Below are 132105 nucleotides of genomic sequence, written 5' to 3'. Positions count from 1 at the left end.
GCGTTTAGCAAGTCGAGATTGCTACGGAAACCAATCCGTACAATCGGGGCAGCAGCGGTGCAGCGGTAGCAGCAGCAAATCGGCCACGGCGGCGCGTGAGTTACACGCGCGGTCTTCCGGGGCGGCGCGTGGGGCAGCGTGCGGCTTCGGCTCGTGCGCTGCTCTTCGATTCCTCGATGTTCAATCTTCCTCCTCTTGGATTTCACCTCGTATACTTCGATCTACTAAACAAGTGGCACTAGACACGTAATAGTTAGAAAAACGGAAGAAAAAGAGAAGGAAAGAGACTACCAAGCCAATCGGCCGATCAACGGCCGATTCCGGCGAAACGGCGGAGTGGGCGGCGGTGTTGGCCGTGGGAGATGTTAGAGTAGGTGACCAACAAGCCAACTTGTGGCTGTGGTCTTTCGTATTTGTTATTGTAATAAACGAACCTTTATTCGTATTAATGATAAAACACATTGGCATTCTATATCTTTGTCCCTTTGTCACAAGCATAGATATAGTCCTTACAGTTATTACAAGTACTAGTAATTTGATCGTTAGGATCGTGAGATATTTACTTAAGTATTATAACTGTTAAACGTGTTCCTAGTCGAAGGGTTACGCCACTAATGAGGATATCGGCCTTTCCCATTAAGACTAGCACTTAGTGTATGTGTACTGCATCTCATCAGTAAACGGTATTGTGATATCGGCATGCACAAGTGGGTGCTCGTAAGTTGACGAGTTCACTGAACTCCCTCACCCTAGAAATCTCTAAGTGGTTCCCAATAATCGAGTAGAGATATCTATGGTATAGTTGTACACCATTAGTCCTTATGACCTAGACATCACCGTGACTTCACTAGAGGACCAGCTGTATCGTGACCTGTCCCTGAGTTCCACCGAGGACCATCCCAAGGGCCAGTGTTCGTGCAGTCCGAAATCTAGTGGGAGGTCTGTGCATTGTAGTCGGGGATTCGATCGCTAGAATAGTCTTGGATGTCCTGTGTGTTCTGAAAGTTTGTAATCATTCTAAGTCTCTGGCCAGAGCTGACTAAGTGATGATTAGAGAATTTGATTCTCTAAGTCATGCACGTAAGGATTACAACACTTAGAACGATCGCACCGTCATCGAACATATAGAGAGGTCTCGATGAACCAATGCCTCTAGTTCGATCGGGACATATGCATCGAAGGGACCGTACTGTACGTTAACTATATCTGAAGGTTCTTGCAGGCACTTCATTTGTATCTAGGGAATCATGACGCGTAGTTGCTAGACGCCAATCTTGATTTGTTGGGTGATTAAGGTGAAACGAGCTTCATCTTAATCGTAACTCGAAGGGGACAAGTTTTGACCACAAAGGGTTGTGGGCCCACGGCTAGCTTACACCTGAACCATCGAGGGTCACACTGCTCGTGCACATGAGATCTTTGAATAAACGGTCAGAGATAAAATAGTTTATCTTTGCATGATTGGAAGTCAATATGATTGAGTCCAACATTCGTAATTTGGAATTATGAATGAGAATAAGAAAAGGAAAAGAATAGGCGAACATCTTAGTGGACTTTCTAAATCGGGAAGTTTCCAAATTTAGAAAGTGCACTGAATTAGGGTTTCCACTTTTGGAAAGTTGGAAAATAAGAGATGGCACTCGTAATGACGAGGAAATTATAATGACTCGGAAAATGTAATCGTTACAATTTTTCGATCATTGAATTGAGAGATACGAGCGAGTAAAGAAACTAACGAGCTTAAGCAGTTGGGCCCAGTCCAACTTAAGCCCGCTAGGGTTATATACAAGGGACTATAAATACATGATTTATAGCCCTTGCACAAAATAACACAAACCCTAACCCTAAGCGGCCGACCCTCTCTCTCTCGCCCCCTCTCCCGCGCGGCCACCACCGCACCACCGTCGCCGCTCCGTCGCCGGAACCGGCCGTTCGTCGGCGGTTCTTGTTCGGTATTCTTTCTCCTTTTATTTTCTTTCCGTTTTATTCTAACTACTTCGTGTCTAGTGCCACGATTTAGTAGATCGAAGTATACGAGGTGAAATCCGAGAGGAGGAAGACTGTAGATCGAAGAATCGAGGAGCAACGCACGAGCCGAAGCCGCACGCTGCCCCACGCGCCGCCCCGAAGCCGCGCGTACACCACACGCGCCGCCGTGACCTCACGCGCCGCTGCTGCCCACGCACCGCTGCTGCCCCGATTCTACGGATTGGTTTCCGTAGTAATCACGAAGTGCTAATCGCTCCTACCTCACGCGTCAAGAGGTAAATATACGAAACCCTAGTTTCGTTTAGGGTTTAGTTTAAACTATGATTTCATGCTTGTGTTTGTATGATTTTATGTGATTATGTGTAATCGATTAAATCGTTACGAGCATGTTATTTGGTTTAAAACGCGAGCATGTTAATTGATTTAAATTCGGTTAAATTTATTAGCATGTATGTTGTTTTAATTTTGCTGGAAGCGCAAAGGTACGCAATTAATTGAATTTAATTTATCGGGCATGTTCTTATGTGTTTTTAAAGTCGTTTAAATCGCATAAATTTTTGTTTTCCGCTGCGTATGCGTGCCCGAAACCCAACAGTGGTATCAGAGCTCGTTGCGCAATTAATTGCGTTCGTGTTTATATGCTATAATTTTATGCATGTTCGATTTATTAAAGTAGTGTTTGTCGTATTATGTAATTGGGAGTTTTCGTAAGTTTAAAATATTTTTGAAATATTGTTTAGAATTTTTCCAGCTTTAAAATTGTTTAAAATTGGAAAATCGGATCTGAAATTGTTTTAAAAATGTCGGTTTTTAATTGTTCGGATCGAACCGGTCGGACCGGCCGGTTCGATGGTTGTGTGCGATTTAGTTGACCGAATCCAAGTGGATTCGGGTCGGTCAGACCGGTTCTCGGTCCGACTGACCCGGCCCACTGATTTGGGTCAGCTGGACCGGACAGAACCGGACCGCTTCGGTCCGAACCGGTCAGACCAGTTGGGCCGAACCGGTTCACTGAAAATAAAATAAAAAAAAAAAAAAAAAATTTATTTCAGATTTCTAAAATTAAACTTAAAACAAATTGATTTTAATTTTTGGAAAATTATTTTCAATTAATCCCAATTAGATAATTGGATCGACAATCATCTATTTTAGTAAATATGTGTTAGATTAATTAATTAATTTAAATTGTTAAATTGATTTCAATTAATAGAACACAAATATAATATTGATTATAAATTCAATTTAATTAGTAGTACCTCAACATTATTTGAATGATTTATGCTAGTTGAGGTCCTATAATTATTTTGAAAATCCGATAATTAATTAATGTAATTAATTATGAAATTAGGTCGTATGTTCCTCTTAGGACAATATGCGTTTTCCATATACCTTTAGAGAACATAGATGTAGGAATCACATAGACCAATCCAAAACCTTCTGATGAGATAAAACATTTTAATTAAAATCCCTCATTCTTTTAATTAAGAATCATTTCAAGCTATAAAGAAAAACCCAATCTGTTGAGTTATTTCTTTCCTTCTGCCAACGGTTGGATTATGTGTAGCCCTTTACTATAGTGCAGTAAGCCGTGTTAGCGGGGAGTGCTATGGTAGAGTAAGCTGTAATTCAATTGACATATTGATGAAGGTAGCCATAGAAAAGGGTTATGTTGAATTAACGTGGTCGGCTAGATTAACTAGGGACTGCATTAGTTTGGCATAATCGAGTTCTATGAGCATCTTTGATTGGTAGGTTAGACTTGACACACAACGATTTTGATATTCGCGAGATTAATTTAGGTCATTATCAAGTGTGAGGAAAATTAATTTAGGGTCATATTGTGGATATGATTGATTGTGATCTACCTTTGGGCAAATATAATCGGGCTAGATTAACTACGGGTTATATTTGTCCATTGGACCTAAAGCCCACTAAGAAAATCAGTTTTCTCGTTTGTCTACTAGAGGGAAGTGGAACTCGATAAAATTAGTGGGAGAACAATTAAATAACACAAGTCCAAACATTTAATTGTAACAATCATTTAACGCGAATCTCTAATAATCCTCTTCTCTATATGTCTCAGATAATCATGTCTAAGAATCCCATAATGTCAATCCTCGAGAATAAACTCAATGGCCCTAATTACCTAGATTGGTTGCGTAGTCTTAAGCTTGTGCTTACTGTTGAGGGGCGTCTCTACGTTTTGAACGAGAGGCTTCCCGCCACTATACCTGCCACAGCGACTGATGCTGAAAAGGAAACTTATGAAGTTTGGAAGAAAGATGACACCCATGCTAGGTGCTATATGATAGCCGCCATGGAGCCCGCGCTTGCGAGGAAATATGAGTCTCACTTGCATGCTTTCGATATAAAGGCTCATCTCGATAGCATGTATAGTGAGAATATTAGGGCATCGAGGTACGCTGCTACAAAGGAGTTGATCACGGCGAGACTGCGCGAAGGGACTTCGGTCCACGAGCACTGTCTCAAAATGATCACTCTCCTTGAAAAGCTAGTGAATCTCGATGTCACCCTCCCGGCCAAGCTCTCGTTGGATTTGATCCTGTTGTCTCTTCCTAGTTCCTATGAATCGTTCATAGTGAACTTCAACATGAACAAACTAGATCCTCCCTTGGATGAGTTAATGAACATGTTGGTCAGTTTCGAGTCCACCATTAAGAATGAGAAGTTTGTTCTCATTGCTGCTACTTTTGGAAAGAAGAGTTCTTCCCAAAAGAAGATAAAGGAAAGAGTTCCCTTCCCAAACAGCAAGTTCGAAGTTGGTGAAGGTAGTGGGGGCCCCTAAGGCGAAAATCAGCAAAACGTAAGGAGATAGATCAAAACCCCGCACAACTTTGGCACGCTAGATTAGGTCATGTCTCTTTAAGAAGGATGAACGATTTTGTCAGTGAAGGATTGTTCTCTTTGGAGGACGTGAAATCACTACAAACTTGTGAATCTTGCCTTAAAGGGAAAATGACCAAGTCACCCTACAAAGGGAAAATGGAACGAGCCGAGGGTCTTTTGGATTTGATCCATACAGACGTATGTGGTCCACTAAGTGTTAGTGCGAAGGGTGGATATAACTACTTCGCCACCTTTACCGACGATTATTCTAGGTATGGGTATGTGTACTTGATGAAGTACAAGTCTGAAACATTTGAAAGGTTCAAAGATTTTAGGCATGAAGTAGAAAAGCAACTCGGACGAAGTATTAAGAAGCTGCGATCCGATCGTGGTGGAGAGTACTTGAGCATCGAGTTCATTGACTATCTAAAAGAAAATGGGATACAGTCCCAATGGACTCCACCGGGAACTCCTCAACTTAATGGAGTATCCGAACGTCGGAATCGAACTTTATTAGATATGGTTCGATCAATGATGGGGTTCACAAACTTACCGGCATACTTGTGGGGTCATGCACTCCGTACTGCCGCGTATTTGCTGAATAGAGTTAACACCAAAGCAGTTAAATCCACACCTTATGAACTTTGGCATTCCCGGAAACCCAATTACAAACATATTAGGATATGGGGTTGTCTCGCTTATGTGAAGCGATTAGTGGGAGATAAGTTGGATAGTAAATCCGACTTGTGCTATTTTGTGGGGTATCCCGAAGACTCGATGGGATACGAGTTCTACTATGTCAAAGAAGCAAAGACGTTTGTTTCAAGAAATGCCACCTTTTTGGAAAGGGAGTTTCTATCCGATAGAAATGGCAACATGATAGAACTTGAAGTAGTTCAAGAACCACAAAGTGAAGTTCAAACGCAAGAACAAGTAATCGAACCAATACAACAAACCACTAATATACCTCCTGAACCTACGGTACGTAGATCCGAAAGAGTTCGGAAAATGCCGGATAGGTTATTCCTCCTCAAAAATGATGAAGATCATGTTGATCTTGGACAAGATCCAAGAACATACAACGAGGCCGTATCGGATGCGGACATGGGACATTGGCTAACTGCCATGAAATCCGAAATGGACTCCATGTACTCCAACAAGGTGTGGACCTTGGTAGATCCACCTAAGGGAATCGTTCCCATAGGCTGCAAGTGGATCTATAAGAAGAAAATTGGAGTTGATGGAAAGGTATCGACCTATAAAGCTAGATTGGTAGCAAAAGGATACACTCAAAGGCAAGGCGTTGACTATGAGGAAACCTTTTCGCCAGTCGCGATGCTGAAGTCCATTAGGATTTTGCTGGCCATAGCTGCGTGGTACAACTACGAGATATGGCAAATGGATGTGAAGACCGCTTTCCTTAATGGAGATATTGAGGAAGAAATTTACATGGCGCAGCCGGAAGGCTTCATATCTTCTGGAAGTGAGCAAAAGGTTTGCAAGCTCCAGCGATCCATTTATGGATTGAAACAAGCATCCCGTAGTTGGAACATTAGGTTCGACTCAACTATCAAAGAGTTTGATTTTGAGAAGAATCCGGAGGAACCTTGTGTATACAAGAAGGTTAGTGGGAGGGCAGTAATATTTCTAGTGCTTTACGTTGATGACATTCTACTCATTGGGAATGACGTAGGAATGTTACAGCAAACGAAAGCATGGTTGTCCACACGTTTCTCAATGAAGGATTTGGGAGAAGCATCTTACGCATTGGGAATACGCATCTATAGAGATAGAGCAAGAAAGATGCTTGGCTTATCCCAAAGCCTGTACATAGACACCGTTATGAAACGGTTTAGCATGGAAGAATCCAAGAAGGGATTCTTGCCAATGTCCCATGGGGTTCGTCTCTCGAAATCTATGTGTCCCCAAACACCTAGTGAAATCAAGGAGATGAAAAGGACGCCCTATGCTTCTGCCATAGGAAGCATAATGTATGGCATGCTATGTACGAGACCCGATATTGCGTATGCTGTGAGTGTCACAAGCAGATATCAGTCTAACCCCGGCCCGGCTCACTGGAAAGCCGTGAAAGATATCCTCAAGTACTTGCGAAGGACTAAGGATATATTTTTGGTCAATGGGGGTGCCGAGTTGAAATTAGAGGGTTTCACTGACTCTAGTTTTCAATCGGACGTGGACGACTCGAAGTCGAATTCTGGATTTATATTCACGCTTAATGGTGGTGCCGTGTGTTGGAAGAGTTCCAAGCAAAGCACGACGGCCGATTCCACTACCGAAGCGGAATACATTGCAGCGTCCGAAGCTGCAAAAGAAGGGACTTGGATAAGGAAATTCATCCAAGAGTTGGGTGTAATTCCTGATGCTAGTGATCCAGTACCGTTGTACTGTGATAACACCGGAGCCGTGGCGCAAGCTAAGGAGCCACGATCTCATCAGAAGTCAAAGCATATTCTGAGGAAGTATCACGTGATCCGAGAGATCATTGATAGAGGTGAAGTTAAGGTAGAACGAGTCACCTCGGAAGAGAACGTTGCAGACCCCTTCACGAAGCCTTTACCGAGATCGGTCCATGAGAAACATCGAGAGTCGATGGGATTGCGATTTATGGGTAGTTGGCTCTAGGTCAAGTGGGAGATTGTTAGAGTAGGTGACCAACAAGCCAACTTGTGGCTGTGGTCTTTCGTATTTGTTATTGTAATAAACGAACCTTTATTCGTATTAATGATAAAACACATTGGCATTCTATATCTTTGTCCCTTTGTCACAAGCATAGATATAGTCCTTACAGTTATTACAAGTACTAGTAATTTGATCGTTAGGATCGTGAGATATTTACTTAAGTATTATAACTGTTAAACGTGTTCCTAGTCGAAGGGTTACGCCACTAATGAGGATATCGGCCTTTCCCATTAAGACTAGCACTTAGTGTATGTGTACTGCATCTCATCAGTAAACGGTATTGTGATATCGGCATGCACAAGTGGGTGCTCGTAAGTTGACGAGTTCACTGAACTCCCTCACCCTAGAAATCTCTAAGTGGTTCCCAATAATCGAGTAGAGATATCTATGGTATAGTTGTACACCATTAGTCCTTATGACCTAGACATCACCGTGACTTCACTAGAGGACCAGCTGTATCGTGACCTGTCCCTGAGTTCCACCGAGGACCATCCCAAGGGCCAGTGTTCGTGCAGTCCGAAATCTAGTGGGAGGTCTGTGCATTGTAGTCGGGGATTCGATCGCTAGAATAGTCTTGGATGTCCTGTGTGTTCTGAAAGTTTGTAATCATTCTAAGTCTCTGGCCAGAGCTGACTAAGTGATGATTAGAGAATTTGATTCTCTAAGTCATGCACGTAAGGATTACAACACTTAGAACGATCGCACCGTCATCGAACATATAGAGAGGTCTCGATGAACCAATGCCTCTAGTTCGATCGGGACATATGCATCGAAGGGACCGTACTGTACGTTAACTATATCTGAAGGTTCTTGCAGGCACTTCATTTGTATCTAGGGAATCATGACGCGTAGTTGCTAGACGCCAATCTTGATTTGTTGGGTGATTAAGGTGAAACGAGCTTCATCTTAATCGTAACTCGAAGGGGACAAGTTTTGACCACAAAGGGTTGTGGGCCCACGGCTAGCTTACACCTGAACCATCGAGGGTCACACTGCTCGTGCACATGAGATCTTTGAATAAACGGTCAGAGATAAAATAGTTTATCTTTGCATGATTGGAAGTCAATATGATTGAGTCCAACATTCGTAATTTGGAATTATGAATGAGAATAAGAAAAGGAAAAGAATAGGCGAACATCTTAGTGGACTTTCTAAATCGGGAAGTTTCCAAATTTAGAAAGTGCACTGAATTAGGGTTTCCACTTTTGGAAAGTTGGAAAATAAGAGATGGCACTCGTAATGACGAGGAAATTATAATGACTCGGAAAATGTAATCGTTACAATTTTTCGATCATTGAATTGAGAGATACGAGCGAGTAAAGAAACTAACGAGCTTAAGCAGTTGGGCCCAGTCCAACTTAAGCCCGCTAGGGTTATATACAAGGGACTATAAATACATGATTTATAGCCCTTGCACAAAATAACACAAACCCTAACCCTAAGCGGCCGACCCTCTCTCTCTCGCCCCCTCTCCCGCGCGGCCACCACCGCACCACCGTCGCCGCTCCGTCGCCGGAACCGGCCGTTCGTCGGCGGTTCTTGTTCGGTATTCTTTCTCCTTTTATTTTCTTTCCGTTTTATTCTAACTACTTCGTGTCTAGTGCCACGATTTAGTAGATCGAAGTATACGAGGTGAAATCCGAGAGGAGGAAGACTGTAGATCGAAGAATCGAGGAGCAACGCACGAGCCGAAGCCGCACGCTGCCCCACGCGCCGCCCCGAAGCCGCGCGTACACCACACGCGCCGCCGTGACCTCACGCGCCGCTGCTGCCCACGCACCGCTGCTGCCCCGATTCTACGGATTGGTTTCCGTAGTAATCACGAAGTGCTAATCGCTCCTACCTCACGCGTCAAGAGGTAAATATACGAAACCCTAGTTTCGTTTAGGGTTTAGTTTAAACTATGATTTCATGCTTGTGTTTGTATGATTTTATGTGATTATGTGTAATCGATTAAATCGTTACGAGCATGTTATTTGGTTTAAAACGCGAGCATGTTAATTGATTTAAATTCGGTTAAATTTATTAGCATGTATGTTGTTTTAATTTCGCTGGAAGCGCAAAGGTACGCAATTAATTGAATTTAATTTATCGGGCATGTTCTTATGTGTTTTTAAAGTCGTTTAAATCGCATAAATTTTTGTTTTCCGCTGCGTATGCGTGCCCGAAACCCAACAGGAGAGAGAGGCCGAGAGAGAGGGGTGGACGGCTAGGGTTAGGGTTGTGTTGTGTGTTTGTGCAAGACCTATAAATCAAGTATTTATATGTCTTGCATAAAACCCTAGCGGGCTTAAGTTGGACCGGGCCCAACAGCTTAAGTCCGTTAGCATCTTTACTTGCTCGTCTCTCTTAATTCAATGACCGAAAAATTGCAACGATTACATTTTCGGATTCATTATAACTTCCTCGTCATTACGAGTGCCATCTCTCATTTTCCAACTTTCCAAAAGTGGAAACCCTAGTTCAGTGCACTTTCTAAATTTGGAAACTTCCCGATTTAGAAAGTTCACTAATACGTTCGCCTATTCTTTTCCTTTTCTTATTCTCATTCATAATTCCAAATTACGAATGTTGGACTCAATCATATTGACTTCCAATCATGCAAAGATAAACTATTTTATCTCTGACCGTTTATTCAAAGATCTCATGTGCACGAGCAGTGTGACCCTCGATGGTTCAGGTGTAAGCTAGCCGTGGGCCCACAACTCTTTGTGGTCAAAACTCGTCCCTTAGAGTTACGATTAAGACGAAGCTCGTTTCACCTTAATCACCCAACGAATCAAGATTGGCGTCTAGCAACTACGCGTCATGATTCCCTAGATACAAATGAAGTGCCTGCAAGAACCTTCAGATATAGTTAACGTACAGTACGGTCCCTTCGATTCATATGTCCCGATCGAACTAGAGGCATTGGTTCATCGAGACCTCTATATATGTTTGATGACGGTGCGATCGTTCCAAGTGTTGTAATCGTCACGTGCATGACTTAGAGAATCGAATTCTCTAATCATCACTTAGTCAGCTCTGGCCAGAGACTTAGAATGATTACAAACTTTCAGAACACACAGGACATCCAAGACTATTCTAGCGATCGAATCCCCGACTACAATGCACAGACCTCCCACTAGATTTCGGACTGCACGAACACTGGCCCTTGGGATGGTCCTCGGTGGAACTCAGGGACAGGTCACGATACAGCTGGTCCTCTAGTGAAGTCACGGTGATGTCTAGGTCATAAGGACTAATGGTGTACAACTATACCATAGATTTCTCTACTCGATTATTGGGAACCACTTAGAGATTTCTAGGGTGAGGGAGTTCAGTGAACTCGTCAACTTACGAGCACCCACTTATGCATGCCGATATCACAATACCGTTTACTGATGAGATGCAGTACACATACACTAAGTGCTAGTCTTAATGGGAAAGGCCGATATCCTCATTAGTGGCGTAACACTTCGACTATGAACACGTTTAACAGTTATAATACTTGAGTAAATATCTCACGATCCTAACGATCAATTACTAGTACTTGTAATAACTGTAAGGACTATATCTATGCTTGTGACAAAGGGACAAAGATATAGAATGCCAATGTGTTTTATCATTAATACGAATAAAGGTTCGTTTATTACAATAATAAATACGAAAGACCACGGCCACAAGTTGGCTTGTTGGTCACCTACTCTAACAAAGAATGCACTCATATCACATCATAGGGATGAATCATAGAAAGATGATCAAAAGTGCATTTCATAACAAGCCATCACATGATTCGTTTTTCCCATTGAACCTGGTCGTAGGATCTCTATTTCACAGGTTGGGTTTCCTCATACATGGCTTATGATTGTAAGGGCTTCAATCCCATCCCCCTCGATGTGCTCCAGACCTTTTCTCTCGCTAAGGCCTTAGTTAATGGATCTGCAAGATTATCACCAGATTTAATATAATCAACGTTGATAACACCATTTGTTAGATATGATCACACAATACTATGTTTTCTCCTTATAGGTCTGGATTTACCGTTGTAATAACAATTTTGTACTCTACCGATTGCAGCGGTGCTATCACAATGAATTAGTATTGAAGGAATTGGTTTCTCAAAATATGGAATTTGAAATAATAAATCTCTTAACCAGTTCGCTTCTTCGCTAGCTGAAGCTAAAGCAATAAGTTCAGCTTCCATGGTAGAGTTAGCAATAATAGTCTGCTTTTTTGATTTCCAACAAATAGCACCACCACCCAAAGCAAAAATATAACCAGTAGTAGAACATGAATCACCTGATAAGGTGTTCCAATCTTGATATGATCCTACATACATCCAACACGAAGAATTGGAAGACAAGGAAGAGGGAAATTCGTTGGACAAGTCAAAAATCATGCATCCCGAAAGTCTCGTATAATTCTGGCAGAGTACACTATTTGGCTTATAACTTTCGCATCTGAAGTCCAATTAAGGTGATTCAAATTGCTACGGAAAGCCAACTTAAAAATCTAAAACTTTGCTGTTTTGATCCGAGAGAGATTCGGAGTGGAAGAGGTCAGAAATCGAGCTTGAAGTGAGGACACGTGCACAGCCAAATGTCTACTCGAGTTATGAAGAATGTTCGTGTCGTCGACTTGATATTTGGAGTTTAGATTTTATTATATTACGTTTTTATATTAGGTTTATAATATTTATATTATTTTAGAGTTAGTTATGGCTAGGATTTTCTTATTTATTAGTTTCCTTATTATAGATTAGGTAAGAGTCATTTTCCTTGTGAAAAAGGAGTCTTTTTAGATCTTATAAATATGTAGCCAATTTGGCTGATTTTAATGGACGAATTTTGATGATTTAAATGGAGTTTATTCTCTTTGGTTCTTTAAGAACTGTTCGAACATTTCGGTGGATTCCGTTTGTTCACCCCGACTTATCAATCGATCTTCCGCAATCGATTGTGGCGTCTTCGCATACCAAGGTTCTTGCCTCTTTATAGACAACGGGTCGCGGTTTCCACCTTTGATTCCTTCTTTGGACGGTCCAGGATTTGATATCCGAAGTATTGGTATCGGGTCTCGTCACATGGTTGGCGTGGTTCGTATCATTTGGATACCAAATGATACGAACCACGCCAACCATGTGACGAGACCCGATACCAATACTTCGGATATCAAATCCTGGACCGTCCAAAGAAGGAATCAAAGGTGGAACCGCGACCCGTTGTCTATAAAGAGACAAGAACCTTGGTATGCGAAGACGCCACAATCGATTGCGGAAGATCGATTGATAAGTCGGGGTGAACAAACGGAATCCACCGAAATGTTCGAACAGTTCTTAAAGAACCAAAGAGAATAAACTCCATTTAAATCATCAAAATTCGTCCATTAAAATCAGCCAAATTGGCTACATATTTATAAGATCTAAAAAGACTCCTTTTTCACAAGGAAAATGACTCTTACCTAATCTATAATAAGGAAACTAATAAATAAGAAAATCCTAGCCATAACTAACTCTAAAATAATATAAATATTATAAACCTAATATAAAAACGTAATATAATAAAATCTAAACTCCAAATATCAAGTCGACGACACGAACATTCTTCATAACTCGAGTAGACATTTGGCTGTGCACGTGTCCTCACTTCAAGCTCGATTTCTGACCTCTTCCACTCCGAATCTCTCTCGGATCAAAACAGCAAAGTTTTAGATTTTTAAGTTGGCTTTCCGTAGCAATTTGAATCACCTTAATTGGACTTCAGATGCGAAAGTTATAAGCCAAATAGTGTACTCTGCCAGAATTATACGAGACTTTCGGGATGCATGATTTTTGACTTGTCCAACGAATTTCCCTCTTCCTTGTCTTCCAATTCTTCGTGTTGGATGTATGTAGGATCATATCAAATCTGCATCTGAAAACCCTTCAAGTACTGCAGGATATTTTTTATAAAACAAGCCACATGATTTCGTACCAAGTAAATATTTCATAACTCTCGTTATGGCATGCCAATGATCAATACCTGGTTTGCTTGTAAACCTGCTTAGTACGCCCACGGCATATGCAATGTCGGGTCTTGTACAATCAGTTACATACCTTAAACTTCCAATTAAACTAGCATACTCTTTTTCATTTATTACTTCTTCATCACTTTTCACAGGAAATAAGTGTACACTTGAATCAAATGGAGTTGCTACATGTTTACAATTAATAAAATTGTATTTTTTCAAAATTTTCTCGATATAGTGCGACTGATCAAGTAGAACACCATCACATGTTTTGGTAATTCTTATACCCAAAATAAACTTGGCCTCACCCAAATCTTTCATATCAAAATAACTACTCAGCATGTTTTTAGTCTCTTTAATAACATGCAAATTATAGCCAAAGATCAATAAATCATCAACATAAAGGCAAATAATAACATGTGAATTATCCCAAGACTTATGATATATGCACTTATCACACTCATTGGATTTATAGCCATTCTCAATCATACATGAATCAAACTTCTCATGCCATTGCTTAGGTGCCTGTTTTAATCCATATAAAGATTTAATCAGTTTACACACTTTGTTTTCTTGGCCTGCTTCTACAAAACCCTCGGGTTGTTCCATATAAATTTCTTCATTTAGATCCCCATTTAAAAACGCTGTTTTTAAATCCATTTGATGAATTTGCAAATCAAAAATCGTAGAAACAGCGATTAAAAGCCTAATGGATGTAATTCTAGTTACCGGAGAATATGTATCGAAAAACTCTAGACCTTCTAGTTGCTTAAAGCCTTTAGCAACTAATCTAGCCTTAAATTTATCGATAGAACCGTCCGGTTTTAATTTTTTTCTAAGAACCCATTTACACCCAATAGTTTTACAACCCTGTGGTAAGTCAAATAATTTCCATGTTTGATTAGAAATTAGTGATTCCATTTCATCATTTACAACCTCTTTCCAGAAAATAGCATCATGTGATGACAAAGCTTCTTGTAAAGTGTGAGGGTCATTTTCAACATTAAAAATATGATAATCAGGACCAAAATCTTTTTCTACTCTACCTCTTTTACTTCTTTGTAATTCAAAAACATTATTTTCTTCATTTCTCAAAGCTGAAGTAGAAGAATTAGGTAGAGATAAATTATTTTTTTCACTTTTTTGACCCCCACTATTCTTAGAATTATATGGAAATTTTTCTTCATGAAAAATAGCATCACCTGATTCTATAATCACATTATTATCAAGATCTAAAAATCTGTAGGATGTACTATTAGAAGCATAACCAAGAAAAACACAAGTGGTAACTTTTACACCCAATTTAGAAATTTTAGGATTAGATAGCCTTACAAAGGCTACACAACCCCAGACTCTAAGATATCCCAAGTTTGGCTTATAACCCCTCCAAAGCTCAAAAGGGGTTATCTTAGTCTTTTTATGAGGCACTCTATTTAGCACATAACAAGCTGATAGTATAGCTTCACCCCAAAGATTTGAATGTGCACAAGACTCAATGAGCATGGCATTTGTTAACTCAACCAACGTTCTATTTTTTCTTTCCGCTACGCCATTAGATGATGGAGAATATGGTGGAGTAGTTTCATGAATTATTCCCAAAGACTTAACGAAAGAATTGAATTCATTGAAATCATATTCTCGGCCTCTATCACTTCTAATTCTTTTTATTTTCTTACCGAATTGATTTTCAACCTCATGGTGATAATTTTTAAAATTCTCAAAGACGTCGCTTTTATTTTTCATCAAATAAACATATGTGTATTTGGAGAAATCATCAATAAAAGTGACGAAATAACGATTTCCTCCACGAGTTAAAATTCCCCCCAGTTCACAAACATCAGTGTGAATTAATTCTAACAATTCGGTTTGTCTTACTACACTGGGATGAGGCTTCTTTGTAATTTTAGCTTTACTACAAGCTTCACATTTTTCAAAATCTTTTTTAATCATAGGGATTAATCCTAAACTACTCATGATTCCCACATAACGGCTATTGATGTGACATAAGCGAGCATGCCAAAAATTTGTAGAAGAGAGCATATAAACAGAAGAAGATACTTTATTCATCTCAACATTTAATTTAAACATCCCATCACATGCATAACCCTTACCCACAAAAATGCCCTTTCTCGTAATTACATATTGATCAGATTCCATGATCTGTTTGAAGCCAGCTTTGTTGAGAAGATAACTAGACATTAAGTTCTTCCTCATAGAAGGAGTATGAAGCACATCTTTCAAAGTCAATACCCTTCCTGAAGTGAACTTCAACTCAACCTCTCCCATTCCAAGCACTTGGGTGGTATGTGAATCACCAAGCAAAATAGTTCTAGGTTCCTCAAAAGGAGTATACTCCTTGAACCAATTTTTCTCATAACAAACGTGGCGATTTGCACCAGAATCAGCCCACCACCCATCAACACTTTCAACCATGTTAATGTCACTAATCATAGCCACAAATGGCTCTTCGGTTACATTAGCCTGCGGAGCAGCCTCTCGTTTCCGAAATTTGCAAAATCGAGCAATATGCCCACTCTTGCCACAAACATAACATGATCTCGGATTTTGTTGATTGTGTTGATGTGCTTGGTTATTATGACCAAAAAATTTCTTGGGAGGTCCACCATTAGTTTTCTTAAAAAACTTATTTTTTGGCTTCAGATATGTATTTTTGTGAGTGGATGCAACATTATTTGATGAAATTAAGTTTACCTTTGTTGCGATGGGTTGTGAAATGCTCTCAACTACTGGCTGCATTAGTGCATCTTGGCCTCTTGCTTCTTCCTTCATTCGGATTCGCATTATCAGTGTCTCGAGAGAAGTTTCCGTTTGTTTGTGGCGCATAGTTTTTTGAAATTCTCGCCATGAAGGTGGAAGTTTATCAACTATGCCACAAACAATAAGATTATCTCCTATTTTGATTTCCTCTGACCGAAGCTCTCCAACGATCATTATAAAATCTTGAGCTTGGTCTACCACTGATTTGTTCTCCACCATTTGAAACCGAAAAAATCTGCTAGCTGCATATTTTTTCGCACCTGCCTCCTCTGTGTCATATTTACTCTGCAACGCTTTCCATATTTTCTTTGCAGTGGTGTAAGTTCTATCATAATAATCATAGAAATTATCATTTAGGCAGTTAAGAAGATAATACCGACACTTGAATGTATCATTATTGTAACTCTCCACTTTCTCTCTGTGGATAGCATACTCTTCCTCATTCATGTTTGTATCATCCACTTTATTGGGATTCTTCTCCGTAAGAACGTAGGAAACCTTGAGCTGACTTAGGTAGAAAAGGACTTTGCCCTTCCATCTCTTGAAGTGGGTACCATTAAACCGAAATGGCTTGTTGAGATCTCCAACGCTGACATCCGCTTGTTTTTCAACTATCGCCATTGAATCTCCTTAAAATTGTTGGTGATAATACAATTATAGTTGAAAAAACAAGGAAATAAAACTCAGGCTGAGGCGCGGATATCTCGCTCTCTTTAAGAAGATTCAAGCCCACTGCAGCAAGTAATTTTCACTGGTCCAGCAGTAATCTCTCGACTTGTCCCCTCCAGGATACAATAGCCCGACAACGTCGTATGACTCAAACGAACTCTGGACAAGTTGTTGAGTCCAAAGCTTCACCACAAGAACACCTTCCTTCAAATAGCAAAACTCTCTTTGTGTGTGTATATGTGTGTATGGAGAAAAATCTGTTCCTCACAGCAAGGCTTTAGCACCTATTTATAGGACTAAACGATTCAATTCTTAATTAATAAGAATTAGTGGGGCAATTAAGATTATACGTTACTAATTTAAATGTGGCAATAACTCCAAGATTTATGGCAATATTAATCCTACGATTATATGTAATGGCTGCCAAACATATTGTATGGAGGAGCTATCCAAATGCCACAAATAATTAATTTAATATTAAAATGCCCACACACTAACAAAATGTTTTGATAGCTCATTTAATAATCCGACTCGAAGTGCTCTTGCCGAAAATAGTTTATATTAATAATTCCCCTAATGTGTGTTTCCGCCTTACATCGACCCCCTTATGGTATGATTTTTCAATGAATTTTTTATTACGTGGAATATTCCTCTAATGCTTATTATACCCTGCACACACGACATCTCTTTATGGTACTTTTTAAAGACATAAATTATCCTGAGGTGAACTTTACACGAAATCTTTATTCTTCTTAAATAACACTTTCACAATTTTTTATTATTACCATGACCACTCCTGAGGGGAATTTTTGAGTTTAAAAAGTACAATAAAAGAAATGTCACGTCTGCAAGGGTAGACTCCATATTTTTTGGGACATTCCATGGAATAAAAAAGATTTCGTAAAAAATCACACAATAAGGGGGTCGTGTAAGACAAAACAAACATCAAGGGGATTTTGGTAATCACCGATAAGTAGGGGTGTTTTCTGTAATTTAGCCTAAGTTCAGGAGAATTTTCATAATTTATCTTATTAACAATGATTATTGTTCTTTTACGTCTTACGTTTGCTTATACCCTTATAATATTTTAAATAATTTTAATGTCAGTTTGATAATATAGTTAAATATTAATTTCTAATATATTTAATATGTGTTTTTTTATAGTTCAGCTACCACACATGAAAAAAAATTGAGATAAAGGTTTGAGATTGAATAGAATTGTTTTTTTTTATACTAAATAATAGATCATTGAAAAAAAAAATTGTTGCAAAATCAGAATTTGTGATTAATATTAATTAGTATACAATTAGTATTATAATTAACATTCTTTGAATTAATATTAGTATTAATACTAGAAATAGGATTCAAATTGTAATTAGGATTAATATAATATTAGGATTATGATTAATATTAGTATTAGAATTATAATTAAGATTATGATTATGCTTAGTACAATAATTAGTGACACGCATTAGTAGACACGGCCACGGGCCGGTTCCGGGCCGGTTCAAACCGGTTCACGGTTCACATTTTCCGGAACCGGAACCGGCCCGTAGTATGGGCAGTTCAGCGGGTCGGGTCGGCCCGCCGGTTTGGGCCGGTTCCGGGCCTATCGGGGCCGGTTCCGGGTCGGCCCGGAAATTTTGATTTTTTTTTTTTTTTTTTGATGAAATATTTTATGAATAAGTAAATTAAAAGAAATACTTTTAAATAGAAAAAAAGGAAAAGGAAGTAAATGAAAAGACTTGAACTTAATTTTAAATTCAAAATTTTAAAGATTTCGAATTTTAAATGATTTTTTGAAATATTTTATGAATAAGTAAATTAAAAGAAGTGATTTTAAATAGAAAAAAGGAAAAGGAAATAAATAAAAAGACTTGAACTTAATTTTAAATTCAAAACTTTAAAGATTTTGAATTTTAAATGATTTTTTGAAATATTTTTTGAAAAATTGGGGGGGGAAAAAATTCAAAAAAAAAATAAATAACGGCCGGTTCACTAGCCGTTATTTGCTTTTTTTTTTGAATTTTTTTGAATTTTTTTTATTTTTTTTAAATCCGGGTGAACCGCCGGGCTGGCCCGACGGTTCACGGTTCACCAATTCTCAGAACCGGGCCCGTCCCGGGTAGGACGGGCCGGTTCACGGGTCCGGGCCGGTTCACTCGGTCAACGGGCCGGTTTGGGCCGGTTCCGGGCCCAAAGCCGGCTCGTGGCCGTGTCTACGCATTAGTATTAGGATTACGATTAGCATTAGGATTGGGATTAGAATTATAATTAAGTTAGAATTAGAATTAATATTAACATTAGAATTATGATTAGTGTTAGGAATAGAATTATGATTATGATTAGGATTAAAACTATGATTAGTCTTATGAATAGGATTGGAAATACGATAAGGATTTGGATAATTAAAGAAAAATATATTATATTGCAGGAGTTACGTATACGAAGAAGGGGAGCTACCAATAGTACACGACGGTCCATGCAAAGACATATACACTAGTGAAGGAAGATTCATACGCGAGATGGGCTTGGAATTAAGATTGCAACCACCACAAAGAGTTCAAAGTCGAGATGATGGTGGAGTATAAAAAGGGATGAACTTTGTTTGGTTTTTGAATTAAAGTTTGAAACACTACATTATATGCTTTTAAGTTTTTATGTATTTTTTTAATTTATGTTTTGTGCTACCTTGATATTTAATCCTTATAATTGGTTTTAATATTTTTGATATAAGTGTTTTTTTTTTTTTACAGCTGCTGAATACAGGTTGAATTTGTTAATTGAAAAAATAAATAAACCAGAATTTAAATGTATAAAAAAAAAAAAAACTTGCGACTAAAATACAAAATAGTCGCAAACAGAAACTGTAGTAAATAGCGACGAATAAATAAAACAAATCGTCGCAAATAACTCGTAGGTCTTGCGACGAAAAAGGCTATTAGTCGCAAATATTTTCGAAAACGTAGCGACGAAATCGTCGCAAAACGTCGCTTAATCTAGCGACGAACATATAATTTGTCGCAAAAGGTTGCGACTTATTATTTGTTCGTCGCAACTGGGAAGCGACGAAAGTATAGGATCCGTCGCGAACATTAAAAAAACATTTTTTTTCAGAAAATACGAATGTTGCGACGATTTATAAAATTCGTCGCCAAACTTTGCGTCGTAAATGACTTTTCGTCGCAGACCTTGCGACGGGGCGTTTGGCGACGTTTTCTATAGGATTTGGCGACGAAAAAAATTCGTCGCTAACAGTAAAAAATCGTCGCCAAGTAGACATTTTCGTCGCCAAATTTCGTCGCCAGTCGACCATTTTGGCCTAGTATAATTACAATCATAATTATCATTAGCATAATAATTAGCATATCTAGATTAGCATTAGCATCAAAATTAGTATTAGCATTAATATTAACAATATAAATATATTAATATTAGTAATAGTATTAATAATAGTATTAGTATTAATATTAGTATTAGTAATAGTAGTAGTATTGATATTAGTATTAGTATTAGTATTAGTATTAGTATTAGTATTAGTATTAGTATTAGTATTAGTATTAGTATTAGTATTAGTATTAGTATTAGTATTAGTATTAGTATTAGTATTAGTATTAGTATTAGTATTAGTATTAGTATTAGTACAAATATTAGTATTAACATAAGTATAAGTATCCGTATCAATATTAGTATCGGTATTATTAGTATAAGTATCAGTATCAGTATCAGTACGACAATATGTATTAGTATCATTTCCAGTATTAGTATCATTATTAATATTGGTATCGGTATCAGTATAAGTATCAGTATCAGTATCGGTATCAATATGAGTATATATATATATATATATATATATATATATATATATATATATATATATATATATATATATATATATATATATATATATATATATCATTCGCATTAGATCATTAGCATTAAAATTAGTTTTAGTATTTATATTAGTATTAGTAATTAGTAATAGTATTAGTATCAATAATAGTAGGGTAAATTACAAACACCCCATGAGGTATGGTCAAATTACAAAAACACCCCTCTTGTTTGAATAATTACAACCACCCCCCTCAACTCATCAAATTTAGTGGAATCTTCGAGATTATATGGAATATTATCACTTTTGTACGCGTTTTATCCCATTCAAACTCTACATTATGAAGCAAGATGATCATAATATGTGATTTTTAGCTTGTATATATCAGTTTGTGGTGCATCGAAAACTGTATTTTTTACACAAAAAGAGTACAAACTAGATCACATTTCACGGAATCTAGATGATTATGTTGAATTTAGCACCATAGAGGTGGAAGTCTAAGAAAAAATCATAGTTGAGGGGGGTAGATGTAATTATCCAAACAAGAGGGGGATTTTTGTAATTTGACCATACCTCAGGGGGTGTTTGTAATTTACCCATAATAGTATTAATATTACTATTAGTAATAGTATCAGTATTAGTATTAATATTAGTATTAATGTCAGATAAGTATCCGTATCAGTATTAGTATCGATATCAGTACCAGTATCAATATAAGTATCAATATCGGTATCAGTATCAGTATCAGTATATGTATCAGTATCGGTATCAGTTTCAGTATCAATATAGTATGAGTATCAATATTAGTATCATTTTCAGTATCAGTATCAAGTATCAATGTCAATATTAGTATCAATATTATTAGTATAATATTAGTATTAGTATTAGTATTTTTATCAACATCAACAATATTAGCATTAGTATTAGTATGAGTATCAGTATTAGTAATAGTATTAGTATTAAAATTAATATTATTGTGAGTATCAATATGACTATCAACATTAGTATCAGTATTAACATCAGTATCAGTATCAGTGTCAGTATCAGTATCAGTATTTGTGTCAATATCAGTATCAGTATCAGTATCAATATTTGTATCAATATCAGTAAGTATTAGTATTAGTATCAATATTAGCATTAGTATTAGTATGAGTATTAGTATTAGTATTAGTATTAGTATTAGTATTAGTATTAGTATTAGTATTAGTATTAGTATTAGTATTAGTATTAGTATTAGTATTAGTATTAGTATTAGTATTAGTATTAGTATTAGTATTAGTATTAGTATTAGTGTTAGTATTAGTATTAGTATTAGTATTAGTATTAGTATTAGTATTAGTATTAACATTTGTATTAGAATTAGTATCAGTATTAGTATTAATATTAGTATCAATATTGATTTCAGTATTGATATTATTATTGGTATTGGCGTATACATCTTATCTCTTTTGCAATATTTATAAGTTGTGTTTTTGTTTGAGTAATGTGCATCACTAATTGAATGTTGCTAGCAATAAACTTGCAGGTTATTTGAATATCTATTGTGTTACCTTTATGCTACTGTGTTTGTTGTTAAGTTAGTTATTTTGCAGAGGATTCACATGGTGTAGTAGATTGCATTCAATGAAATAGAGTTATACCATATATTTTAAATTATTTCACTTAATCTTCATATCGTGTTTTGCGCCATTCGCGTATTTTTCTTTGTAATATTTAATTGAATTTCATATATTATAACTCTGAATTAAGAGATAATTTTTGTTTTCCTTCCATTTTGTTTTACTTGAATTAGTGTTGTTATAAAGAGATAATCGTTTAATATTATTATTTTTCTCATTTTGAAACTGATATCCGTGCAACGCACGGGTGAAGTACTAGTTTTACTAATAGCCGCGACCTTTGTTTTAATCTTCCAAATAGTATTGAATCAAACTTAACGATTTACAAATTTAAAAAAAAATAGAAATTTGAAAGTTGAGAGAATTTTGAAATACAGTTAAACCTCTATAAATTAATACAGTTGGGACCATCAAAATTTCATTAATTTAGCGAAATATTAACTTATCGATAAATTAATAATTATTAATTTATACATTAATTAATAAATTATTAATTTATGAAATTACTTTTATTATTATTTTCAGTAAATACATTTTTTTTAAAATTACGTGTATACTATTTATTGTACCATTAGTTCAATGCATTATAGAGTTCGTTTCATGAACGGAAGCTCTTAAAGCAGTAATGGTATAGAATAATTTTATGTTGACTTACCGAGAAAACTATACCGCAAGTTTTAACCATGTTAAGAAAAGTGAGGGACAAGATTGATGGTAATGTGAACTTCAACAAGAAACAAGCAACAATTAAAATTATACTGTATTAAGTTTTCATAGATCTATAAAATATGTACTATACAATGTAATTTAAGAATTATTTTTATACATTATTAATTTATATATTATATGGGGCTTCTTAAATTTTTCGAATGAATATTATTTTATAAATTTAGCGAATTATTAATTTAGCACGTTGTCCTCGAGTCGGACCGAAAAAAATTATTATTTAAACGAGGTTATTAATTTATCGAAGTTCTACTTATTGTATTGAGAGGTTTTGTGGATTTATCGAGATTCTACTTAGTGGTAGAAATCCATTTGCAAACATAAAGCGTATTAAGTAGAGTACTCCACCCTTGACCCGACCCATATAGGCAGGCATTATTAGCAGTGCAAGTAGACAAGGCAGTAGTAATACCAAAAGGCGAAAAGGAATGTTGAGAACATTTTCAAAAAGCTTATTTAGCAGCAGCCACCGTCTCTTCAACTTGAAACCCTCCCCAAACCCTAGAATTAGAAGAAGAAATATCATATCACACATGACAACTGCTGCTGCTGCCATTAACATTAAGCGAGTCGGCACTCACAATGGAAGTTTCCACTGCGACGAAGCCTTAGGCTGCTTCATGATTCGTCTTACCCAAAAGTTTTCGGATGCTCACATCGTCCGTACGCGTGACCCCCAGGTCACCATCATAACCATTTTCTTACTCTTAGCACTAATTAATGAAGAAATTTGTCTACTTTTTTTTTTTTTTTTTGAAGTTTTTTTGGGATGCAGGTTATGTGTTTGATGAAATGTTTTCTTATTAAATGTATTAGGTATTGGAAAGTCTTGATGCTGTTCTTGATGTTGGTGGTGTTTATGATCCCATTAAAGACCGTTATGACCACCATCAAAAGGGTTTTAAAGAGGTTTTAGGTCACGGGTTTAATACTAAGCTCAGTAGTGCTGGTCTTGTTTACAAGGTGCTATATATAATCTTCAATCCTCCTATCCTAACATATTCATTTAATTTCTTTCATGTTCATGGCTCAATTTTTGTTTTTGAAGCTGATTACTTTCAATGTTTTGCAATATTATTTTGAATTCTTGATTTATACTTGGTTATCTTTAGCATTTTGGCAAGGAAATAATTGCAAAGGAGCTTCAAGTTGATGAAGACCACCCTGATGTGTTTCGCTTGTTTCTAGCAGTTTACAAGAGCTTCATGGAGGTTATTTTACCTCTTACATCTGCAAGATTTTGTTTCTTCAAAAAATTTCTATTTCTCCACAACTTGGTATCAATTTTTTATCTCAATCTGTTATTTAGATTATGCTGCATTTTTATTGAGTTTAAGGTATTACCTAAGCCTGCCAGATCATCACAACCTTACAGCTCACATTATGTATGGTCTTGCTAAGGGAAAATAACCTTTTGTTTGATTCTTCATTGCGACGTTTGAGAAACGTGGTTACAAGTTTACCTAAAAAAATTTTTGCTGTACCGTAGGACAAAGTAAAATATATGCATAGAACAAATGCTACGGCCTAAGTCCCTGGTTCTCATATTGATTTAACAATTGTCAATTGTGTTTTGTTATCAATATTTACCAAAGGTATGTATATTTCCTTGTATATAGTAATTCATTAGTTTTCTAGGCTAAACTACGGAGTGTGAATTTGTTTCAATGCAATCTTATGAATCATGACTTGCATTCGATAATTGTCTGTAAACCAACTAGCGCATAGAAGAAACAATTAATTCACTTCAAACTAGATTATTTATCTTATAAGCCGAGTTAGAAAAATGTGTTAATTCAATTGAATAATTAATTCAACCAATTACACTAATTAAATCCTTTATCTTAATGTCCAACTTATGTATGACTGTTTATGTCCATGACAAAGCTTGAAGTGCTTACCACATTTGTAACTTATGAATAACAACTATTGTAATTGAATGATCCAATTTATCAATCCACTCAGAATTGAATCCTTAATTCCAAAAATCTAACTTGTTATCCAATTGAAGTTGTCATAATTCTAAACATTTATCATATTCACCCTACCTTGCCAAGGATTTGAGAGTTATATACTATTAAACATAGGAGATTCCGTTGTTTTTGTAAATGAGTTTGGGATCATCTGTTAAGTGGAAGTATACCATGAGATCTGCACAAGGTATCAATGTTCCTCAAGTCAAAGGGGGCTAGAGTTATGCACTTTTCGCTATATGGAAATTGGTCAACCTACTCAAATTTGCACATCTTAAGATTTTCATGCATCATCTAAAAATTGATCTTCAGTACATTATTCAGTGTTGGTTAGGAGGATTGTCTCGCCCCTGGTTATCTCTTAAAGACCTCAATTCACCTTGCTATGCAAAATATATTTCGATCCAGTTTTCTGGTATTAAACTATTGCTAAATTTTACATCACCATTTAAAGTTCTAAATTTTACCTCCTTTTTTTAAAATTTTATACGATAACAGGCGATTGATGCAATTGATAACGGGATAAATCAGTATGATACAGAGCAGCCACCAAGATACGTGAATAACACACACTTATCTTCAAGAGTGGGAAAACTGAATTTAGACTGGACAAATCCTGATCAGTCTTCTGAAAAGGAAAATGAAGCCTTTGAACGAGCAATGGCTCTGGCTGGCAGTGAGTTTTTGGATGTAAGTCTTTTAAAATTAATTGCATTCTGTGTGTTTTTTCTCATTTGCATACTTTTTTAATATCTCTGAAAATGTAAATGAATGGAGATTGGAAATGACTTGTGTTTCATTAATATATCTTTTCAGTGTCTCCGCAACCTAGCCCGTTCATGGCTACCAGCTCGAGCAATTGTGATTAAATGTCTTGAAGCAAGATTTGATGTTGATCCTTCTGGAGAAATTATGGTCTTAAATTACTTTTGTCCTGTGAGTATCTGAAATTTATTATTATATTTCTCTCTTCTTTTAACCTGTTTAGGATTTATCTTTCAGAACGAGTAAGCTGTTGTTTTATTTAAAATGGGACCCATGCTCATTTACATTACCAGTTTCTTAACGATGCTCAATGTCTACTCAATTTGGAGTTGAATAAAAAATTATTTGAATTGTTTCTGTTGGCCCATTGGGAAATACAATTATAATCAAGTTATCGTGGCATTTAGTCTTATTTAAACTAACAAATAGGAATTACATTCTATTTCGGCCTTATTGTTAATTTTATTGACATTGTCTTGTTTTATATTCAACAGTGGAAGCTTCATTTGTTTGAGCTCGAAGAAGAGATGAAGATCAGTCCACCTATTAAATATGTGCTTTATCAGGTAGTTATTTCACGTGTTCACTATATTTTTAGATTAACCATGTCTGTTTCTTATATCTTCTCATGTATTTTTTTTTCGTTTATCACACACTGCCAGCTAAACGTTCCTCTCCATTATCGGATTTTTTTTTCTCCTGATTTATTTAGAGAACCATTTTAGTGATTTGAGTAGATATAGTAGGTGGTTCTTCAATTTGGCAAGTGGTTCATTCTGTTGATTGTGTTAGCACAATGGGGTTGTTATTTGTTGCTTTAATATATCCGGATATAAATATTTTCTCTGAATTAATTAATTAAATATTTTGTATAGGATGATCGAAGCAAAAGTTGGAGAGTGCAGGCAGTAGCGGTAGCACCGGATAGATTTGAGAATAGAAAGGGGCTACCTAGTCAGTGGCGTGGTTTGAGAGACGAAGAACTGTCTAAGGAGTCTGGAATTGATGGCTGCGTATTTGTTCATATGAGTGGGTTTATTGGTGGAAATCACACTTACGAGGGTGCACTCGCAATGGCTAAAGCTGCCCTTAGGCTCTGATTACTAGAAACAATTAATTATTCGGACTTTATTTGTTTACACATTGTTTTTTTTCTTTTTCGTTTCAATGCAAGTTAACTACAAACTTCACTTTCTCCGTATATTTTTGTCTGGATCGCTTACAGGATTTTAGTGAGGCTGGTTTTGATTCGCTACATTGGGAGAAAAGAAGGGAACACCATCATGAAAATATTATTTTCTAAATTAACAACAGTTATGCATTAACTTAACTTGGCATTTCTTTCCTTTTCCCTTTACCTGTTCAACTGGTTTACCGAATTTTCTAATGCATCTTGATTCCTTTTAATTGGAGTCGTCTGTATAAGAAAGTTATGATGAAAAAAATACTTTTTCCGCTTTACTCTTATTTGATTCGTGTAATCTTAATTTTTAATTATTACATTACAATTTTTTTATTTTTTTACCATCATCATAACTAGAAACTAAAAATTATTTTTGGCACAATGAATCTTAAGATTACGGTTTTGGCACAACGCACCCTAAGATACCGTGGTATGTTGACGTAGTAATACGGTGTTAATGTTGATTTAAGAATACCTGGAGGTTATGGATGACCATCGTCTCTTACACCATTATCATACCATAATACCTATCAATGATCCCATATGGTCACGAAACTCATGACCTTTAAGAGGTCTTTCTAGTGTCATGACCTTTGAGAGGTCTTTCTAATGTTATATATAGAGCACCATGTAATGTGTTTAGTACAAAAGAAGAACAACAGAATAATATACTTTTTTCCCTCTATATTTCTATCTCAGTTCCCCTTCCCAGGCTTTGTTTTCTCTTTATTAGTTTCTCAATAGACAAATTTTTTTTGATACCGTGGAATATTTCTTCAAAAATGTAGTTTGCAACAATTTTAGTGCGTAAAAAGGAAAATGTATTATTGACAAAAATGTCAACTTGAAGTTATATATTTGTTGCAAATGAATCCAAGAGCAATTTTCCAAGAGGGGCACATTGAAGATTGTGATTGCATCGTGACTCCCCTAAATGGGTGAATTGTGATAATTGTACACTTACAGTTAACCAATTATATTTTATACATATAAGAGGGGGATATAGGTTGGTTCGAATAATTCAACCCCCAAAAGTAGGTAAACGTCTAACTAACGTTTACTAAGCGCTAGTAGCAGTATTCTCTCATCCTATTAATTATATCATTCGGTTAAAGGATTCGCTTAAAGACGATGTTGGGGGACGCCTCAACACCAATATCCATTACTATAATTTGAGAATATTTACTAGTTATGGTGGCATAAATAAAATACATATTTAGATGAGAAAATCATTGATGATTATATGGTAGCTAGCAAGACCATTTTAAATCGAACCATTATGTGCCAATAAAGAGTTGATTGCAAATAAATCATGGTTAGCTTGTTTAAGTGAATAGAGAGACATTTGAGACCATTAATTCTCAATTTTGTTGTTATACCAATATATTATCTTAAAGAATTGAAAATTATTTTTCAATAAATATTGGTATACCAAATTGAATTGTTAATATTTGAATTTGAAAATAAAGTGAACAAGTAGTCATCAATACTCCCTCCACACTGTGAAACCCAAAAGCGCGCGTTTTGCCCATGTAGGACATTTGTATTGAAATAAATAATGAGCTCAAGCACATAAAGTATTATGAACACTTTATTGATGCAGTATAGAAAATTCTCTATACAAAAAAAAAAAATGCATGGTACATGAAAAGATATGGATCTCTAGAAGAGATCGTATCGACAAAGGCTACAATCCCCATTTATGTTAATATAATTTTCTAAGAAGAATCCGGTACCGAAAAACGAAATAGTGAGCTCTTGATTGAAAGATTGTAAAGAAATATAGGGAGTACTAAAGAAATTATCGAATAACTATATGTACAATTATTTTCGGCAAGTTCAAACAATGTACCACATAGCACGGCAACAACATTTACAGGCGCATTGGACTCCTCCTCTCGAGGGTTCAATCAAAGTAAATTTTGATGTGGCAATTCCTAATGGGGAGAATTATTATTCGATCTCTATGGTTGCCAGCGATTGGAGAGGAAAATATTGTTGGTGAGCTGTTCACAAATTTCCAGGACATCCTAAAGCGATCGAATGTGAGGCACACGCGGTGCTTGAGGCGATCTCGACGGCTAGATTAAGAGGTTGAAGATCAGTAATTGTGGAGGGAGACTGTCTACATGTTCTCAATGACCTTAAAGCAGGAACTTCTCCATCCTCGACTCATGGAACTTATATCAAGGAGGTTTTTTCTATTGTTGAATTCTTTGAGTCGTGTAATTTTTCCTTTGTTAAGCGAACAAGTAATCAACCGGTGCACATCCTTGCTACTGGTTTTGGTACATATTATAACGATGGTTATGTCTTTCCTGATGGTTTGGCTTGAAGCCTAATAATATCCCCTTTTATTTCAAAAAAAAAAAAAACAAACAAACAAACTAAAAACTAAAAGTTATTTTTGGCACAATGCACCTAAGATACCCGGGTAACTATACGGTGTTAATGTTGACAGTGTTAAGAATACTTGGAGGTTATGGATGACCACCGTCATTTCCACCATTATCACACCATAATACCTATTGATGATCCCATATGGTCTTGTAATTCATGACCTTTGAGAGGTCTTTCTAATGCTATATATAGAGCACCATGTAACTTATTTTGTACATTACATGAGAACATGCTTTACCGTGATCCAGTGCTCCACTCTTTGACTATCTTTGCTAACCATATGTACAATAAAGTAGATATACGGTCAAGTACAAAGCATTGCATACATGAGACTTCCTATTGCCGATGCGTAAGGGTTTGATTTATCTTCTCTATCTCATAAAATATCGTGAGACATTGATCCGTATATAGAGAAATTCCACTTGATGGTGCTCGAATTTCACACCCTCAAGAGCTTCTCCGAAACCCTACTTTGAGCATTGCCGGAGAATCCACCACTAGCCGGATCGGACAGCATGGCTGGATGTATAAAGGATAAAATAAAGTTTGTAGATAAAAAAGTAAATAAATATATTATTGATGTCTTAAAAACGTAACCCTAATGAGGGTTTTTACATGTGTTTATATAGGTGAGTTAATATTCTAGATATTTTCCTATTATCAAGAGGCGTGTAATCAGCCAAGTATCTCTAAATTACACGTTTTCTTCTTAACTTATCCGATTTTATCTCATTTCCTTGTATAAGATATCTTCTTTCCTTCTTCTTCGAGTCTTCCCATGCAGTTCGCGCCTTATCATATGAGCTAAGGCCTAATTTGGACCACCAATTCGTACAAACTCCTCCGGCCCAGCTCGTGTTTCCTCCTCTAGCCTACTTCCTTGGGCCCAGCCCAAGCTTGCCAAAATGAGCCCCATCAATCCTTATATAGAGAAATTCCACGTCCGAAAGGTAAATGAACCTTTCTTGGAATCTTGCATTCTAAAGCAAACGAGGATTGTACCGTATAACTTGCTTGACTTTTTGTGATTAAACCATCATCAAAACTTCTTAAAACGTATGAATAAAATGCAAAAGCTATTTACGCATGCTTTTCGTTTCTGCACCATCTTGTCGGCTATTGTGGATCTCATGTTTCGCATTTCTGAGAATATGACTGAGATGCAAAAGTGAACAACAAATTCCGCTAGGGTTTGCAGATCTTTGGAGATATTTTTTTACAAAAATTGAATTTCTTGTGTAAGAGATTACGAGTTTTGGAGAGTATTGTTATTCAAGAAATTATCTCCCATGGGCCCTGTCTCTATTAGTGACAATTTGTGTGGGAAAAAGTTTTGGTCTGATTTTGATATACATATATCATTTTCCCTATTTATTTGAGGGTATTTTTGCCATAAAATTTCAATGGACTTATACAAATTATGACTTATGACTTGGATTTACACATAGAATCTAATATTTAGAGGGACCTATAGCAAATTGCCCCATAATTTAATGAGAATTGTTGATTTAATTTTCAAATCTTGAGGAAGTAAGTGCATTGTCGCCCGGTGTGATTAGTATCTTAAGATACATTATATATATCCTACATAAGATACGATATAGATAACTTGGTAAGGCGAAGGTCATGTCATCAATAAACTAAGGTCTGAAAACTGAAGCAAATCAGAGTAATTCGTTATTCGAGAAGGCGCCATTTCGGATTTTTGTTCCACAAGAAATCGTAAGCTACACAACAATTAAAGAAGAAAAAAAAAAAGAATAAAAAGGTATAATATTAAGCTTGTCTTTGTTGTTTACTTGTTACTTCTACTGGTATGGACATGGTTGACCAGGTTTCTTCTTCACCTCTCTCTCTCTAGAAAAGCCTTTCTTAACTACTCAAGATGCCATGGTGGTGGGTTGGCAGCCATCGTGTACACACACTAAGACGTCTCTATAGTCCCTGGAGATGGTGAATGAATCGTATACTTTTCCGTCACTACTCTTTTTGTATTCGAAAGCAAGGGATGAGTGGTTATGTGACGTCAGCTTCACAAATCCCCAATCATAATCTTTGTACAAACTCCAACTCGTATTAACCGTACTAAACTCCGACAAGTGAGACCCTCCTCCTCCCACCACCACATGTATTGTACCGTCCACAGTGCCCGAGTAATGAGACTTTTCCGAGTTCACACACTTATTCTGCACACACAATTAGTTAGTCATAGGATTATATATATATATACATAAATATATAACATACATACATGCTTGTTCAAATGCAAATTTATTTGTTACCTGATAGATTGGGCAACTCCTTTCATAGTTGTGGACATGACCATAGAATGCAATGTCAACCTTATACTTCTGCCACAGCTTCTGCAAGCTCTCTCTTCCCATTGGCTCTTCAAATGAACCTTCTAAACCATAATACTTGTCTGAAGAATAACCGAGTACCCTATGTGCAGAAAATATGAGCCACGGTTGTTTTCGTCTATCTACTGATGCAAAGCACTCTTCGATAAACTTGTACTGCTCAGATCCTTCTCTCCAATCATGTTCGCTATCTGCTATGCAGAACCGGAACATCCCATAATCTGTTGAGTACCTGAAATTAAAATTGACGGATGAATATTTTTTACTGTATACATTTTCGACTATAATATAATGCTTAGGACACAGTTACCAAAACTTGGCTCGATTCTCGGCAGGAACATAGAACATGGTCTCAGCCACGACACCACACTCTCCACCAGAATCCGGGGTATCATAAAAGGATCCTGACCCTGGCCAATCACGCTCGTGATTTCCACTGTTACAAAAAACACAAACACCGACCGTGTGGGTATTGCTGAAATTATATATATATATATATATCTGAATTCGAACGTGATTTTGACCCTTTATTATTCTGATTTTGGCAAAATGCAAAACACAAAAAATGTAGTACTTTGAGATATGTTTCTAATCCAACTTGAACCAGCTAAATTGAATGTCGAGTGACAAAGTTATGCATGAATGAGTTACATTTTGAATTTTAAACAACTCCAAACATTAAAGTTGTGGTGGGCATTGTTCATTGAATCATGCATATCTTTCTCCCCCGACATCCAATCCTGGAGATTCAAGTTGGATTCGAAAACTAACTCAAAGAACCACAAGTCCGAGTTTCAAGTTTTGCCAAATTCAGACTAAAAAATGGTCAAAATCACGTTTGAAGTCGAAACGGTAAATTTAAAACTGAAACGACATTTATCGTACTCCATAATATAAACAAAATGATACACATCGTATAAATTAGAATCAAAACCTGGCAACCATATAAGGTACGGTGGATGCAATAGGTTCGACCTGAGCGGTGAATTGGTCCCACTGAGAGATATAGCCATTTGCATAAGTGATATCCCCTATATGGAAAACTATATCAATGTTTTTGAGATCTTTTATGAGTTGGTCTGTCGTATTCAACGACCCTGGCTGATAATTGCTATACTCATTTGAACCATCACGCTCAGCCTGAACAAATTCACAGTAATATGCGCTTATTTATTATTTTAAAATAAATTCAAGTACAAAGAGAAACGCAAAATCGTTAAATTAGATAACGCAGAGTATAGTTTGATCAAGCAACAAATATTTGCGACTTCTTTTTTATGCATAGTTATCTGAAAGAAACATCAGCATATGCTAAGGAATATAATTAATTACACGTCAACCAGCTTAAGGAACCTTAATAAGATTGCTGTATGGAAAAGTTTCGAATAATGTTATGTGCAAGTAAATTGATATTTATTTTGGTCGACACAAAAGCAAAAACTTTTAGTCCTCTGCAATCTCACCTATTCTGTTAATACACAGAGTAAATTATTCCTAGTTAGGATTATTGTGTGTACATTTTAAATAAGTGATAAGAAAAAAAATCACATGTTTATATTTCTGTGATATCTATAAAACCGTGAATGACTCAAAAGTTTCTTAAATTTTAAACTATTAAATATCGAAAAGGGAGTGTATAATAGAACTTTTCATTGTTATTTAACGGTTATTTCAAGTGTCTTTTCTATTCCCTACTCTTCAATTTCTCTATCATAAGTACTCATAACTCCTTTGAATGCTTTGACGTCTCAAGTCTAATTATTTTTATATTTCCAATTATATCTCGTAAGCAGATATAGAAAACTCATACGAGAAACTATAACGGTTGAAGTCTAATACTAAATTAAAAAAATGAAAAAAGTTAAAACAGGGCCTAGATGAAAACTATTAACATTTCAACATTAATTTATCATGTGACTTTACACTATTTTTATTGAATTCTCATGGCATGTTTTATTTTATTCAGGCTTATACCATTAGGATGAAATATCTGAAAAACACTTTCAAATAATTCTGTAGTTACTCATGTTGAAGCATTTTGAAAATGCTTTTATCTTAATCATTCAAGTATTTGATTAAACTTTCTTTATTTATAAAAACACTTTCAAATAATTCTGTTATTAAATAATATAAAATAATTTCAAAAAATCATTCAAATCTAACCTTGCCCATGTCTCCAAATATTATGACTCGTTGCAATGAATCTTGTCCTGGATACGGCGATGATCTGAACGAATATGTCTTGCTCCACACGTAGGAGCCATTAGATAACAAGTGCCCCATCTTGTAAGTGTATCTGGTGACAAAAAGTTACAAAGTTTCAGACAAGAAATGAAATATATATAAATATATATATATATATATATATATATATATATATATATATATATATATATATATATATATATGGTTGAATTAACAGAACTTACACAATATTTGGCCATAAATTTTTAAGGAAACTCGTATGTATGAAACCAGGATCACGCCACCCAACTGTACGCGCAGGTGATCCTATTTATTAATTAGCCAGAAACCCGTTGTCAGATATAATCATTACATATTCAATTTAAAATAATCAATTTCGTAAGAAAAACATTCAACACTCAAAGAAAACAAATAACTTATTTGCATTAATTAATTATAAGGTGAAAGATGAGAAGCCGATATATATATATATATATATATATATATATATATATATATATATATATATATATATATATATATATATATATATATATATATATATATATATACCACACATGCTGTTTCTGTGAAATGTTAATGTCCCGGCTGGTGATCTCATCTTGCTGTGAATCTCCGAACTCCACTCGATCAAAGGAACCGCTTCGTCTATGTTATAACCACTTGTCCATGTTACTGTCATCTGCAAAGTACAATTCCATTTAATTTGAAAAGTTGTTAACGAACAGCCATAAAAATCGAGGACTTACTTCATTCCAGGACTTCCCTTGAGCTAGGCGAGGATAAAGTGGTGCTTTAGGATTCACAAAAGATATAGAATTCGATACTGCCATCAGTTTTGGCTGCAAAACGAAGCACACCGAAACATCAGAGCTCGAGGTTGTTAGATTTCAAAGAAACAAACCAATCGATCAATCATTAATGGGGAGCAAGAAGATATACATTTGATAATCCGCCTCCAAACAAGGCAAAGGAGAAATCTGCTCGCTGATTGATCAACTGGAACTTAACTGAAGCTTTCCCACTATTTGCATATTCGCTATTCGAGAAATTTGCAAATTGGTACTGAAACACAAATTATAATAATGATGAGCAAATATACGATATAATGTAATTAATGGTTTCACATTCGGGACACAGACCTTGATCGGGGCAGTGCAAATGTGTGGGGATTGTTCTTTGGGGTTTTCCATGTAACAAACTGATCCACTGAAATCAATCCAACATTCGTTTATTCGTTAAATTTTGACTATTATTATTATAATTATGATTATGTGAAAGAAACAATAGAATATAATAGAACACAGAATAAAAAAGAGGGATAGAGAGAGTTTTGATCACTTGAATTTAGCAGGAGAAAAAACGCCGATCCATTCATCGTTTGAGGGCTCGTCGTTTTCAAACTCTACAACAACCCATTCAGTATCCTCACCCTGTCATCAACATACCCACAATCAATCAAATCTCACTACTTACAAATACTGATTTTTAGATGTATTTCATTCAAACATAAACTTACTTATACCATTTCAAATACTAGATCACAGGATATCCCAAACATCAATTAAACCCCAATTTCTTTTCTTTCTTTTTTTTATTGTGACATACATACGAGATAGTAAATTAGAAAGACGGAATAATAAATTAAAAGAGAAAAAAGAAAAAATAAAAAAATAAAAGGAAACGTACTTGGAGTCCAAGAAGAAGAGGGGAAGCTTTAATGGAAGCAGAGTCTTTGAGAGAAACAATGGTATTATGTATAGCAATCTTTGACAAAGGCTGCTCCTCTGATACAGAATGAGCTAATAATAAAGAAACTAGATTCAAAATCAATAATAGCAGCAGCAGCAGAGTATAAACAAACACACTCTTCATTCTGCTCTCCGATATTCTAATTGTTTTCCCCCAAAACGAAAAGAAATGTGATAATTGAGCCTGGGATTAACAAAAAACGGAGGGTGAAGATAGATACATAGATAGATACAAAGCCCTTTTCAGCCAATGTAAATAGTGCTGCAGCCAGCAAAGCAAAGCAGGATCTTTCTCAACAAATATTCATTCATTGGTTAAAGATACCAGAAATGTTCGGGAGAAGACTTTGTTGACTCGCGATACACTTCTATCTAACTTCAAATTGCCAATGCTAAATCAGGTAAATCCAATTTATTTGTCACCAATATTATCTACTCAAAATTACCCATAACGTTAATTATTATTATTATTAATAATAATAATAATAATAATAATAATAATAATAATAATAATAACTAGATATTATTTAAAAAGTGAAAAAAATATAATCAAATTAGTACATAATAAAAAAATATCGTACATAGTAAAATTTAATAATATAGTATTATTCATATTATATATATATATAACACTAGTTTTTTAAATATTGCATATTAAGATTTATAATACAAATATATAGATTAAGATTTAATAAATCGAATTTTCTTTATCTTGTAAGATTTGAGATATATTGATGAAAAATAGGAGATTGATAATTGTTGAAAATTATAGTAAAAAGATTTGTAGAAAAATATATTAAAAATAAATAATTACAGAAACATCATTAGAGTTTTTTAGGGTTGCCCAGCATTTCTTTCTTTTATATATAAGATATAAGATAATGAGATGGGAGAAAAATTGGTGAGAGAAATAAGTTAGTAGGTATTATTGTAAGTTTGAAAAGTGGAAAAAATATGAATAGTGTATTTCTATTGGAAAAATTGTGAAAAAAAATAGAAATTTTGAAAGTGAAAATTCGTAAACAAACATAATCCCAGTTTTATGTATATTAAAAAAGTTGGAAAGTGGTTTGAAAACAAAACAAACGTTCCAAAGACGCTCTAAATTTTTGATTTTTACAATAATAAATGTATAAAATCAAGAATAAGTAATTGGCTGGATATTCGTTATTTGAAATTTATAAAATCAGGAATCCAAGTTATTAGATAAATATAGATGCATCTACTTCGATTAGAAAAAAAAATAATAAAAATTAAGTAAAAGTTAAAGTTATTAGACATAAATAACATCAAACTATTAATTATTTGATAAAATAAATCCAACGTATCATTTCTCTCTTTCATATATAACTTCTTTTTCTCCCTCTCCTTTCTCTTGCACGTATTTCGTTCCATCCACTCTCCTCTCCCCTCTCTCACTTATCTCTCTCTCTCTCTCTCTCTCTCTCTCTCTCTCTCTCTCTCTCTCTCTCTCCCCACGTCTCTATATCTCTCTCTATCACCCTATTTATTTGTTATTTATTGCGACCTGTTATAATTCATAGTTCTCTTTTTTAATTATTTTGCTTTAGCATAATAAAAAAAAATTGAAACCCACATTTACGTCACAACCCGGTTTAATATGAATATTTACTTATTACATTCTTTTAGGATTTCACCACAAACATTTATTTGTATATTTTTACGATATTATTTTTTAATATTCACCAAAATTTATTTTATATTCTTCAAACGTGTAATTTTGCAACATGCAAGTTGCGTCGACGAGTTACAAACTGCAACAAGGTGAAAAAAACAAAAGAAAGGATAAACAAATATTGTTAATCTTTGTCCCGAAAATCAATTGGCACTCAACGGAGCTTAATTTAAACTTTTTTCCTCCAATAATAAAGCGTACGTTGTTTATCTTTGTCGCATGTGTCAGGAAAATTTTGTACACTTCCTGCATAGACTTACGGAAGTGTTGAGCTGGAATCTCTTTCCTCATAAATGGAAGTATGAATTTGGCAAATGCAGTCCTCCGAACGCTTGCAATGTGGTCAGGGCCGGCCTTGAGCATTTGCCACACAAGCAATTGCTTTCAGCCCCCACCTCTTAAGGTTGCACACCCCCCTCCCCCCCCCAAAAAAATATAGTATGCATATATGTGTGTATTTTGTATATTAGCCTTGTGTATTTTAGCAATTTAAAATAGACTTTATGTAAATCATGAATGTATAAGTTGGGCTACATACTAGCGTTTTTATTCAATTTAATTGTGCTTTATGTCTATTTTCAATTGGGGTTTAAATTAATTGCACAATTTCTTTTTATCAAATTAAAACGTTTTTTCATCAGTGCTCTTTGTGCATCCATTATCATACAAGATTGAAAAATGCCATCGGCAGATCACTATTAACTATTTTAATATCTATTATTATAAAAAAAAAAAAGAGAAAAAATAATTCGTCTTTTTTGTAGTATCCTCTGACGATTAAACAATATATATTCAAGTGATATCTTTTATTGTAGATTTATGCATTTTTAATCTTCATGTAACTAAATATTTATTTTTGTTTGTTTTACTAAGTTAAATAATGTTGGATCATAAAACAACCTTTTATTTAAAGCTCGCTTAGGGCCCCGTATATCCCACGACCGGCCTTGAATGTGGTGTTCATTAAGGTCATATTTTTTCAATAAGCGAACCACGAAAACGACGGTTGAGCAATATTTCGGGGTTGGAGCTGCTTGTTCTATATTTTGTCCTGTTGGTGCAGGCTCATTTAACATTGTCTTTTACTTTTTGGATGATATTGAATAGTCATCTGATGATTTGTTCTTTTTTTTTTTCTTTTCTTTTTTGAAGTGGTTGTTGACAATTCAAGAAAAAAAAGAAAAACCATTATTATGAACATCAAGTACCAAAGAAAATTGTAATTGCACAAATAAACAACCAATAAAATGCAGCACTATTTTAATACAAATATAAAGCACCAACATGTAGCATGGAAACAACTAACATGAATTGGCAAAAGAACTTGTTTACAAATTAATAGTAAGATAACTAAAAAGAAACAAGCATTTTACCATTACAATTACAAATAGATGTTACATGCAAATTGAGTTTGAAACCAAAACACCAAAATACAAACAACAAACACGAATATGGAATTATAAACTGCACCAAACAACAAACTAAGAAAATGCAAACGACAAATACGAAACAAGAAACTGCAAACAATTAATGTAAGAAAATGCAAATACTAACAGCAAGTACACTGAAAAAAACAAACAACGAGATGCCAAAAAAACATAAAAACTGCAAACTACACATGTCAAACAAGCATTTGCAACACAAGAAACTTAGAAAAAATCTCCAAACATAAAATAATCCAAGATGAAAACAACTTAGTGCAAACAACGTTTTTGCCGTTCTGCAGTGTAGTAAATAAACAACATATATTTGCCATTTTTGGTAGTTTTAATTCATTTTCTATAGTTATTGTTTAACAATTGACATGCTGCATTTTGAAATTTAACAAAAATAATATTCCAGCCTTCTAAAATAAAAAAGAAATCTAAATGCAAAACAAAATTTTCAGACTTCAGACAAAATGGACTACCTAAAATACACTAAATCGGCAGTCTTCAAAGAAATGACAAGTACAATACAAACAATTAAATCGATAAAATTCACATACAAACAAGAATTCAAAATGCAATCCAAAACAATTCAGAATAAATATACTTTTTTTTTTTTTTAAATTAAGCATGAAACAGACTTATATCATCAATGCTTGTAGAGATGTCTGAAATTTAAACCTGGTTTTGGTGATTCAAAGTCAGCATGTTTATTCGTTGATTTTTGTAACATGGATTTATCCACATAAAATCTAATATAGAGGAACTTATAGCAAAATGCCTTGATCAAGAAATACATAGCGTGACAAAATATTTAACTTGTAATTATTAGGATCCTTCTTGGGACTTATGGTTAATTTTCTTTAGATAGGGCTCTTTGATAGAACCCCTCATATCTATATAATATATAAAAGTTGAATACAATACCTAATTGCATGACATTTGGCATGTTTAATTGGTGACATGTCCTCAATTTCATCTCATGTGACAAAATGATTGGTGGAAATAAATCATTAAAAAACATGTCATCACCACTTGCCATTTATATTTAATTATTTCCATGTCATTTGTTTTATTACCTAAACAACTTCAAACAATAATTATAATTTATTATTCTTGGAAAATCTAAATAAATCTATATAATATATAAAAGTTAAATTCCACACCTAATTGATTGAGATTTGGCAATTTCAATTGGTGACATGTCCTCAATTTCATTCCAAGTGGCGAACTGATTGGTGGAAATAAATCATCAAAAAACATCTCATCATTTTCCAAAATTAAAAGTAATTAAATATATATAATTATTTTATTAATATATTTATATCCTATATTTATAAAATGCTCTAAATATAGCAACTTTCTTGGAAACTCTAAATAAATTTATTTTTTAATTTAAGTTTTTAATTATTTTAATTTGAATTTAGTTATATTCGATTTAAAATGTTCCCTTATTATAATTGCATGATTGGTGGTGTTACGAAAATTTTGTTTTTTAATTCATAAACTTGGATTTATATTAAAAAAATATTGCAGGATAAATTATTTGATATTATACATTTTACATGAACATGACCAGGAAATAAGTATGTTTTTACTAATTTAATATTATATATTAATTATCTGTAAAAAAGAAAGATACATGTTCGAATTTAATATATTGCGAAAATTGACACTATTTTTTTTCTGCCATGTGTATAGTAATGTACTTCCTATTATTTTATTTTTTGAAAGCAAATCATAATTACTGGGCATCATTCGCCATACTCAAACGGAAGGTTCTCATCTTCAGTACAAGAAAAATCCACCTTACCAGCTAACAAATGAGCTAGTCTATTACCATTTCGTTTGACAAACGAAAAGGAGCAGTTTCTAAAATATTTGGACAGAGCCGGGCTCTCCTCCAAGAAAGCACCATACGTTGACTCCAGAAGATCGCCTTTGGTGAGGGCTTCAATGACGGGCAAACCAATCACATGTTAGGATAGTAGACTAAAAGTCTCGCTTTTAGCTACATAATTTTATTATTAAATTAATAAAATAGTATATTATCATTTTATAATGAGAATCTACACTAGGGCATTAAGTGCATTTGATTGATGGTTTCTCCATTAATTAAATGTACAAGTCTAATATTCCAATAGTATTCGAAATGGTGTGTTACGGCGCACAAAAAGATCATTTCAAAAGTTCGTTTAGAATACAAAGATAAACGTTCACAATCTAGATGGAAGTGGACTAACCATTGGTAAGAGATTGTAGCACAATATTTAAGTGATTGGTCTTGATCACAGTAAACATAAATAACTTTTGTAGTTATTGTTTTGACTTATTGTGCTACCACACCCGACATGTGTTGAACCGGACAAAGTGAAATAATTGTTTCATCACTGTTCATATATGAAACTGTATTATTTCTAGTTGACATTATATTACTCACTCTCTTAATCCCTAGATAATTAGCGTACACATTTAATTGATGATCTCTACTTTGATGTCACAATTGGAGAGATTCATATATTGAGTCAAATGGCCCCCAGTGCGTTGGGTAGAGACATTAAGAACTAATTGGTGGAAATTAATTATCGAAAGGAATCCACATCTCTGAAATATGCGATTGATAATAATCCTTGAGTAGGTTATAAGATTTGTTTATGCCAAGTCCTGGCCAGGTGGATTTCGTATCCGGCATACTCAAATAAGTTAAGCGGGTAAGACTCATGAAAAGAAAATTATTTAATTTATTTAGCAGTGTATAAATTATTTGGTGGTTATAAGATATCTTAATGTGGGGATAATCTAATTAATGATCGACTGGAGCTCGAATGTAATATTTGAGAATATAAACGGGAGTTCAATAATTATTTGGTTGTGGAAAATAAATAATTATTTAATGATTAATTAAATGAATTCTTTTAAGAGTTTGAATTTAATTAATTATTAGTTGCCCAATTTATATTTTCTCCTATAATATAATCCCTATTGTAGACCAATGGATTTTCTAATTAATCGAGAAAACAATATTGTATATTGTAATTAATATATCCGAAAATTAAGTCCCTATTGGATTACAATTTTCGACTATATAGAGTTATAGAATGAGTGGGATTTGTTTCCATGTAATCCTCTCTATGTGTGTCTCTAATTCCTTGTGCTATATATAATAGAGATTAGGTTGATGGGAGAGACAATATCGGTACACACCTATTTCAACGTTGGAGAGAAAATAATTTTATGTTCTTCTTTTCTCTCTAAGTTTCTCGATTATAGATTTAGATTTCTTCAAGTACAAGTCCATCCTTGTAGAAGAATTATTAATCCGGGATATACAATAGAGGATTATAGGTTTTTAGAGCAAACATTTATTCTCAAATTTTTCTAAGCAGTCCTGCGAAGAAATTCACCATAAATCAACCGTTCATCCGATAGGCTTGAAATTTACACATTAGCTTCCTAACCCACAGTACTATAATCTTTCCAAAGGATTTCTCCATTAGATTAAATATTTCGGAGATATTGGTGAAGGAAGAAGGCTATAAATTTATGGACATCAGTTTTTCTTCGAGGATTGAAGACTTGGTTTGGATCATCGTTCGTGCATCGAAGATAGAAACGAATCTGCTCGCGAAAACTGTAAGTTGCTAGATTAGATTTATTTCGCTTTAAACGAATCTAATCAAAGCATGTTAATAAAATTAAAATCGACTAATCTAGAACCTCTTGCGAATTTTCATTGATTCCTGGGCTTCACGTCACCCTCAACAATAATGTCTTCCCAACCTCTACTCCGACCCGTGGTAAGTGCATGAAGAATCGCATGAGAATCAAATCGCATGTACTCCCAATTGTTTACCATATTGAAAATTATACTACATGAATTTCATGTTTGTTTTTAAACAATTATTTTTTCTTCACTGAATCAATGACAATAAATTTTACGATTGATTTAACTTTTTAAATTATATACTAATTAAAATACAAATTTTATCATAATTAAACTAATAAATTGAATAACATAACTTAAGTTTAATCAATTGATAAAAAAAAATGAATTAATTTTATATATTTCAAAATATAATAATGTTATTCTAAATCTTTGGTATGAAATTCGTTTATCCACTTTATTTAATACCAAACAATAAGAATATCAATTGTTTTGTTTAAAATATATAAAGATCGTATTATTCCACTAATAAGTATTTCATTATAACTCTGATAAATATAATTATGTATATATTTAGAGCAACTCCAACCCAAAAGTATCAAAATGCGTTTGCAAATATTTATGTGCTATTTAATATTTTATTTTGATATTTATCTAAATGAATTTGCTCCAACCATAGGTATTAAATAGTTGTTAATTAGATATAATTAAATTTATTTATATATCGAATTGCCACATGTTATTTTCTAAATGGACACTGAGGTGGTTAAATTCATAACTCATGTTTGATATTTTATTATGCATGATTGCATAATGTATTTTTACACTCTGAAAGACGAAATATCAAAATACAACCCTCATTTCATAACTATATTAGAATTAAAAATTATTATTTTTGAGTATGAAAATGGTGGTTAAATGTTTTGATAGCTCATTTAACTACCCCACTCAAGGTGTCTTGCCGTAAATAGTTTCTATTAACAAATACAATATCAATCGGCAAATCAGTAGTTTCTACGATCCATTTTTAGTTACAAACTCAATAAGATATTTATATATTACATAAACGACTAGAATTACATGAGACGTAATTGCATAATTATGTGTGTGTCTTTTCAAATTGAGAAAGATTGTTGCAATATTGTGGCTTTGGATGAAAAACGTTATCTAATATCAAGTATCATAGTATACCAACAAAATATTATCTATCAAATACCAACTTAGTGGTTATCATTTCATTTGGCACGATATTAGTACTATAATGAACTTATATGAGATTTACTACAATCCTATAGTGTGGGTAAAGAAAGATATAGAGAACCTATCATTGGAAAAAAAAAATGTTTAGCTACAAATATTCTACAAATATTCTGACTAATTTTTAAATTAAAATTTTAAACCATATGAAAATAAAAATATTAATGTAGGGTATTATAGCGTAAATGATAATTAAATATTTTAACACTGTATATATCTCACTATATTTTGGTATTGGAATACATGAGTTCTTTTGTCCAACTTACAAGCTATGTATCTAAACTAGTGAAATATTCTTAAGTTTTCTATTTCCCCATTATATATAGTAAGTTATATTTATTTTCTTAATTTCCATTTTTAAAATATTTGTAAAATGAAATTATTTATTGTGTAATGTTTATAAGAATCATATCGATTCTATATCTCTATGTTTTTTTTTCGAAATCACAATATATTTGACTGATTTACACAAAAATCCAATTAATTCTTATTTATTTTTTTTTATATAAGCATTTTACAGTGACTTTTGTGTACTTAAAATATGATCTATTTTCAATAGCATCAGCCTTTATTTTAGTTTCTAACATATGCTCATACGTGTAAATAAGTTGTTGTATATTAACACGGATAACTTATGAAAACTCCCTGAACTTAGGCTAAATTAAGAAAAACGCCCCCACATATTCGTAATTACCAAAATTCCCTTGATGTTTGTTTCGTCTTACATCGACCCCCTTATGGTATGATTTTTCAAGGAATTTTTTTGATTACGTGAAATATTACCCAAAAAATGTTGATTATACCTTGCACACGAGACATTTCTTTATGGTACTTTTTAAAGACAAAAATTACCCTCAGGGGAATTTTACACGAAATCTTTATTCTTCTTAAATAACACTTTTACAAATTTTTATGATTACCATGACCACCCCTGAGGGTAATTTTTGAATTTAAAAAGTACGATAAAAGAAATGTTACGTCTGCAAGGGTAAAATCCATATTTTTTGGGAGTTTACATAGAATAAAAAAGATTCCGTAAAAAATCACACCATAAGGGGGTCGTGCAAGACATAAACAAACATGAGAGGGATTTTGATAATCACCGATAAGTGGGGGTGTTTTCTGTAATTTAGCCTAATTTTATGAGGATTTTCATAGATTATCTTATTGACAACGATTATTGTTCTTTTACGTCTTAACGTTTGCTTATACCCTTATAATATTTTAAATAATTTTAATGTCAGTTTGATAATATAATTCAATATTAATTTCTAATATATTTAATATGTGATTTTTGATGCTTCAGCTACCACACATAATAAATTTGATATAAAGGTTCGAGATTGAATAGATTTGTTTTTTATACTAAATAATAGATCATTGCAAAAATTTTTAATGCAAACTCAGAATTTGTGATAAATATTAGTATTATAATTAGAATTAGAATTAAAATTCTTTGAATTAGTATTAGTATTAATACTAGAAATCGGATTCAGATTGTAATTAGGATTAATATAATATTATAATTAATATTAGGATTATGATTAATATTAGTATTAGAATTATAATTAATATTACGATTATGCTTAGTACGATAATGAGTGACATGCATTAGTATTAGGGTTATGATTAGCATTAGGATTGAGATTAGAATTATAATTTAGATTATAATTAGAATTAACAATAGCATTATCATTAGCATTATTAGTATTAAAATTATTAGGCTTATGATTAGTATTAGGAATAGGATTATGATTATAATTAAGATTAGAATAATGATTAGTGTTATGAATATGATTAAGTATAGGATAAGGATTTGGATAGTATTAGAATTACAATTATAATTAGCATTAGCATATCCATAATAGCATTAGCATAAAAATAAGCATTAACATTAACATTAACAATATTAAAATATTAGTATTAGTAATAGTATTATTACTAGTAGTAGTATTAGTATTAGTATTAGGGCTCGTTTGGTTACTGCTATTACCCCCTACTAGACTAAATAGTAGGGGCTAATAGCATGTCCGGTTGACAAGATTCGCACTAGGGGAAGCCCGCTATAAAAACATGAGCCCGCTACAAAACCCTATTAATTCTCAAAATCTAATCGGTGCTCCACCCCTGCGATTAAAATAGTAGATGTCTACTAATAATGAAAATTACACTATTACCCTAGAATAAAGTTACGTATATTCACCCTATTCTATTAAATCTTGGAAGAAACAAAACCCTAACCCACTTTTTTATCTTCACCTCATTAATCAAAGCAAGAAAAGTCTTGAAGAGAAGAACGGCTGTAGGCCATTTTAATTGGTAATTTCTTAAAATTTATTTTATATTTTTTTGTTTTTGTTGATGGGTAGCAATTATTTGGTGACTTTGCATCATATTTTTGTGTTTCCTGCTTTGGTGAGGCAGGAGATGTATTTTGTTGTTGATTTTTTTTTTTTAATTTATATTCTTCTCTGTTTTTTTTTCAATTGAAGAATATATCGTTTTTAATTATAGTTCTTTACTTCTAATAATCATTATTTGTGGGTTTCATGCTTTCGACATTTTTTTTTCTCAACCTATTTATTTTACAGCTTTGTCGAAACAATGGATATGTGTACCAAAGTGCAAATCATGGTCGTCCTACACCAATATCTCTTTCGCACGACTATTCTTTTGTTCTTTTTTTTGCTATTCGTAATAATACTTACAGACAATCGGGTTGTAAATAACACAAATAAGAAACGAAGGAGATATAGTCTTGTCGACAAAATACCTGATCAAGTAAATGCTTTGCGTCAATTGGTGTTTACCAATAACCAACATTGCATTGATCAAACAAGAATGTATATTAATGCATTCTTGAAGTTGTGTTACCTCTTAGAACACGTTGGTGGCCTCCAACATTCCAAATATGTGACTGTACATGAACAAGTTGCTATGTTTCTTCAAGTTCTTGCCCATCATAAAAAAATACGAATAGTTGCCTATGACTTCAAAAGGTCTGGTGATACTGTTAGCAAGTGATTCAACAGAGTGCTTGAAGTGGTACTTAAATTGCATCAGATTTTACTTGTTTCCCCTCAACCGGTTGGTGATGCTGAGACAAATGAGAATTGGAAGCATTTTAAGGTAAAAGAACCATAATTTTTCTCTATATTTTAGATGATTACTTCACATTAAAAAAAGAAACATATACTTTGTTTATGTCTGGATATTGGTGGTTTAACATTTTTTTTATATTCCTCATAGGGATGTTTGGGCGCTGTTAAGTGTATATTTTTACACTTTATCGTATCTTTTTATTTGAGCTTTTTGTGTGAATTTACGATAATTGGTGCTTAAAAAGTTGATTTATTGTATTCTAGGTACAAATTGAAGAATTGGAAAAGTTTGGGGTCAAAACTGCAAATTTGGAGAAAATATGGGCCAAAAGTGAAATAATCAAAATATGCTGAAAATTGGCTGAAAACAGGCCCGAACGGCCGTGCCAAAATTAGCCTATTTTTGGCACGGCCGTGCCAAATGCTGAATTTGGGCAGAAGGTTCGGCGATTCTCGCGCGGCCGTGCGAGAATTGCACTGATTTTCGCGCGGCCGTGCCAAATCACGCTGGAGGCAATTTTGGACTTTTAAACACACAAGGAAACCTAGAATCATCTACAAAGTTGGGACATCTATTTAAGCCCAAACCAAGCACGAATCAAAGGGGACTTTGAACACAATCTTGGAGCGAGAGGAGCGAGAGAACGAAGAATCGAAGACGGAGAATTGACAAATCTTCATCATAATTCTTCTTTCACCTATCTTTTCTTAATCTATGAATTTTATTACGTTTATTATGTTTTTCGTCATGATTAGCTAAGTTTTTAATCTAGGATTTTGTTGGAACCCGATGTGGGGATGGTGAACCCGTTTTCTTGAGATTATGCGATTATGATTTTATGATTATTTCTTCTACTTGTTATGATTGTTAGTGCATGAACTTGATCAATTTATGTGCTTTATCTGTGATTATTGGGATTGACTCGACAGAGCTATTTTGATAATTAGACGGTAAGTATAAGAACCTTCGAGTAGTTTTCACCGGATGAGTGTGTCAATTGCATGTGGTGTCGTAGACATACAGATATCACCTTAGGTAGCCGTTTACGAGACTTGTTAGTTAATGCTTTATTCATAATTTGTTTGCATAGACATATAGTGAACCGTTTATGAATAATAGACTTATAATATACGCGACAGCGGGTTATGAGTAAATTAGTGTCTCGGGTTAATAATCATGAATCATATATTTCATAATTGAGGGGTTTTGGGTGAGCAATTCTTGCATAGGGGGAAGATAAAATCCTAGATCCGTTTTTATATTGATATTTTCTCGTGATTCTTTGCTTTCTTAATTATTTTAATTGTTTAATTGATTTAATTCGACAAACTTGCGTAGGCTGGATAAAAATCATAGTTGTTAGAATTTGGTACTTAGGATTAGATAATTTACGTATTCCCTGTGGGATCGACATCCGACTCTCACGAGTCCACTTTTACTACTTGTTTGCGATACGTGCACTTGCGTGTTGGTATTTAGCACCCAACAGGCGCTTTGGATGGAACCTTTATACAAGTGAGAGTACCACTCACCGAAAAACCTAGGTATAGATCGAGAAAAAGGAGAAATTGCAGTTAATGTTTTAGGTGTATGCGATAGAAACTCCAACTTCATTTATATATTATCTGGATGGGAGGGCTCTGCCGCAGATAGTCGCATTCTTGTGATGCCGTGATGCGGCCTAATGGCTTTAAAGTGCCAATAGGTATTACTCATTTTAAGTTCCTAAGAATCTACAATCAATTTGCTGATACACTATTAAAAAATATGCAAAGTAAAATATTAAATCTTATTTTAATTATTCTTATTTTTTTATGCAGGTAATTATTACTTATGTGATGGCGGCTATATGAACACCACTGGATTCTTAACACCATATAGGGGTAAGAGATATCATTTAAAAGAATGGGGTGAGGGTAGATCAGCACCTCAAAATCCTGAAGAATATTTCAATATGAAACATAGCAGGGCACGAAATGTAATAGAAAAAGCTTTTGGATTGCTAAAAACTCGACGGGCTGCCTTACGAAGCAATACTTTCTATCCCATCAAAGTCCAAAATCGTATCATCATGGCTTGTGCGCTCGTGCATAATTTTATCAGAACAAATATGGAGTATGATCCCTGGGAATTGCAAATCGGTGATATCTTCCATGGAAGCGACGATGGCTTCATTTCAAGTCTTGATTCTTCTGGATCTTGGACCGATTGGCGTGATAATCTAGCACGTGATATGTTCTCTCAGTATAGGCGTCGCCGCTAGCATGATTATATGGTGTTGAATAAAAAATGTCTCATAATGAGCACTGTAATCTAGTTTAAAATATTTTTTTGCACTAGTTATTAGTGGTGTTTCTAATGTAAGACAATGATAACATCTTGATTATTATTTATTTTTTGGTTTTTGTTTCTTTACCCTGTTATATAGTTAAGTGCATAAATTGGTTGCTATATGTGGTGTATGAATATTTTGGTCTTCAAATAATTATAATTTATTGTTTATTTTTCTTTAATTCATACATGGAGGCAACAATGAACAACTTAGGAGATGGAACATCAAAAGGTCGCATTATTCGTAGACATTGGACTCGTGAAGAAGAAGGTGGGTTGATAGCTGAGTTGAAGGAGTTGGTGGCTAGAGGTATGAAAGCCGATAACTCTTTCAAAGGCGGATACTTGACTATGCTAGAGCGTGCGTTAGCTCAACGTTTTCCTATGGCGTGCATTCGTGGAGAACCCCATATCCAATCAAAGTTGCAGGTATGGAAGAAGACTTATGGGTTTATTTATGGTATGCTGGAAACTAGTGGCTTTGGATTCAATGAAGAGACTGTGATGGTTGTTTGCGAAGATGACGTTTGGGATAAATACGTCCAGGTGATGTCCTTTGCCATCATAATAAGAACTGTATGTTTGTTTTAAATTGCATAAGAATTGTACATGCTCAAAACCGAGATTAATGACCTTTTATGGTTATTGTGCAGGTGCACCCAGAAGTTAAGAAGATGCGACACAACTCCTACCCATATTATCCTTCATGGCAGGAGATCTTTGGAAAGTCAAGAGCAACTGGTGCGAATGCACAAGGATTTGTTGATGTTGTGCAGGACTTATTGAACAGAGGGACCACTTCGGGTAGCAACGTAAACCGAGGCAACTCCTCAGTGCCAAAGGATGCAAGCGGGCCTGTTGAAGTCGAAGAATACTCTGACGATAATCTAACCTCACCTACAGGTAGCTCTACGAAGGCCAAGACAACTGGGTACAAGAAACGAAAGGTTTCTGAACTTTCTTCTGTAATTCAACCTTTAGTGAATATGATGAGCACATATATTTCAGACTCAAAAGAGGCTCTTGGGGATCTTAGCAAACGACTTGGGATGGAGCACGATGCTTCTATGGCAAGGAAGAATGTATTTGAGTCACTTGCAGCCATTCCTGGACTCTCAATCGACCATCAGATAGTGGCGGCTAACAAACTCGTAAATTCCACATATAGTATGGATTTATTCTTTAGCATGCCTGATGAGGCCAAGCATAAATTCGTCATGATGTTGCTTGACGATCAGGTTTAGTGATGATTAGAGTATTTTTTTTTTTGGTATAACTTAGGCTAGCTTATGCAATGAATAATTCCATTGTTATTTATTTCACTGAACTCTTTTTTAAGACGGTCATTTTTTTTACATTGAACTCTCGTACTTTTTGTTTTTTGGTTATTGATTAATTGTTTGATTATTATTGAGAATCAGAATTATTCTCTCGTTTATTTTGATCAAGTTTAGAAGTGCAGGCTTAAAAAATTGAGTTCCATGGTTTTAGAAAATTTATAGAGTTTAATATAATGAAGTAAAATATAATTTTTGCTTTGCTTAGTTGCGTTGATGTTATGAAAAAGATAGTAGCTGATGTTATAAATTTTACGAATTATAGCAGGATAATTGCTAAGTTGGGGATATTATGGACAAATCACATTTATTACCAGATTTTAACAGATTTAATTGTAGGTCTAATCCAAGCAACCGATCATCCTACTAATCGACTAATTAATTAGTCAGTAGGGAGTTAATCCAATCCAATCCAATCCATATTAATCCGATCCCGGTAACCGAACGAGCCCTTAGTATTAGTATTAGTATTAGTATTAGTATTAGTATTAGTATTAGTATTAGTATTAGTATTAGTATTAGTATTAACATTAGTATTAGTATAAGTATTAGTATTAGTATTAGTATTAGTATTAGTATTAGTATTAGTATTAGTATTAGTATTAGTATTAGTATTAGTATTAGTATTATTATTAGTATTAGTATTAGTATTAGTATTAGTATAAGTATTAGTATTAGTATTAGTATTAGTATTAGTATTAGTATTAGTATTAGTATTAGTATTAGTATTAGTATTAGTATTAGTATTAGTATTAGTATTAGTATTATTATTAGTATAAGTATTACTATTAGTATTAGTAATAGTATTAGTATTAGTACAAATATTAGTATTAATATCAATATAAGTATCCGTATCAATATTTGTATCGGTATCAATATAAGTATCAGTATCAGTATCAGTACTAGTATAAGTATCAGTACCAATATCAATATCACTACCAGTATCAGTATCAGTGTTAGTATCGGTATCGGTATCAGTATCAGTATATGTATCATTAGCATTAAAATTAGTTTTAACATTTATATTAGTATTAGTAATAGTATTAGTAATCTAGTATCAGTATTAGTATTAATATTACTATTAATAATAGTGTTAGTACTATATTAGTATTAATATCATTATAAGTATCTGTATAAGTATCGGTATCGGTACTAGTACCAGTATTAGTATAAGTATATGTATCGGTATTAGTAAGTATCACTATATGTATCAATATCGGTATCAATTTCAATATCAGTATGAGTATCAATATCAGTATCAATTTCAGTATCAGTATCAGTATCAGTATCAGTATCAGTATCAGTATCAGTATCTGTATCAATATTATTAGTATTACGATTAGTATGAGTATTAGTATTAGTATTATTCTCAGCAACAATATCAGTTTGAGTATCAATATTAGTATCAATATTAGTATGAGTAGCAGTATGATTATGAGTATCAATTTTAGTATTAGTATTAGTATTAGTATTAGTACTAGTATTAGTATTAGTATTAATATTATTATAAGTATTAGTATCAGTATTAGTATCATTATTAATATGAGAGTATCAGTATTAGTATCAGTATTGATATCAGTATTGCTATTATTATTGGTAGTGCCATATACATCTTATCTCTTTTGCAATATTTATAAATTGTGTTGTTGTTTGAGTAATGTGCATCACTAATGGAATGTTGTTAGTGATAAACTTGCAAGTTATTTGAATATCTATTGTATCCTCTATGCTGCTGTGTTTGTTGTTAAATTAGTTATTTTGCAGAAGATTCACATGGTGTAGTAGATTGCATTCCATGAAATAGAGTTATACCATATGTTTTAAATGATTTCACTTAACCTTCATATCGGGTTTTGCTCCCTTCACGTATTCTTCTTAGTAATATTTAATTGAATTTCATATGTTACAACTCTGAAATAAGAGATAATTTTTTTCCTTCCATTTTGTTTTACTTGAATTGTGTTGTTATAAAGAGATAATCGTTTAAATATTTTTATTTTTCTCATTTTGAAATTGACCTCCGTGCAATGCACGGGTAAGTACTAGTAAGTATAAAATTTCGAACAAACATATAAACAATGCCAAATAATATAGTTGTGACGAATGCAAGAATAAATATAAAAATTATTCAACAAATATTTAAACTATATATGTCAAATAATATACTTCCGATTGTTCGAATTATTGAGCTATTAACAATTTTAAATATCAATTAATACTACTAATATATAAGAAGTATAAAAAAATTATTCGATGGACCCTATTTTTTTCTAAAAATTGAGGGGCCAATGTGACTGCCTTTCTCGCCTATAGTTAGAATTGGTCCTAGATATGAGCTACATTGTGGGCTTCGTCGAGCATTATCCGAAGCATGTCCACCACAGAGGAGCCTCAATTCCTAACAAGAAGATCAAGTACATCTGCAAGGGTGGTTGGAGATGGAGGAACTCGACAAAACCAAATTCCAACATGATCGTGGGACCAATGGTTGCGAGCCCGACAAGCACAGTGGGTTTCAGGATGTTCGAGAAAACTACGATTATAATTAAGGAGCCCACAATCGTCGAGAATATTGGCTTGGTGGCTGCACTCGTCGCTTTATCTGTCAAATGAAACCTCGGGATCGATCGAACACTATTTTTTCGGCTGTGCCGCCCAGGTTTCGGGTAGAGCCACCTCCACCGGCTCCTTGGCACTCGGGACATTGAAAATGGGAAGAAACAAACAAAGCTGGCACGATTATTGGCAAGCAATGAATATATTATTTTAATTGTTTGAATCACATAATATCATAATTTACACGTTTAATCATGTAATTTGCACGCAATTTACACTTAATATGCACGTTATTTGCACGCGAATTTGGTGGGGAGAATTAAAGATCTTTTGGGCAACGAGCGAGTTTGGGGTTCGAGGCTAACTTTATTTCAAGAAAATCAAGTCATAATTACTAAATAATTAAGAGAGACTACAAAAGTACCTTAGTTGAAAGATGATGATGATGATGATGATGGTGGTGGTGGTGATGATAATAATAATAATAATAATAATAATAATAATAATAATAATAATAATAATAATAATAATAATAATAATAATAATAATAATAATAATAATAATAATAATAATAATAATAATAATAATTAGTGTACTGACTTAATACAGTTCCTTTCTTTTGCTACCTTACATTAATGATATTGAATTCTAATCCTACGTAAATTAGTTTTAGAAATGAAACGACCTGAAGAAAAAAAAACGTGGAATTTGTTGTTGGCAGATGGGAAGAGGGGGTTTCCCAAGTGGTACTGATCCCAATGACCACTCATGTTGGATGAGACCAGAACATATAGATTACGAGAGACCTGTGACTCTCAGTCACTGTTGCTTAGATCTAGCTGCGGAGATGCGGAGATGGTTGCCGCTCTAGCATCGGCTTCTATTGTCTTCAAGGACAATAGTATCTATTCACATCGGTTGATCCATGGTTCAGAGACCTTCTTCAAGTTTTCGAGAGAGCAACGTGGCCTTTACAACCTTGAAAATCAGGCAGCGAGTTACTACAACTCCACAAGTTATTGGGATGAGTTTGTTGTGGGTGCCACATGGCTTTACTACGCCACGGGGAACCTTTCGTATCTCGAGCTTGCGACTGGCCCAACTCTTGCCACATGTGCCGGAGCCTTTGAGAGAAGCCCATCGTACAGTGTGTTTAGCTGGGATAACAAGCTCCCTGGAGCTCAAGCAAGTCAATGATATGTGTTTTTTCCCCGCTTAATAGTTAATAATAAACGCTAATGCAATTTTTTTTTATTTTATACGTAGGTGCTTCTGACTCGTCTAAGGTTATTTCTAAGCCCTGGATATCCGTACGAGGAAATTCTAAGCCAATTCCACAAGCAGACGGAGTTGAGCATGTGCTCATTTCTACCGAACTACACCTCATTCAACCGAACACGAGGTACATATTGTGTGAATAGTATTGTTATTATTTTTTGGATTAAGTGCAATTTGCCCTCTATACTTTGCCCTATTTTGCACTTTGCCTCCTCAAACTAAAAAACATTGCACTATGATACCTAGTCTTACTAATTCATTGCATCGGTGACTTATAAGTCCATATTTGGCTAAAATATTGCGTGAGTTGTACACGTGAGGTACCCACGTGAGAATAAATGGTCAATTTCGCCAATTCACAAAGTTTTTAGAAGAAAGAAAAAGGAAAAATGAAAAAAGAAAAAGAAAAAGAAAACGAGAAAAGAAATGGCTACCATCGTAAACTTTTTAACTTCAATTCCTAATTGTAACTCTAATTGAACTTCAATTTCATTACTTTTGACCACAAAAAATCCAATTTTGACTTTTAGTTTTTTTATTTTGTTTGATTTGTTGATGAGTCAACGTAATAATATTACTGTCGTTCACATTAAAATTACTCTAAACACAATAATATTACTGTCAACCATATCAATATTTTTTTTGGCTTTCTTTATTTTGCTTGATTTGTTTACCGATCAACGTAATAATATTAATGTCTACTATAGTAATATTACTTACTGTAACAAAGGCAAAGATAATAAAAATCCAAAATAATTAATATTACTGTGGTTGATAGTAATAATACTGTCAACCACGTCAATATTACTTATTTTAGATTTTTGTTATGTTGCCTTTGTTGAACGATCAACATCTTAATATTACTGTCAACCACAGTAATATTACTGTTTAAACGGGTAAAAAATGTACAGGAAAAAAAAAGTTTTCAAACAAAAAAAAGTCAACGTCGGTATTAATATTAGTATTACTATCAGTATTAGTATTAGTATTAGTATTAGTATTACTATCACTATTAGTATTAGTATTAGTATTAGTATTATGATTAGGATTAAGATTAGTTTGAGTATCAGTATGAGTACCCGTATTAGTACGAGTATCAGTATTAGTATTAGTATCAATATTAATATCAATATTAGTATTAATATTAGTATTAGTATTAGTATTAGTATTAGTATTAGTATTAGTATTAGTATTAGTATTTGTATTTGTATTAGTATTAGTATTAGTATTAGTATTAGTATTAGTATTAGTATTAGTATTAGTATTAGTATTAGTATTAGTCTTAGTCTTAGTATTAGTATTAGTATTAGTATCAGTATCAGTATCAGTATAAGTATCAGTATCAGTATCAGTATTAGTATCAGTATCAGTATCAGTATCAGTATCAGTATCAGTATCAGTATCAGTATCAGTATCAGTATTAGTATCAGTATCAGTATCAGTATCAGTATCAGTATCAGTATCAGTATTAGTATTAGTATCAGTATTAGTATTAGTATTAGTATTAGTATTAGTATTAGTATTAGTATTAGTATTACTATTAGAATTAGTATTAGTATTAGTATTACTATTAGAATTAGTATTAGTATGAGCATTAGTATTATTATTATTATTAGTATTAGTATTAGTATTATTATAAGTATTCGTATTCGTATTAGTATTAGTATTAGTATTAATATTAGTATTAGTATTAGTATTAGTATTAGTATTAGTATTAGTATTAGTATTAGTATTAGTATTAGTATTAGTATTAGTATTAGTATTAGTATTAGTATTAGTATTAGTATTATTATAAGTATTAGTATCGGTATTAGTATCATCATTAGTATCAGAGTATCAGTATTAGTATCAATATTGATATCAGTGTTGCTATTATTATTGGTTTTGGCGTATACATCTTATATCTTTTGCAATATTTATCAGTTGTGTTGTTGTTTGAGTAATGTACATCACTAATTACATGTTGTTAGTGATAAACTTGCAGGTTATTTGAATATATATTGTGTCGTTTATGCTACTGTGCTTGTTGTTAAATTAGTTATTTTGCAGAAGATTTACATGGTGTAGTAGATTGCATTCCATGAAATAAAGTTATATCATATGTTTTAAATGATTTCACTTAATCTTCATATTGTGTTTTGCTCCCTCACCCTATTCTTCTCTGTAATATTTAATTGAATTTCATTTGTTACAACACTGAATTAAGAGATAATTTTTTTTTTCATTTCATTTTGTTTTATTTGAATTGGTGTTGTTATAAAGAGATAATCGTTTAAATATTATTATTTTTCTCATTTTAAAACTGACCTCCGTGTAATGCACGGGTGAAGTTCTAGTTTATTCTTGAATTTAATTATAACAGTAATTAGTTTGATTTGAATTTAACTAAATTCAATTTGAAATATTGCCTTATTATAATTGGATCATTGGTGTTGTTACGGAAATTTTGTATTTTAATTCATAAACTTGAATTCGTATTAAAAAAATATTGTATATTAAATTATTTGATACTACACATTTTACATGATACGATCAGAGAATGTATCTTTTCTTTTTTATTAATTTAATATAAGACTAATTATACAAGATTTACTACAATCCATTTAGCTACCGATATTCTAACTAATTTTTTAAATCAAAATTTTAAACCATATGAAAATAAGAATATAAATCTAGGGTATTATAGCGTAAATAATTGATTATTAAATATTTTAACATTGTATTTATCTCGCTATCTTTCGGTATTGGAATATATGATTTCTTTTGTTTAAGTTAAAATTAGGTATCTAAATTAGTGAAAGATTATTAAATTTTCTATTTTCACATCATATATACTAAAATATATTTATTTTGTCAATTTATGTTTTTAAAATATTTTTAAAATAAAATTATTTATTTTATAATTTTTATAAGAATGTAATATCTTTATATCTCTATGTTTTTTTTAAATCACAATATATTCGTCTGATTTAGACAAAAATTCAATTAAGTTTTATTTTTCCATTTATTATTTATATAATCATTTTATTGTGACTTTTGTTTACTAGAAATTCGACATGTTTTCATCAGCATCATCCTTTATGTTAGTTTTTATATGGTCACATGTGTAAATCAATTTAAGTTGTAAATTAACAAGGATAAATAATGAAAATCCCTGAAATTAGGCTAAATTAAGAAAAACATCCATACGTATTTGTAATTACATAAATTTTGCTGATGTTTGTTTTCGTTTTACGCCGACCCCTTACGGCATGATTTTTCACGAAATATTTTATTACATGGAATATTTCCAAAAAAATGTTGAATCTACCCTGCAGACGCAACATTTATTTATGGCACTTTTTAAAGAAAAAAATTACCCTCAAGGGGACATTACACGGAATATTTATTCTTCTTAAATAACACGTTCACAACTTTTTAGTATTACCATTACCTGCCCTCAGGGTAATTTTTGTATTTAAAATGTAGGATAAAGAAATGCCACGTCTGCAGGGGTAGAATCTGCATTTTTTGGGATATTACAAGGAATAAAAAAATCCATAAAAAAATACACCATAAGAGGGGTCGTGTAAGACAGAAACAAACATCATGGGATTTGGTAATTACCGAAGGGTAGGGTCTTTTTTGTAATTTAGCATATTTCAGGGGTTTTTTCATAATTTATCCTATTAATAAAATTAGTATTCCTTTTACGTTTTAATGTTTGCTTATTCACTTATAATATTTTAAATAATTTTAAAGTTTGTTTGATAATCTAATTAAATATTAATTTTTAATACATTTAATATGTTTTTTGTATGCTTTATCTACCACACAAAGAATTTGATATGAATGTTGAGAGATTCAATTTAAATGTTTTTGATGCAAAATAATAGATCATTGCAAAAAATAAAAAAAAATTGATGCAAAATCATAATTAAGATTGTAATTAGTATGAGCATTAGAATTATGATTATAATTATTATTTGAATTAGTATTCTTATTAATACCATGGTTAGGATTCCTACTATAATTAGGATTAACATAGTATTAGAATTAATATTATGATTATGATTAGGATTATGATTAATTTTAGTATTGGCATTGTAATTAAGATTATGACCATGATTCGGACTACTATTAGTATCAGTATTACGATTGTGATTAGTATTAAGATATGATTAAGATTAGTATATAAATTAGAATTAACATTAGCATTAACATTTAGCATTGTTAGTATTAGAATTATTAGTGTTGGGAATATGATTAGGATTGGCATTAGTATTGGAATTATGATTAATGTTAGGAATAGAATCATGAATATAATAAGGATTTGGATAATATTATGATTACACGTATAGTTAACATTAACAATAGGATTAGCATATTCAGATTAGCATTACATTAGTATTAGCATTAGCATTAGCATTAGCATTAGTATATTAGCATTAGCATATTAATATATTAGTTTTAGGAATAATATTAATATTAGTATTAGTATATGTATTAACATTAGTATAGCTAATATTATTAATATGAGTATTAATATTAGTATTAATATTAGTATTAGTAATAGAATCAGTATTACTATTAGTATCAATATCAATATCAGTATCAATATCAATATCAGTAACTCTTTGCCTATTAGTATTATCATTGGTATTAGTATCAGTATTAATATCATTATTATATGTATCAGTATTAGTATCACTATCAGTTTCAGTATCAGTATCAGTATCAGTATCAGTATCAATATCAGTATCAATATGAGTTTTAGTATGAGTATTAGTATGAGTATTACTCTATCAGTAGTAGTAGTATTAGTCTTAGTAATAGTATTAGTAATAGTAATAGTGTTGTTATTGGTATTGGTATTGGTATTGGTATTGGTGTTGGTGTTGGTGTTGGTGTTGGTATTGATATTGGTATTGGTATTGGTATTGGTATTGGTATTGGTATTGGTATTGGTTTTGGTATTGATATTGGTATTGGTATTGGTATTGGTATTGGTATTGGTATTGGTATTGGTATTGGTATTGGTATTGGTATTGGTATTGGTATTGGTATTGGTATTGGTATTGGTATTGGTATTGGTATTGGTATTGGTATTGGTATTGGTATTGGTATTGGTATTAGTATTGGTATTGATATTGGTATTGGTATTGGTATTGGTATTGGTATTGGTATTGGTATTGGTATTGGTATTGGTATTGATATTGGTATTAGTATTGGTATCAGTATTAGAATGAATAATAGTATTAGTATCAGTTTTAGTATCAGTATTAGTATCAGTATTAGAATGAATATTAGTATTAGTATTAGTATTAGTATTAGTATTAGTATTAGTATTAGTATTAGTATTAGTATTAGTATTAGTATTAGTATTAGTATTAGTATTAGTATTAGTATTAGTATTAGTATCAGTATCAGTATCAGTATCAATATTAGCATTAGTTGTAGTAGTATTAGTAGTTGTATTAGTGTCTGTATCAATATCAATTTAAATATCACTATCAATATCAGTATCAATACCAATATTAATATCAATATCGGTATAGTATCAGTATCGATATCAGAATGAGTATCCATATCAATATCAATATCACTATCACTATCACAATCATTATCACTATCAGTATCAGTACCAGTTTGAGTATTAGTATCAGTATCAATATATGCATCAATACTAGTATCAGTATCAATATCAATATCAAAATCAATACTAGTATTAGTATCAGTGTGAGTATTAGTGTTAGTATGAGTATTAGTGTTAGACTTTAGTATCAGTATCCGCATCCGTATCAGTATTAGTATTATTATCAATATCAATATAGTAATCAGTATATGTATCAGTATCAATATCAATATCAATATCAATATTAGTATTAGTATCAGTATTAGTATTTGTATTAGTAGCAAGGTTCTAAAAGGCGGTTATCGGGTTCGTGGCGGTTAGGGACCGCCACACGATAAATCGGCGCGGCGGTGATTTATCGGAGATAAATCAGAAATAAATCGGTTTTTAAATTCAGTGTAATATATTTCTAAATATTATTTGTAAATACTCAAAATATATATAAAAGAATATTTGAACATAATTCTATCCTATCATTCATATGCTATTATATAATTCTAATTACTCAATAAATAACACAAATTTAAAAATAATAAGATCATAATATAATAAAAGATTCTTACGAAATGCAAATACTACGCAAGTCTTTCGCATCAACAATTAATATAAACATAACAAAGCATAAACTCATGTTTTGGGTTATCGCCAAGTTCTTCTTTCTTGCCAGTTAAAAGTTGCGGGGTAGTACATGGTTTGGTTTTGGAAGTTGAAAGAATTGGAAAAAAGCAAAAAAACAAAACCTATTTTCATTTTAATTTAAATTAAAAAAAAAACCGATTTATTGACCGATATATCGGTTTGACCCGCCAAAAACCGCCGCAAACCGCCTCGCCGTAAAAAAACCGATATTCCAAACCGCCTCAACAAAATCGTAAAGGTTTATAACCGATACCGATATGGCGGCCGATATATCGGCCGCCACGACCGCTATTTAGAACACTGATTAGTAGTAGTATTAGTAGTATTAGTATTAGTAATAGTATTAGTATTACTATTAGTATTAGTTTTAGTATGAGTATTAGTATGAGCATGAGTATCACTATAAATATCAATATAAATATTAATATCTGTATCAGTATAATAATTAGTACCGGTATTAGTAATAGTATCAGTATTTTTATCAATTTCATTACTATTATTATTATTATTATTATTATTATTATTATTATTATTATTATTATTATTATTATTATTATTATTATTATTATTATTATTATTATTATTATTATTATTATTATTATTATTATTATTATTATTATTATTATTATTATTATTATTATTATTATTATTATTATTATTATTATTATTATTATTATTATTATTATTATTATTATTATTATTATTATTATTATTATTATTATTGTTATTGTTATTATTATTGTTATTATTGTTATTGTTATTATTATTATTATTATTATTATTATTATTATTATTATTATTATTATTATTATTATTATTATTATTATTATTATTATTATTATTATTATTATTATTATTATTATTATTATTATTATTATTATTATTATTATTATTATTATTATTATTATTATTATTATTATTATTATTATTATTATTATTATTATTATTATTATTATTATTATTATTATTATTATTATTATTATTATTATTATTATTATTATTATTATTATTATTATTATTATTATTATTATTATTATTATTATTATTATTATTATTATTATTATTATTATTATTATTATTATTATTATTATTATTATTATTATTATTATTATTATTATTATTATTATTATTATTATTATTATTATTATTATTATTATTATTATTATTATTATTATTATTATTATTATTATTATTATTATTATTATTATTATTATTATTATTATTATTATTATTATTATTATTATTATTATTATTATTATTATTATTATTATTATTATTATTATTATTATTATTATTATTATTATTATTATTATTATTATTATTATTATTATTATTATTATTATTATTATTATTATTATGAGCATTATTATTATTATTATTATTATGAGCATTAGTATCAGTATGAAGCTGACCTCCGTGCAACGCATGAGTGAAGTACTAGTAATTTTTAAATAGGGATAATTAGCTATACCCCCCTTATTTCAAACTTATATGGCTATGAGTCCAATGTGTTAGATTAGTATAGCTATAGGCCCTTTGACCAAAATTTTTAATTAAATTAATTAAAATTATAAGCCTACGGACTTAAATACCCTTCCAGTAAATTATTTAATTAAGGAAGCAGTTAATTCAGTAAATTACGTTGAATAAATCCCAAATATCACGTTGTAAGATTTGGAAGGAAGTTATGAGACGTGGGTTGAAAAAAAAATATCGGGAGTTTATCCGTGGTAGAATTAAAGAACTCATTCATCGTTATAAGATCTTAGAATTGTATGGCTTTAGTTTCGTGAAATCTAATGCAATTAGGTATATTTTTGTTTTTCGTATTGCTATCAACATGAAGAGGAGCTACGTCAATAGGTTTGTTTTGTTGTTGGAAAGGAGTTTATGAAACGTGGTTGATTCATCTTTGACGACACTCTTATTTTATTTCGCAAAATCTCTGGTTTAGATTTCGAGATTGAAATTCGAATTCAGACTTTTGATTCAATTTGGCAGGCATTAAATTAAATTTTGTGATTTTTTTAGGGTTGATGGTGCAAGATTGAAGGAGAAGATGACCATACAGAAAGTGATTGAGCCCGATTCACATATGTTCTCTTTATTTGCTCATCAGGAGAAGATTTCATTTAGTTTTTTTTTTTCGTGCAACCAAAACGAGTACAAAATGGCTCGCTCGTTCTCAGCCGATAAATTCATTCTGTATTTAATCGTCAGAGCAGTTCCGTATCTAGAGGCTCAAGGACATCGACTAAATCTGATAATTTTGAGACGAAAATTGTGTTTGTTGTTTGCTATTTTTTTTACACTTTGTTGTTATATATTTATTTTTTGTTGGTAGTATGGTACTATTTGCACTTTGCTTTTAATTCTTGCAGTTTATGTATATAATGTGTTTTTGCTCGAATATATTTTTACTCTTTTGCTGCTTTTGTTTATTGTTTTAAGTTTTTTTTTTCATACATGATTGTCACAGTTAATATATGTTCTGTAAATATCAAACTTTAAAAATCCATTCATAATTCAAACATCAAACAGCAAAACATCATGTTATAATGTCCATATCAAACAACAAACATCAAGTTTTTTTTCATCTATTCATGTCGATTTTGCACAATTTTCGATGTTGGTGGTTTTTTGTTTTACATTTTGCTGTTTCTAGCAGACTATATTTTACAGTTTGATGTTATATATATTTTTTTTGAGTTGTTGGCATGGTATTGTTTGCACTTTTGATTTTTATGTTTGCAGTTTGCATATACGATGTGTTTGTTGCTCGACTATATTTGTGCATGTTGTTGCATTTTGCTGTTTCTAGCAGACTATATTTTACACTTTGATGTTATATATATTTTTTTGAGTTGTTGGCATGGTATTGTTTGCACTTTTGATTTTTATGTTTGCCGTTTGCATATACGATGTGTTTGTTGCTCGACTATATTTGTGCATGTTGATGTTATATATGATGTAATTTTTTGGTATAATATTATCTACACTTTTGACGCCATATATTTATTTTTGCAGGTGGTATTGTATTGTTTGAACTTTGCCTTTTCTTTTTGCAGTTTGCTTATAAATTACAATAGCAAAATGCAAACTATAACATCGGAATGAAGACTAAAGCCTTGTGAGAATTTTGTTGCAGCAGTGTATAGCATAACAAAAATCGACTAAAGCCCTTTGACACTTTGCCTGTTTTTTTTAACAATGTACTGAATTTATAAGAACTTATGAATTGGCAAGCATATACTAATACACAAAATAACTGCATGAATTTGGAATATATTAGAAAATAGTTCATATCAAAATCCAACAAAAATATAATGCCACAAATAAAAATCAAAGCTCTGCTAAACATAAGTAAATATCATAAAAAAAAATCTAATTAAACTCAACGGTATCCTCGTCGTTCAAGAACTGATAATTAAAAGTTTTTCGAGTGCGATATCCCACTTGCTGGAGTTTTCTCACTAATGGTTGTTGCATGCACAACTACCTTGCCATATACAAGACAAAAATCCCACAATCAACCAAATCTGGTTTGTTGAGGCGATGTCGAAACTTAATATGGCTTTGTGTTATCGTGCAAATAGATTTGGCTTGATTCATCGTTGCTTCCCTCTTTTTGAAGAGGCAAATAATTCATCTATTTTCCTCTCCCGTTTCGTCAAATCAACTGTTCAATTGAAAAAAAAAATTTATTGGACAACCATGTCGGTACCTATGCAAAATGCAAAATGAAAAAAAAAACATCAAAGTGCAAAACGCAAAATGCAAAATAAATATCAAAGTGCAAAATAAACTACGCTAGAAACAACAAATCGCAAACAGAAAAAAAAAGAACAACGAAATCGAATATATGTTGCAATCGACACCAGAAAATAACATGAACAAAAAAAAAAACAAATGTATCACAAAACAGCAAAATGAAAACACAAAATAATGTAACACATACCAGGAAACTCCAAACAAACAATCAACGGATTTAGGAGGAAAAAGACAAATTTAACAAAATACTCCAAAGGGCCGAAAAGCACAAAAGACGACAAAACAAAAAATCGCAATCGAGTTATTAAAAGATGTAACAAAAACGCAAAACAACCGGAAAAATATTGTAAATGAACAGTAAAACCAAACAAAAAATAATGTCAAAACGAAAAATAAAAATAAAAATTACATGGGGTTAAAACCTCTAATTTGCATCTTTCACTTATGTTATAAAAATAACCTATTGCATTCCGTCAATGAATCGCCATTAAAGACATTTACAAAATCACAAATCAAATTACCTGTACGTTTCGATTTTGCACTATCCTCTAGGATGTGTTTTCTTTGTTGGCGATTTGCAGAAGTTATAGAGATTACATCGTTCTCGAGAACAACGATAGGGGAACAGAGATTGCATTGAAGAAAAGGGGGCAGGGAGAAGTTTTGTTTTTCGAGAGATTAACGATGGAAAAATACAATTTGGGGAGGATTTGCAATTGACGTTTTGCAGCACGATTTATGCTAAAACCGGTTTTTATGGAGGATTAATAGGAATATATATATTTAAGAATATAATTTTCCTATTTTTGCTAAAGGGCAAATCAGCCATAAAAAATAGTAGGGGGTTATAGCAATATTGGACTTATGACTTGGATTTTAACCAATATAATCTAATAATGGAGGGTGTATAGAAAATTACCCCTTTTAAATAAGAATCCTAAGACTAATTTTAAATCTCCAATTAGTGAGACCCCTCACTTGCATCCAATAGAAAATACCCCAAAATATTCATTCGGAGAAAGAAAGTTTATAAAAATATATGAAATCCAACGGTATATCAATCAGTTTTATTTTTTTTCCCTTTTTTTTGGTTTTAATTTCGACTTAAAAATGGTTTTTTTTTTTAATTTTGTTTTTTATTTTATTTCATTTTTATTTTTAAATTATTTCTTTTTGTGTGCTTTAAATGTTTTTTTTTCAGCTAGTTTATCAAAATTGAAATCTACTACACACTCATCGAAATACTCTACAAATTTATCAAAATTCACTATGAGATTAACGTAAATCCACTATGGAATTAACGTAATTCACCGTAAAATTAATGTAATCCACTACAAAATTACGTAATTCGCTACGAAATTAACGTAATCCAGTAGTGCACTACGAAATATCTGTAGTCAACTATAACAAATGTAGATAAGCAAATCATTTTCAAAAAAATACAACGTACTTTGGAAGAAAAAATATAAAAGACTAGGAAAAATCTAACAAAACTACTACTATTTCTCCGTTTTATTTTAAAAAATGGCACAAAAGATGGAACCAACGGTCGCCGCCACCGCTAGTGACAATAACAGAGTTATCCAAGCTTCACCCACATAGCCACTCCTCGCTACCATCACTCCGTCTGCTCATGAAACTAAAACAAAGAAAAAAGCAGGCAACGACATGTGTCAGTTCAATTTATTTAAAAAATTCAATTTCAAAGGCTAAAACTTGAAATTCACTCCAATCTTATCGAAATCCACTACAAGCTTACCAAAATTCACTAAAAATTTAACGTAATCATCTAAAACGTTTGAAAAACAAAAATTCTCGAGCTACAATTACCGTAATCCAAAGGTCTGTACCAGGGAGTTACACGGACAAACACACAAAAAGGTGAGAAAAAATATACCACTTGAACCGATATGCAATATCTACATACATGTGCTTATTTAGGCTTCCAACGGAAGCATAGAGATACAAATCTTCAAAGACAATTGATCAAAACATCGCTATCATAAAACAAAGTGGGAGAAAACAAAGCATTTCCGAAAAAAAAACATTGAATCAAAGAAAAAAACAATACTATTAGAGAAGATCGTATGGAAACCCATCAATTAAAACATGGGTTTGTTGAGAACTTTATTTTTTTCAAAAAAAATGAAACAATTCAAAATAATCAAGAAAATAGAGCACATGTGTCAAAAATAGGGGAACCTATTACCAGGGTGTCGAATAAAACACACCAAACATATTCAATAATGATCTTTTTAATAGACCCTTAATTTGCCCAGTTCTTAAATGTTATATTTCTATTTTATTTTAATACATGCGAGAACAAGTCGGGGTTTTTTCTTTCTTTCATTCTATTTTCTCAATTTACGTCAATTTCAATCCGAAAATTGCGAAGTTTTTAACTATATTTTCAAAATGAATCAAATTTTATGATTCTTTTTAGGGTAAATTACAAACACCCCCTGAGGTATGGTCAAATTACAAAAATACCCCTCTTGTTTGGATAATTACAACCACCCCCTCAGCTCTTCAAATTTAGTGGAATTTTCGAGATTATATGAAATATTATCTCTTTTGTACCCGTTTTATACCATTCAAACTCTACATTATAAAGTAAGATGATCATAATATGTGATTTTTAGCTTGTGTATATCAGTTTGTAGTGCATCTGAAACTGTATTTTTACACAAAACGAATACAAACTAGAGCACATTACACGAAATCTAGATGATTATATTGAATTTGGCACAATAAGGGTGGAGGTGTAAGAAAAAATCATAGTTGAGGGGGGTATATGTAATTATCCAAACAAGAGGGGGGTTTTTGTAATTTGACCATACCCCAGGGGGGTTTTTGTAATTTACCCTTCTTTTTATGATGTTTGATCCGTTGATCCTCATTTTATGTGCCTTAAAGCCCAGGCGCAATATTGTTGGTCAGGCCCATGCAAACAATTGTGAGCTAAAAGACCATGGATACTCAACAAGTTAATGAAAGGATAAACCCTCGTGACTCGTGAGCAAAAGAGTGATGGACTATTTTTGCGTGGAGGAGAGGAAGCTTTGATCGCAATTTTTGTCGTTGCTGAATAGAAAAGGCGTTTGAGATTGAATTTGATCTCATGTACTAGTGTACAAATTAATTCTGATATCATCTAGTTATTGCATGATAAACTTTTGAACACTAATATGTAAATCTTCGTAAGAATCAAAATATAACTTCTTTGTCAAGAAAAGTAGAGCAACCCCGTTGATATTGTGGACGTTATTGTCGGAGGTGAAATTGCGTAAAGTTGTAAGTGTCGGTTCTTTTATCCGGCGAGATCAATTCCAGGCCTATTGGGGTCGTGTTGATGGCGGCGGTGGCGGCGAAAAGTTTCAATGCGGTGGGAAATCGGAGCAGACAATCTTTGAATATTGTTCGAATTTTTGTGGGCACTGATTTGTTTGATTTGTTTGGTTGAATGTGAAGATATGATTCTGATGATGCTATAAATAGATCATCTTAAATAAATGAGGTAGGATGAGCTGGAAGAGCAGATGGATCACTGGCTCACAAGCTTGATAACCTTGAGATACCTGCGATCATAGAACATGTAAACTAAGCCGGGGGTTGATCCGGGGAAACCCCTCCGACGCTCAAGTAAGACGTGCGGATAGTGGAAATAGTCCAGAGAATACAAATTGTAGTATTGCTCAGATAATAGGACGTACCTTTAATAAATTAATTATATCGTTATTTATACCTTAGTTGAGATTGTTGGGCCCAAGCCTTATTTGAAGGTGATTGGGCCTCGGTAATAGTGGTCTTCAATATTAAGCTCGTGGCCCAGTAGGTAAATAAATTGTAAGCTCATTGGGTTGACCCAATCAGGCATATCATTAAGCCCCCCACTCTCGAGTCGATGTGGGGGCCATGTTGAAATGGGTGACAGATCGTGTTGAGATTAAAAATTGTAGTAGTCGCTCGTTGGCGTATGGCCTGATGGTGTGCGAAAACACGTTGGAGTGTGTGTCGGAGGGGCGTAAAGGTGCGTTGGCGCGTAGCACGACCAAGTTGTCGCGATATAAGTTACTTGAATCGTCGGTGTTGTCCCGCGACGATAGCGCGGATCGAGTTATCTCCTCATGGGAGTTGTTACTTAGTGACGTTATCAGTGGTTTGACGCGTTGCTTGTATGTGTTTACATATAGCCTTGTGCGTGATGTACTTGATGAGTGGATCAGGCTCTCAAGATTTTTTGATGGGGATCGTGCCCCTTGTTAGACCTCGTGGGTCGTAAGTATGTTTGGACCGTGGCCACGTTTTAATGAAGGATCCGTCGAAAACAAGTAGAGAAATTTGAGTAATCAAGCTGGCCAAGCTATATAGATTCCCATAATATCTCTAAGTGTTTCTAAGGTTGTAACCGTGCTAAGTTGAGCTTGCGATTGTGTAGTGAATTGCGAGCGAGTTGTCTCCTCGAGAGAGTTGTCTCGCATTGAAGTTGTAGGAGCGTTGGATGACGCAAGACTGAGGAGCGTGCGGATTGAGGTCGCTCTGAGCGAGTTGTCTCCTCGTTGCAGTTGTCTCGCAGCAAGTCTTATTATCGAGCGAGGTGGCTCCTTGTGGGAGTTGCCTTGCAACGGGTTGTAGGATCGAGTGAGTTGGCTCCTCGTGGGAGTTGTCTCGTTGCGGGTTGTAGTACCGGGAGAGTTGGCTCCTCGTGGGAGTTGCCTCGCAACGGGTTGTAGGACCGAGAGAGTTGTCTCCTCGTGGGAGTTGTCTCGCTGCGGGTTTGTAGTACCGAGGGAGTTGGCTCCTCGTGGGAGTTGTCTCGCAACGGGTTGTAGGACCGAACGAGATATCTCCTCGTGGGAGTTGTCTCGCTGCGGGTTTGTAGTACCGAGGGACTTGGCTCCTCGTGGGAGTTGCCTCGCAACGGGTTGTAGGACCGAGCGAGTTGGCTCCTCGTGGGAGTTGTCTCGCTGCAGATTCATAGTACCGAGGGAGTTGGCTTCTCGTGGGAGTTGTCTCGCAACGGTTTGTAGGACCGAGTGAGTTGGCTCCTCGTGGGAGTTGTCTCGCAAGCCCCCCTCACTCTCGATTCGATGTGGGAGCCAAGTTGAAAAGGGTACCTGATCGTGTCGAGAGTAGATCGGTGTTGTAGTGTTCTGTTAATTGTTGGTGTGGCGTAGGTAAATAATAATTTTTATTTATCCGTTTGAGATAGCGCGCGATTTGGTGAGGCGAGTAAAAATCGGGACGCGATTGGGTGGAACGCGTTGAAATTCGCGCGCGATTAGAAAGCCTTGGAAGTTGCGCGAATTGCCATGTGAGAGGAGCCGTGCGAATTCAGAAGCCGCGAATTTCCATGTGAGAAGAGCCACGCGAAATAGAGCCGCGCGGCTTGAAGCCGCCCGAATGTTGTGTGAGGAGGAGCCGGCACGGATATGAGAGAGAGGAGCTGCCTTGGAAGACGCGCGGGGCACGTGCAGTGAAGAGAGAGACCACCGTGCGCGTGCTCTGCACGCGCGGAGAGAGGTAATGTGAGGCGCATGCAAAGCACGCACGGAGAGAGGTGTGATCGTTGCAATGCAAGCGCGTGAGTCTCACGCGCGAGTTGGCGCGTGGCCACCACGCGCTCTCTTATAGTGGCGCGCGTTTTTTCCAGTTTTTTTTTGCTGCACGTTCGCGCGGAACGAGGTGCACGTTTTGGGCAACCGCATGTGCTGTGCGCGCGTTTTTTTTTTCTTTTTGCTGCGCATTTTGGGTAACCGCGCGTGCCGTGCGCGCATTTTTTCCTTTTTTTTTTTTCGTAGCGGGATTTCCAACCCTTAGGGGATGTCTTATTTTTTGAGTGGAGTTGCAGGGGGATTTATCTGGACTTCATGAGGTGGATCCTGATTACGAGGAGCAAGTGGCCAGCTAGAGCCTCCGCGAGGTGGGAGGTTGTTAGCATTGGCACGTTCTCTCCGAGTAGAAGACTCAGTGACATCATGCGCGCTACGTGATCTTGTATGGCTTCCCACATACGACGCCATTATGATGATGCTATAAATAGAGCATTTTAAATAAATGAGGTAGGATGAGCTGGAAGAGCAGAGTGGATCACTGGCTCACGAGCTTGATGATCTTGAGATACCTGCGATCATAGAACACGTAAACTAAGGCGGGGGTTGATCTGGCGGAAACCCCTCCGACGCTCAAGTCAGACGTGCGGATAGTGGAAATAGTCCAGAGAATAGAAATTATAGTATTGCTCAGATAATAGGACGTACCTTTAATAAATGAATTATATCGTTATTTATACCTTAGTTGAGATTGTTGGGCCCAAACCTTATTTGAAGGTGATTGGGCCTCGGTAATAATGGTATTCAATATTGGGCTCGTGGCCCAGTATGTAAATAAATTGTAAGCCCATTGGGTTGACCCAATTAGGCATATCAGATTGTTTTAAAGATTGTTAGGGGGGGCGTGTGAAAGAAAATGTTTTGAGAGGAGTAAAAAAAAATTAAAAAAAAAAGGAAAAAAGAATATAAAATTAATAATAAAAAAAGCAAAAATAAATAAATAAATAAGCAAAAATGAATAAATATTTATATGTACAGTTAAACCTCTATAAATTAATACTGCTGGGACCATCAAAATTTCATTAATTTAGCGAAATATTAACTTATCGATAAATTAATAATTATTAATTTATACATTAATTAATAAATTATTAATTTATGAAATTACTTTTATTATTATTTTCAATAAATACATTTTTTTTACGTGTATATTATTCATTGTACCATTAGTTCAATGCATTATAGAGCTCATTTCACGAACGGAAGCTCTTAAAGCAGCAATGGTATAGAACGATTTTATGTTGAGTTATGACAAAACAATACCGAAAGTTCTAACCATGTTAAGAAAAGTGAGGGACGAGATTAATGGTAATGTGAACTTCAACAAGAAACAAGCAACAATTAAATTATATTATATTAAGCTTTCATAGATCTATAAAATATGTACTATACCATGTAATTTAAGAATTATTTTATGCATTATTAATTTATATATTATATGGGGCTTCTTAAATTTTTCGAATGTGTATTATCTTATAAATTTAACGAATTATTAATTTAGCACGTTGTCCCCGAGTCGGGACCGAGAAAATTTATTATTTAAGCGAGGTTATTAATTTATCGGGTATTAATTTATCGAGGTTCTACTGTATTTAAAAAGTTTTTGGTGAAACACATTTTAATGGGCACTAACACTTTTATAAGTGGAAAAGAAGGGTTATTGTAATTATAATACTCCACACTTTCATGTCAAATAGAGAATTATCTGTAAATGAAACTTAAAAGGGAGGAGTTTAATGTTCAAACTATACTATTGAAGACTGAATCATATGTGAAATTAGGAAATGTAGATTTTCGAGGAAAAACCCTAGTGAATACGCACATCTTTGTAAAATGTAAATTCAAATAATCAAATTGTACCCACTGTTTTTCGTCAAATATTAATATATAATAGTCCAATTGAAAAGTACATAACTGAGTGCATGTAACTTCATGTGTTGATTCTCCCATCAAATTAGAACAATTTTTAATATCCTTATCTTGTAATTGCAATGGGATTTCATGTTTGATAATTACTACGCATATATATATGCATCACCAATATTTGTGTTGCTTTGTGGACATGTTTGATACCTTGGTTTTCTTGTAGAGAGAGACGACAAACCAGAATCAAGCAAAGGATAACTCTTTTTATAAGCTGTTGGGAACTAAATAATAATTATGCCTTTTCGATTTCGTCTTTAGAAATAAAAGCTCGATCAACATCTTCGTATTAGAAACATCTTCGTTTTTCCCAAATTAAACACCTACAATTTCCATCTCTAATCTCTTTCACTTATTATTAATTCCTATCAATGGCAGCAGATCTTTCATTCCCTGAACAAGATGGTTCGTCGTATTACTTTTGATGAATAATTAATAATTATCTACATTTTCTGCTTTCTGTTTCATGCTTGATTTACGTTTTACGTCTTCTCTCTTTTAATAGGTGCAGTCTCAAGATCAATTTCAGATGCACCACCAGCGCATTGTGTAATCAAAATTCAGTTATTTTCACAACTTGCAAAGAACAATATAGAGAGCTACAGTTCGAGTGATTTCGAAGCTGGAGGCTACAAATGGTAACGATTTCGATCTCTACGAATTAGTTTGTCATTATATTAACAGTTACATATAGTTTGTTGTCATCGTTAAATTCTCTTTTATTTCCATTATATTGAATTAGTGGTACAACTACAGTGACAATATTTTTTGGCTAAATATGTTGTAAGATATTTTCTTCTAGTACTTCCTTTTTCGTGTTTTGTGCGGTGCTTTAATTTCTCAAAGGAGTAGTTTAAGAATGTAATTTCTTTATTTTTGATTGCAGGAAATTGGTTGTTCACCCAAATGGATACAAAAACAAAGGCATTACCGATCATATCTCCCTATACTTGGTTCTCGCCGAATCAAATTCACTCAATCCCGGTTGGGAGATTCGAGCATCTTTCCGTCTTTTTCTGCTTGATCAGAACAAAGACAGTTACATAACCCTCCAAGGTAAACTACGCATCATTCCATTACATTCCCAATAAAATATTCGACAATTTTATATGCTTTTTTTTTTTTTTCCCCTTAGATACAACAGAAAACGGAAGGCGATTCCATGGAATGAAACTCGAATGGGGATTCAATAAGTTCATCCCTCTCGCTGCCTTCATAGATCCTTCCAATGGATATCTGGTTAACGACACTTGCGTATTCGGAGCGGAGGTTTACGTTTGTCGAGAAAAACTCTCGGGAAAAGGAGAGTGTTTATCAATGATAAAGGATCCAATTACCTATAAAAGCACTTGGAGAATTGACAATTTCTCCGATATAACTCAAGAAAGTGCAGACTCCAAGCCATTCAGTTCTGCTGATAAAAAATGGTAAAAAAATCTTAATTAATATTTTCTTGATCATTTGTTACACAAACCTTTAATTTGAGAAAAAATAAAAGAATACGTGCATGCATGCGTTAAAATCGCAGGAAGATACAACTCTATCCTAAAGGAACAGGCAGCGGCAATGAAAGCCACGTATCTTTGTATCTGACATTAGACGAAGCGGAAAAACTGCCCCCAACAGCTAAAATATATGCGGAATTTACCTTACGCATATTAGACCAACTTAACCGCAACCACGCTTCTGGAACTTGTAATATACTCAATCCTAATTATAGCAATGTGTATATATTGAGCAATTATGATTCTTTTCATAAATTAATTTAAGCTTTTTATATTTTTCTGCTACAGCTAAACATTGGTTCAGTGCATTAAACCCGACAAGCGGTTGGGCGAGATTCAGTTCCCAAGGTTATTTAAAATCGTCTGCAGCAGGTTTGCTTGTGAAGAACATATGCGTCATAGAAGCAGAAGTCAAGGTTCATGGGGTGGCTGTTGCTCTATGATCCTCTACTCATAACAGCTAACTATAATTTATGAAATGATGATTCTGTTTAATGCATGAAAAAGCACTCTCTATATTACACACGTACGTGGTTTGGCAAAACAATAATGTAATGGAACTCCCTTGCGGAATGGGCTTATCATCATTTATCCATCCTGCAGAGTCTTTCATACTCTAAAATCTATTCCTTCATGTGTTATTTAATTACAAAAATAGACTAGATACATTTGGTACGTGGTACTATATATGTATATAGACCGTACCGGGAGCTAGCTTAATGATCTTTGGGCGTTGTTTTAGCTCGCAAAAATATGTATATACAAAAATATAATCAAGAAGAATTACGTTTGGTCCTCGTCTTTGAATTCGAAGAAGCATAATTCTCTTCCATCTTCGGATTTCATCACTATACTGCACAGCTGGTAATATGCAACATCATGCTCTGTGTTACCATGTTATGACGGAGGTCCAGCTTTACTTTTTACCATCCCTCTAAAGTTGAAATTTTTATCATGGTTCGTTCTATCTATATATATTATGTACTTATTATAAAGTATGGATGGGTTGATATATATTGTTTCTTCCCTTTCCTTTTTTTAGGTATAAATTTACCCCCACTTAATTAACATAATTTAGACATTTAATCATAGGACAATTTAGTAATTTGTTTACATATATCTTATATATAAAAGTAATGTGTAAATGGTAAATATGCCCATGATAAGGGACTTAAATGCACATAGGTCAATACAAAAGACAGTCTTGTAAATATCCCTATGTCTTTTGTCTAAAATACCCTTCACAATATAATTTTTATCAATTCCATCCATTATGCTCTAACTGTACATTGACGCCTGATTTAAACAAATATATCACATTAACCCCCATTTTCATAATTTTAAAAAAATATTTTTTGTTTTGAAATTTTTTTTTCTGAATTATTTTTTCTGGCCGGTCAAAGTCTGGCGTTGACTTGTTTTTCTCTAGCGTTGACTTTTTTTTTTTTTTTGAATTTTTTTTCCTCTCTAAATTACTGTGTTAACAACAAAATTATTGTCTGAGATAGTAATATTGAATGTCAAAACAGTAATATTATTATCCCAAACAGTAATATTATTGTCCAAACAATAATATTATGAATATTACTTTCCCGAACTGCAATATTACCAATATTACTGTCCCAAACAGTAATATTACAGCATGAGACAATAATATTACGGTCGGAGACAGTAATATTACGGTCGAAGACAGCAAAATTGCAGCCGAAGACAATAAAATTAATTAATACAGTATATATCATTAATTAACATTCATAACTTTGATTAACATTTATTGTGTTGTCAAATGCAAACAAATATGTATTGCCAATCTCCATATTATTGGATGAACAAAATGACTTTCAATCAAATGTGAAATGTGAGGTAAACCTTAGTCATCTTACGTCTGTTGTACGTACTCTAATATTCTTCGACGTACCATCGTGAAATTCAACATCGATGTAGTTCTTGCCAATCAACTAATGATTCTTAGAGAACGATTTGCGTAGATACTATAACATATACAAATGAAAAAATGTAAGTAAATATACTACTAATTTTATTATACATGTTAAAAATAACATAAGATTTAACTAAATATTGATATTACCTTTCATTAGAGATCATTAAAATTCAAAAGACCAATCACATTCACCACACCTCCATAGGAGCCGAAATGCTCACGTTCATTCGTACATATCATGTATAAAGACCAAGGTTGTAAAAAGCGGTAATCGGGTCCGAGTCGGTCAGGCACCGACTCACGATTAATCGGTGCGGCGGTGATTAATCGGTGATAAATCGGAAATAAATCGGTTTTTATAATTTAATATAATATATTTGTAGATATTATTTATAAATACTCAAAACATAGATAAAAAATATTTAAACATAGTTATATCTCCATCATGTATATATTCTAATAACATAATAAAAGTTTAATAATAATAAGATCATAATACATAAATATCCTTATAAAATATAAATAAAAAGGCAATTTTTTTTTGAATTTACATACATTCTTGGCATACATCATTAGTTCTTTAACAATAATAATTAACATAAACAAAATAAAGCATAAACTCCTTTTTTCTTTTATTAAAATCCCAACTTTTATTTTGATTTATAAAAATTAAAAAAAAAAAAAAAAAAAAAAACCGATTTTTGACCGATTTTTTGCCGATTTTTGCCACCGAGGTATGACCCGCCTTAAAGGTTTGACCGCCTCGGACCGCCTCAGACCGCCTCGGACCGCCTAAAACCGCCTCACAGGCAAAAAACCGATTTTTCAAACCTTTACACTAAAATCGTAAAGGTTTTGGACCGCCTCCGCCTCGGCGACCGATTAATCGGCCGCCTCGGCCGATTTTTAGAACACTGATAAAGACACACTCACACAACCTACAACTGAAAAAAGTTTTGAAAATTTTCGTTTCCACTATTTCACATACAATACATGGCCCCATGTGCAGTTCGACTTTGATGAATTCCCTGCAAGAAATAAACATACATGGATCCAAAGTACGATCAAAATGGTCGTTGCAAAGTACACACAATGTGGATTGAACACCCATTTTTATCCTTGAGAGAATTTTTTGGTGATTCTAATCTACAAACAAATTATTAAATTATTATGCATAAAAAAATGGGGACTAAAAAAACGAATAAAAAATAAATAAATAAAATCCGACGGAAACATAATTACATAAAACAATGTGATGTATATCCCTCGAGTATTGAAAATAACATTGAGGTGGGGATATGATGATGCTAAAGTTTAGACCACCTTAGAGATTTGAAGTAGGATGAGATGGAAGAACAAGTGGATCACTGGCTCACGAGCTTGATGACCTTGAGATACCTGCGATCATAGAACACGTAAACTAAGCCAGAGTTGACCCAACAGAAACCCCTCCGACGCTCAAGTCAGACGTGTGGCTAGTAGAAATAGTCCAAAGAATACATGTTATAGTATTGCTTAGATAATAGGACGTACCTTAAGAAATAAGTTCAAACCTCTATTTATACCTCATTGATTGGCCTGAAGTTTAATTAGTTGAGATTGTCGGGCCAAAACCTTATTTGAAGGTGATTGGGCCTCGATAGTAGTGGTCTTTAATATTGGGCTTGTGGCCCAGCAGGTAAAGAAATTGTAGGCCTATTGGGTTGGCCCAATTAGACATATCATTAAGGCCCCCACTCTCGAGTCGATGTGGGGCCATGTTGGAATGGGTTCCAAATCGTGTCGATAGTAAAAATTGTAGTGGTCTTGCGTTGGCGTATGACCTGGTGGTGTGCGAAAACGCGTTGGAGCGTGGGTCGGAGGGGGGCACGAAGGAGCGTTGGCGCATGGCCAGAGTCTTGCAACGGTGGTGCGGGTCGCGACCAATTTGTCGCGATGCATGTTGCTTGAGTTGTCGGAGTTGTCTCGCGATGATGTAGTAGAACATAGCGAGTTATCTCCTCGTGGGAGTTGTCTCGTGCGGGGTAATAGGGTTGATCGAGTTATCTCCTCGTGGGAGTTGTCTTGCAACAATGTAGTATCATGAAGCGAGTTATCTGCTCGTGGAAGTTGTTCTTTATTGACATTGTCAATTGGGTTTGACGCATTGGTTGTATGTATTTACATATAGCCTTGTGCGTGATGTACTTGATCAGGGGATCAGGCTCTCAAGATTTTTTTTATGGGGATCGTGTCCCTTGCTAGACCTCATAGGTCGTAAGTAGATTAAGACCGTGGCCACGTTTTAATGAAGGACTTGTCGAAAACAAGTATAGAAATTTGAGTAATCAAGCTGGCCAGGCTATATAGATTCCCATAATATCTCTAAGTGTTTCTAGGGTTGTAACTGTTCTAACTTCAGATTGTGATTGTGTAGTGAATTTGTTTATTCACTGATTGCGAACGAGTTGTCTCCTCGTGGGAGTTATCTCGTAACGAGGCCGTTGAAGCATTAGATGATGCGCGACGGAGGAGCGCGCGGATTGTGATCGCTCTGAGCGAGTTGTCTCCTCGTGGGAGTTGTCTCGCAACGAGGTCGTAGTAGCAAGCGAGTTGGCTCCTCGTAGGAGTTGGCTCGCAGTGAGGTAGTAGTACCGAGCGAGTTGGCTTCTCGTGAGAGTTTCCTCGCAACGGGTTCCTACTACCGAGAGTTGGCTCGTGGGAGTTGTCTCGATGCGGGTTTGTAGATCCGAGCGAGGTGTCTTCTTGTGGGAGTTGTCTCGCAACGAGTTTGTAGCACCAAGCGAGTTGTCCCCACGTGGGAGTTGTCTCGCAACGGGTTCGTAGTTCCGAGCTAATTGGCTCCTCGTGGGAGTTATCTCGCAGCGAAGTGGTACGGGCGAGCGAGTTGTCTCATCGTGGGAGTTGTCTCGCAGCGAAGTAGTAAAGACGAGCGAGTTGGATCGCAACGCCTGTGGAGCAACCCGCGTATCTAGGTCGCACGCGTGGATCGAAATCACACGATAGATGAAGCTCGTGGATCGGTTTCACACGATAGAGGATTACGTGGATCGAGGTCGTGTGCGCGAATGGAGGTCCCGCATTGGAGGATAGGGCTGTGCATGGATCGGTTTTAACCACCAACCAACCCATTTTCGACCCACAATTTGTGATGGTTAATCAACCATCAACCGACCCATTTAAGTTGGGTCGATAATGTCAACCAACCCATGTATAGATGGGTCGATAATGGTTTCTAATATGCTAAAAAGTTGGTTAGTCGGTTAATATCGGCCAACCAACTTTATTCATTAATTTATTATTTATTAATTTTAATTAAAATATTTAATATTTTTAATTTCAAATTTCTATTTTATATCACATTTATTAAATTGTTTAATATTGACCAAAATCCTAAAAACAATAAATCTAACCTAATTATCTAATTTGAACTATTTTAATTTTAAAACATATAGTCTAAATATTTGGACGATAATTATCTGTTGTACTATTTATGTTTAATTGCAATATATATGCCCGTAATGTTTTGTTTTTTTCATTTGAATATTATTGAACTAGTCGCATTTAATTTATAAAAGATACAGCGTTGTAACAAGTAATAAAATATTAAAAAGAAATTTAAAAATATTTAGATGGATGACCCATCAACCAAACCACCAACCAACCCATTAAATTGGTTTTCAACCATCACCCAACCCAAGTAAATTGGGTCGATAACGGTTTCCAATATTTACCAAAGTTGGTTGGATGGGTTGGGTTGGTTTTATGGCTGGTTTTTAACCAAACCAACCAACGCACAGCCCTATTGGAGGAGCGTGCGGGGAAGAGGAGCACGCGCGTGTAGCACGGTTGGAGATGTGGGGGCATGCGTTGCGCGATTGGCGGCGGATCAAGTTGAGAGTATATCGGTGTTGTAGTGTTCCGTTAGTCCTTGCAGAGTTTTTTTTTCCGCATCGGGAAGCGTGTCGCGCAAGTGCCCTGGGAAGCGTGCCATGCACGCACATCGGAAAGTATGCCGCGAGATTGCCTCTAGAAGCGTACTGCGTGCGTGCATCGGTAGTCGTGCCTTGCGTGTGTGCCTCGGGAATCGTGCTTGTTTTTACCTCGGGAAGCGTGCCGCACACTTGCATCTGGAGTTGTGTCGTGCGCGCACCTCGAGAAGCGCGCTATGCACGCCACTCGGGAATTGTGAACGCGAGTGCCTTGGGAATCGTGCCCATCTTTTTTACCTCGGGAGTCGTGCCGCGCGCACATCAGGAGTCGTGCCGCGCGCGCGCCTCGGGAAATGTACGGCGTGCATGCCTCAAGATTCGTGCCTGCGGCTGCCTCGGGAATCGTACCCAATATTTTGTTTTTTTTGTTTTTTTTTTTCTGTATTGGTTGATGTCCACCCCTTGGAGCATGTTGTATCTTTGTGGAAGGGAGAACATATCCAGTTCTTGAGATGGGATGTGAAACCCCTTGGGGTGAAAGGTAAGGGGATGTAACACCCTTGAGATGAGATATCCAACCATTGCGATGAGATGCCAAGCCTTGGGGTGGGATAGTCCCCCAACTTAGGATGAGGTGATCACGAACTGTGTTATGGATGTCCTATCCTTGGGGTAGAGAGATCATACCCAACTCTTGAGATGGGATGTGAAATCCTTGGGGTTGAAAGATAAGGGGGATGTACCACCCTTGAGATGGGATGTCCAACCATTGGGATGAGATGCCAAACCTCGGGGTGGGATAGCCCCCCAACTTAGGATGAGGCGATCACGAACTCTTTTATGGATTTGAAGGACTTTAAATGTCATTGATATTATTGGAATGATGAGCTCGTAAGGGAGAGGCGTTGCTTCTCGGAAGTGAACGTGGGCGATTTTGTACAGTTCGCGTTTCTCGGTGATGAGTGGGTTGTTACATTCTAGACCTATGGTCCGAAGTGGATGCCCACAACACACTTGCTGGAAGTAGACGACCCAAAAAGGATGTCGGGATTTATATTCATGCTTATTAACGAGGTGTCGTATGAGTTCCAAGTGAAACATGACGGCGGATTCCACCTCTGAAGCATAATATATTGCGGCATTAGATGATACAAATGTAGCAGTTTGGATTCAAAATTACATTCAAATGTTGAATGTATGATTTCAACAAGTTTCATCAGAAATCCAAGCATATACTGAATCATAATTATCTCATTGGTTAGATAATTAATAGAGGCGAACTTTAGTTCGAGAGAGTTGCCACGGTAGACAATATTTTAGATCCATTTACTTAGCCTTTACCCAAACCGGTCCATGAGAAACATCGAAAGTCGATATGACTTAGGTACTGAGTAGTTGGCTTCAGGTCAAGTGGGAGATTGTTAGAGTAGGTGACCAAAGAGCCAACTAATTGTTGTGTTTTCTCACGCTACTCGTAAATAATCTATTTCGTATTAATGATAAAAAAAAAACCCCTTTGGCATTCTATATCTTTGTTTCTTGTATAAGCATAGATGTAGTCCTTAGAGTTACTTAATTACCATAAATAGATCTAGTGGAATAAAGTGATTATTTAGTATATTAACTGTTAAACGTAGTTCCTAGACAACGGGTTACGCCACTAATGAGAATATCGACTCGAGACTAGCACTTAGTGTATGTGTACTGCGTCTCATTAGTCAACGGTGTTGCATCGGCATACATAAGTGAGTGCTCATAAGTAAGTTTATGAGTTCACTGAACTCCCCCAATCTAGAAATCTCTAAGTGGTTCCTAATAATCAAGTAGATGTTTCTATGATATAGTTGTACACCATTAATCCTTAAGACCCAGACATCACCGTGACTTCACTAGAGGGCCAGCTGTATTGTGACATGTCTCTGAGTTTCACCGAGGACCGCCCCAAGGGCCAGTGTTCGTGCAGTCCGAAATCTAGTGTGAGGTTTGTGCATTGTAGTTGGGGATTCAATCGCTTGATTAGTCATGGATATCTTGTATGTTCTTGCGATTTATAATCCATGAAGTCTGTGGCCACAGCTGAAAGTGTCGTGATTAGAGAAATTTCTTTCTCAAAGTCAAACACGAACGGATTATATAATCAAGAACGTCCACACAGTTATTGAACTCATAAAGAGGTCTCGACAAACCAATGCCTCTAGTTCAATCGGGATATATGCATTGAAGGGATCGTACTGTACGTGAACTATATCACACGGTTCTTGTAGGCACTTCATTTGTATCTAGGGAATCATGACGCGTCGTTACTAGATGCCCATCTTGATTCGTTGGGTAGTTAATTTGAAACTAGCTTCAAATTAATTATAACTCTAGGGACGAGTTTAAACCACAATGGGTTATGGGCCCACAGCTAGCTTACATCTGAACCATCGATGGTCACATTGCTCGTGTACTTGAGATCCTTAAATGCAACGAGCTAAAGTTAATTAGTTAATCTTCGTGTAATTGGAAGTCAATATGATTGATTCCAACATTCGTAATTGTTGATTATGGGTGAGAATAAGTAGAGGAAAAGAATTCGACGAAAATTTACTGAACTTTCTAAAGTGGGAAGTTTCCCGATTTGTTAGGTACTAAATTAGGGTTTCCAACTTCGGAAATTGGTAAATTGCAAAGTGGTACTCGTATCGACGAGAATTTTTGCTCGTTGTCAAAATATAATTGTTATACTTTTGCGAGCATTCGTTTGTTAGAAACGAGCCGAAAAAGAGAGTGGACATAAGCTGTTGGACCTTGCCCAACTTAAGGCCTGTTAGGGTTTTCACAAGGAGCATATAAATATGATTTATATATCTTGTGAAAGACACACAAAAAAAAAACGAAATGAAACCCTAGCCTCTCCCCCTCCATCAGCAGCCCACCTTGCAGCCAAACCCTGCCTCCGCCACCAGCCGCCGCGTCGCCGCCAATCGCTGCCGCATCGGCATCTTCCTTTTCCTCTCGTTCTTCTTCGTTGTACTTAGCCTATCACGTATCTAGTGTTGCGTGGATAGTTAATTGAATATACGAGGTGAAACCTAAGAAGAAGAATATTCTTCTGCCACCAACGCCACCACCAGGGTCCGCCTTCACGCGTCTCCACGCGTTGCCACAAGCTTTAATTCTGAAAAAACTGCTCTTGGTATTTCTGCGCAGTCCAGCGAGAAAATTTGCCACAAATCAACCAATGATCGGATATACGCGAAACTCAGGAAACAGCTTCAAGAATCATGGATATACAATACCTAAGAAAGAATTGGCTATCAAGTCGATAACCATGGAGATATTGAAGTTGGAGCAGGCCTGTAATTTCAGATCAGAACACAGGTTGGATCAGTAGGAGTGGGAAGAGCAGCTAGCCATCTTCTCGAGTCTTTGTTCGATTCACGCTTCAAGGGTAAAATCTCGTTTTTCCTAATTAATTTATATTAATTGAGATTAATTTATGTTAATTGACTATTGAATGACATGAATCTATATGTTCGATTATGTGTTTGTGTGAATCGTTCGTTAAGTATGTTTATTAATTGATTTAATTTTGCGAGTATGCTATGGTACTTTAATTTATGTTATTTAAATTTATTATATATGCGAGCATATTTGTCGGAGATTAGAAGCGAAAAGTTACGCAATTAATTGTAATTAGGTGCACATGTTTGTTTATATAAATAAAATAAAATTTTTGTTTTCCGTTGCGTACACGTGCCTGATCCCCAACAAGGGATTACCGCTACGGCCTACTCTACTCTAACTACATCTAACTAGTCCAAACTTATTAAGATAACCTAGTTATGTCAACATTTCTTTCCATATTTAATGCGAATCCTTCTAATTCCAACATTGGATCCACAATTCTGAAGTGGAGATACTCTACATGTGCTTTTCAAGGAAGGTCTTCATAAGGGAATTGCGTTTGACCTATTACGTTTTTTTTCTTAAATGAAAGTTGGCCCCTTTTTCTTCAAAACGCCACCGCTTTATCTCTTTTACTAACCCTAATCACGACATTTGTCCCACCTTTCATCATCCATGTCTCATAGCTATAGGTTTGGATACTTCATCATTCGCTCTGCGTCTTCCCAGGTGGCCACTTCGACTGGCAAAGGTATCCACACTATACAATAAACTCAACATAATAAAGTGAAATAGTTTTATCATAACTCTTTCATCTGAAGCACAAACGTATAACTTTAAATTGCATGAGAAAAGCCAAAAAATGGAGTTACAAATTAAATATTTTGCATTTATGAAATTGGTTTTATCATTTTAAAGATAGCAGAACAACTAAAATAATACAAAACTAAGATGAAAAATAATGCTAAAATAAAATGAAAAAAACCATAGACATATGAAATGATCGTGAAATGCATTGAAATATTTTAGAATGAATTTACTCTAACAGTAAAATAAGTTATAATGAAAGTAAGTACGTTGTAATGGTTATAAACACACAATTTTTTTTAGTATCTGTAATATTCATCACAACTCATCTAAATGAACTCAAAGTTTACCAGTTAAAGTTAAATTGAAAAGCCAACATGCAGATGAAAAACTTTATGTCTTGTATTTTTTTTAATGTTTTTATAATATTCAAAGAGATAATAAACTAAAATAAATTAATAAATTTTAATTGTTATAATATTTAAAGAGAAATGTATTTGACCTCCAATTCATCAATTTATGTTATGTTCAATGGAGAAAATATTGACCAACAGTTTAGGTGTTTGATGATACTCTAGTGTAGATTGTGCAGCCGAAGTATTTTTTTTAGCCTAGGAGAGTAGATAATGTTTACAAATCACTGCCACGTGTGCGAGGTAGGCGAAGAGAAGAACACCGCTCGTTAACTTGCAAAATAAATCATGAAAAATTTTAAGACGACTTTATGTAAGGGATTTTCGCTGAGCTTTTCCCTTCAAAGAGCTAATGGGCCACCAAATATATTTTCGAAATACTACTATATTATCCTAGAAAATAAAGTGGAGTATCTGTTAGTTACTAGTACTTTATATTAGCTCATTTCATTAGTACATTATATAGGGTATATTAAAATATTATTAACTTTTTAGCATATTGCAATAAAAATTGTATAAGGTTGATATTGAAAAACAAATTAAATGATTAAAATATTTTAATAACAGCCAAATAAATATTAAAAAAAATATATTTTATAAGTTCGGATTACATGTAGGTTATAATGTTTATTGCATTGTTTAAATATATGAATTTAAAAATATATTTAAATATATATATATATATATATATATATATATATATATATATATATATATATATATATATATATATATATATATATATATATATATATATATATATATATATATATATATATACATATATATACACACACGAGAGATTTTGTTTTTAAACGGATATGAAATTAGAGATGGTCTGGCTCGACAATTGTATTCCGACACTTAGTCAGAAATCGGTTCGAGAGTATAAGCAATAAAACCTTTAACTTGAGAAATAGAACGTTGATTCATAAGTTAATGAACTCACATATTTATAGGTAATAAAGTGTAATATTTCACTAGTGAAACCGTCGTGGGACAAGAAACATATAACGTCTTCCCATAATCTTATAAGACGACTTTACGTAAGGGATTTCCGCTGGGCTTTTCCCTTCAAAGAGCTAATGGGCCACCGAAGATATTTTTGAAATACTAGCGCCTTCCCATAAGCTTTTAAGACGACTTTACGTAAGGGATTTCCGCTGGGTTTTTCCCTTCATAGAGCTAATGGGCCACCAAAGATACTCTCAAAATACTTCATCTTATCCTAGAAAATAAAGTGGAGTGTGTGTTAGTTACTAGTACTTTATATTTGTTGGGTTTCGGGCACGTGTACGCAGCGGAAAACAAAAATTTTATGCGAATTAAACGAATTTAAAGCACATAAACACATGCCCGATAATATAAATCAATTAATTGCGTACCTTTGCGCTTCCAGCGAAATTAAAAACAACATACATGCTAAAATGTTTAACTGAATTTAAACCAATTAACATGCTCGCGTTTAAACCATCTAACATGCTCGCAACGATTAAAACGATTACACATAATCACATAAAATCATTCGAAAGCAAACATGAATATTTAGTTTAAACGTAAACGAATCAAAACATGAGATTCGTGTGTTTACCTCTTGAAGCGTGAGGTAGGAGCGCTAAGCAAGTCGAGATTGCTACGGAAACCAATCCGTACAATCCGGGGCAGCAGCGGCGAGACGGCCACGGCGGCGCGTGTATCTCACGCGCGGTCTTCGGGTGGCGCGTGGGATCGCGTGCGGCTTTGGCTCGTGTGTTGCTCCTTGGTTCTTCGATCTTCGATCTTCCTCCTCTCGGATTTCACCTCGTACACTTCGATCTACTAAACACGTGGCACTAGACACGTAATAGTTAGAAAAACGGAAGAAAAAGAGAAGGAAATAAACTACCAAAGCAATCGGCCAATGAACGGCCGATTCCGGCGAGGTTCCGGCGACGGCGCCGGTGATGGCCGCGGGAGAGAGGCCGAGAGAGAGAGAGGTGAGCGGCTGGGTTTTGATTAGGTCTTGTGTGTGTTTGCAACGCCTATAAATCAAGTATTTATAGTCCCTTGCATAAAACCCTAACGGGCTTAAGTTGGACCGGGCCCAACAGCTTAAGCTCGTTAGTTCCTTTTACTTGCTCGTCTCTCTCAATTCAATGATCGGAAAAATGCAACGATTACAATTTCGGAATCATTATAATATCCTCGTCATTACGAGTGCCAACTCTCAATTTCCAACTTTCCAAAAGTGGAAACCCTAGTTCAGTGCACTTTCTAAATTTGGAAACTTCCCGATTTAGAAAGTTCACTAATACGTTCGCCTATTCGTTTCCTTTTCTTATTCTCATTCATAATTCCAAATTACGAATGTTGGATCCAATCATATTGACTTCCAATCATGCAAAGATAAACTGTTTTATCTCTGACCGTTTATTCAAAGATCTCATGTGCACGAGCAGTGTGACCCTCGATGGTTCAGGTGTAAGCTAGCCGTGGGCCCACAACCCTTTGTGGTCAAAACTCATCTCTTAGAGTTACGATTAAGATGAAGCTCGTTTCACCTTAATCACCCAACGAATCAAGATTGACGTCTAGCAACTACGCGTCATGATTCCCTAGATACAAATGAAGTGCCTGCAAGAACCTTCAGATATAGTTAACGTACAGTACGGTCCCTTCGATACATATGTCCCGATCGATCTAGAGGCATTGGTTCATCGAGACCTCTTTATATGTTCGATGATGGTGCTATCGTTCCAAGTGTTGTAATCGTCACGTGCATGACTTAGAGAATCGAATTCTCTAATCATCACTTAGTCAGCTCTAGCCAGAGACTTAGAATGATTACAAACTTTCAGAACACACATGACATCCAAGACTATTCTAGCGATCGAATCCCCGACTACAATGCACAGACCTCCCACTAGATTTCGGACTGCACGAACACTGGCCCTTGGGATGGTCCTCGGTGGAACTCAGGGACAGGTCACGATACAGCTGGTCCTCTAGTGAAGTCACGGTGATGTCTAGGTCATAAGGACTAATGGTGTACAACTATACCATAGATATCTCTACTCGATTATTGGGAACCACTTAGAGATTTCTAGGGTGAGGGAGTTCAGTGAACTCGTCAACTTACGAGCACCCACTTATGCATGCCGATATCACAATACCGTTTACTGATGAGATGCAATACACATACACTAAGTGCTAGTCTTAATGGGAAAGGCCGATATCCTCATTAGTGGCGTAACCCTTCGACTGGGAACACGTTTAACAGTTATAATACTTAAGTAAATATCTCACGATCCTAACGATCAATTACTAGTACTTGTAATAACTGTAAGGACTATATCTATGCTTGTGACAAAGGGACAAAGATATAGAATGCCAAGGTGTTTTATCATTAATACGAATAAAGGTTCGTTTATTACAATAATAAATACGAAAAACCACAGCCACATGTTGGCTTGTTGGTCACCTACTCTAACAATCTCCCACTTGACCTAAAGCCAACTACCCATAAATCGCAATCCCATCGACTCTCGATGTTTCTCATGGACCGATCTCGGTAAAGGCTTCGTGAAGGGGTCTGCAATGTTCTCTTCCGAGGTGACTCGTTCTACCTTAACTTCACCTCTATCAATGATCTCTCGGATCACGTGATACTTCCTCAGAATATGCTTCGACTTCTGATGAGATCGCGGCTCCTTAGCTTGCGCCACGGCTCCGGTGTTATCACAGTACAATGGTACTGGATCACTAGCATCAGGAATGACACCCAACTCTTGGATGAATTTCCTTATCCAAGTCCCTTCCTTTGCAGCTTCGGACGCTGCAATGTATTCCGCTTCGGTAGTGGAATCGGCCGTCGTGTTTTGCTTGGAACTCTTCCAACACACGGCACCACCATTAAGCATGAATATAAATCCAGAATTCGACTTTGAGTCGTCCACGTCCGATTGAAAACTAGAGTCGGTAAAACCCTCTAATTTCAACTCGGCACCCCCATAGACCAAAAATATATCCTTAGTCCTTCGCAAGTACTTGAGGATATCTTTCACGGCTTTCCAGTGAGCCGGGCCGGGGTTAGACTGATATCTGCTTGTGACACTCACAGCATACGCAATATCGGGTCTCGTACATAGCATGCCATACATTATGCTTCCTATGGCAGAAGCATAGGGCGTCCTTTTCATCTCCTCGATTTCACTAGGTGTTTGCGGACACATAGATTTCGAGAGACGAACCCCATGGGACATTGGCAAGAATCCCTTCTTGGATTCTTCCATGCTAAACCGTTTCATAACGGTGTCTATGTACAGGCTTTGGGATAAGCCAAGCATCTTTCTCGCTCTATCTCTATAGATGCGTATTCCTAATACATAAGATGCTTCTCCCAAATCCTTCATTGAGAAACGTGTGGACAACCATGCTTTCGTTTGCTGCAACATTCCTACTTCATTCCCAATGAGTAGAATGTCATCAACGTAAAGCACTAAAAATATCAATGCCCTCCCACTAACCTTCTTGTATACACAAGGTTCCTCCGGATTCTTCTCAAAATCAAACTCTTTGATAGTTGAGTCGAACCTAATGTTCCAACTTCGGGATGCTTGTTTCAATCCATAAATGGATCGCTGGAGCTTGCAAACCTTTTGCTCACTTCCAGAAGATATGAAGCCTTCCGGCTGCGCCATGTAAATTTCTTCCTCAATATCTCCATTAAGGAAGGCGGTCTTCACATCCATTTGCCATATCTCGTAGTCGTACAACGCAGCTATGGCCAGCAAAATCCTAATGGACTTCAGCATCGCGACTGGTGAAAAAGTTTCCTCATAGTCAACGCCTTGCCTTTGAGTGTAACCTTTCGCTACCAATCTAGCTTTATAGGTCGAATACCTTTCCATCCACTCCAATTTTCTTCTTATAGATCCACTTGCAGCCTATAGGAACAATTCCCTTAGGTGGATCTACCAAGGTCCACACCTTGTTGGAGTACATGGAGTCCATTTCGGATTTCATGGCAGTTAGCCAATGTCCCATGTCCGCATCCGATACGGCCTCATTGTATGTTCTTGGATCTTGTCCAAGATCAACATGATCTTCATCATTTTCAAGGAGGAATAACCTATCCGGCATTTTCGGAACTCTTTCGGATCTACGTACCGTAGGTTCAGGAGGTATATTAGTGGTTTGTTGTATTGGTTCGATTGCTTGTTCTTGCGTTTGAACTTCACTTTGTGGTTCTTGAACTACTTCAAGTTCTATCATGCTGCCCTTTCTATCGGATAGAAACTCCCTTTCCAAAAAGATGGCATTTCTTGAAACAAACGTCTTTGCTTCTTTGACATAATAGAACTCGTATCCCATTGAGTCTTCGGGATACCCCACAAAATAGCACAAGTCGGATTTACTATCCAACTTATCTCCCAATAACCGCTTCACATAAGCGGGACAACCCCATATCCTAATATGTTTGTAGTTGGGTTTCCGGGAATGCCAAAGTTCATAAGGTGTGGATTTAACTGCCTTGGTGTTAACTCTATTCAGCAAATACGCGGCAGTACGAAGTGCATGACCCCACAAGTATGCCGGTAAGTTCGTGAACCCCATCATTGATCGAACCATATCTAATAAAGTTCGATTCTGACGTTCGGAGACTCCATTAAGTTGAGGAGTTCCCGGTGGAGTCCATTGGGATTGTATCCCATTCTCTTTTAGATAGTCAATGAACTCGATGCTCAAGTATTCTCCACCACGATCGGATCGCAGCTTCTTAATACTTCGTCCGAGTTGCTTTTCCACTTCGTGTCGAAAATCTTTGAACCTTTCAAATGTTTCAGACTTGTACTTCATCAAGTACACATACCCATACCTAGAATAATCGTCGGTAAAGGTAGCGAAGTAGTTATATCCACCCTTCGCACTAACACTTAGTGGACCACATACGTCTGTATGGATCAAATCCAAAAGACCCTTGGCTCGTTCCATTTTCCCTTTGTAGGGTGATTTGGTCATTTTCCCTTTAAGGCAAGATTCACAAGTTTGTAGTGATTTCACGTCCTCCAAAGAGAACAATCCTTCACTGACAAAATCGTTCATCCTTCTTAAAGAGACATGACCTAATCTAGCGTGCCAAAGTTGTGCGGGGTTTTGATCTATCTCCTTACGTTTTGCTGATATAACATTAATAGGTATTTCATTTGGATTTAGTTCATACATGTTGTTTAATAGTCGTCCTTTGCAAATCAAATTCTCATTCTTTTGTATAATGCAAATCGAATTTCCAAAAACAAAAGTAAAACCTTCAATATCTAATACAAGAATAGAAATAAGGTTTCTAATGAGGGACGGAACAAATAAACAATCGTTCAAAACAATAGGAAAACTAGAATCCAAAACATTTAAGTAAATTGTGCCAATGGCTTCAGCAGCAACTCTTGCTCCATTCCCCATCCTTAGGAAGGTCTCACCCGCTCTAAGTCTTCGACTTCTTGTCATTAGCTGCAAATCATTGCACAAATGTGAGCCACAGCCCGTATCCAATACCCAAGAAGAAGAGTTGACAGACAAATTTACGTCAATGAAATACGTACCCTTTTCAGAACCTTTCTGCTTCAGGTAAGCCTTGCAGTTGCGGCGCCAATGTCCTTTCTTTCCACAGTGATGGCAAGCATCATCAACTTGCTTGCCAACCTTTTCTTTGGGGCCCCCACTACCTTCACCCACTTCGAACTTGCTGTTTGGGAAGGGAACTCTTTCATTTCTCTTCTTTTGGAAAGAACTCTTCTTTCCAGAAGTAGCAGCAATGAGAACAGACTTCTCTTTCTTAATGGTGGACTCGAAGCTGACCAACATGTTCATTAACTCATCCAAGGGAGGATCTAGTTTGTTCATGTTGAAGTTCACTATGAACGTTTCATATGAACTAGGGAGAGATAACAGGATCAAATCCAACGACAGCTCGGCTGGGAGGGTGACATCAAGATTCACTAGCTTTTCAAGGAGAGTGATCATTTTGAGACAGTGCTCGTGGACCGAAGTCCCTTCGCGCAGTCTTGCCGTGATCAACTCCTTTGTAGCAGCGTACCTCGATGCCCTAATATTCTCACTATACATGCTATCGAGATGGGCCTTTATGTCGAAAGCATGCATGTGAGACTCACATTTCCTCGCAAGCGCGGGCTCCATGGCGGCTATCATATAGCACCTAGCATGAGTGTCATCTTTCTTCCAAACTTCATAAGTTTCCTTCTCAGCATCAGTCGCTGTGGCAGGTATAGTGGCGGGAAGTCTCTCGTTCAAAACATAGAGACGCCCCTCAACGGTTAGTACAAGCTTAAGACTACGCAACCAATCTAGGTAATTAGGGCCATTGAGTTTATTGTCGAGGATTGACATTATGGGATTCTTAGACATGATTATCTGAGACATATAGAGAAGAGGATTATTAGAGATTCGCGTTTAAATGATTGTTACAATTAAATGTTTGGACTTATGTTATTTAATTGTTCTCCCACTAATTTTATCGAGTTCCACTTCCCTCTAGTAGACAAACGAGAAAACTGATTTTTCTTAATGGGCTTTAGGTCCAATAGACAAATATAACCCGTAGTTAATCTAGCCCGATTATATTTGCCCAAAGGTAGATCACAATCAATCATATCCACAATATGACCCTAAATTAATTTTCCTCACACTTGATAATGACCTAAGTTAATCTCGCGAATATCAAAATCGTCGTGTGTCAAGTCTAACCTACCAATCAAAGATGCTCATACAACTTGATTATGCCAAACTAATGCAGTCCCTAGTTAATCTAGCCGACCACGTTAATTCAACATAACCCTTTTCTATGGCTACCTTCATCGCTCTGTCAATTGAATTACAGCTTACTCTACCATAGCACTCCCCGCTAACACGGCTTACTGCACTATAGTAAAGGGCTACACATAATCCAACCGTTGGCAGAAGGAAAGAAATAACTCAACAGATTGGGTTTTGCTTTATAGCTTGAAATGATTCTTAATTAAATTAAGAATGAGGGAACTTTATTAAAATGTTTTATCTCATCAGAAGGTTTGGATTGGTCTATGTGATTCCTACTTCTATGTTCTCTAAAGGTATATGGAAGCGCATATTGTCCTAAGAGGAACATACGACCTAATTTCATAATTAATTACATTAATTAATTATCGAGTTTTTCAAAATAATTATAGAACCTCAACTAGCATAAATCATTCAAATAATGTTGAGGTACTACCAATTAAGTTGAATCATAATCAAAATTATGAATGTGTTCTATTAATTGAAATCAATTTAACAATTTAAATTAATTAATTAATCTAACACCTATTTACTAAAATAGATGATTGTCGATCCAATTATCTAATTGGGATTAATTGAAAATAATTTTCCAAAAATTAAAATCAATTTGTTTTAAGTTTAATTTTAGAAATCTGAAATAATTTTTTTTTTTTTTTTTTTTTTGTTTATTTTCAGTGAACCGGTTCGGCCCAACCGGTCTGACCAGTTCGGACCGAAGCGGTCCGGTTCTGCCCAGTCCGGTTGACCCAAATCAGTGGGTCGGATCAGTCGGACCGAGAACCGGTCTGACCGACCCGAATCCACGTGGATTCGGTCAACTAGATCGCACACAACCATCGAACCGGTCGGTTCGACCGGTTCGATCCGAACAATTGAAAAACCGAAGTTTTAAAATAATTTCAGATCCGATTTTCCAATTTTAAACAATTTTAAAGCTGGAAAAATTCTAAACAATATTTCAAAAATATTTTAAACTTACGAAAACTCCCAATTACATAATACAACAATCACTACTTTAATAAATCGACCATGCATAAAATCATAGCATATTAAAACGAACGCAATTAATTGCGCAACGAGCTCTGATACCACTGTTGGGTTTCGGGCACGTGTACGCAGCGGAAAACAAAAATTTTATGCGAATTAAACGAATTTAAAGCACATAAACACATGCCCGATAATATAAATCAATTAATTGCGTACCTTTGCGCTTCCAGCGAAATTAAAAACAACATACATGCTAAAATGTTTAACTGAATTTAAACCAATTAACATGCTCGCGTTTAAACCAACTAACATGCTCGCAACGATTAAAACGATTACACATAATCACATAAAATCATTCGAAAGCAAACATGAATATTTAGTTTAAACGTAAACGAATCGAAACATGAGATTCGTGTGTTTACCTCTTGAAGCGTGAGGTAGGAGCGCTAAGCAAGTCGAGATTGCTACGGAAACCAATCCGTACAATCCGGGGCAGCAGCGGCGAGACGGCCACGGCGGCGCGTGTATCTCACGCGCGGTCTTCGGGTGGCGCGTGGGATCGCGTGCGGCTTCGGCTCGTGTGTTGCTCCTTGGTTCTTCGATCTTCGATCTTCCTCCTCTCGGATTTGACCTCGTACACTTCGATCTACTAAACACGTGGCACTAGACACGTAATAGTTAGAAAAACGGAAGAAAAAGAGAAGGAAATAAACTACCAAAGCAATCGGCCAATGAACGGCCGATTCCGGCGAGGTTCCGGCGACGGCGCCGGTGATGGCCGCGGGAGAGAGGCCGAGAGAGAGAGAGGTGAGCGGCTGGGTTTTGATTAGGTCTTGTGTGTGTTTGCAACGCCTATAAATCAAGTATTTATAGTCCCTTGCATAAAACCCTAACGGGCTTAAGTTGGACCGGGCCCAACAGCTTAAGCTCGTTAGTTCCTTTTACTTGCTCGTCTCTCTCAATTCAATGATCGGAAAAATGCAACGATTACAATTTCGGAATCATTATAATATCCTCGTCATTACGAGTGCCAACTCTCAATTTCCAACTTTCCAAAAGTGGAAACCCTAGTTCAGTGCACTTTCTAAATTTGGAAACTTCCCGATTTAGAAAGTTCACTAATACGTTCGCCTATTCGTTTCCTTTTCTTATTCTCATTCATAATTCCAAATTACGAATGTTGGATCCAATCATATTGACTTCCAATCATGCAAAGATAAACTGTTTTATCTCTGACCGTTTATTCAAAGATCTCATGTGCACGAGCAGTGTGACCCTCGATGGTTCAGGTGTAAGCTAGCCGTGGGCCCACAACCCTTTGTGGTCAAAACTCGTCTCTTAGAGTTACGATTAAGATGAAGCTCGTTTCACCTTAATCACCCAACGAATCAAGATTGGCGTCTAGCAACTACGCGTCATGATTCCCTAGATACAAATGAAGTGCCTGCAAGAACCTTCAGATATAGTAACGTACAGTACGGTCCCTTCGATACATATGTCCCGATCGATCTAGAGGCATTGGTTCATCGAGACCTCTTTATATGTTCGATGATGGTGCTATCGTTCCAAGTGTTGTAATCGTCACGTGCATGACTTAGAGAATCGAATTCTCTAATCATCACTTAGTCAGCTCTGGCCAGAGACTTAGAATGATTACAAACTTTCAGAACACACATGACATCCAAGACTATTCTAGCGATCGAATCCCCGACTACAATGCACAGACCTCCCACTAGATTTCGGACTGCACGAACACTGGCCCTTGGGATGGTCCTCGGTGGAACTCAGGGACAGGTCACGATACAGCTGGTCCTCTAGTGAAGTCACGGTGATGTCTAGGTCATAAGGACAAATGGTGTACAACTATACCATAGATATCTCTACTCGATTATTGGGAACCACTTAGAGATTTCTAGGGTGAGGGAGTTCAGTGAACTCGTCAACTTACGAGCACCCACTTATGCATGCCGATATCACAATACCGTTTACTGATGAGATGCAGTACACATACACTAAGTGCTAGTCTTAATGGGAAAGGCCGATATCCTCATTAGTGGCGTAACCCTTCGACTAGGAACACGTTTAACAGTTATAATACTTAAGTAAATATCTCACGATCCTAACGATCAATTACTAGTACTTGTAATAACTGTAAGGACTATATCTATGCTTGTGACAAAGGGACAAAGATATAGAATGCCAAGGTGTTTTATCATTAATACGAATAAAGGTTCGTTTATTACAATAATAAATACGAAAAACCACAGCCACATGTTGGCTTGTTGGTCACCTACTCTAACAATATTAGCCCATATATTTTATAAGTTCGAATCATATGTAGGTTATAATGTTTATTGCATTTTTTAAATATATGATTTTGAAATATGAGAGATTTAGTTTTTAAACATATATGAAATTAGAGATGGCCCATCAAGGTCTCGAATCTGCTATCTTCGCGTTATTAGCACGGTGCTCTAACCAACTGAGCTAATGGGCCTTTGGAAATATTTTCAAAGATTAAACTAATATTCCTGAAAGAAATAGTTCGTATTCTCTATTAAGTTGCTAATAATTTATATTTTATATATTTTCCAATACATATATGTGTATGTTGATTATATCATTAAGATAATGGTAAACTATTTTGAAAGTTATAACAAGACTTAAACTCATATAAATACTTTAAATAAATAACTGAATTTAATTTATATATTAAGTAAAATTTTATTATTAATATGTCCTGCATAAAGTACGATTTCCTACTAAGTTAAACATATTATAAATTATATTTTGATAATTAACAACTTCCCTACTGTACATGTCTCTCATTTCGCAAGTATGTCGTAAATTACTGGTAAACGTAATTAACTAATGGACTAGGACTTAAACACATTAATAAGAAATATAAAAACTAGGAAATCATCAATACATTGCTCCAAAAGCGAGCTCCGAGTTCATACAATATCTCAATGGAAAACATATAGCTATATTGCCTTACAAAGTGATGAAAACAGCTAGATGGAAGCTAGGGGTTACCGCTACGGCCTACTCTACTCTAGCTACATCTATTTAGTCCATACTTATTAAGATAACCTAGTTATTTCAACATTTTTTTCCAATCCTTCTAATTCCAACATTGGATCCACAGTTCTGAAGTGGAGATATTTTGCATTTACGAAATTGGTTTTATCATTTTAAAGATAGCAGAACTGTTAAAATGATACCAAACTAAGATGAAAAAAATGCTAAAATAAAATGGAAAGAAACCACAAACACCAACAATTTATGTGTTTGATGATGCTCGAGTGTTGATTGCACAGTCGAAAAGTTTTCTTTAGCCCAAGAGAGTAGATAATGTTGACAATCAATGCCACATACTCGAGGTACTCGAAGCGGAAAACACCGCTCGTTAACCATCAAATAAATCATGAAAAGTTCTAGGTGACACGCAATGCTGAGCTAATGAGCCCTTGGCAGTATTTTCAAAGACTAAACTAATATTCCTGAAAAAAATAGTTCGAATTCTCTATTGAGTTACTAATAATTAATATTTTATATATTTTCCAATATATATATTGATATACCTAAATGGGCCTGCCCAATGGGCCCACAAATTTACATACTAATTAGGCCCAATACACGAAAGCCCAATTGCCTTCGAAATAAGGCTTGGGCCCAATAAAGCAAGCCCAACCCGATTACCGATATATAAATAGGTGTTTTACTCATTTATTGAGGTACGTTCTCATTTTTGACAATCAACCTCGAGTTTTACTTTCTCTATTCTCTCTACGATCCGTACATCTGACTTGAGCGTCGGAGGGGTTTCTGCCGGATCAACCCCCGGCGTAGTTTACGTGTGCTCATTTTGCAGGGACCTCTGGATCATCGAGTTGACTAGCTACTGATCAGCTTTGCTCTCCCTGCTCGTTTTCTATACTACTCCGGTGAGCTATATTGTAGCATCATCATTTTGGCGCCGTCTGTGGGAACGATGCAAACCAGATCACGTAGCCAACAAGATCCTCCTGAGGCGTCAGCTCGGAGAGAAAATGACACTGCAAATAACCTCCCAGTCCGTGGAGGATCTGGCATACCACCTCCTCCACGCGCCGCGGAACAACTTCCTCCACGTGCTACGGAGCCAGCTCCTACACGTGCTGCAGATCCACCTCGCGAGGTTCAGGTGATCCCTCCTCGGGACCCACCACTCGCCGATCCACCACTCCCTGCTCCTCGAACGGTTCAAATAACCGAGGACGCGCTCCAACGCATGATAGCGGAAGCTTCTACTCGCGCCGCCATGGAGGCCGTAACTCAATATATCGCCACGATGGGAGCAAACGCTCCCAATGCGATACCAGCGCAAGCTCCACCTATAGTGCCACCTGTGGTCCCACCGCCAATCCAGAATAAAATAAGTGTCTCCTCCTCTACGTCGGACCCACGGTCCCGAGTGCAGCTATCTACTAATCACAGAGGAGCACAGCCCAGACAACAACGTCGGCGCTCACCCCTACGGGGGAATGCATCACCACCGAGAATCCCTCTCTTTAATGAGGGAGAAGGCGAAGTAAACAGCCGAATGTCCAAAACCTTTTCTCCCAACCAAATAATCAAATGGGTGAGAGGATGCCTCTCCCAGCAAGACGCAGTCCCTTCACCATAGACATCCTCAACGAGGTATTACCTCAAGGAGTAAAGATCTCGGGGTTACTTCAATTCGAAGGGACCACCGACTCACAGGAACATATTGAGAAATTCAGTGCCATGGCGGATTTATACGGCCCGACGGATGCTACGATGTGCAAAATGTTCCGTACCACTCTCTCCAAGAGGGCAATGAATTAGTTCAACTCTCTACCCATAGGGTCGATTGACACCTTCGCTTGGCTGTCAACCCGGTTCACCAACCAATTCGCTATCAACAAACAATATGCCAAAACCCCAGCTCATCTCTTCTCAGTAGTACAGAGAGATAACGAAACGCTCCGCAACTACATCAAACGTTTCGTAGAAGCCGTCCATGAAGTCCCCAGTGTGGGGCAAGACATGCTCTCCGGGATTATGCAACAGAACTTGAAACCGGGTAGATTCAAGGAATCTATTACCGGAAGACCCCCAGGCAACCTAGAGGAGTTGCTAAATCGAGCCGAAAAGTACGTCAGGATAGACGAAGCCTCCACCCACGCTCCTCCTAAAAGGAAAAGGGAAGATGACCGCCAGGACAATAGGAGACGTGATGACCGACGTCCACCACTTCCACCTCAAAGCCAACCCTCCTCTTCCTACAATAGGTTCACTCCGTTAAACGCTCGCCTCACTGAAATCCTTCACGTGATAGAACAGAGAGGTTTAGCGGAGCCTCCACGTCCTATGCAGCCGAATGCAAAGCGAGAAAAGTCGGATCGTTATTGTCGATTCCATAAGGACAAAGGGCATACTACGGAGGAATGTGCACAACTCAAAGCGGCAATTGAGAGGCTAATCAAACAGGGCCATTTAGGCGAATACATCGATAAGCCGCGAAATAAATGCCGTGATGATCCTCCACGTCGAGATAACAATCGAGATCAACAACAAAGACGAGAAGATGGGGGTCACCGACGTGACCTAGATAACAATGATAACCAGCCTACCCGAGGAATCATCTCCTTTATCTCCGGAGGACCAGCGGGGGGCGATTCACAAAATGCAAGACGCACACTCGCTCGATCAGCGCGCATGAATCAAGAACGCGCTTCTCCATCCGAACGCATATATCAAATACGAAGACCTGATCACAGCATAGTCTTCAACTCCTCCGACCTCGAAGGTCCAGATGAAGACCATGTCGATGCATTGGTAGTAACAACAACGGTGGCCAACTTCTTGGTCAAGAAGATATTAGTGGACGGTGGAAGCTCAGCTGACATCATGTACCTCCACGCTTTTAAGCAGCTAGGCATAGATAATGCCCGATTTAATCCCGTCTCCACACCCCTGAAAGGATTCACAGGAGAAGGCATTTTATCCATGGGAGAAGTAGAGCTGCCCGTCTCTTTAGGGGAAGACCCTTGTCGAATCACCAAGCTAATCAAATTCCTCATCGTCGACAAGCCATCCCCCTACAACGTCATCTTAGGGAGGCCAGCCATCCATACATTCAAGTCCGTACCTTCCTCCTACCATCAGAAGTGGAAATTCCCTACTCCCTATGGAATGGGAGAAATACTTGGAGACAGACGTCTCGCCCGAGAGTGTTATGCAAGGGCCCTACGAGAACCCTCTAAGAAGCCTAAACCACCTGGAAGGGGAGACGACACCCAAAAATCCGATAAACGGAAGTGGGTCAATGCGATCCTTGAAGACGATAAAGAGATCCTCATCAGTGTACCAGACGATAACATCAAGCTAGCAGCTGTCGAAGAACTTAAGCTCATAGAGCTCACCCCTGGAGATGGCTCAAAACTCCTACGCATCGGATCCGATTTAGATCCTGAGATGGAGAAGCAACTAGTGAAATTCTTGCGGCACAATGGAGATGTGTTCGCCTGGAAAGCTCAAGATTTGTCGGGCATTCCCCCTCAGGTAGCCCTACATCGGCTTAACATCGACAAGAGGTTGAAGCCAGTCAAACAGAGGAAACGGACATTTGGTCCAGAGCGCAACAAGCATATCAAAGCGGAAGTGGCAAAACTCCTTGAAGCGGGCCACATACGACCAGTTCAGTATCCTGAATGGTTATCGAACGTAGTACTCGTTCCCAAACCCGGGGGCAAGTGGAGACTATGCGTAGACTTCACCGACCTCAACAAAGCTTGTCCTAAGGACCCTTTTCCTCTACCTAGAATCGATCAACTCATCGATTCGACCTCAGGATGCGAGCTCCTCAGCTTCCTCGATGCATACCAAGGGTATAACCAGATCTTACTTGCGCCAGAAGATCAAGAGAGGGCTAGTTTCATCACTGACCAAGGCATCTACTGCTATTAAGTCATGCCCTTCGGGTTGAAAAACGCGGGAGCCACCTACCAGCGTCTAGTGAACAAAATGTTCGCAGATCAGATCGGTAAAAATATGGAGGTGTACCTCGACGACATGCTCGTCAAAAGTGTTAAGGTCTCGGACCACCTAACGGATCTGGATCAGTGTTTCGCCACCCTGCGAAAGTATAAGATGAAACTCAACCCCCTCAAATGTTCATTCGGAGTTCGGGGAGGCAAATTTTTGGGATATATGATTTCGCAGCGAGGAATCGAAGCTAACCCCGCGAAAATCGAAGCAATCATTTCAAGATCAGCGGATAAGGCTCTCCCTTTTTTCAAGATTTTAAGGGGAGGAAAAAAGTTCGAATGGGATGAGGCATGTCAAAAGGCCTTCACAGAGTTAAAGTCATATCTCGCATCCCCACCCCTGCTCACAAAACCTCAGCCCGGAGACACCCTCCTACTGTATTTAGCTACCTCAGCTAATGCCGTCAGCGCAGTCCTCATCCGAGATGGAGGAAAAGGCCACCAACCCATATACTACATAAGTCGCGCCCTCCAAGGAGCCGAGCAACGCTACACCAATATGGAGAAACTCGCTCTCGCCCTCATCAACGCAGCTCGGAAGCTTCGACCTTACTTCCAGTCACATCAAGTGGTGGTTCTCACCAATTATCCTCTGAAGCAAATAGTAAGGAGTCCTGAGACATCCGGGCGATTAGCAAAATGGGCGATAGAGCTAAGCGAATATGGGGTCGAATTCAAACCCCGCCCGGCCATCAAAGCGCAAGTATTGGCGGATTTTCTAGTCGAAATGACTTCCGTAGACGAAAGCACTTCTCTACCTACTTGGTCTGTCAACGTGGATGGATCTTCCACTGCCACAGGAGGGGGAGCGGGTATCGTACTAACGAACCCTGACGGAGATGAGTTCGAATACGCTCAACGATTTGAATTCACAGCCTCAAACAACGTCGCTGAATACGAAGCACTGATAGCGGGAATCCGCCTAGCCCTAGCAGTCGGAGCGCGCAAGCTCCTAATCCAGAGCGACTCCCAACTCGTCGTTAACCAAGTACTCGGAGTGTACGAGGCCAAAGAAGACACCATGGCCAAATACTTAGCTCTCGCACACACTCTCTTATCTAAGTTCGAGAGCTACGAGATAAAACAAGTACCTCGATCAAATAACATCCATGCTGACAAATTAGCCAGGCTAGGGAGCTCCATGGCCAGCATCGGAAGTCGGAAAGTGACACTCCTCACCTCACCTCAGCCGGAGATAAATTCGCCTACTGAAGTACACTACACCGAGGAGGATGAACCATGCTGGTTCACTCCAATTCTGAAGTATCTCAAGAAGGGGGAACTTCCAACGGATCCCACTGAAGCACGGAAGTTAAAAACAAGAGCCGCCCGCTTCACTATAGTGGGAGAAGAACTGTATAAACGAGGTTTCTCATTCCCCTATCTCAAGTGCCTCGACCCGACCACAGCGGATTACGTACTTAGAGAAGTACACGAAGGCATCTGCGGTAATCATTTAAGCGGGAGAACCTTAGCTCTCAAACTACTGAGACAAGGCTACTATTGGCCAATGATGCATGAAGATGCGAAGAAATTAGTTCGGAAGTGTAAGCCCTGCCAAGAGCATGCCAATATCACTCACCTACCAGCGGCATTAATGCAACCGATTGATAGCCCCATCCCTTTCGCCCAATGGGGGATGGATTTAGTTGGACCATTCCCGCCCGCCACAGGAGGACGCAAATACCTAATCGTAGCAGTAGACTACTTCACCAAATGGGTGGAAGCTGAACCCTTAGCACGCATCCGAGAAGAAGAAGTCATCCAATTCCTATGGAAGAACATCGTGTGTCGCTTTGGAATCCCACGTTCCATCATCTCAGATAATGGAACCCAAATTTGTGGTGACAAAGTGAAGAATTGGTGCCTCGGTTTGGACATCAAACAATTCTTCACATCTGTAGCAAATCCGCAAGCTAACGGCCAGACAGAGGTTACAAATCGCACCATACTCCAACACCTTAAAACAAGGCTTGGAGGTGCCAAAGGGAAGTGGGTGGAAGAATTGCCTAACGCCCTATGGGCTTATCGCACAACCCCCCGTGCAGCGACCGGAGAGTCGCCCTTCAATCTAGCTTTCGGCACAGAGGCTATCGCACCAGTGGAAATAGGTGAACCATCTTGGAGAATCACCAATTATGATCCAGCAGCTAATGAAGAAGCTATGCGAGGAAGCCTAGACCTTATAGATGAGCTACGAGAGATCGCATGCATCCGGCAACAAATGTACAAATCACGCATGGCCAAGGCATATAACTCAAAGGTCCGTCCTCGATCCTTTCAAGTGGGGGATTTGGTCCTCCAGAAAGCTGAAGCCTCTCACCCCATTGGCAAGCTCGACCCAAAGTGGGAAGGACCATATAAAATCACAAAAGTGGTCAACACTGGAGCATATCGCCTCGAGAACATTGATGGACACCCTATACCCAGAACGTGGAATATAGGGAACCTCAAAAGGTTCTACGCTTAAGGTATATATCCACCTAAATTAAGATCTGGTGAAGTCACCACTTATACCCCCTTATATGAAAATTACTTACAAAACATTACCCGTGCAGGCTCCGCGGTCTTCCACGTCACTCGTCTCGCGAAACCGTCTCTACATGCTTTGGAAACTTTCTACTACATAACGAGGTGCGTGAACGTCCCACCTAAACAAGGGGGCTAATAATTTTTACTTACATCAGAAATTTATAATCACATCCTATCGTCTCCTTACAGGTTGCGAACCTACTACGAGAGGATGCATATTGTGCAATCAATGGCCCAAAGAGCGAAACCACCTCATACCACATCGCCAAGGGTAACGATACTTCCATTATAATACGCCATATGCATGCTCTTGGATATTCATACTAACGAGAAAAAATAATTTCACTAGCAGGCAGGATCACATAGCAACTCACAACAACCCACAAGTTGATTTCATATCTCGTACTGCGAGAAAGAACGAACAACCCCCGTAGTAGGGTACGTGAAAATGCCACACACACCACCACAGCCTCAATTACTAAACCCTCAATACAAGTGTTTAAGCAAATCCTCTTTTTATCAATTATACTTGACAGGCATAGAGACGCCAAAAGAAGCCAATCTACCATCAGCACAGTAAAACAAACGAGTACAAGGAAGACGTGGAAGAAAAACAAGCGTTGTACAATCACTTAGAATTTTTTTTTATCAAGTCAATTTTTTTGTTTGGCGGTATTTATTTACATTCGCCTCACATAGGCTTGTAATAATGCAACTTTGCTATCCTTGAATTAATCAAATCTATTTTGCCTTACTCTTTGTGCTATCACATCTGCACAAGTTACCTCTTACCAAGAGTCCAATTCAAAACAACCATACAAACACTTAGAGAGACTTCGAAAATCCATATAGCCTGGCCAGCTGGATTGTCTAAGTCCCTTTATTTGTTTCACGAGGTCTTAATTTTAAAACGTGGCCACGGACAAATATATCTAAGACCCAAGCGGTCCGAACAAAGGGCACGACCCTTAACAAAAACCTTGGGAGACTGATCCCCTCCTCAAGTACATCGCGTATATGCTAATGTAAACACATATAAGCATCGCATTAATTCTTGACAATGCCAAAATAAACAAATCGAAATATTAAACTTCAAAGTCAAACAAGGAAGAAACTCAAACGAAATAGTAGTGGACATACCCATCTACATCAGCGACAAAAATAAACTACGAAATCCATAAACAAAAAAAAATATAATAGCAATAAACATAAAAGGGAAAAGTTAACTATCCTAGCAACTAAATCTAAACTCCCCTACCGCGGGCGGAAGACGTACCCACAGTGGAGTCATCCGCAACCAGGTCATTCACGAGCTCTGTGCCCGTCCCATTGACATCTACCTCATCCTCATCTTCATTGGATATGCCAGCTTCCATCCCACGAATCACTTCCTCGCTGATCCCACCAGCATCGCGCAAATACTTGCGACAAGCACGCACTAATGGCTTATAAACCACAGCCAATGCATGCTCCTCAATCATAGCAGCACACTCATCACTACCTCGGAAACTAGCCTTGGTCTCCTCCACAATGGACTCCTTATAAACAGCACCACCTGATGTCGTGAGAAACCTCTTCCCTGTCGCCTTCTCAACTTCATATTTCTCTTTCAGCTGGTCGTAGCATTCGTTCAACTTATGAACATCATCCTTATATGCCTTCGCATCACCTCAGATAACCTCGAACTCCTCTGTCCTCTCAGCAAGCTCCTCTGTCCTCCGAGCAAGCTCTTCCGAGCGTTGAGCAAGATCGGACCGCACTACCTCCAACTGGCTTAGAAGTTCATCCTCACGCGCTTGACTTCGAGCCCGCTCCTCTTCTTTCCTACCTTCCACGTTCCTACCATGCTCCATGAGGTATCTCCAAGTCGCTACCAACTATATAAAAAAAAAACAAAACAAAACAAAAGAAATAAATAACAACAATATTTTTCGCAAGTCAAGAGGGAATAAAAAAAAAAAAAAAAAAAAAAAAAAAAAAAAATCTTGTTTTAAGTAGACAAGTACTCACCCGGCATATATCCCCACCAGCTAACTCTAGCATGTGAGAAGGACCCTTACCAGATATCCGAGCACGGTCATACTCCCGAACGAATCCCTCGGTACTCAACATCGGCAAATCATAGTCCGACACATCCCAAAACGACTCCTTACCATCGCGGTTCACGCCATAAGTAAACAGTTGTTTCCCTCCCCCACCATGGAAAGCATAAGTCTCCTCTGGATCTACACGTGGACGCTTAGGCACAGCCACATACTCGGTATCCACCCTCTTTCCCTTGCCACGATCCCTCTTCGGTGGACGTCCCTCCACTTCGCCAGCACTGCTACGATCATCTGCGACTACTCGAGGAGTTTCTACATGGACCTCTTCACGAAGCAAACCACTTGACGCACCTCCCAACTTAAAGGGCACCTTCTTCGATGCCTTCTTCGACGTCCCATTCGCCTTAGCTCGAAGTGCCGCGAATGTGATACCCCCATCTACAAAAAATGACAAACACATAAGAAACATGGAGTATACACTACCAAAGAATAACAAAAAAAAAAAAAAAAAAAAAAACCACAAGTCAAGGCAATAAAAGGATATACGATGCTGACCCTTCGCCGCCGGTATCAAACCCCTCGGATCAAATTCCACATCACACAACCCAAATTCCTCAATCCTCTTCGCCATATTCTCAGTTATCGTGAAACTCTCGCAGGTAGGACTCCAAACTACGGGAACGTCAAAAGTGGGAGCCCTCACATAAAAAAAATAGGTCTTCCATTTCCCCAAAGATAGCTTCACACTCTTCACGAATTGGTAAGGAACGCGAGGGTGAAAACAAAAGAAAGGCCCCTTGTTGGGCCGATGTAGCGTAAATAACGCCTTGAACAAATTCACAGTCACAGGCAAACCCACTAGAGACACTCTATGATGAAACGCCTCGAACATAAGAAGTGCAGTCGGAGTTAACTGACTGTACCCTATCTTGAATTCCTCGCAAACCTTCAACAAGGTCGGATGCGGGGTAATCTGAGAAGTACATGTCAAGTATCCCAAAAATACCGTATGAAACCCATCGGGTGGCGAATACAAGCGATCGCCCTTCCGAGGCAACAACAACTCCACATTACTCGGCGCTCCGGATAAACGACGAATAGAATGCAAATGCTCTTCCGTCAATGCACTATCAAAATTAACTAAGTCCAAATTAATTGGCTTATTTTTCTTTTGCCTTCTTTTATCAACCTCAACATCACCCGGCGGAATATCATCTTCCTCCCCCTCTTCATCCGTCGGCTCAACTTCACTACTTGACACAACATGATCACTCGCCAAAGGAGCTTGATTCGAATCATCACTATCGCTCCCAAAATCCACGACTCGACGCCCATAACGACCTCTACTGGAATCTGTTTCATCAACGGTAGGGCGAATAGTAATATTGTTATGCACTTCTACATCATCACTCCACGATTCAATGATTTCTCGCCGACCAAAACTTCCCCCGTTTAAAACACCACGCGCATCAACACCCTCGGAAATTTACCCGTCAATTTCGCCCGAACCGGCCTCAAAACAGGGCTGTAACGCGCTCTCACGCGCGCGCGTGGCCCCAAAAGGGGCTGATTCACGCGCGCGCGCGCGTCATCAACCGGTTCCCGCCCATGTGGCGCTTCCCCACTCGCCAATCTCCGCGCGTCAGCATCAACTAGCCCATCCGACGCGCGCGCGCGTCGCTTGGGAAGCGCGCCCACCTGCTGCGTATTGATTGCCACGCGCGCGCGTCTCTCAATTCCAGCGCCCGACGCGCGCGCGCGTGGCTCTGCTTCGGTACCAGACGTGCGCACGTGGCTTCCCCCCATTGGACCACGTGCGCTGGTCCCCCCCTCCTTAGCCGCCAATCCAATTCCCAGCTCTCCGGCTCGGCTCGGCTCGTCTCTACCCTTGAAGCGCGCGCCCTCACACAATTTTGAGCGGCTAGAAGCGCGGCTCGAGCTGCCCTCCACCTCCAAGCCATCTACCTCCCCCATCTGCACGAAATTTCGCGCACCTCCGGATGTAGATCCGTTTTTTGCACTCGATACCACAAGATTCCCGCGTTCCAAGCCCACTGTACCAAAAGTCTTCTTGCTCCATTCAACCGGATCTCGAAGTTTAATTCGCAAAGATTTCGAATTACCCGGGTTCGACATGAGAAAAAAATTTCTCCAGAGAAGCAATCAAGATAACAAAAAAATTGCTACTCTACCGCAAAAAAAAAAAAAATTCAAGAGAAAAATAGCACAGAAGAAGACTTAGAATTAAAAGTACATACCCATATTTATTACGCAGGAGAGAAAGTTTATCTCTTTCTACCGCACAAGGAGTCTATTTATTTAGCCCTGGTATATTATTTAAAACCCTTAAATATATACCACGCTGCCAAATAAATACAATTATCCCTTGTTCAAATTAAGGAATTAATTCACCGCCAATGGAAACAATTCAATCCCCGACGCAATTAACTCTCGACACGACCCGGATCCCTCTACACAAGTCCCCATCTCGAATCGAGAGTTGGGGGGCTTAATGATATACCTAAATGGGCCTGCCCAATGGGCCCACAAATTTACATACTAATTAGGCCCAATACACGAAAGCCCAATTGCCTTTGAAATAAGGCTTGGGCCCAATAAAGCAAGCCCAACCCGATTACCGATATATAAATAGGTGTTTTACTCATTTATTGAGGTACGTTCTCATTTTTGACAATCAACCTCGAGTTTTACACTCTCTATTCTCTCTACGATCCGTACATCTGACTTGAGCGTCGGAGGGGTTTCCGCCGGATCAACCCCCGGCGTAGTTTACGTGTGCTCATTTTGCAGGGACCTCTGGATCATCGAGTTGACTAGCTAGTGATCAGCTTTGCTCTCCCTGCTCGTTTTCTATACTACTCCGGTGAGCTATATTGTAGCATCATATATATATATATATATATATATATATATATATATATATATATATATAGATTATTTCATTAAGATAATGGTAAACTATTTTAAAAGTTATAACAAGACAAAAACTCACATAAATATTATAAATAATTAACGGAATTTAATTCGTAAATTTTATTATTAATATGTCGTGCATAAACTATGATTTCTTAATAAGTTAAACATATTATGAATTACATTTTGATAATTAACAACTTCCCTATTGTAAAATGTCTCTCATTTCGCAAGCATGTCGTAAATTACAAGTAAACGTAATTCACTAATGGACTAGGAGTTAAACACATTAATAAGAAATATAAGAACTTGGAAATCATCAATACATTGCTCCAAAAGCGAGCTCCGAGTTCATACAATATCTCAATGGAAAACATATAGCTATATTGCCTTACAGAGTGATGAAAACAGCTAGATGGAAGCTACGGATTACCGCTACGGCCTACTCTACTCTAGCTACATCTAACTGGTCCATACTTATTAAGATAACCTAGCTATTTCAACATTTCTATCCATATTTAAAGCAAATCCTTCTAATTCCAACATTGGATCCACAGTTCTGAAGTGGAGATATTTTGCATTTACGAAATTGGTTTTATTATTTTAAAGATAGCAGAACTGTTAAACTGATACCAAACTAAGATGAAAAAAATGCTAAAATGAAATGGTAAAAAAAAACAGAAACACCAATAATTTATGTGTTTGATGATGCTCGAGTGTCGATTGCGCAGTCGAAAAGTTTTCTTTAGCCCAAGAGACTAGATGATGTTGACAATCAATGCCACGTACTCGAGGTAGTCGCAACGAAAAACACCACTTGTTAACCATCAAATAAATCATGAAAATCTCTAGGTGATATGCAATGCTGGCTCGACAATTGTCCTCCGACACTCAGTCAGAAATCGGTTGGAGAGTATAGGCAATACGACCTTTAGCTTACAGAGTGATGAAAACATCTAAATGGAAGCTAGGGATTACCGTTACGGCCTACTCTACTGCAGTTACAGGTAATTAGTCAAAACTTATTAAGATAACCTAGTTACTTTAACATTTCTTTCTATATTTAAAACAAATCCTTCTAATTCCAACATCAATTCTGCAGTGGTGATACTCTACATGTGCTTTTCAAGCAAGGTCTTAAAAAGGGAATTGCGTTTGACATATTGCGTTTTTCTTAAATGAAAGTTGGTTCCCTTTTCTTCCTAACGCAACCGCTTCAACTCTTTTACTAACCCTAATTTTAACATGTAAAATCTAATCACGATATTTGTCCCACCTTAAATCATCCATGTCTCATGGAGTCCACAATATATAATAAAGTCAACATAATAAATTGAGATAGTTTTATCATAACTCTTTTTTCTGAAGCAAGAACGTATCAATTTAAATTGCACTAGACAAGCCAAAGAATGGAGTTACGAATTAATGTTATGCATTTACCAAATTGGTTTTATCATTTTAAAGATAGCAGAACAATTAAAATGATACAAAACTAAGATGAGAACAAAATGCTAAAATAAAATGGAAAACCCATAAACATATAAAATGATCGCGAAATGCATTGAAATATTTTAGAATGAGTTTACTCTGACAGTAAAATAAGTTATAATGAAAGTATAGTACGTTGTAATGGTTATAAACATACAATTGTTGTAGTATCTGTAGTATTCATCACAACTCACCCAAATGAACTCTGATTTTACAAGTTTAGTAAAATTGAAAAGCCAACATGTAGATCAATAACTTTATTTCTTGTATTTTTTAAGATTTTGTTATAATATTCAAAGAGATAATGAACTAAAATAAATTAATACAATTTTAATTGTTACAATATTCAAAGAGATATCTATTTGAACTCCAATTTACTGATTTAAGTTTTGTTCAATGCGGAAAACATAGACCAACAGTTGATGTGTTTGATGATGCTAAAGTGTCGATTGCGCAGCCGATTTTTTATTTTTTTTTACCCCCAAGAGATTAGATAATGTTGATAATCATTGCCACGTACACAAGGTAGTCGAAGAGGAGAACACCGCTCGTTAACCTTCAAAACAAATTATGAAAAGTTCTAGGTGACACGCAACGGCTGGCTCGACAATTGTCTTCCGACACTCAGTCCGAAATCGGTTGGAGAGTATAAGCAATAAAACTTTAACTTGCGAGATAGAATGTTGAGTCATATGTGAATGAACTCATATATTTATAGGTAATAAAGTGTAATATTGCACTTGTGAAACCGACGTGGGACAAGAAACATATGGCGTTTTCCCATAAGCTTTTAAGACGACTTTACATAAGGGATTTTCGCTAGGCTTTTCACTTCAATGAGCTAATGGGCCACCGAAAATATTTTTCGAAATACTACTATCTTATCCGAAAAAAATAGAGTGGAGTATCTATTAGTTACTAGTACTTTATTTTAGATCTATTCATTAGTACATTATATCGTGTACATGAAAATTTTTATTATCTTTTTATTATGTTTCAATAAAGATTGTATAAGGTTGATATTGGAAAACAAATTAAATAACTAAAAGATTTTAGTAATGGCCAAATTAGGACTAAAATTTAAAATAGTAAACATATTAAAAAAAATATATTTTTAATAGAGATGGCCCAAAATTAGGGCTAAAATTTAAAATAGTAAACATATTAAAAAAAAATATATTATTAATAGAGATGGCCCATGCAGGTCTCGAACCTGCGACCTTCGCGTTATTAGCACGACGCTCTAACCAACTGAGCTAATGGGCCGTTGGAAAAATTTTCAAAGACTAAACTATTATTTCTTAAAATCATAGTTCGGATTGTCTATTAAGTTGCTAATAATTTATATTTTATATATTTTTCAATACATTATGTGTATGTTAATTATATCATTAAGATAATGGTAAACGTTTTTGAAAGTTATAACAACACTTAAACTCATATAAATACTATAAATAATTAATTGATATTAAGTAGAGTTTTATTATAAATATGTCGTGCACAAACTATGATTTCGTAAATATTTAAACATATTATAAATTATATTTTGATAACTAACACCTTCACTATTGTATACGTCTCTCATTTCGCATGCATGTCGTAAATTACTGGGAAACGTATATAACGCATGGACTAGGACTTAAACACATTAATAAGAAATATAAAAAATTTGGAAATCATCCATACATTGGTCGAAAAGTGAACTCCGAGTCCATACAATTTCTCAATGGAAAATATATAGCTATATTGCCTTATTAAGTGAAGAAAAAAGCTAGATGGAAGCTAGGGATTACCGTTACGGCCTACTCTACTCTAGCTACAACTAACTAGTCCAAAGTTTTCTTATATATAAAACGAAAAATATTTTGGACTAAAAGCTAGGGTTAGTTATGTAAATTAATAAATGTCTAATTTAAACAGTAATTAATAAATTTATAATTTAAACACTAACTCCTATATTTGCAAATACAGTAGGTATGTTTCTAATTATTTATATATATATTTTTTATTTTTCTTCTCCACTCTAACCACCCACTAATTCATCGTTGTAGAAGTTATCACATCATGATCTCAACCCCTACCAATTTCATTATTCTATTTAAACTCGTGAAAACTCCACCAAAAATCACATTTTTATTGCCAAGCTTCCTCTTCTTGCTCATTTAAAATTTGGTCCGTCTTCTTCGTTTTAAAATATTTTTCAACGCAAGCAATTGCTTTCTCCTGGTAAATAATACAACTGTTTATTTAGATTTATTTTTTTATCATATGTTTAAATTTCACATTGCACCATTTTTTTTGGCAGAAAAAAAAAAGACTTTATTATTCCACTATGGAGAAGAAAAATGGGGCCTCATTAAAACCTTGCGGGCCTACACAAGGAAAGAGTACCCCTACAATGGCAATAAATAAGTTAGAAAAGCTCCTAACTAATCTATTACAGAAAGGTCCCAAATAGGGTAGAAAGAAAAATAACCTAAGACTAATATGCTTAAGAAAACTATATTTCCTGAAATTGCAAAAAACAAATTTCATTCACATCATATCATAGTTGCTAACGATTTTGATTTTTTTGTACAACTCAGGCATAATTTTTGTTCACAATGACTCCCGATATGACAGCCATATGCCTTCACACAATGTTCATCTCTTTTATTATTTGGTTGACCATGGTATTTTTAATTTTCATAAACCTATTATGCTGTTTATTTATTTATTTTCTAAATTCATTATGTTTTATCACTTCAGGGGTCACCGTCTGTTAATAATTGTCTATTTTCCTTATTATCACAAGAATTTTCTTTTCGAATTGGGGGATCATGTCGAGATTCATTGGCTTACAATATCACTCTATAATTCATAAGTCCAGGATCAACATATTCTGTTGGAGTGAACTATTTGGTTGAAGATAGAATTTCTCAAAGTTTTCAGCTTAGCAGATATTCTTTCAATAATCAAACAATATTTTTTCACAGATTGACATCCATCTTTGAAAACAAAAAGTTGAAAGCAAAAATATTTTGTACAAAATCTCTAAAATTATGTTGTTGTTGGGGCTAAATACCTAACACGCAAGTGCACGTATCGCAAACAAGTAGTCAAAGTGGACTCGTGAGAGTCGGATGTCGATCCCACAGGTAATACTCAAATTATCTAATCCTAAGTACCAAATTCTAACAATTATGATTTTTATCCAGCCTACGAAAATTTGACAAATTTAATCAACTAAATAAATTAAACTAATTAAGAAATCAAATAAATACGAGAAAATATCAATAAAAACGAACCTAGGATTTTATCTCCCCCCTATGCAAGAATTGCTCACCCAAAACCCCTCAATTATGAAATATATGATTCATGATTATTAACCTGAGACACTATATTAATTATAACCCGTTGTCGTGTGTATTATAATTCTATTATCCAAAACCAAATTACTATATGTCTATGCAATCCGATCATGAATAAAGCATTAAAGAATAAGTCCCAACAATGATTACCTAAGGTGAATATCTGTATGTCTACGATACCACATGCAATTAACACACTCATCCGGTGAAAACTACTCGAAAGTTCTTTTACTTACCGTCTAATTATCAAAATAGCTCTGTCGAGTCAATCCCAATAATCACAGATAAAGCACATAAATTGATCAAGTTCATGTACTAACAATCATAACAAGTAAAAGAAATAATCATAAAATCATAATTGCATAATCTCAAGAAAACGGGTTCACCATCCCCACATAGGGTTCCAACAAAATCCTAGATTAAAAACATAGCTACTCGTAATTCTTATGATAAGCAAAATAGAATAAATAAAATAAATAAGAAAAACTATGCTTGAGTCTTCGTTGATCTTCGTTCTTCGTGTTTTGTGGTGTAAAATTTCGTGTTTATGGTGTAGAGACTTGTTGCTTTTATAGGCTTTTCTTGATAAGGAAGTAGTGGAAACCTAATAGGAATTAATTTCCGCCACTTTCCCCCATCAGGATTTGTTCATCGATTTGTGCCATGTTGGAGTCCGAATTTCGGAATGTCGTGTAAATAAGAATTGTAGCGCTTGAAATTAGCTTTCCAATGCCGTCAAAATCACCTAAATCGGAGTTTGTATGAGAGAGATATCCTCGAAATGGTGGACACTGTCAAAGCTGTGGTGAGATTCCTTCTTCCAATTTGATTTGTTTCCTTATTTGCAACTTTTTCCTTTCTTTTTGATCTTTTTTCCTTCATGGACACACAATTCTCGTTTATCACCTATAAAACACAAAATCAATCAATTAAAGCACAAATACAATTAAATCTAACCAAAAGATCCACGTAAAGTAAACGTATTGAGTGTAATATCTACACTCAACAGTTGTTTTTCCATTCTTATGTGATGTGTTAATTTGATATGGTTTGAACAAACTTTATTGCTTGAGGGATATGCATCTATAAAGATCCGAAATGTATGAAGTCATTTACAAGTGAATCAAGAATACGAGGCCGATGGCTAGACATTCACTCCTAATCAGATAAGAACCATTTTGGAATGTAAGATTACTTTTAAAAAAATTCCAATCTTCTATTTTTACATAATTATAAATTTATAATTACTTCTATTTTTATAATTACTTCCCGTAATCTTATATTTTTACATTTCTATTGTCTACCAAATGACTTTTATTTAGTTATTTAAAAAAAATTGAATGGAGTTTTATTTGTTATTAGATAAGATATTCTTTAACAGTTTGAAATCCATACATTTAGATTATGGTTGTTTTTGAATTATCCATCTATTGAGTATGTAAGAGAATGTCTACTCTAGACAAATGATATTGGATACTAAGTAATATTGCCCCATATTCCCATACGGCGAGAACTAAGTATTCAATTTCAAATTTATTGGCAACTGATATTTGAGAGAACAAAATGCAAGTACATATTTTACCAAATTTCATAAGGCATTTGTCTGTCTTATGATAACAAAAATCTGTAACAGTATTCGAATTTACATTTGTATTTTGATAAAGACAAATTTCATAACGCAGTTTAACAACTCATATGCCTATTCAAATATGATAAAGAAAGTTATTTTGCATGATCAACATCTGCTTTATGCAATAGTCTTCAAATTAACTTTTGGTTTGTCATGCTTCTACAGTCCTACTGTTTAGTTGACGAGTGGAATTTATCTTTATTTTCATTTTTTTGTTTTTGGCGGTTTAGTGATTGAGGGGGAAAAAATATAATACACAACTTCCACATAGCATGTTCTATATTAAAGAAATGCTACTTTCATTATGTATTTTTTACTCAATTTTTTTTCATATTGATGTAAATATAATATACATTTATGTAGTTATATTATAGCATCTTTTGCCCGTATAGAAAAATCACACTAAAATTTCACTAGAATATGGTATATGGTAGTGTGATTTAACGCCCCCGAAAGATTTTTCTTCGAGCATAATTTTTTCATAAGAAACTAAATGTTATAAATGTTGACATTTTTCATTTGTTAACGGTTTGATTTTAGTTATTTTAGTTATTACATGAAAATCAATGTATTTTTTAATTAAATTTTCATTAATTTTATGTAGAATGACAAAACTTATAAATCTCATTACTCGTGGTCGAATAGATTACAAAATAGTAGTTGGAATCATGTATCTTTGATTTGTTCCTCATTATAAATATATAATTCAAGTTAATACCTTGATATGGTGTTAATTAACTAGCAACGAATATTCCATTTATATTGACAGTTGAAAAGATTATATATTTATTATAGGATAATATATATATATATATATATATATATATATATATATATATATATATATATATATATATATATATATATATATATATATATATATATATAATATACACACACACAAATACAAGGCATGAAGTGAGTAAGTTTATGGAACAAGTGAAACAAAGTAACCCGATCAAGTGAAATTAAGAAATAACACTATATTTATTGTATTGCAATCTATATATTCATTTATTAAAACATTATGTTACGTTCTTCCTTTTTAAATGCTACCCCGTGCAACGCACGGGGCACGATTACTAGTTATTTCAACATTTCTTTCCATATTTAAAGCAAATTCTTCTAGTTTCAATATTGGATCCACGGTTCTATAGTGGAGATAGTCTACATGTAGACATGACCACCGGTTCGGTTAGAACCGAAACTGGAACCGAACTGGGGTCAACGGTTTTAGAACCGGACCGGAACCGGAACCTGAACTGAAAAAACCAGTTCGGTTTCGATTCCTCATTTTTGGAACCGAGAACCGCGGCGATTCTAACCGTTCGAGCCAGTTTAAAAAAAATTAATAAGAAAATATTATTAAAACGATCAGATTTAATAAAAAAAAATATTGAAATTCGACCCATTTGGCAGCCTCCAAAGTAATGGTCAGATTATCAAAAAAATACTTAAGTATATAAAAAAGAAAAAATTAAGTATTTTAAAGAAAACATTAATTTTTTTAAGTCTTTGAAGTATTTTTTTTTTAAAATAACTATTTTTTAAGTTTTTCGTAAGTCAATATCATATATATAAAAAATATTAAAGAGCTGTGTAAGTAATTATAAAGAGTTGTGTATAATTCTCAAGTAATTTTAAAGAGCTGTGTATACATTTGTTTTTATATAAATGTATAATTCTTAAGTATTTTAAAATATATTAAAAAAATATATATTATCAGAACCGATCGGTTCTAACGGGAAACCCAACCTGAACCGAACCGGAACCTGTTAGGAACCGAACCGTAAGGAACCGGATATTTTCGGGTCGGTTTCGGTTCCTCCAAAATCGGAACCGAACCAAACCGTGGTCAAGTCTACTCTGCATGTGCTTTTCAACCGCGGTCTTAATAAGGGAATTGCGTTTGACGTATTGCGTTTTTTCTTAAATGAAAGTTGGCACTCATTTCTTCAAAACGCCACCACTTCATATCTTTTACTAACCCTAATTTCAATATGTAAAATCTAATTACCACATTTGTCCCACATTTTATCATCCATGTATCATAGCTGCAGGTTTGGATACTTCATCATCCGCTCTGCGTCTTCCCAGGTGGCCTGCTTTACTGGCAAATTAAGGAGTCCACAATATACAACAAAGTCAACATAATAAAGTGAGATAGTTTTATCATAACTCTTTCATCTGAAGCACAAACGTATCAATTTAAATTGCACCGGACAATCCCAAAAATGGAGTTGCAAATTAAATATTTTGCATTTACGAAATTGGTTTTATCATTTTAAAGATAGCAGAACAATTAAAAAGATACAAAACTAAGATGAAGAAAAATGCTAAAATAAAATGGAGAAAACCATAAACATATGAAATGATCGTGAAATGTATTGAAATATTTTAGAATGAGTTTACTGTGACAATAAAATAAGTTATAATGAAAGTATAGTGCGTTGTAATGGTTATAAACATAGAATTTTTGTAATATATGTAATATTAATCACAACTCACCCAAGTAGCTCTGATTTTACCGGTTCAAGTTAAATTGAACAGCCAACATGTAGATCAATAACTTTATGTCATGTACTTTTTAAGAACTTGTTATAATATTCAAAGAGACAATAAACAAAAATAAATTAATACAATTTTAATTGTTATAATATTCAAAGAGATATCTATTTGAACTTCAATTCACTGATTTATGTTTTGTTCAATGGAGAAAAGATAGACCAACAATTTATGTGTTTGATGATACTCAAGTGTAGATTGCGCACCCAAAGTGTTTTTTTATCCCATGAGAGTAGATAATGTTGACAATCATTGCCCCGTCTGCGAGGTAGAAGATAAGAAGAACATCGCTCGTTAACCTGCAAAATAAATCATGAAAAGTTGTAGGTGACATGCAACGGTTGGCTCGACAATTGTCCTCCGACACTCAATCAGAAATCGGATGGAGAGTATAAGCAATAAAACCTTTAACTTGTGAAATAGAATGTTGAGTCATATGTGAATGAACTCATATATTTATAGGTAATAAAGTGTAATATTTCACTTGTGAAACCGACGAGGGACAAGAAACATATGACGTCTTCCCATAAGCTTTTAAGACGACGTTACACAAGGGATTTCCGCTGGGCTTTTCCTTTCAATGAGCTAATGGGCCGCCGAAGATATTTTTGAATTACTACTATCTTATCCTAGAAAATAGAGTGGAGTATGTATTAGTTACTAGTACTTTATATTAGATCTATTCACTAGTACATTATATCGTGTATATTAGAAATATCATTAATTTTCTAGCATATTTCAATAAAGATTGTATAAGATTGATATTGAAAAAAATGATAATAAAAAGATTTTAGTAATGGCCAAATTAGGGCTATAAATTTAAAATAATAAAAATATTAATATAATATTTTATAAGCTCGAGCCTCGAATTATATGCGGGCTAATGTTTATTTCATTGTTAACATATATGATTTTTAGTAAATAAGTGATTTAGTTTTAAGCAGACATGAAATTAAAGATGGCCCATGCAGGTCTCGAACCTGCGACCTTCGCGTTATTAGCACGACGCTCTAACCAACTGAGCTAATGGGCCGTTGGAAATATTTTCAAAGACTAAACTAATATTCCTGAAAAAATAGTTCGGACTCTCTATTAAATTACTAAAGATTTATATTTTATATATTTTCTACTACATATATGTGTATGGTAATTATATCATTTAGATAATGGTAAACTATTTAGAAAGTTATACGAACACTTTAACTCATATAAATATTATAACTAATTAACTGAATTTAATTCATATTTAAGTAAAATTTATTATTTGTAGGTGGTGCATAAAGTATGATTTTGTAATTAGTTAAACATATTAGAAATTAGATTTTTCTAATTAACACATTCACTACTGTACACGTCTATCATTTTGCACGTTTGACGTAGATTATTGGTAAACATAACTACCTCATGGACTAGGACTTAAACGCATTAATAAGAAATAAAAAAACCTTGGAAATCATCAATATATTGTTCCAAAAGCGAGCTCCGAGTTCATACAATACCTCGATAGAAAAGATATGGCTATATTGCCTTACATAGTGATGAAAACAGCTAGATAGAAGCTAAGGATTACCGCTACGGTCTACTCTACTCTAGCTTCAGCTAACGAGTCCAAACTTATTAAGATAACATAGTTATATCGACATTTCTTTCCATATTTAAAGCCAATCCTTCTAATTCCAACATTGGGCCACAATTCTGCAGTGGAGATACTCTACATGTGTTTTTTAGGCACAAACTTAATATATCGCTTTTTCAAAATTAAAGTTGGCCCTCTTTGCTTTCAAACGACAACGCTTCATCTCTTTTATTAACCATAGTTCCAACATGTAAAACCTAATCAAGACATTTGTCCCACCTTTCATCAGGCATGTCTTATTGCTGCAGGTTTGGATACTTCATCATCTCCTCTGCGTTTTCCCAGGTGGCATCTTCGACTTACAAAGGAGTCCACAATATACAATAAAGTCAAGATAATAAAGTGAGACAGTTTTATCATAACTCTGTCATCTGAAGCACAAACGCATCAATTTAAATTGTACTAATCAAGCCAAACAATGGAGTTACAAATTAAATATTTTGCAGTTCACGAAATTGGTATTTTAAAGATAGCAGAACAGCTAAAATGATACAAAACTAAGATGAAAAAAAAAATGCTAAAATAAATTGGAAAAAAATATAAAAACATGAAATGACTGTGAAATGCATTGAAATGTTGTAGAATTAGTTATCCTGACAGTAAAATAACATATAATGCAAGTATAGTACGTGGTAATGGTTATAAACATACAATATTTGAACTTCAATTTCACTAATTTAAGTTTTGTTTAATGCGGAAAACATACACCAACAGTTTATGTGTTTGATAATGCTCAAGTGTCAATTGGCAACCGAAGAGTTGTTTTAGCCCAGGAGAGTAGATAATGTTGACAATAATTACCACGTGTGCGAGCTAGTCGAAGAGGAGAACACCGCTCGTTAACCTCCATAATAAATCATGAAACGTCCTAGGTGCACGCAAGGGGTGGCTTGAACATGTGGCATTCACGTTATTAGCACGACGCTCTAACCAAATGAAAAGTAATTTCGAGACATTATGGATAAAGTACTAGTAACTAAAAAAAATCAGAGCCGCTGGAGACCGCTGGTCAGCGGAGGCGGTAAAAAAAAATAAGCAAACTGAAGAAATATAATTATATAAAAAAAAAATCTACGTTGGAAACCAGCGGTAGGAAGAAAAAATCAGAAAAAAAATAAAAATTCAAATTTGATTTTTTGTGCTCAAAATAGGTGAAATTGGAGTTAAATTAGGGTTACATTTTGGAAATAGGTTTAAAGGGTTGGGGGTAATTTTGTCATAAACATTAAGTTTGCCTTTACTTATAATATATGTTAGGGAAAATTAGAGAAAACCCCCCATCTAGGAAATATAGTTAAGGAAACACCCCCTCCAAAAAATAATTAAAGAAAACCCGCTTAGCTACTATTCCACCCATGTGATATTTTTATAATTCCAAAACTACCCTTAATTGTCTATTACACTCTTTCAAACCCCTAATCTTATTTTTAATTTTATTCCTCCGTTTTTCTTTTTCTCTGCGTTTCTCTCTTCTTTTCTTCTCTGTTTTCTCTCTTCTTTTTTTTCCTTTGTTTTCTCCGGCAATCTTCTCCCCATCACTGCGGTCGCTGCCACCGGAATATGGAAAAAGCAATAAGAGGAATCACTCGTCGTGTGGAGGAGAAACACACTTCTTTCTCAATAGCATGTTCCACCCCGTCGACGTGTGGAGGAAGAAGAAGAGGAACAAGCTGTTGAGAAAGAAGAACAAGCACTCGTCGTCAGAGGAGAATCAACGAAAATTGTTGATGAAGGTATATTTTTTTTTTACTTTTATTATTTTTATAGTGTTGGTTTTGTCATGTGCTCAAAAATTGTTTATGGAGTGACCAACAATGGTTGATAAATACCTTAGAATCGTTTCTGGCTTTTTTTTTTTTTTTTTTTTTTGTGGACATTGAAATGCTAATTTGTGTTTTTTTTTTGTATGAATTATTTATTTTATTTATTTTATCCTTGTTAGGGATTGGTTGAATAGTGTGTTGTAGCGGTGGTGTGGTGACAATGGGGAAACAGATTTAGGGTTTTTTGGTGGATCGGGCGGAAGACGGTGCTTGTAGAGAATTTCGCACAGGTTGAAACCTTAATCGACTATGTACATGTTCATAGTCGATTAAGCTAATCGACTATGCTCTTGTAGTCGATTAAGGTCGATCGATTCAAATTTTTCTTTTTCTTTTTTTAATTTTTTTGTTTATTGATTCCAATTGTATAAATCATTTATAGTATTTGTATATTTTTTGTTTTTATAATATATAGTTGATTTTGCATTTTTTCGCAGCTGTGATTTGTTATTTTTAGCAACAGATTCTTAATCGACTATGCTTCTGATCATAGTCGATTAATATGCTTCATTGACTCAATTTTTTATTTTTTTTTGGAATTTTGGTTTATTGATTCAAATTGTATAAATCAGTTATAATGTTTGTATATTGTTTGTTTTTGTAAAATATAGTTGAGTTTGCATTTTTGTAGTTGTGATTTGTTATATTTAGTAGTCGGTTCCGTAATCGACAATAGTTCATCATAGTCGATTTAGGGTGTGTTTGATTGTGCTTTATGGACCTCTTAATGATCCAATTGCTGGTTCGGTCAGCAATGTAGTCATTAAGGGTGTTTGTTTGCAACTTCTGAATGGGTCCACAAACCTCTTAATGATTCCGCGAAAAATTAGACGCTTATTCGGTCAGAGCCATATCTGAATTAATTTTGGACTACTTTATCCTTCTTTTATCTTTAAATAAAATTTTGATTTTTTACCCTACTTCATAAAACGATAGTTGTCCATCTCCGTTAACAATTTGCTCTTGGCAGCTTCGAAGCTCCTACCAAAAATCATAAACGGAAATTATTCGATAAGTTTCATCTTTCTTCTTTCATCAATCTCCCTCTCAGCCTTTATACTCTTGTTGTTTAGTATGATAACGATTATTATTGGAATTAAGAATATATATATATATATATATATATATATATATATATATATATATATATATATATATATATAACCATGACAAATTTTTATTTACTGTACTATAAAGATTGGGATAAATTTAAGCAAAAGAATTGGTAAAAATTGCTAGATTAAACAAAAAACTTAATACAACCTTGAAGGATGTCTCAATTAAAAGAGTGGAACCTTCTACTACTTTTGCAAGGTCTGCGTTAAAATTGCTTTTTTTTTTTTTATTCCTTCTGTGTTTTTTTTATTCCTTCTCTGTTTTTTTTTTTTTTTTTTTTTCCTTTTTTCTAGTTTCTCCTATCAACAATATATTTATTTTCTGCATTATTTTTCAATAATCATGACCAAGAAGAAAGATTAGTTGAGTCGTCATGACTACACAATTCAATTGTTGATTACCCATGTGCGTTTATAATTTTTTTTCTCAAATTAAGCTTTGATTGTTTATATGGAATCCATGCGTAGAGGCTCGAGCTCAGTAAAAATAATGGTATTAGACTATTAGTAGTTGAATAATAAATCTACTAGGATATATTATTAGCAAAGTGAAAAACCTGCACACTTGAAAGCAATGTTCTAAAAATCGGCCGAGGCGGCCGATTAATCGGTCTCCGAGGCGGAGGCGGTAAAAAAACCTTTACGATTTTAGTGTAAAGGTTTGAAAAATCGGTTTTTTGCCTGTGAGGCAGTTTTAGGCGGTTCGGGGCGGTCCGAGGTGGTTTGAGGCGGTCCGAGGCGGTCTGAGGCGGTCAAACCTTTATGGCGGGTCAAACTTCGGTGGCAAAAATCGGCCAAAATCGGTCAAAAATCGCTTTTTTTTTTTGTTTAATAATTCAAAATAAAAGTTGGGATTTTAATAAAGAAAATATGAGCTTATGTTTTATTTTGTTTATGTTAACTGTTATTGCTAAAGAACTAATGATGTATGTTAGAAATGTTCAAGAATAAATGTAAATTCAAAAAAAAAAAAATTTAATTATATTTAATAAGGATATTTATGTATTATGATCTTATTATTATTAAACTTTTATTATTTTATTAAGATATATACATGATGGAGATATACCTGTGTTTAAATATCTATTTATATATGTTTTGAGTATTTATAAATAATATTTAGAAATATATTATATTAAATTTTAAAAACCGATTTATTTCCGATTTTTCACCGATTAATCACCGCCGCACCGATTAATCGTGAGTCGGTCCCTGACCGCCTCCGACCCGATTACCGCTTTTTACAACCTTGCTTGAAAGTCACATAAGTATCAATTTTGGTCAACCTACTGTAAATGCATTAGCTAAATTTATGGATTTTTCCACACCTCTCAATGATGCATTTAAATATTATATATATGAGTTTTTATGGGTATACAAGTTGACTATGGTATGCATATTGACTTCTGAGAAGTAAATTTCTCAAATATTTTCTGCAGGACATGTGCTATCATATGTTAGTTTAATTTTTTCACTGAGCTTCTTAAGTTTACTTTTTTTATTATGTTTTTTGTTTGTCGGTAGTTTGTAGTAATTATATCTGATATTGTATGTTGGTTTAAATTTTTCTTTTGCGCATAAATATCCATGAGTATAGGGATGGAAGAATCAGAGGAAAATAATAGAGCCAGATAGAACAATACTGAAGTAGATAAATGTTTTCTCGAAGCGTGTATCCAAGAAGTTTCTCTAAATGGCAGGGAAGAAGCAAGCCTTAAGGCTGAATCTTGGGCCAAGATTATGGATACTCTCAAGAATAATTATAATTTTGTGGTTTCTCAAAGACAAATAAAGAATAGATACGACTACTTAAAACAAAAGTATCAAGCTTGGTTGCCGTTAACTATGAAAACATGCAATATTTACAATCATGCGACCAACACCATCAACATGACAAAGAATGAGTGGACAGAGTATATAAAGGTCTAGTGTTTAAGTTCTTCACTGCGTTGTCTCAGTAATTTTCATTAACTATTCCACTATATTAAGAATTATTATTTCATACCTAAATACAGGCTCATTTAGCCTAAGGTAAGGAATTTAAGACTTGCCCCCTTACCGTATCCTGACCTTTGTACTATTTGATGGAGCCACTGCTACAGGGGTTCATTCTTGGGGACCTAATTCCCCAATACCCAAATCCTGGTACTAGCTTATTTTCTTCAACTGTTCAAAATGCGGAACAATATGATATAGAAGATATTTTGTTTGGTGATGAAGATGAAAATTTTGTCCCTACCACAGACACTCAGAGTAATGATTCCAACCATCACTCACGAGGAGAAAAGCCTAAAAAGAAAAAGAAAAAGATCTGACCTTCATCTAGTGATAATAACTTAGTAGAAGTGATGTCAGCTGCTTTGAAGTTAATGATAAAAAATAACAGTGGACCGTCAGTTATAGATTGCATTGCTAAATTGGATGAACTTGGATGGGATAAAGAAGACATCTTTTATGCATCTGCTGTTGTGATATTTGGTAGTTGTACAGGACATAGAGAAGCTTGGATGGCCTTTCCTAAGGATAATGTGGGAGTTCTGAAAGCATGGATTAAAAGAATAGGACAAAACATGGGATTTGAATTTTAACTTGCAAGGACTTATGTAGATTTATTTTAAGACTCCAATAGTATTTACTTTTATTGATTTTGTTTTTTAAATTTTCGTACAATAGTTATGAACTCTGCGTGTTTTTTATTTTTAATAATGATAGACTTTGTTTTATATTTTCCTTGTGAGTTGGATTCTCTTTATGATTTAATTATTTGCTTAAGAAATGTTGATTCTCAACTATTTAATTGCATTATTCATTTATGTTAACAGGTTAAATATGGAAATTTATGAGATTATGATGTTAATGATGATCTATTGGTACATACAAATTCGACCGCGATATTAAATGCGTGTAACAAGAAATATAGATAACAACTCAGCATTGTCGGGTCATGCTTACACGTTAGAGCTATTGTTTGAGTCAGACACACAGTGTATGGATTTAATGCGCATGTCTCGTATTGCGTATATTCGTTTGAGCATGCATTTTAGAAAGAGAGGGTGGCTACATGATAGTAAACACGTATCTGTAGAAGAAAAATGGCAATGTTCTTGCAGATTATTGGGCATAGTAAGCGTCTTTGTGTGGTGAAGCGTAGAGTTCAACACTCTTCACAAACAGTTCCTGCGTGTTTTCACGAAGTGTTGAGTGCAATGATGAATATGGCAAGGGAGGTAATAGTACCCACAACATTTGACCAAAATCCAAACATTTCAGCAAGTTTTAGGAGGTTAAACCGCATTTTTGGGGTATATATTTTTGTGCATTGTATATTTCTTTTGTCATTATTTTATTGCTTTAGATTTATAAATTCTCTAATGTTTGCATAATTTTTTTTTTTATTTAAATGTAGGGAGCAGTTGGTGCACTTGATGGAACATTAATACCTGCCATTGTTCCAATTTCACAACAAACTATGTATAGTGGTAGAGGAAAGGGAGAATGTTATCAAAATATTTTAGGAATATGCGACTTTAATATGATTTTTACGTTCATTTGGGCAGACTGGGAAGGGGTAACACATGATTCAAGAGTCTTAACGGATACATTTGCTGATCCAAGAAACGGGTTTCCATGGCCTCCACCCGGTATTATTTTAAATTCAAACTAAATTCTTAATATTTCTACGTTAAATTTGATATTACTTTATATTTATAATGGTTACTGGTAAATACTATCTTTGTGATGCTACATATACACATACTAGAGGATTTATGGTTCCATATCATAATGAACGATATAGGTTAGGAGATTATCGTCGTAGGCGTCCTTTAACTAAAGAAGAAAGATTTAACCATGCTCATGCTCAACTAAGGAATGTTATCGAACGAGCTTATGGAGTTCTGAAGAAAAGATTTTCGATTTTACAAAAAATGGCCCCTTTTTCGTTTAATGTGGAGAGTAATATAGTGATTGCTTGTTTTGCGGTGTATAATTTTATAAGGAAAGAGCGTATAAGTGATACACTTTTTGAGGTGTTTGATCAACCTAATATGCCATTTGATGGTACGAATGAGGATGAACAAAACCTTGTGAATGATGGTACAACTACTGGGCCATGGTGGGTGTTACCCCCTTAGACGGTGATATCGACTATAACTCGAGTGTGGCCGAGTTATAGTTGAAATGGTGCCAAGAAGTGTTGGCACAAGGCAAGCTACACATGGGCCAAACGGTGGCCGGGAGTTGGGCAAGTATTGAGGTGCTTGGCCGAGAATTACAAGGCAAGGGTTTCGAGTGATTGGCAAGCATTGAGGTGCTTGGCCGAGAAATGCATGGCAAGTGTGGGCAAGGCAAGCGGGTTGAATGGCACACGTGCGGGCGGATTCGATCCTTGGGCGCGCGCGCGCGCCGATTGGGCAAGTCGGGCAGCTAATTGACTCGGGAAGTTAAGGAAGGCAGTTGCGGAGCGGTTGGCATCAGCAATGGCTTAGAAAACCGTCCATTTATGTTGCATTAGTGATCCAAGTGGCTGGCCTGCGTGCCGCCATGTGTCCCTTGGCAATTTAGTGTGTAAACTGCATTGTAACTTGTATTTATAGGCCCTAGAGTGCACAAATCCGACCCATTCAAATAGAGGGACTCAAATTGCAATTGTTAGCATCTGTTGTGAGGATTCTTTGTGTGCACCAAGGGCTTTCCTTGAATTGTTCGTGAGTGAATCAATAAAGGTTGAGCGTTGCTCCTAAATTGCTTGTGCTGTTCGATTTCCGCTGCATACTTGTGATTGTTGCTGTTCATTTTATACAACAATGGTGCCTTACGTTTGTGGGAAGAATTGTTGAGTGGGCTGACTGATTTAGTGCGTAAATCAGGCCGTACGGTGGGAAAATTTCGATTATAAATTAACCCCTGTAACAGTGGGGGACGAAGACATGCAATACATGGTAAATGTGCGCGATGAGATAGCAACCTGGTTGATGCCTGGAGGGACGAGGACCAATTAGAATTTGTTAATTTTTTTTACGTTAATTTTAGTGATTAATATTTTCAGCCAATTTTAATGACGCTAATGTATTTTTATATTTTCTCTGCTTTTATTTATGAATTTTATTTTTTATGAGTTGTTTGAATTTGAAATTTGAAATTTATATTTTTTCTATGTTAAATATTATAAGTTTATATCAAGATATGTAATGTTCGCCAAATTTCTATAATTTACTGATTAAGTAAATCATGCTAAAAAATTATATTCTAATCAAATTTAAATAAATGTTTCAGAATTATACAAGGGCATATCAGGAAAATTACAGTATTCAGACGTTACTGATATTCAGTTATCAAATGAACTTAATTATTCAGCATCCAGCAATCAGACACAGCTCTTACCCATTCCGATATTTATTCAGCATTCAACATTAAGCACTTAATCCTATCATACGGAGCCTTAATATGCTTCGTAGTCGATTAATATACCTGATGGAGAAAAAAAGTTAAAAAACGAAAAAAAAAAGAAAAATTAAAAAAAAAATTAAAAATTCAGAAATTTTTTTAAAATAAATTTAAAAAAAAATTAAAAAAAATTAAATTATTTTTAGTAAATAATAATAAATTATAATAATAATAAATAAATAGGTAAATAAATAAATAAATAAAGACACGGCTGATGAGTCATGGGGATAGTGTGTAAGGTGGAGGGACATAAATGAAAAAATGGATGGCTGAAATTTGAAGTGGGTTTTTCTCAAATTGAGCAAAAAAGTTTGGGTCATTCCTGATTAAAATAAGTATTGATGGGGTTATATCAAAGAGCCCCTATATGTTAAAGAGATGAACTTAATGGGTAGATGAATTATAAAGGTGGTTGGTCAGGGACTTATGCATAAAAACCCCTTAAATTATTAGTTCGATAATTTAATATGTTACTAAATTTAAGTGAATTTTGTTATTCCCAACTATATTAATTTATAGAAGTTTAATTGTAGAGGCATTAAGATATGTGTCACTGGTGACAAAACTTATTAAAATTAAATGATAAGCACATCTAAACTTTTGCTTCATCTCCTTTACAAAATTAATTATTCCACACAAAAATATAAAATTTGCACCAAGTAATATTTAAATAGCATTTATAATTTTTATTATGCTTTTAACATTTTTATTTTTGCATCTAACATTTTGTTATTATTATTTGTTACGTAGAACACGTTTTTTTTTCTCACTATTATAAAAATCTTTTTTTTCTCCGTTTTTTCAATATAATATTGATTATTTTTTTAAAAATTCTTTTTTCCACCATAGTCATTTATAGACACTTGTAGGAAGTTGTAGTCACTCACAGTCATCTGTAGTCACATCTTAAATATAAAAGAAAGAAACGCTGGGCAACCCTAAAAACCCTAATGATATTTTTTGTAATTATTTATTTTTAATATTTTTTCTCTACTAATTTCTAACTATAATTTTCAACAATTATCAAAATTAAAACTAAACTGTGAAGAATCCTACCTTCATGGTACATCTGTAATTATTTATTCTTAATATTTTGTCTCTACTAATTTTCTAACTATAATTTTCAACGACTATTTATCTCCTAGTTTTCCTCAATATATCTCAAATCTTAAGAGATAAAGATAGAAATTCGATTTGTTAAATCTTAATATGTAACATTTATAATACTACATTATTATTTTTTTCTATGTTAGTGTACTATATTTTCTCATTATATATGAAATTTATTATTCTTTTTCACTTTTGAAATAATATCCCGGCCATCGCAGGGGAAAAAATACTAGTATTTTGAACACCTACCTCCACTTCTGAACCCTAGCCACTAGTCACCCTTAGTTACTCACGGACATCTGTAGACAATCAAACGAATTTTTTTTATCAGCCCCACCACCACCACTACTCTATCTCTACGAGAACCACAACGCGCTAAGGATGTCAACCACCCCACCAATACCAAGCATCCCCACCCGCGATGCCGAGGCCACCTACTCCACCCATGCTGCTAAGGAAGCCACAATCCCAGCCACGCCGTCGTCGCCATTCGCCACCCCCGCATCGTTGCGCCTTCAGTTGTATACTCCACCTCGAGGGCCGCTCCCCGGCCAGCGCCATCCTCCATGCCTGACGTTGCGCCACCACCAGTGCCTCTTGCCCACCTCAGCGTCGCGCCATCGCCATAGAGTGGAGTGGTGGGGGAGAGAGACATATATCAAGATCGAGTAAGATAGAGAGATCGAGACGGAGAAAGAGAGCGAGAGAGAAAACTAAAAAGCACAAAGAAGTGAAATAGATATGAGAAAAAACGTGAATATAAAGGATATTAATTTAGGAAAAAAATTCTCGATGTTAAATTAGAGTATAAGGGTAAATTAAGGATAAAAATGATTAGGAATGTGGATCATATTTTGTTTTGAAATATGAGTGTATCTTAAAAAAATATTGAGATTGTCATTTAGTTCTAGTTATGTTTGATATAAAGGATCCTTATTAACCCCTTAAGAGTATGTAGTTTTGCGTGAAACCGTCACTTGATAATTTCAAATTGGCCAAGCTAGTTTTTTTTTTTTTTTTTTTTTTTTTTTTTGTCTTTTTTTTCTTGACGTTCAATAATGTTTCATGTTAAAAGTTAAAAGTCCAAAACACAAAAGCCTAATACATTTGAACTTGGTACTTAGTAACGGCCCAAGTTAATATTTGTTAACCCGTATTTGGCATCAATTGTCCATGTGGGGGAAGCCCGGGTATGGACGGTCCACAATCGAATGACGTGGGCGCTTGTGTGTGTTGAATGCACTTAAAGCTAGAGTTTGCGCCTTTCCTGACACCAATTGGTTTTATGACAACTGGTAGCGCCTCAAGTCCTACAAGTGGTATCAGAGCCAAGGTCACGGATTCAATTTCCTGCTGGAGTAATTGCAGGTTGGGAGATTGGTAGCTTGAATTTGACATCAATTGTCCATATGGGGAGACCCGGGTCTAGGCGGCCCACAATCGAATATTATAAGTACTTGTGTGTATAGAATGCACTATAAAATTATAATTTGCGTTTTTTCTTACACCAGAAAAATAAAAAGTCTTGGTGGACAATCAGTCCCCGTTGCCACACTTGCACTCCGCCTTTTGTTCAATTACAATCCCTAAAAAGCATAAATGTTACGCATCACTAGTCTTGGGGAATGTGTAGTACTTTGTTGCAAATATTGCTTTTGTTATGACAATCAATACCTTTGTTTTACTTGTAAAGACGCAAATTAGAATAAAGCAAAGGATAAAGTCTTCTAAGTAGTTGGGAACTAATGCTTTTTTCCGTTTTCGATCTTATAAATAAGCTCGACCATCATATTCATATTAAACACAACACTATTTATTTTTCACAAACGTCTACAATCTTTAATCTCTTTGACGTATTATTAATTCCTTCATCAATGGCAGCAGACCTTTCATTCCCTGAACAAGATGGTTTGTCTTGTCCTTTCCTAAGGCTTTTCATAAGTAGTTATCAATAAGATGGTTTATTGCAATTAGTACTCTAAAATAACACGGGTTAGCGTTTTAGCAATTCAATACAACAAAAGGGTATTATTTTCAATAAACTCGAATAAGAATCTATATTTTCGACGTCTCTTAAAATTATAATTTACATGTACTTCTTCTCTGTTCACATTAATAGGTGTGTCAAGATCAGTTTCAGATACAGCACCGGCACATTGTATAGTCAAAATTCAGTTATTTTCACAACTCGCAAAGAACAACATAGAGAGCTATACTTCTAGTGATTTTGAAGCTGGAGGATACAAATGGTAATGATTTCGATCTCTACAATGAACAAATAAAACAATGGCATTAGATCCTCATTTTGTATATTTCTTTTTATGTCCCTAAATTATGTTTTGTCGTCAATATATTTAATATGGAGTTTACTGCAATTAGTAATTTGTGTTATGTCGAATTGCTAAAAAACTATTCTATGATATTTTATTGATGCAACTGGATCTACAACACAGCGACAAGATTTTCGGCCTAAATACGGTGTCGGCTCTAGTCCCTGTATCAAAACTCTGGCCAATTTTTTTTTATTTACCATATAAACCCAATAAACTTTGTGTGATGCCCAATTAAAAAGTGTCCATACCTTTTGAAGGATTATAAAATTGCCGATGCAATAGCCTATTTACTTAACAAATACAGTTATAGCCTATAGAATATTAACATATCTCTTTTCTTTTTTAAATACAATTAATTTTGCTTTAAATTCTGGTCTTCAAATTAAACTCATTAATATGTACGTTTTGTTTTATGAAAATAAAATTTTCAAATTCAAGTGAAATGTATAAATCTTTCAAATTTTGATTAGCAAATATTTGTAAATGATATACATCTAAAAATATTCGAGGGCGCTGCACCCGTGTTATTCATCGGCACAACTTAATTATAATATGTATAATGTGTTTATCCTGCCTACAGGAAATTGGTTGTTCACCCAAATGGATACAAAAACAAAGGCATTACCGATCATATCTCCCTATACTTGGTTCTCGCCGAATCAAATTCACTCAATCCCGGTTGGGAGATTCGAGCATCTTTCCGTCTTTTTCTACTTGATCAGAATAAAGACAATTTCATAACTCTCCAAGGTAAACTACTCATTCAGATCAAGAGTGTTTATTCACTACATTCTCTATCAAATATTCAATGTTATTATTTCTATTGTTATCTTAGACACAACAGAAAACGGGAGGCGGTTTCACGGAATGAAACTCGAATGGGGATTCAATAAGTTCATCCCTCTCGCAGCCTTCATGGATCCTTCCAATGGATATCTGGTCAACGACAATTGCGTATTTGGAGCGGAGGTTTACGTTTGTCGAGAAAAACTCTCAGGAAAAGGAGAATGTTTATCAATGATAAAGGATCCAATTACCTATAAAAGCACTTGGAGAATTGACAATTTCTCCGGTATAACCGATGAAAGTGCAGACTCCAAGCCATTCAGTTCTGCTGGTCAAAAATGGTAATTAAAACATTCTTAATTAATATTTTCTTGATCATTTGTTACACAAATTAACCTTCTAGAAAACAAAACAAAAAAAAAATACTGATTTAATAACTTTAAACCTACAGGAAGATACAAGTCTATCCTAATGGAAAAGGGAGCGGCCTTGATAGCCACGTATCTCTGTATCTGACTTTAGCTGAACCAGAAAAATTGCTACCGAAAACTAAAGTATATGCCGAATTTACGATACGCATACTAGACCAACTTAATCGAAACCACTATTTTGGAACTGGTAATTAAAATACCATCTCTTAGTTATAAGAGATATATCAATTCATAGTACTAAAACAATTATGATGAGTTTGTTACAACTTATAATTCCAATTTGCAATTTTCAACTGCAGCTAATTATTGGTTCAGTGCATCAAACCCAACATGCGGTTGGCCAAGATACGTTTCCCATGGTTATATTGTATCGTCTGCGGCAGGTTTGCTTGTGAAAAATATATGCCTCATTGAAGCAGAAGTCAAGGTTCATGGTGTGGCTAATGCTCTATTATAGTTTACAAACTTGTAAAGACAATAAATATATATACGTATCTTTATGTATACGTAAATGATGATTTCATACTATTATATCTGATGTATCTTATCCCTTAACTACAATAAAAGGAATTGATCCCATCCCACATCGATTTGATAGTAAAACTCTTGTGATCTTTTATTTATTTAATCTTAGCATAATTAACATTTGAAGGTACGTGATTTCTATTGGACTTAACCCCTCTTTAGTATTGAGTTAATTATCAACACGACAAGGAAAGACCAACAAGCATTGTATACTTTACTTAGCTCAACGCAAAACTCGTGGCTTTCGAACTCGTATTCCTACATCTCAAGGTGGCTTTCGAACTCGTATTCCTACATCTCAAGTGATCCCGCATCAATACCAATACCAAGAAATTCTTTCATTCTAAATTTATTTCAACAAATAGAAACTTTTGTTTATTTTTTCTGGGGATTATTTGAGAAAACCCCCCAAATGCCTTTTGCACCTGGGAGAGATCTAAAAACAATTCTCATTTTAGTGATAAATCCAAACGTATATTAAACAATATTTTTTATTATATTTTCTCTATAATACCCTTGTACATG

General features: G+C 35.2%; 7 protein-coding genes, 1 long non-coding RNA gene, 2 other non-coding genes and 1 pseudogene across 10 annotated transcripts; 6 read left to right on the top strand and 5 right to left on the bottom strand.

Moving 5' to 3' along the window:
• Window positions 1-23470: 23470 nt before the first annotated feature.
• On the top strand, window positions 23471-27216 carry LOC105954331 (Metal-dependent protein hydrolase). Its single transcript, XM_012978002.2, has 7 exons — window positions 23471-23828; window positions 23965-24111; window positions 24261-24359; window positions 25620-25811; window positions 25938-26057; window positions 26381-26452; window positions 26762-27216. Exons 1-7 carry the CDS (start codon window positions 23577-23579, stop codon window positions 26984-26986), a joined length of 1107 nt encoding a protein of 368 aa, XP_012833456.2. The 5' UTR covers window positions 23471-23576; the 3' UTR covers window positions 26987-27216.
• Window positions 27217-31082: 3866 nt separating this feature from the next.
• LOC105954330 (putative inactive purple acid phosphatase 27) lies at window positions 31083-36179 on the bottom strand. The gene is made up of 12 exons (XM_088819756.1): window positions 35724-36179; window positions 35376-35467; window positions 35177-35243; window positions 34977-35099; window positions 34784-34876; window positions 34587-34716; window positions 34259-34340; window positions 33993-34125; window positions 32764-32969; window positions 32140-32265; window positions 31752-32061; window positions 31083-31655 (listed from the first exon to the last, which is right to left on the bottom strand). The coding sequence occupies exons 1-12, from the start codon at window positions 35907-35909 to the stop codon at window positions 31350-31352; spliced, it is 1854 nt and encodes a 617-aa protein (XP_088675882.1). The 5' UTR covers window positions 35910-36179; the 3' UTR covers window positions 31083-31349.
• A 13145-nt stretch (window positions 36180-49324) lies between these two features.
• On the top strand, window positions 49325-50526 carry LOC105954553 (uncharacterized). Its single transcript, XM_088817958.1, has 2 exons — window positions 49325-49838; window positions 49898-50526. The coding sequence occupies exons 1-2, from the start codon at window positions 49452-49454 to the stop codon at window positions 50504-50506; spliced, it is 996 nt and encodes a 331-aa protein (XP_088674084.1). The 5' UTR covers window positions 49325-49451; the 3' UTR covers window positions 50507-50526.
• Window positions 50527-53876: 3350 nt separating this feature from the next.
• Window positions 53877-54672, top strand: LOC148772809 (endoglucanase 9-like; annotated as a pseudogene).
• Window positions 54673-63970: 9298 nt separating this feature from the next.
• Window positions 63971-65365, bottom strand: LOC148772808 (uncharacterized). The gene is made up of 2 exons (XR_016032909.1): window positions 64979-65365; window positions 63971-64365 (listed from the first exon to the last, which is right to left on the bottom strand). It is a non-coding gene; the product is annotated as an uncharacterized LOC148772808 (long non-coding RNA).
• A 6886-nt stretch (window positions 65366-72251) lies between these two features.
• LOC105972733 (protein RESTRICTED TEV MOVEMENT 3) lies at window positions 72252-74294 on the top strand. The gene is made up of 6 exons (XM_012997713.2): window positions 72252-72397; window positions 72498-72630; window positions 72879-73048; window positions 73128-73419; window positions 73521-73687; window positions 73786-74294. Exons 1-6 carry the CDS (start codon window positions 72364-72366, stop codon window positions 73938-73940), a joined length of 951 nt encoding a protein of 316 aa, XP_012853167.2. The 5' UTR covers window positions 72252-72363; the 3' UTR covers window positions 73941-74294.
• A 29310-nt stretch (window positions 74295-103604) lies between these two features.
• Window positions 103605-106545, bottom strand: LOC148772807 (uncharacterized). Its single transcript, XM_088817838.1, has 3 exons — window positions 106188-106545; window positions 104375-105762; window positions 103605-104241 (listed from the first exon to the last, which is right to left on the bottom strand). Exons 1-3 carry the CDS (start codon window positions 106543-106545, stop codon window positions 104035-104037), a joined length of 1953 nt encoding a protein of 650 aa, XP_088673964.1. The 3' UTR covers window positions 103605-104034.
• A 3478-nt stretch (window positions 106546-110023) lies between these two features.
• Window positions 110024-110097, bottom strand: TRNAI-AAU (transfer RNA isoleucine (anticodon AAU)). Its single transcript has one exon. It is a non-coding gene; the product is annotated as a tRNA-Ile (tRNA).
• Window positions 110098-117335: 7238 nt separating this feature from the next.
• On the bottom strand, window positions 117336-117409 carry TRNAI-AAU (transfer RNA isoleucine (anticodon AAU)). Its single transcript has one exon. It is a non-coding gene; the product is annotated as a tRNA-Ile (tRNA).
• A 6633-nt stretch (window positions 117410-124042) lies between these two features.
• LOC148772804 (uncharacterized) lies at window positions 124043-125083 on the top strand. Its single transcript, XM_088817779.1, has 4 exons — window positions 124043-124177; window positions 124357-124447; window positions 124508-124591; window positions 124752-125083. The coding sequence occupies exons 1-4, from the start codon at window positions 124043-124045 to the stop codon at window positions 125081-125083; spliced, it is 642 nt and encodes a 213-aa protein (XP_088673905.1).
• Window positions 125084-129278: 4195 nt separating this feature from the next.
• Window positions 129279-131658, top strand: LOC105978067 (MATH domain and coiled-coil domain-containing protein At2g42460). The gene is made up of 6 exons (XM_013003477.2): window positions 129279-129413; window positions 129625-129754; window positions 130419-130588; window positions 130674-130965; window positions 131076-131242; window positions 131355-131658. Exons 1-6 carry the CDS (start codon window positions 129380-129382, stop codon window positions 131510-131512), a joined length of 951 nt encoding a protein of 316 aa, XP_012858931.2. The 5' UTR covers window positions 129279-129379; the 3' UTR covers window positions 131513-131658.
• Window positions 131659-132105: the final 447 nt, after the last annotated feature.

The sequence above is a fragment of the Erythranthe guttata genome, chromosome 1, assembly GCF_056151865.1.
Source record: "Erythranthe guttata isolate IM_541 chromosome 1, IM_541, whole genome shotgun sequence".
NCBI lineage: Eukaryota > Viridiplantae > Streptophyta > Magnoliopsida > Lamiales > Phrymaceae > Erythranthe > Erythranthe guttata.
This window is presented reverse-complemented; position numbering and strand designations above follow the sequence as displayed.

Bases quoted from the DNA above. Each gene is read 5' to 3' on its own strand.
- LOC105954331 (XM_012978002.2), top strand. From the start codon at position 23,577: ATGTTGAGAACATTTTCAAAAAGCTTATTTAGCAGCAGCCACCGTCTC. The intron at 24,112-24,260 runs GTGCTATATATA...GGTTATCTTTAG, and splicing joins GTGCTGGTCTTGTTTACAAG to CATTTTGGCAAGGAAATAAT. The intron at 26,453-26,761 runs GTAGTTATTTCA...TATTTTGTATAG, and splicing joins TTAAATATGTGCTTTATCAG to GATGATCGAAGCAAAAGTTG.
- LOC105954330 (XM_088819756.1), bottom strand. From the start codon at position 35,909: ATGAAGAGTGTGTTTGTTTATACTCTGCTGCTGCTGCTATTATTGATT. The intron at 34,126-34,258 runs GTAAGTTCTGTT...TTTTGTCACCAG, and splicing joins AATTTATGGCCAAATATTGT to ATACACTTACAAGATGGGGC. The intron at 32,266-32,763 runs GTTTTGATTCTA...TTTTTGTAACAG, and splicing joins GTACCTTATATGGTTGCCAG to TGGAAATCACGAGCGTGATT.
- LOC105954553 (XM_088817958.1), top strand. From the start codon at position 49,452: ATGGAGGCAACAATGAACAACTTAGGAGATGGAACATCAAAAGGTCGC. The intron at 49,839-49,897 runs GTATGTTTGTTT...GATTAATGACCT, and splicing joins TTGCCATCATAATAAGAACT to TTTATGGTTATTGTGCAGGT.
- LOC105972733 (XM_012997713.2), top strand. From the start codon at position 72,364: ATGGCAGCAGATCTTTCATTCCCTGAACAAGATG. The intron at 72,631-72,878 runs GTAACGATTTCG...TTTTGATTGCAG, and splicing joins GAAGCTGGAGGCTACAAATG to GAAATTGGTTGTTCACCCAA. The intron at 73,688-73,785 runs GTAATATACTCA...TTTCTGCTACAG, and splicing joins CAACCACGCTTCTGGAACTT to CTAAACATTGGTTCAGTGCA.
- LOC148772807 (XM_088817838.1), bottom strand. From the start codon at position 106,545: ATGTCGAACCCGGGTAATTCGAAATCTTTGCGAATTAAACTTCGAGAT. The intron at 105,763-106,187 runs GTACCGAAGCAG...TTGATGAAACAG, and splicing joins AAGCCACGTGCGCACGTCTG to ATTCCAGTAGAGGTCGTTAT. The intron at 104,242-104,374 runs GTGAGTACTTGT...TTTTTTATATAG, and splicing joins CTGGTGGGGATATATGCCGG to TTGGTAGCGACTTGGAGATA.
- LOC148772804 (XM_088817779.1), top strand. From the start codon at position 124,043: ATGGCAATGTTCTTGCAGATTATTGGGCATAGTAAGCGTCTTTGTGTG. The intron at 124,178-124,356 runs GTAATAGTACCC...ATTTAAATGTAG, and splicing joins TGATGAATATGGCAAGGGAG to GGAGCAGTTGGTGCACTTGA. The intron at 124,592-124,751 runs GTATTATTTTAA...GATATAGGTTAG, and splicing joins GTTTCCATGGCCTCCACCCG to GAGATTATCGTCGTAGGCGT.
- LOC105978067 (XM_013003477.2), top strand. From the start codon at position 129,380: ATGGCAGCAGACCTTTCATTCCCTGAACAAGATG. The intron at 129,414-129,624 runs GTTTGTCTTGTC...TCACATTAATAG, and splicing joins TTCATTCCCTGAACAAGATG to GTGTGTCAAGATCAGTTTCA. The intron at 130,966-131,075 runs GTAATTAAAACA...TTAAACCTACAG, and splicing joins AGTTCTGCTGGTCAAAAATG to GAAGATACAAGTCTATCCTA.